This window comes from Lontra canadensis, unplaced genomic scaffold (genome assembly GCF_010015895.1).
Source record: "Lontra canadensis isolate GAN:19392208 unplaced genomic scaffold, GSC_riverotter_1.0 scaffold31, whole genome shotgun sequence".
Lineage (NCBI taxonomy): Eukaryota > Metazoa > Chordata > Mammalia > Carnivora > Mustelidae > Lontra > Lontra canadensis.
In genome coordinates this window covers 4,615,174-4,759,352 of record NW_022631025.1, presented here as the reverse complement: position 1 = coordinate 4,759,352, position 144,179 = coordinate 4,615,174, and the positions used below count along the sequence as shown (strand labels likewise).

General features: G+C 38.9%; 2 protein-coding genes across 14 annotated transcripts; one reads left to right on the top strand and one right to left on the bottom strand.

Annotated features, from left to right (window-relative positions):
* Positions 1-34,200: 34,200 nt before the first annotated feature.
* Positions 34,201-122,438, bottom strand: LOC116872960 (plasminogen receptor (KT)). 10 transcript variants are annotated; one of them, XM_032866501.1, is made up of 6 exons: positions 107,009-107,091; positions 70,992-71,088; positions 70,339-70,529; positions 63,060-63,190; positions 62,406-62,515; positions 34,217-34,681 (listed from the first exon to the last, which is right to left on the bottom strand). In XM_032866501.1, exons 4-6 carry the CDS (start codon positions 63,173-63,175, stop codon positions 34,347-34,349), a joined length of 561 nt encoding a protein of 186 aa, XP_032722392.1. In that variant the 5' UTR covers positions 63,176-63,190; positions 70,339-70,529; positions 70,992-71,088; positions 107,009-107,091; the 3' UTR covers positions 34,217-34,346. The 10 variants fall into 10 exon arrangements, with proteins under 10 accessions (XP_032722397.1, XP_032722398.1, XP_032722394.1 ...); XM_032866500.1 differs by lacking the exons at positions 70,339-70,529; positions 70,992-71,088 and adding exons at positions 109,106-109,233; positions 122,419-122,438 and having other exon boundaries at positions 34,224-34,681; positions 107,009-107,095; XM_032866499.1 differs by lacking the exons at positions 70,339-70,529; positions 70,992-71,088 and adding exons at positions 109,106-109,233; positions 110,252-110,351 and having other exon boundaries at positions 34,224-34,681; positions 107,009-107,095.
* A 1,003-nt stretch (positions 122,439-123,441) lies between these two features.
* CD274 (CD274 molecule) lies at positions 123,442-143,122 on the top strand. Of its 4 annotated transcripts, none has more exons than XM_032866496.1 (7): positions 123,442-123,486; positions 129,395-129,460; positions 129,769-130,110; positions 136,555-136,845; positions 138,736-138,843; positions 140,738-140,797; positions 141,794-143,122. In XM_032866496.1, the coding sequence occupies exons 2-7, from the start codon at positions 129,409-129,411 to the stop codon at positions 141,850-141,852; spliced, it is 912 nt and encodes a 303-aa protein (XP_032722387.1). In that variant the 5' UTR covers positions 123,442-123,486; positions 129,395-129,408; the 3' UTR covers positions 141,853-143,122. The 4 variants fall into 4 exon arrangements, 3 of the variants coding, with proteins under 3 accessions (XP_032722387.1, XP_032722389.1, XP_032722388.1); XM_032866497.1 differs by lacking the exon at positions 123,442-123,486 and adding an exon at positions 123,493-123,511; XR_004383715.1 differs by lacking the exon at positions 141,794-143,122 and having other exon boundaries at positions 138,736-139,369.
* The last annotated feature ends 1,057 nt before the right edge of the window (positions 143,123-144,179 follow it).

The following is a 144,179-nucleotide window of genomic DNA, read 5'->3' as shown; positions in this document are numbered from 1 at the left end:
CCGCAGGCAGTCTTCTGCGACCTGCATGACCGCAGGGTCTGAGCACAGCTGGTGTGGGTGTGGACTCCAGACAGCAGTCCCAGCAGAGGCAGCCACTGGAAGCAGGCTTCCTGGACCAATATTGCTTGAGGTTTTAGTGGCACAGGGATGCAGAGACAAGCTGGGGACCTCAGGTGACCACTGGGACGGTGGCTGGGGCTCTGTACTGCCTGTGGGAGGTTGTGCTGTTCACTGAAGCAGAGGGGGAGTCTGTGTGTTCTGGACCACCCAGAGGGGAACAGTCTGAGGTTTCTCTCTGAGGCGGAGGTCTAGGTGCCCACAGATTCTTTCTTTGCTCTGACCCTCTGAAAAGCCACAAAAAGCCACCAAAGAACAAAAACCTCCAGAGAACAAAAGCCTGAAAAACCGGTTTCCACAGAGCTCAGCCCCTTGATGGCCTGCAGGGCGATTCAACCCCAAGCAGGATTAATGGGAGAACAATGCAGCAGGCCCCGTCCCCAGAAGACAAGCCAAAAGACGGAGAGGACAACCACCACAGGGTCCCCATATAACTGTAAAACCCCAACATCAGGGGAAAACAATATATTAAGCTCCCGGTATTGCCCTAAAACCTGTATATTTCATAGCTACAACTTTTTAAAAAATTTGTTCTCATGATTCTTGTTCTTTTAATTTTTTTAATCTACTTACCATTACAACTAGAGGTTTAATACAACATATTCCATAATAACTTTTTAACTTGAACTTTTTTCATACATATACCTGTGTTTCTTTTTCTTTTTCTTTTTTTTAAATATTCATCTAGATACAAGCTTCAAGGTAATCCTTTTTCCCTATTCAATACTACCCCTATATATAAACCAGATTTAATTTCCCTGTATCTCTGGAAAATTGAGTCCTTTAACAAAGGTAACACGATACACCTAGGAAGAACTGAAATTACCTTCCTCACCCACATTGAGGGTTCATAACCACCCTCCCATCTTTTTCTTCTGTCAGTGTTTCTGTGTATTTGTTTTTGTTCAGATACTGTATAAATCTTATTGTGGTGGTTCATTGTAGCTGGGTTCTTTTTTTTCTTGTCATTTACTTTTGTTGGTCTTTTTGTTTGTTCGTTTTTGTTTATATACCTTATAAATCTTACTCTTGGGGCTCATTTGAGTTGGCTTTTCTCTTTCTTTTTTTCTTTTTGCCTTTTTTTTTTTTGGTGGTGACTTCCTATTGCTCTGAAACTTCCCAGGGTGCACCTTGCCTGGATCATGGTTGATATATTCAGCTATACATCCCCTCCACCACCACCTCACCAAAATGACTAGGAGGAGGAAAAACCAAAAGAGGAAAAACTCAGAGACTGTGCCCTTAATTATTTTTTTTTCAGCTCCAGAATTTTTGTTTGGCTCCTTTTCACGTCCAATGATTGGGCTTCCTCATGATGGCTTCTGTCAACTTATATTGTTCTTTTGAATGGTCTATGTTTTTATCTTTATATGCCTTGTGATTTTGTTGTTGTTATTGTTAAAGGGGAGGGCAGTTCGAAATACAGCCCATTCTACCAGTTTTAGCAGGTTCTCTGTACTGATAGAATTCTTCACCAATGAGCCGGACTTGCTCTGAGCCTAGAGAGCAGCCAGAAGTGAAAGCTTGTTCTCTGATTTTTTTCTAAGCCTGGGTCTTGTCTTGCCTTTCCTGTGAGTTTCTCAATCATTCTGTGTACACAGATGCTTTTGAATGTCTTAATTCCCTAAAGAGTTTTGCCCCACTTCTTATCAGGGCCTGGGATTGTCTATTGTTTGTCTCCACCAATGAACTCTTGCCCCCGGTGTTTTGTGGGTCTGTAGTCTTCTTGAAGATTTCATAAGCAGTGCCCTCTCTTTTTCCACTTGAAATCTGAGTTAGGTTGAACAAATGCCAGTCTTTCAGATAGCTGTCATATACAATAACTTACAAATAATGTTGACTCTTCACTCCAGTTCAGGAGAGGGAAAGGATTACTAGACTGCCCCCTCTTCCAGAGCAAGACTAACAGTTCATGTGAGGGTGGGACAAGAGCAATCAAAATACCACAAATCTTCTCTACTGTTGTGAAGGTGGCATTCATTAAGCTACTGTAACCTGATTGTTTTCATGGTTTTCCAGAATTTTTCTGCAGTTAGTTTGGCCAGTTTCTGCTTGTTTCCACAGGGGAACAAGAGCTTGTAGCTTCCCAGTCTACCATTTGGCTATTTTCTATTATTAAAGGACATTTGTAAAATATCTTTAATCTTCCTAAGCTGAAATGATATAATACATAAATAGTAAAATACTTTACAAATATTTGAAGTCTTTGCACTGAAAACAATGAGATTACTGTAAATTATGTCATGTTTTTACAATTTTCTTTTCCTATATATTTCATGTTTATACATATTTTTTACACATCTTGGCTTTATCTGAAGAAGCATCTTATTTCTTTTACAGCTAAGAAGATAATGTGCATTATTTTTTTAATACAGTGTAAATTTTTTCAATTGCTTTTATTTTTTACATTGAAATTTGGTCTTTAGCAAAAGAAATTACTTCAGTATCAGCTCATTTTCTGTAAGAAATAATTGAATAAAACAGCAAAGAATTACTGGTTTAGACAGTCATTTGTAATATACCTACTACATAATAAGCTCTGTCATCAGAGATACAAAGAATATGTTTATAAAGTTCTTAATTCAAGGGGTTCATAAACTGTTCAAACGTATTTCCTGAGGCCTGACCATCTTGATGCATGAGAATTAAATGGATCACAAAACATCTCTAAGCAGGCCATCAGGTTAGAATTGAGAAGAGAGAAAGAACACACACATATTGAGTTCTTGAGTGGTTTGTAGGCATTCCACATGAATCATCTTTTGGAGTTCTCACTATTGTCTACTGATGTGGATATTTTCATTTTTTACAAAGAGAGATATCCAGTTGAGAAAGGCAAATGAACATGTCCACTGTAACTTTGGCTTGCACATGTGCAATATGTGGGCTTATCCTACAGTTGAGGGTCACTGAAAATTTCAGGATTCATAGACTTTTGAGACACAACTAAAGTGTGTATGAGTTCTTAAAAAGAAACAAGTAAACCTATTTAAAGAAAAGATATAAATGTGCTAATGAATATAGGTGGTAAGTGCTGGATCTGTGATTCCCATTCCATGTCTATTGGATTCTAAGACCTCCTTTTTTCTATTTTTTTTTTTTTTTTTGCCACTGTATCCCTTAAATCCAACTCCAGTTGGAGTTAATGAAAATGGTGAAAGTGAATAGTTGCAGATTAACGTCTTGGAATGAATCATTCATGGTATAAGAGCAGTAAGCCTGAGCAAAATATTAGGTTGACTGGCCCAATCTCCTTCTTAGTCTCTTCTCATTTGCTTACCCCATGAGTCTGTCAGTACTAGGAATGATTTCCCAGTGTCTTTTGCCGTATTATGGTCTCAATTGTTTCCCCCCACCTCAAATTCATTTGTTGGATTCCTAACTCCCAACACTTTAGGATGTGACAATTTTGAGAGATTGGGCCTGTCAAAATGTAATTGAGGTTAAATGAGGTCCTAAAGGTTGGTCATAATCCAGTATTACTGGTGTTCTTATAAGAAAAAGAAAAAAAGGAGACAGAGATGTTTGCATACCAAGAAAAGATCATGGGAGGATATAGCAAGGAAACAACTGTCAGCAAGCCAAAGAGAGGCCTCAAGAGAAATTAACCCTGCAGCACCTTGATATCTTCCACCCTCAACACTGTGAGAAAAATTACTGTTTTTCAAGCCACTCAGGCTGTGCTGCTTTATTATGGCAGGCCTAGCGAATGAATACAGATTTTGGTACAAAGAAGTGAATTGTTGCTGTAAAGAAAACCTAAAATGTGCAACCTTTAGAACTGGATAATAGAGGTTTTAAAAGAATCCTAAAACAAGTCTGTATTGCCTTGAAGATTGCTAGTGTGAATATGAATAGTATTGGTGGTGTTTCCGTATGAGATCTTGTATAGAAATGGAGAATGTGTTATTAAAACTATAGGAAAGGTGATTCTTTTTATAAAGTGGCAATGAATTTGTCTGAATTGTCTTCTAGTGTTGTGTAGAAAAGTAGAAGTTAAAAGTGATGAATATGGATATTTAGCTGAGGAGCTTCTAAGTATTCAAGTACAGCCTGTTTTCTCCTTACTGCCTATAATACAGTGTTAGAAGAGAAAGATAAATTGAAGGAATTGTTAAGGAATATGGACCAGAACTTGAAGATTTGGAAAATTCTCAGCCTATCCATGTTGAAAAAAAAATTGAAGGTTTTCTGAAAAGGCCATCAAAAGAGCAGCTTGATGATATAGTCTTCCATAGAGAGATTACCCATGGATCTAAGTGGCCATCTCAGCAGAAGCCAGGAATAAAGATGGGGTTATACCAGCAAAAATACTTCTGACTTGGACTAAAGGGACAAACATAGGACAAAATGAAGGAAGACTGTTGGACTTCTGGGATTCTACAGAATGGAACAGCAGAACTATTCCATTGTGAATATTATTTTTCAAGAAAACAGGAGAATGATCCCATGGGTGATTCAGGGAGTGGCAGGGCTGCCTCTGAATCATAGGTTCAGGGAGCAAAGCTGCCTCCTCCATTTCAAAAGATAAGACTTCTGCTTCCCATTGCCGTAGGGGCAAGATTTCTGCCCAGAGTTGTGAGGAAGTACCATCCAAGGCAGAGCCCCACCAGGTCCACAAGGCAGAGCACCAAGCCAAAAAGCATTATACTTGAGCATTAAAATCTAATGAAATTTGCCTTGTCATGTTATAGATTTGTTTGGGACCCATCACCTTTTCTCTCTTTTTTTATTATGTTCAATTAGCTAACATATCATCATTGGTTTTTGATGTAGTGTTCAGTGATTCATTAGTCATGTATAACACCAAGTGCTCATCACCACACGTGCCCTCCTTAATACCCATCACCCAGCCACCTCATTCCTCACACCCCCTCCCCTCCAGCAACTCTCAGTTTGTTTCCTGAGATTAAGAGTCTCTTATGGTTTGTCTCCCCTGTTTTTGTCTTGTTTCATTTTTTCCCTCTCTTCCCCTATGATCCTCTGCCTTGTTTCTTAAATTCCACATATCAGTGAGATCATATGATAATTGTGTTTCTCTTATTGACTTATTTCCCTTAACATACTATCCTCTAGTTCCATCTATGTTGTTGCAAGTGTCAAAATTTCATTTTTTGGATGGCTATATAATATTTCATTGTATATATGAACCACATCTTCTTTATCCATTCATCTGTTGAAGGGCATCTTGGTTCCTTCCACAGTTTGGCTGTTGTGGAACAGCCAAATGAACACTGGAGTGTATGTGCTCCTTCTTTTCACTACATCTGTATCTTTGGGGTAAATATCTAGTAGTGTAATACCTAGGTCACAGGATAACTCTATTTTTAATGTCGAGGAACCTCCATACTGTTTTTCAGAGTGACTGTACCAGCCTGCATTCCCACTAATGATGTAAGAGAATTCCTGTTTTTCCACATCCTTGCCAACACTTTTTGTTTCCTGTTTGTTAATTTTTGCAATTCTGACTGGTGTGAGGTTTGTGGTTTTGATTTGTATTTCCCTGATGGCTGGTGATGTTGAACGTGTTTTCATGTGTCTGTTAGCCATGTGTATGTCTTCTTTGGAGAAGTGTCTCTTCATGTCTTCTGCCCATTTATTGACTGGATTATTTGGTTTTTGAGTGTTGAGTTTGAGAAGTTCTTTATAGATCTTGGATACTAGCCCTTTATCTGATATGTCATTTGCAGATATCTTCTCCCATTCTGTGGGTTGCTTCTTGGTTCTATTGACTGTTTCCTTTGCTGTGCAGAAGCCTTTTATCTTGATGAAGTTCCAAAAGTTCGTTTTTGTTTTTTCTTCCCTTGCCTTTGAGGACATGTCTTAAAGGACATGTGGCTGATGTCGAAGGGGTTATCACCTATGTTCTCCTCTAGGATTTTGATGGATTCTTGTCTCACATTGAGGTCTTTCATCCATTTCGAGTTTATCTTTATGTATGGAATAAGAGAATGGTACAGCTTCATTCTTCTGCATGTGGTTGTCCTATTTTTCCAGCACCATTTATTGAAGAGACTGTCTTTTTTCCATTGGGTATTCTTTTTTTTTTTTTTAAAGATTTTATTTATTTATTTGACAGAGAGAGATCACAAGTAGACAGAGAAGCAGGCAGAGAGAGGGAGGGAAGCAGGCTCCCTGCTGAGCAGAGAGCCCGATGCGGGACTCGATCCCAGGACCTTGGGATCATGACCTGAGCCGAAGGCAGCGGCCCAACCCACTGAGCCACCCAGGCGCCCCTCCATTGGGTATTCTTTCCTGATTTGTTGAAGATTAGTTAACCATAGAGTTGAGGTATCCATTCGGGTGTCTCTATTCTATTCCATTGATCTATGTGTCTGTTTTTGTGCCAATACCATGCTGTCTTGATGATCACAGCTTTGTAATAAAGCTTGAAGTCAGGCATTGTGATACCCCAGGTTTTGTTTTCTTTTTCAACAGTCCCCTCTGATTCAGGGTCTTTTCTGGTTCCATACAAATTTTAGGATTATTTATTCCAGCTCTATGAAAACTGTGGATGATATTTTGATCAGGATTTCATTGAAAGTGTAGATACACCTGGACAGCATTGACATTTTCCCAAAGTTTATTTTTCCAGTCCATGAGCATGGAACGTTTTCCCATCTCTTTGTCTTCCTCAATTTCTTTCATAAGTGTTCTATAGTTTCTAGAGTATAGATCTTTTTTTACCTCTTTGGTTAGGTTTATTCCTAGATATTTTATGGTTTTTGGTGCTATTGTAAATGGAATCAATTCTATAATTTCTCCTTCTTTAGTCACGTTGTTAGTGTATTGAAATGCAACTGATTTCTGTGCCTTGATTTTGTATTCTGCCATGTTTCCGAATTGCTATGTAAGTTCTAATAATTTGGGGGAGGAGTCTTTTGGGTTTTCCACATAAAGTATCACGTCATCTGTGAAGAGAGAGTTTGATTTCATCTTTGCCAATTTGAATGCCTTTTTTGTTGTTGTTGTTGTCTGATTGCTGAAGATAGGATTTCTAGTACTATGTTGAACAAAAGTGGTGAGAGTAGGCATCCCTGTCGTATTCCTGACCTTAAGGGAAAAGCTCTCAATTTTTCTCTATTGAGAATATTTGTTGTGGGCTTTTCATAGATGGCTTTTATGATATTGAGGTACGTTCCTTCGATCCCTATTTTTTGAAGAGTTTTAATCAGGAAAGAATGATGTATTTTGTCAGATGCTTTTTCTGGATCATTTGAGAGGATCATATGGCTCTTGTTTCTTCTTTTGTTAATGTGATCTATTACATTGATTGATTTGTGAATCTTGAGCCACCCTTGCATCCCAGGAATAAACCCCACCTGGTTGTGGTGAATAATCCATTTAATGTAGTGTTGGATCCTATTGGCTAGGATCTTGTTGAGTACTTCAGCATCCATGTTCATCAGGGATATTGGTCTGTAATTCTTTTTTTTTGATAGGTCTTTGTCTGGTTTTGGGATCAGGGTAATATTGGCCTCACAGAATGAGTTTGGAAGTTTTCCTTCCATTCCTGTTTTTTTGGAGTAGCTTCAGTAGAACAGGTATGATTTTTTTCTTTAAATGTTTGGTAGAATTCCCCTGGGAAGCCATCTGGCCCTGAACACTTGTTTTTTTGGGAGGTTTTTGATTACTGTTTCAATTTCCTTGCTGGCTATTGGTCTGTTCAGATTATCTATTTCTTCCTGTTTCAGTCTTGCTGGTTTATAAGTGTCCAGGAATGTGACCATTTCTTCCAGATTGCTTAATTTGTTAGCATATAGTTGCTGGTAATAAGTTCTAATAATTTCCTCTATTTCCTTGGTATCAGTTGTAATGTCTCCCCTTTCATTCATGGTTTTATTAATTTGGGTCCTTTCTCTTTTCTTTTGGATAAGTCTGTCTGGAGGTTTATCAATCTTATTCTTTCAAAGAACTAGCTTCTGGCTTCTAGAAAACAAAAGTTAATAAGTGACTTTTAAAAACATAGATTGGGAAATACGAATCTATTTGAAATGGGAGCAGGGTTAAAAAAAGAAAAGGAAGAAAAAATAAGGAAGGAAACTAAAAAAGAAATGTAAAATTTTAGCCTGAATTATAAGTGAATTGTGAGGGAACACCTGGAGCTCCCTATATTATTTTCCCCTGGTGCTGGAATTTTACAGACCTGTGAGAAATAAGCTTATCATTCACCTGTCCTTCCAGTCTGTCTTCTGGGGGAGGGCCTTGCTGGTCTGCTTCTCAGACATCTTTGCCTGGCTCGAATTACCCCACCTCTTGTCAGGGGAATGGGTTTAATGTGAGCTGATTGGCATGTGGGACCTTGTTCCCTGGCGTCTTTCTGCTTCTCTGTAGAGTGTCAGAGCAAACATGGCCATGCAAGAATCTCCAGCCCAGAGCCCCAATGTCACAGCTCCCCTCTGCAAATCCTCCAGGTCAATCGTCTCCATCTCTGGGCATACCAACTCTACAGACTCAGGCAATTCATACCCACCATACCTCTCCCATTGGAGTTATGGGGACCTGTGAGCATCTCTGCACATTGTGATTTTGCAGTTGCTCGTGCACCCTTTTCTGCAGCTCTGAGGTCACAATGAGTACTGCTCCAGTGTCCCTTGGGGGTCACACTGCTCTGACAGCTGTTGCCCGGTTGTGGGCACAGGTTCTTTATGTGCCAAATCACTGAATCCCATGGCTGCCCGAGGCTGCACTTCTCCCAGGGGAGCCATGGGAACTCACCAGCACCTTTGTGCCCCATGACTCTACAGCTGCCAATGGCCATGGGCTCATGTGCACATGTACCCTCCTCTACACCTCCTAGGTCATGCTGGGTGCTGCCCCAGCATCTCCTCTGGGCTACACCACCTCAAGAGCTATCTCTGTCATGGACACAAGCAGTTCTATATCTCCCCTAGGAGTCAGACAGCCCACACCTTCTAGTCCTTTTCAGGGCATTTAGGCAGAGGGGGCAGTCTCTCTAGTTGTTTGGCTCACGGTTTATGGTGTCCGAAGTTAAAAGTCTCCTCTGGGCTTGCTGACCACAACCAGTCTCCCCACTCCACTACTTGGGCCCTCTTTTGGTGCAGACTCCCCCATTCTTTCTGAGTCTCCTGGAATATTGAGACCACAATGATCTACCTAGAATTCTGCCCTACTTGCTTCCTGTGCCCTTTTCAAAAGGGGGTGCCTCTCACTAGAGTAGATATCCAAGGGTCCCAGTTTTTTTGCTGTGGTGTTATTTCATTTTCTGGTGGTCAGCTTATCCCTCTTTGCTTCTCCCCTATAAATATAGGTCATTTATCCCAGATAAGTAATATAGTAATATATCGTATTGTTATTATTAATAATTGTGCCATTGATAATTATAATAAAGCATAATATTAATAAATTTTAATATATGTTATATATGATTATGTTATTATAATAATGTAAATATATTTATAAATTATACAATATTACTCATGTTTGTGCTCTACCCTGTTTTTCATGATGGTAATGTCTTGTGATGTTATAGTGTAATAATACAGCTAGGATACTGACATTGATAGTCAAGATATAAAGCCATCCCAATATCACAAAGATCCTTACAGTCACACCAAATTACCTCTCAAGATTATTCCCTTGGCCTTAATCTTTGGCAGATAGATCTTTGTATAATTTTGTCATTTCAGGAATGTTTTTAAAGGAATAATATAGTATGTAAATGTTAAGTCTGGCTTTTTTCACTTAGCCTAGTTCTGTGGAGATTCACCCAAGCTTTTTCATGGGTCATTACTTGGTTACTTTTTATTTCTGATTATTATTCTATGATACAATGTACCATGGTTTATTTAACCACATAGTGCATTTATGATCTATAACTACTTATTAGAAAAACTTATTTTCTAATTTCTAATACTTATAACTACTTATTAGAAAAACCAACTTTCCTGTGAAGCCCATCTTCTATAACTTGGATTCTCTTCCTCAGTAACATGACTTATGCTTGAGTTAAGCCAATAGTCTATGGCCCTATCTCCCAACTCAGGCCCTAACCTCTGCCCAATGATTCCCCATTGTTACAGCACATTAGATTCACCTGGGGGAACTTTCAGTAAAAATCCCATGCTTGTGTTACATGTCAGAACAATCAATCAGTACATCCCAGTGTCAGAGCTGGGGACTATATAGCTACTTTTAAGGATTTCCTCTTATCTCCAGTGTGCTGTAGAGTTGGGTAATCACCACCTAGTGACTCCCTAAGGCCCTGTTGTAACATTTTAAGAGTAATCCAATTATTTTTGTTGCTTGTATATCCCTCAAGAAGTGGCAGAATTTAACGTATTTTATAAATACACCAACCATCAGCAAAAATTAGTGGGATATCAGAAGGACTAAAGGGCATTGTCCTAAAACTGTTCTTTCCATCATTTGTAAATGCCTGGTAATCCAAAAAATTTTGCAAATATTTCTCACAAGGTTTAAGAAGAGAAGAGAGATAAATAAGTGGATTTACTTATCTATATATACTTTTGGATAAGGAAAATATGGTCAATATATGTGAAGTGGAATTCTTGGTTTGGGGTTTTTTTTTTTTATTCTTGGTTTTTGTTGTACTGTTCAGTAGCTTTGGAATGGACTTAACATCTTGGTGTGTAGTTCACCTCCTTGCTTTCATTAATATTTAGTAGTTAACCATAGTGTCTTTTTTCTCAAATATTTGCATTAAATTCTGTTACATAACTCAAGTGGGCTCAGTTGGAAGCTCAGATAGTCTGGGGAACTGAGAATTCCAGAAATATGTTCTATGTTTGATGATTTGATGTTAAGATCCCATGTTTCAAGGCACAGTTTAATGGGGAAAATGTTTAAGAATGATATTCCCACCCAGTGGCAGAAGTTTAATTTATGTTCACTTGATAAAAATGAAGAAGTTGAATATTTCTTACACACCACAGAGTGTGCCTATAAATTCATACCTGTTACATGAAGAAAGAATATTTCAAGACAACTTATTTTATCACTTAAAAATATATACTTGAATCTCTTAGAAGCATTAAATGACCCGGGTTTAAAAAGCACCTGAGGAGTGATGTCACCAAGATGATGACATAGGTCATTCCTGACTTCACTCCCTGTCACAAGACTAGCAACTGATACCTACCACGGACAAGACACACTGAGAGAACATGAAGTGAGACTAGAATAGAACATGGGAGTGAGGCTGAAACACCTCCTCCACCACAGAGACCAAGACAGACTGCATAGAAGAGTAAGAGGGGCTGCTTTGCCTTTCCCTCAGGCTCACACAACACTTTGCTGAGAAGTCTCTTCTGGGCCTGCATTTCCTCCAGTGGGACAAGAGAGAGTCCACGGTGGGTATCCATCTTCACCAGCATTGTGAGTCACTTCATAGGAGCCTGTGCCCTGGTTGCACTCCAAAAGTATCCTGGGAATCTGTGGTGCTCAACTAGGGGGAATCTGAGATGGAGAAATGGGGAGGGGCTTTAAGCAACTAATACTTGGATCTTGACAGACCAAGTTCCTATCTGTGAACCCAACTAGTAAGCATATTTATTGATTTTGCTAATATGCAGAACCAAGTCAGTAGTGTAATCTGATCAAGAAACTCAGTGGTGTTTGGGTATGCTTGATTTGGATCCTCAAACAAGGAGTCTTGCCAACCCTGGATCCTACTCTGCCCACTCCCAGGCAGAAGAGCTGAATCATAGCCCCTCCCAGTGTAGAGTGTGGCTTCCAGCCCCATTTGACAGGAAGAGCTGACAAAAACACTTGGAAGCTTCTGTGTACCAGTAGTGCTTAAGCTGAGAGATGGGTGGGCAGAGCTGATTGCTGCCAGAGCAAAGTCAGTGGCTCTGTTTGGCCAAGGAACTTGAGTCAAGAACACAAAGAACCTTAGTGGCCTTAGAGCTGCTTCTCCTATGTCTAAGTAGGAAAGTTTCATAGCTCCACTTATTGTTGAATAAAGCCTTCATCCTGCCCAACCAGAGAACCTTACCAAAGTACACAGGAAGCTCATAGCACATCCATCAGCTGTGCTTACAGTGGCACTTCAACAGAGAGCACACCCTGTGTCTTTCCTTATCTGTAGAGCAAAATTTGTAGCCTCACCTGACCAGGATATTCAGTTTATACTCTTGCCTGGTTCAGATCCCAAGATAGTGAGCCATGTAGGCTCTGAGTTCTGTCTTGCAGTCCATCAGGTCAGGGAAGATAATTCATAGTCCCACCGACTACTGAGTAGGATATCCAGTTCCAAGCATCTAGTAAGCCTGACCAGAGAACTGAGGCAACTATGGAGCTCATCCTACAGCCTCACTTGGGAGGGAACCAAGCCAGCAGTTCTGTCCATTTCGGTAGCATACACCTTCCCACCCCTGTCCTAAAGAGCTCGAACAGTTGTCTCACCGAAAAATAAACCCTAATAGAAGGTCCCACTTGCCAAAGGATATTATCTTCATATATGTCCAGAAATCCAAGCTGAATTGAGTGGTGAAGAAATGTCTACCATAGCAAACCTGCAAAGTTTGGATGAGGAGAACACTTACTTAAATGAGCAGATATCAATGCAAAGAATCAAGGATTACAAAAAAATTAGGTAAATAAGACACCACTAAAGGAAACTTATATGTCTTTAGTAATTGACTCTAAAGAAATACAGATTTTTGAGCTTTCGGACAAGGAATTCAGAATAACACTCTTAAAGAAATTTAGAACACACAGACAACTAAATAAAATCAGGAAAATAATGCATGAACAAAACAGGTTCAACAAAAAAAAATAGAACCCCCCCCCCAAAGAAAAGAAAGAAAGAAAGGAAGGAAGAAAAAGAAAACAAATCCTAGCACTGAAAAATGCTATAACTGAACTGAAGAATTCAGTAAGGACCTTCCAAAGAAGATTCAATCATGTGAAAAAAAGAATAGTGTCCTGGAAAATAGGACATTCCTCCTCCAGTTGGAGGAACAAAAAGAAAAAAATTAAAAAGAATGTAGATAACAAGACAATAAACAACATGTGTTGGAGAGGATGTAGAGAAAGGGGAAGCCTCTTACACTGTTGGTGGGAATGCAAGTTGGTGCAGCCACTTTGGAAAACAGTGTGGAGATTCCTCAAAAAATTAAAAATAGAGCTACCCTATGACCCTGCAATTGCACTACTGGCTATTTATCCCAAAGATACAGATGTAGTGAAAAGAAGGGCCATCTGTACCCCAATGTTCATAGCAGCAATGGCCACAGTCGCCAAACTGTGGAAAGAACCAAGAGGCCCTTCAATGGATGAATGGATAAAGAAGATGTGGTCCATATATACAGTGGAGTATTATGCCTCCCTCAGAAAGGATGAATACCCAACTTCTGTATCAACATGGACGGGTCTGAAAGAGATTATGCTGAGTGAAATAGTCAAGCAGAGAGAGAGTTGGTTATCATATGGTTTCACTTGTGGAGCATAAGGAATAACACAGAGGACATTGGGAGAAGGAGAGGAAAAGTGATTTGGGGGAAATTGGAGGGGGAGACAAACCATGAGAGACTGCGGACCTGAGAAACAAACTGAGGGTTTTTCTCTCTTTTCTATTCCTTCTGAGATAGAACATTCATCAAGATAGATGTCATGCGGACGCCTGAGTGGCTCAGTGGGTTAAAGCCTCTGCCTTCAGCTCAGGTCATGATCTCAGGGTCCTGGGATCAAGCCCCACATCGGGCTCTCTGCTCAGCAGGGAGCCTGTTTCCTCCTCTCTCTGCCTGCCTCTCTGCCTACTTATGATCTCTGTCAAATAAATAAATAAAATCTTAAAAAAGATTTTATTTAAAACAAAAAAAGATAGATGCCATGATCAGAAAACACATTAAATCTAAATAAATAGAAATCTCATAACTCATAAAGATTAAGCAACTTCTAAATATCATATGAATCAAATAGCAGTACTTCTAAAATGACACAAAAATTAAATAAGAATTGTCAAGAGAAATTTTAAAATATCTTGAATTTAATGAAAATGAAACCACAGCTTACTGAAGATTGTAGGATATAGTAAAAGCAGTGCTTACAGAAAAATGTATAGCATTAAATGTGTATGTTAAGAAGAAGAAATATCTAAAATCAGTCATCTAACTTTCTATCTTAGGAAATTAGAAAAAGAAGAGCACATTAAATACAAAATAAGTTGAGAAATAATAAAAATTGGACCCCAAATCAGTGAAATTGAAAACAAAAGTCAATAGGGAAAATCGGTGATACCAAAAGCTAGTTTTTTTAAAGAAGGTCGGTGAGGGGTGCCTGGGTGGCTCATGGGCTAAGTGACTGCCTTTGTCTAAGGTCATGATCCTGGAGTCCCAGGATTGAGTCCCACATCAGGCTCCCTGCTCAGCAGGGAATCTGCTTCTCCCTCGGACTCTCTCCCCTTTCGTGCTCTTTCATTCTCTCTCTTTCAAATAAATAAATAAGATCTTTAAAAAAAGAGGGGCGCCTGGGTGGCTCAGTGGGTTAAGCCGCTGCCTTCGGCTCGGGTCATGATCTCAGAGTCCTGGGATCGAGTCCCACATTGGGCTCTCTGCTCAGCAGGGAGCCTGTTTCCCTCTCTCTCTCTCTCTGCCTGCCTCTCCATCTACTTGTGATCTCTCTCTGTCAAATAAATTTAAAAAAAAAGATAAAAGAAGGTCAATGAAATGATTAGCCTCTAGCTACACTAATTTTAAAAAAAGAGGGTACACATAAATTGCAAATATAAAAAATGAAAGAGGGTCCATCACTACAGATTCTATGGACATTAAAACGATACTAAAGGAATACTTTGAACAACTTTATGCCTACAAATTTGATAACCTAAATTAAATGGGCCATTTCTGGGGAACCTGGGTGGCTCAGTCAGTTAAGCATCTGCTTTTAGCTCAGGTCATCATCCCAGGGTCCTGGAGTTAAGCCCCGTGTCAGACTCCCTGCTCAGTGGGGGTCTGTCTATCCCTCTCCCTTTGCCCCTCTCCCCACTTACACTCTATTTTTCTCAAATAAATAAATACAATCTTTAAGAATAAACAAATGGGGCAATTCCTTGAAAGATATAATTTGCCAAAACTCACAGAAGAATAAGTAGATGAGGGGCACCTCAGTAGCTCAGTTGGTTAAGCCTTTGACTCTTCATTTCAGCTCAGGTTGTGGTCTTGGGGAAGGTTGTGGGATTGAGCCCCATGTTAGCTCTGCATTCAGTGTGGAGTCTTCCTCTCCCTTCCTCTGTTCCTTTCCTGCTCACTCTCATGCTCTCTCTCAAATAGATAAAATCTTAAAAAAATAAAATCAGGGATTAAAAAAAAAAAGGATAAACAGATGATCTGGGGAAGATAATGCTGTAGGAGGATCCTAAGCTCACCCATTTCATGTTTACAACTAGTTATCATCCACATCCAGGTAAATAAACTAGAGAGCAATCCAAAGACTGGTAGAACAACTCCACAACTCACTATAGAGAAGAAGCTGCATCTGAAAGATTAGGAAGGTCAGAAAGGTGGACATAGGCTACAGGCAGGAGAGAGGGAACTGTGTGTATGGGGAACACACCCAGCTATCACTTGCCTCCCAGCTAGCTCTTAAAAAGACAGCAGGCTGTGTGGAGAGGCAACATAAAAATGACAGTTTAAACAGGGGCAAAAGGAAATGATACTGATTTTGGAGTGTGTTGGAGGACTTCTGCAAAAATGAATGAGCTGGGGGTGCCTGGGTGGTTCAGTGGGTTAAGCCTCTGCCTTCATCTCAGGTCCGGGTCTCAGGGTCCTGGGATTGAGCCCTGAGTCGGGCTCTCTGCTCGGTAGAGAGCCTGCTCCCCCCTCCCTCGCCGCACCTGCCTCTCTGCCTACTTGTGATCTCTGTCAAATAAATAAATAAAATCTTAAAAAAAAAATGAAGGAGGGGCACCTGGGTGGCTCAGTGGGTTAAAGCCTCTGCCTTCGGCTCAGTTCATGGTCTCAGGGTCCTGGGATCGAGCCCCGCATCGGGTTCTCTCTGCTCAGCAGGGAGCCTGCTTCCCCCTCTCTCTTTGCCTGCCTCTCTACTTGTGATCTCTCACTGTCAAATAAATAAATAAAATCTTTAAAAAAAAAAAAAATGAAGGAGCTTCCAGTGGCCATTTTCCTCCCGCACCCCCCACGATAAACAGAGGGCCATCTACAGGAGTTGGGTCTGCAGAGATACTTGCTACCTAACCAGCCAGCAGTTCACCATACAGATGAGTTCTCCTGAGGTCTCACCCACTCCAAGCCCACTAGCCTCAGCCTTGGGCTCAGGACAAAAAAAACCCTGCCCAGCTGCTAGGGGTACTCCTGCCTCCATGTGTGGAGCCCAGCTGCTGTGCCATGTTGGAACCATCAGCATTGCACCATGTGCTCATCTGCAGCTGTGCACATCTGCAGCTGTGTAGCACCCAGTTTCATGCCCCAGCCACCACTGCATGCCACGTACAGCTGTGCCTAGTTATTGCCATGTTTCATGCCCAGTCTTGGAGCCCCCAACTGCCACAGTGCTTTAGGGATCTGGCATAGGATTGGTGGCCTGGCGCATAATTTCTAACACTGCCACCCCCTCCCAAGTTCTCCAGTGGCATAGCCCCTCAGAGCTGACCTGCCTGGGTCTTACTAACACCACAGAGAGCAACCACAGCCCACAACAGGCAGAGAGTCAGTAGGCTGGACTGAAAGGAAAAGTGACTCAGACACGACAGGAGGGCATAAGCAACACACATAAGAAAGTCTCCTTAAGTGCCAGGTTCTGGTGAACAGGGGACAGTGCACTGCAGGGCACTCAAGGAACTCTTCATAAAAGTATTCCTTCCTGCCTTCCTTCTTTCTTTCCTCCCATGCCTCCTTTCCTGCCTCCTTCCCTCTTGCCTTCCTTCCTTGAACTCACAATCCTGAGGTCAAGATCTGAGCTGAAATCATGAGTTGGACACTTAACTGACTGAGCCACCCAGATGACTACTTCCAAGAGTAGAAGACATAGCTGACTTTCTTAACATTCAGAAACAGGCACAGAGAGGAAGACAAAATGAAGAGACAGATAAATTTGTCCTGAATGAAAGAACAGGACAAGGCCATGCCACAGCTCTAAGTGAAACAAATATAAGTAACATGCCCAAAGGAGAATTTAAAGCAGTGATCATAAGGATACTCACTGGACTTGAGAAAAGAGTGGAAGAGGTGAGTGAGAGCCTTAACAAAGAGATAAGGAATAACATAGCAGAGATAAAGGGCTCAATAAATGAAATGAGAAACATATCTGATGGAATGAACAGCAGGATGGAAGAGGCAGAAGAATGAGTTAATGACCTAGAAGACAGAGTAATGGAAATTAATCAAACTGAACAAAAGAAAGAGAAAAGAATTATGCAGAATGAGAATAGGCTTAGGGAACTCAGTGACTCCATCAAACATAATAACAGTTGTATTATAGGAGACCCAGAAGAAGAAAGAGAAAGAGGGGACAGAAAATTTATCTGAAGAAATAATAGCTGGAAACTTCCCTAAATGGGGGAAGGAAACAGATACCCAGATCTAGAAGGCACAGAGAACTCCCATCAAAGTCAACAAAAGCAAATTCACACCAAGACATATTGTAATTAAATTGGGAAAATATAGTGATAAAGAAAATATTTTTAAAGCAACAAGACAAAAGAAGACTAATTTACAAGGAAAACCTATAAGCAGAGTAGGAGATTTTTCAACAGAAACTTGGCAAGCCAGAAAAGAGTGCAATGATATATTCAAAGTGCTGAATGGGAAGAATCTGTAGCCAAGAACACTCTATCCAGCAAGGCTATCATTCAGTATAGAAAGAGTGATAGTTTCCCAGACAAACAACAACTAAAAGAATTCATGACCACTATACCACCCCTTTAAGGGGACTCTTTGAGTGGAAAGGAGAGACCAAAAGTGGTAGTACAAAGTTAGGAAACACAAAAGCAGTAAAAATATTTCTATAAAAAATCAATCAAGAAATTCACAAAAAGGATATAAAATATAATAGCATGTACCTATGACATGGGGAAAATGGGAGTAAAGAATGGGTTCAAACTTAAACAACCATCAACTTGATATAGACTGCTATATGCAGAAGAGATTACATACAATACTAATGATAACTATATATCAAAAAGCACTAATAAGGACACAAAGAATAAAAGGAAAGAAATGCAAATATATCACCGAAGAAAATGAGCAAACCATGAAAAAGAGATAAGAAAGGATCAGAGAAAATCTTCAGAAACAACCACAAAACAAGTAGTAAAACAGTAAGTACATATTTGTCAATAATTAGAATGTTAATGGACTAAATGCTGCAAGTAAAAGACATGGGGTGTCAGAATAGATTAAAAAAAAAACAAAAACAAGACCCATCTATATACTGCCTACAAAAGACTGATTTTAGACCTAAAATCACCTGCAGATTGAAAATGAGGGGATGGAGAAACATCTGTCTTGCATACTGATGTCAAAAGAAAGCTGGAGTAGTAATACTTACATCTGACAATATGACATTTAAAAAAAACCTGCAGCTTTAACTTTTTGTAATAAAAACTAATAACACTGGCTTAAGTGCTGACTTGCTATTTTATAAAGTTTGAATGTAAGTAATCAAGGTCAGCAGTTTGTGTATGTGGGAGACACAACCTCCTTGCACATCCCCCCCTTTTTATTTTTTATTTTTTATTTTTTAAGATTTGACACAGAGAGAGATCACAAGTAGGCAGAGACGCAGGTAGAGAGAGAGAGAGAGGAGGAAGCAGGTTCCCTGCCAAGCAGAGAGCCCGATGTGGGACTTGATCCCAGGACCCTGAGATCATGACCCGAGCCGAGGCAGAGGCCCAACCCACTGAGCCACCCAGGCCACCCCTTTTTAAAAAAGATTTTATTTATTTGAGAGAGAGAGACAGTGAGAGAGAGCATGAGAGGGGAGAAGGTCAGAGGGAGAAGCAGACTCCCTGTGGAGCTGAGAGCCTGATGTGGGACTCGATTCAGGGACTCCGGGATCATGACCTGAGCTGAAGGCAGTTGCTTAACCAACTGAGCCACCCAGATGCCCTCTTCCACCACTTTTTAATGTGAAGTGCTTCCTGTGTGCTTTTATGTTAGAATTGTTGTTCCTACTTCCTACACATTGTCACCATTGTTTTAAATATTCTGTCCTTTGAAACATAAGGATAAAAAAAAAAACAAGCAAACACTGTAACAAGAGACAAAGAATGATACCATATAATAAAAAAGGGGAGAATACAATAAGATCTAATAATTGTAAATATAAGTATTAATGCACTCAACATGGTAGCACCCAAATACATAAAATAGTTAATAACAAACATAAAGTAACTGATAAATGGTAAGGGGCTGTAATACTCCTCTTACATTAATGTATAGTTCATCATCCAAATAGAAAATAAACAATGACTTTGAATGATACACTGGAACAATTGGATTCACTAGATGTATTCAGAACATTCCACCCTAAAACAGCAGAATACACATTCTTTTCAAGTGCACATGGAACTTTTTCTAGAACAAATCACATATTAGGCCATATAACAAGCCTCAACAAACTTAGGAAGAACTGTGTTCTTCCTAAGATACCATGCCATCTTTTCTGACCACAATGTTATGAAATTGGAAGTGAACCACAAGAAAAAATCTGGAAAAGCACAGATACATGGAGGTTAAATAACATGCTACTAAACAATGAATGGGCCAACCAGGAAATATTAGAAGACATAAAAGAGTACATGAAAGCAAATGAAAATGAAAATGCAGTGGTCTAAAACTGTTGAGATGCAGCAAATGCAGTTCTAAGAGGGAAGTTTATAGCAATACAGACCTACCTCAAGTAGGAAGAAAAATCTCATGCAACCTAATATTTTAGCTAAAATAGCTAGAACAACAACAAAAGAAAGCCTAAACCAGCCAAAGGAAGGCAATCTTTTTTTTTTAAGATTTTATTTATTTGATAGAGTAGGCAGAAAGACAGACAGAGAGGAGGAAGCAGGCTCCCTGCTGAGCAGAGAGCCTGATGTGGGGCTCGATCCCAGGATCCTGAAATCATGACCTGAGCTGAAGGCAGCTTAACCCACTGAGCCACACAGGTGCCCCTAGAGGAAGACAATCTTAAAGATTAGAGCAGAAGTAAATGATACAGAAACTAAAAGGACAGTAGAATAGATCAATGAAACCAGGAGCAGGTTCTTGAAAAAAAATTAAAATAAAATTGATAAACCACTAGCCAGACTTGTGAAAAAGAAAAGAGAAGGGACCCTAATCAATAAAATCACAAGAGAAACAACAAACACCACAGAAATACAAACAATTATAAGAGAATATTGGGGAAAATTATGTGCCAACAAATTGGACAACCTGGAAGAAATGGATAAATTCCTAGGAACATGTAAACTGCCAAAATTGAAATGGGAAAAAATGGAAAATATGAACAGACTGGTAACCAACAAAAAAATTGAATCAGTAATCCAAAAACTCCCAAAAAACAAAAGTCCAGGATCAGATGACTTCACAGGTGAATACTGTCAGACATTTGAAGAATTAATACTGGGGCACCTGGGTGGCTCAGTGGGTTAAAGCCTCTGCCTTCAGCTCAGGTCATGATCTCAGTGTCCTGGGATCGAGCCCCACATCAGGCTCTCTGCTCACAGGGAGCCTGCTTCCCTTCCTCTCTCTCTGCCTGCCTCTCTGCCTACTTGTGATCTCTGTCAAATAACTAAATAAAATCTTAAAAAAAAAAAAGAAAGAATTAATACTTATCCTTCTCAAACCATTCCAAAAAAATTAGACATGGACGGAAAACTTCCAGATTCATTCTATGAGGCCAGCATTGCCCTGATACCAGAACCAGATAAAGATTCCACAAAAAAAGAGAACTACAGCCAATATATCTGATGAACATAGATGCAGAAATCCTCAACAAGGGGCGCCTGGGTGGCTCAGTGGGTTAAAGCCTCTGCCTTCGGCTCAGGTCATGATCTCAGGGTCCTGAGATCGAGCCCCACATTGGGCTCTCTGCTCTGTGGAGAACCTCTTCCCCCTCTCTCTCTGCCTGCCTCTCTGCCTGCTTATGATATCTCTCTCTCTGTCAAGTAAATAAATAAAATCTTAAAAAAAAAAAAAAAGGAAATCCTCAACAAAATAGTAGCTAACCAAATTCAACAACATATTAAAAAAAATTTGCCATGATCAAGTGGGATTTATTTCTGGGTTGCAAGGATGGTTCAATATTCATAAAAGAATCAGTGTGCTACATCATATCAATGAGAGAAAGGGTAAGAATCATATGATCATTTCAACAGATGCAGAAAAAGGATCCAACAAAGTATGACATTCATTCATGATTAAACCCCCCCCCCCAAAAAAAACCCCAACGAAGTAGGTTTAGAGAGAACATACCTCAACATAATGAAGGCCACATATGAAAGACACACAGCTAACACTATTCTTAATGGGGAAAAACTGAGAGCTTTCCCCCTGAGGTCAGGAACAAGGAAAAGGATGTCCACACTCACCACTTTTATTCCATATAGGGCTAGAAGTCCTGGCCATAGCAATCAGACAACAGAAAGAAATAAAAGGCATCCAAATTGGTAAGAATAAAGTAAAACTTCCAGTATTTGAAGATGACATGATACCATATATAAAAAACCCAAAAGACTCCAGCAAAAAACTGCTATAACTGATAAATGAATTCAGTAAAGTCTCAAGGTACAAAATCAACATACAGAAATCTGTTTCATTTATATACACCAAGAATGAAGCAAAAGAGAAATTAAGAAAACAATCTCAGTTATAACTGCCAAAAATAATAAGATACATAAGAATAACTCTAATCAAAGAGGTAAAAGACCTGTACTCTGAAAACCATAAAACACTGATGAAAGAAGCTGAAGATGACACAAAGAAATGAAAAGACATTCCATGCACATGGATTGGAAGAACAAATATTGTTAAAATGCCTATACTATCCAAAGCTGATTACACATTTAATGTGATCTCTATCAAAATACTACTGGCATTTTTGACAGAGATAGAACAAACTATCCTAAAATTTGTATGGAACCACAGAAGACGCTGAATAACCTAAGCAACCTTGAAAGAGAAAGGCAAAGTTGGAAGCATCAAAATTCTGTAAGGGGGCGCCTGGCTGGCTCAGTGGGTTAAAGCCTCTGCCTTCGGCTCAGGTCATGATCCCAGGGTCCTGGGATCGAGCCCCACATTGGGCTCTCTGCTCCACGGGGAGCCTGCTTCCTCCTCTCTCTCTCTCTCTGCCTGCCTCTCTGCCTACTTGTGATCTCTGTCTGTCAAATAAATAAATAAAATCTTTTAAAAAAAATTCTGTAAGAAAAAAAAAGGGGGGTTAGCAATCAGAACAGCAAGATACTGCCACAAAAATGGACACTGATAAAAAGAACAGAATAGAAAACCCAGAAATGTATCCACGACTATCTGTTTAATTCATCTTTGACAAAACAAGAAAGAATATCCAGTGGGACAAGGACAGTCTCTTCAAGTGGTGTTGGGAAAACTGGACAGCAACATGCAAAAGAAAGAAATTGTATCACTTTCTTACATCATACACAAACATGAATTCAAATGGATTAAAGACCTAAATGTGAGACAGGAAATCATAAAAATCCTAGAAGAAAACAGAGACAGTAACCTCTTGGACATTGACCATAGCAACTTTTTTCTAGATATGTCTCCTGAGGCAAGGGAAATAAAAACAAAAATAAACCGTTGGGACTACATCAAAATAAAAGGCTTCTTCCCAGTGAAGGGAAGAATCAACAAAACGAAAAGATAATGAGAAAAGATTTTTGCAAAAAACATATCCAAAATGGTTAGAATCCAAAAATACAAAGAATTTGCAAAACTCAACACCCAGGGGCGCCTAAGTGGCTCAGTGGGTTGAAGCCTCTGCCTTCGGCTCAGGTCATGATCCCAGGGTCCTGGGATAGAGCCCCTCATCTGGCTCTCTGCTCAGCAGGGAGCCTGCTTCCCCCTGTCTCTGCCTGCCTCTCTGCCTACTTGTGATCTACCTGTTAAATAAATAAATTAAAAAAAAAACAACTCAACACCCAAATATCAAATAATTCAATTAAAAATGGGCAGAAGACACAAATAGATATTTCTCCAAAGTAGACATCCAAAAGGCCAACAGACACCTGAAAAGATGCTTATCATTCATCATCAGGGAAATGCAAAACAAAACTGCAATGAGATATCATTTCATACCTGACAGAAAGGTTAGAATCAACAATACAAAAAGCAACAGATGTTGCTGGGGATGTGGAGAAAAAGGATTACTCATGCACTTTTGGTGGGAATGTAAGATTGTGCAGCCACTGTAGAATGCAGTATGGAGGTTCCTCAGGAAGTTAAAAATTGAATACCTTGTGATCTAGGAGTTGCATCACTGAGTATTTACCCAAGGAATACAAAACCACTAATTCAATAGGATAGATAGACTCCCATGTTTATAGCTGCAATATTTATAATACCCAAGATACAGAAGCAGCCCAAGTATCCACTGACTGATGAATGGATAAAGAAGATGTCACATAGGTATTCAATAGTGAAATATTATTTAACCATAAGAAACAATGAAATTTTGCCATTAGCAAAAACTTGGATGGAGCTAGAGGGTATATTGCTAAGTGAAATAAGTCAGAGAAGGAGAAATGCTGTATTTCACTCATATGTGGAATTTTAACAAAACAAGCAAAGGGAAAAAAGAGAGATGTAAATCAAGAAACCTATTCTCAATTATAGAGAACAAACTGATGGTTACCAGAGGGAAGAAGGGTTGAAGGAATGGGTTAAATAGGTTATGAGAATTAAAGAGTGTACTTGTCTTGATGAGCAGCAGGTGGTGTATGAAATTGTTGAATCACCATACTGTATACCTGAAACTAATATAACAGCGTACATTAACTAATGAATTAAAATTTAAAAAAGATGAAACAGATGATCTGAATACACCAATACCCATTAAAGAAGTTGGATCAATAATTAATAAATAACCTTCCAACAGAAAACACGAGGCCCAGATAGGTTCACTGGGGAATTCTGCTACATTTAAGAAAGACATTTTAGAAATTCTTTGTAATCTCTTTTGAAAGAGAAAGAAAGAAAGAAAGAAAGAAAGAAAGAAAGAAAGAAAGAAAGAAGAAAGAAAGAAAGAAAGAATACTTCCTAAATAATTCTGTAAGGCCTCCATTGCCCTAATACCAAAACCAGACAAAGACATTATGTGACAAAGAAAACAACAGACCAGTATTTTTCATGATCATATTTGTAAAATTCCTCATCAAAATATTAGCAAATCAAATGTAACAATGTTTAAAAATAAGAATACACCATGAGGGGCACCTGGGCAGCTCAGTGGGTTGAGCCTCTGCCTTCCGCTCAGGTCATGGTCCCAAGTTCCTGGGGTAGAGCCCTGCATCAGGCTTTCTGCTCGGCGGGGGGCCTGCTTCCCTCTCTCTCTGCCTGCTGCTCTGCCTACTTGTGGGGTCTCTCTCTCTCTCTCTCTCTGTCAAATAAATGAACAAAAATCTTAAAAAAAAAAAAAAAGAATACACCATGACTAAGTAGTATTTATCACAAGAATGGAGGATTGGTTCAAGATTTGAAAATCATTTAATGTAAATCACATCAACTGGCTAATCTTGAATTTATTACTTGTTTTGTGGCCTTACATGTGATCTATCCTGGAGAATGCTCTATGTGCACTTGAGAATAATGTATGTATATATATATATTTTTTTTTTTGATGGAATATTCTGTATATATTTGTTAGGTCTATTTGGTCTAATGTGTCATTTAAAGCCATTATTTCCTTGTTGATTTTCTGTCCAGATATCTATCCATTGGTTTGGGGGGGTGATTAAAATCCCCTATTATTGCATTACTGTTAATGTCTCCCTTTATGTCTGTTAATATTTGATTTATGTATTTAGGTGCTCCTATTTTGGGTGCATGGATATTTACAATTGTTATATCTTCTTATTAGATTTTTCTCTTTATCATTATATAGTGCTCTACTTTATCTCCTACTTTAGTCTTTCTTTTAAAGTCTGTTTTGTCTGGTATAAGTATTGCTACCTTGGCTTTTCTTTTGGCAGGGGTAAGGGGCTTGCATTTGCATGATACATGCTTTTCCAGCCCTTCACTTTTAATCGACATGTGTCTTTAAGTCTGAAGTGAGTGTCTGTGTACAGCTTGTCGAAAAGTATTTTTTTTTTATCTTTGTCACTACCCTATATCTTTTTATTGGAGCATTTAGACCTTTTACATACATATACACATTGATTGATTGACTGATAGATTTAAAAAATGTTTTCAAGGATTTTATTTGTTTATTAGAGAGCACACAAGTAGGGGGAGCAGGAAGCAGAGGAAGAGAGAAAAGTGGAGCTTGATCCTAGGACCCTGGGATCATGACCTTAGCTGAAGGTAGATGCTTAACTGGCTGAGCCACCCAGGTGCCCCAGACCTTTTACATTTAAAGTAATTATAAGCAGAGCCTTCCTGCTGCTCTGCTTACTTGTGCTCTCTGTCAAATAAATAAATAAAATCTTTTAAAAAAATAATTAATAGGTGTGTATTTGTTACCAGTATATTACTTGTTGTATTGTGGGATTTTTCAAAGATTTTATTTATTTATTTGACAAAGAGAAGGATAGTGAGAGAGAGAGAGCATAAGCAGAAGTAGCAACAGGAAGAGGGAGAGGGAGAATCAGACACCCCCGTTGTGGTTTTTATGGTTCTTCCTTGTTCCTTTCTTCTTTTCTTGCCTTTTTCCCTCGTGATTTGATGGTTTTCTTTAGTATTATGCTTGGATTCCTTTCTCTTTATTTCTTGTGTACTTATTATAGGTTTTTGATATGTGGTTACCATTAGATTCACATAGAGCAACTTATGTATATAGCATTCTATTGTGAGTTGATGGTTGCTCAAGTTTGAGCACATTCTAAAAACACAAAATTTTTATTCACCCCTCCACATTTTACATATGTGATGCCATATTTTATATTCTTTTATTTTTGTATTCTCTTGACTGATTTTTATAGATATAATTGATTTTACTGTTTTTGTGTTTTTAATGTACATACTGGTTTTATAAATGATTAGTCTATCACCTTTATTATATATTTGCAATTACCTGAGAAACATCTTCCTTTCATAATTGTCTTACTTCTAATTATGGCCTGCCCCCCACCCCTGATAGAATTCCCTTTATTGATTCTTGAAAGGCTGGTTTTGTGGTTGTGAACTCCTTTAGCTTTTGTTTGTCTGGGAACTCTTTATCTTTCCTTTTATTCTTATTGATAATCTTGCTGGGTAGAAAAGTTTCTGCTGAGAAATCATCTGATAGTCTTGTTGAGTTTCCCATTTGTGTAACTGTTTTCTCTAACTGCTTTTAAAATTCTCTATCATTACTTTTTTGCTATTTTAACTATTACAGGTCTTGGTATGGACCTTGATAGATTAATCTTGTTAGGATCTCTCCATGCTTCCTGGGTTTGGATGTCTGTTTCTTTCTCTGGATTAGGAAAGTTTTCAGCTAATAGATCTTCAAATACATTTTCTACCCTTTTTCTGTTTTCTTTCTGGGAATCTCTAGAATGTGAATGTTATTACATTTCATGACATTGCTGAGGTCCTTTAACATATTGTCATTTTTTAAAATTCTTGTTTTCCTTTTAGCTTGATTGCTTTCCATTAACCCATGTTCTAAATCATTGATTTTCTCTACATTCTGTAATCTGCTGTTTATTCCCACTAGTGTATTTTTTATTTCAGTTACTGAATTCTTCATCTCTGACTGGTTCTTTGTTATATTTTCTACCTCTGTTGACGTTTTCACTGGGACCATTTATACTTTTCTCAAGTCCAGTATCTTTACTTTGAATTCTTTATCAGGCATATTGCTTATCTTCATTTCATTTAGCTCTTTTCTTCGATTTTGTCTTATTCTTTCATTTGGGACATATTCCTTTGTCTCCTCAGACTCTGTCTGTTTCTGTGTATTTGGGAGGTTAGCTACTTCTCCTGGTCTTGAAAGTAGTGGCCTTGTGAAGAAGGAATGGTGCACAATGCTCCCTTGTCATCAGAACCAGGTGCTCCAGGGGTATCTTCTATGTGGGCTGCATAAACCCTCCTGTTGTGCCTGAGCTGCATTTGTCTTCAGTTCAGTTGACTGCAATGACCTACTTTGCCTGCTGTGGATGCGCTGGGCAGGATTTGTCCCTGCGCTGTTGAGGATCTTGTATGAGGCCTCTGCAAGCTCATAGATGGGCAGGGTCAGCAATCAAAATAGCTTTTAATAAAACAGTTCCATTTAAAATAGCATGAAAAAGAATGTAATATTTCGGAATAAGCTTAACCAAAGATGCAAAAGATTTGTACAGTGGAAACTACAAAGCATTACTGAAAGAAATTTAAAAAGACAAAACTAAGTGGAAAGACATCCCATCTTCATTAGGTTGAAAGACTTAATGTTGTTAAATGTCATTACTACCCAAAGCAATCTGCAGAGTCTGTGCAATCCCTATCAAAATCCCACTATATATATATATATATATATATATATATATATATATATGTATATGTATATGTATATGTATATGTATATGTATATATATAATTTTTTTTTCTTTTGCAAAGAAGAGAAACACATCTGGAGATTTATATGAGATCTCAAGGGAGCCTGAATAGCCAAAACATCTTGAAAAAAGAACAGAATTGGAGATCTTGTATTTATTGATTTCAAAACTTAGTGTAAAGCTACAGTAATCAAATAGTGTGGTTGTGGCATTAGGAAAGACCTATAGACCAAAGGAATAAAATACTGAGCACAGAAATAAACTCTTACATATATGTTCAAATTATTTTTGACAAGGAGTCCACAACCATTCAATAGGGAAATGACTTTTTTTTTTCAACAATTGGTGGATAAAAAACTGGATTTCCTCACGTAAAAAGAGGAAGTTTGACACTTACCTTATACTGTCCACAAAAATTAACTCAAATGGATCAAAGACCTAAACGTTAAGAGCTACAACTATAAATCTCTTAGAGGAAAACAGAGGATAAAAACTTTATGACATTGGGTTGATTTCCAATGGAATGATTTCTTCGCTGTAACACTAAAAGCACCAAAATCACTGGATTGATTTCCAACGGAATGATTTCTTGGATGTAACACCAAAAGCACAGAATCAAAATAAAAATGGGTAAATTTAATTACATCAAACATTAAATCCTTTTTGCATCAAAAGACTGTCAATAGAGTGCAAAGGCTACTCACTGGAATGGAAGAAAACATTTTTAAATTATATATCATAAAAGGTATAAGATCAAGAATATATAAAGAAGTCTCCTTCAAGTCAACAACACAAAAATAAATAACCCAATTAAAGTAAGTGAATGACTTGAATAGACATTTCTCAAAAGAATATGGCCAATAGACACATGAAAAGATGCTCAGTGTCACTGGTAATTAGGTAAATACAAATCAGAAGCACAATGGGATCCTATTTCACATTCATTAGATTAGCCCTTATTCCAAAAGGAAAATAACAAGGGTTGGCAAGGATTTGGAGAAATTGAAAAACTTGTGCATTGCTATTGGGAATGTAAAATGGTACAGCCTCTGTGGAGTCAGTATGATGGTTCCCCAAAAAGTTAAAAATAGAATGAGCATATAATCCAGTAATTGCCCTCCTAGGTATGTACTCAAAAGAATTGAAAGCAGGGACTCAAAGAGATATTTGTACACACATGTTCATAAGCAACTTTATTCACAAAAGCCAAAAAGTAGAAATAACCCAAATGACAATTAATGGATGAGTGGATAAAGAAAATATGGTATATACAAGAAACATTATTATAACATAAAAAAAAGAATGAAATTCTGATACATGCTACAACATGAGTGAACCTTGAAATCATGGTAAATGAAATAAGCCAGACACAGAAGGCCAAATATTATATAATTCCACTTATATGAGGTATCTGGAATAGCCAAATTCATAGAGACAGAGGGTAGAGTAGTAGTTGGCAGGGGCTCGCAGTGGTGGAATGGGGAGTTCTTGTTTAATGGGTACAGAGGTCCAGTGTGAGATAATGAAAAAGTTCTAGACATAAGATAGTAGTGTTGATTGTACAACAGTGTGAATGCACTTAATACCAATAAAGTAGTCACTTAAAAATGGCTAAAATGAGGGCGCCTGGGTGTCTCAGTGGGTTAAGCCTCTGCCTTCAGCTCAGGTCATGATCTCAGGGTCATGGAATCGAGCCCCACATCGGGTTCTCTGTTCAGTGGGGAGCTTCCCCCATCTCTCTGCCTGCCTGTCTGCCTACTGGTGATCTCTCTCTGTCAAATAAATAAATAAAATCTTTTAAAAAAAATCTTTAAAAAATGGCTAAAATAGTAAATTTTTTGGTTTTGTATTTTACCATTAAAAAGGCAAAACTATAAAACTCGTAGAATATAACATAGCAGAAAATCTAAGTGATGTAGGTTTGCATGATCTTTTATTTTTATTTTTTATTAGAATTTTTTATTTATTTAATTCCAGTATAATTAATGTACAGTGTTATGCTAGTTTCAGGTGTACACTATAATGATTCAACAATTCTGTACATTACTCACTGCTCATCACATTAAATGTACTCTTTAATTTTAATCCCCATCACCTATTTCCCCCACTCTTCCAACCACTTCCCCTCTGGTAACCATCAGTTTGTTCTTTATAGTTAGAAGACTGTTTTTTTGTTTGTCTCTTTTTCCTTCATTTGTTTTGTTATTTAAATTCTGCATATGAGTTAATCATCAGTGACCTTTTAGATATAATGCTAAATCATGATTCATGAAAATAAAAATTGGTACATTGGACTTTATTAAAACGTGAGCCTTCTTTTCTGTGAAAGACACTCATTGGAAAATGAAACAACAAGCTACAGACGTATAAACATGTTTCTGATAAATGACTGATATCCAAAGTATACAAGAACCGTTAAAATTCAACAATGAGAAAACAAAGAGACTGATTAAGAAATTAACAAAAGATATGAACATACATTTCCCACCAAATAAGATATACTGATGGCTAATAAGATGGATACGAAAAGATGCTCAGCATCATGTATCAGTAGGGAATTGCAAGTTAAAACAATGAGATACTGTTGCACACCTATTAGAATGGCCAAAATCCAGAACACTGACAATATCAAATGCTGGTGAGGATATGTAGTTAGTAGCAGGACTCCTCATTCATTGCTGGTGAGAATGAAAAATGGGATAGTCACTTTGAGGAACAGTTTATCAGTTTTTTTCAAAGGTACGTATTCTTAGCATATGATCTGGTAATTGTGTTCCTTGGTATTTGCCCAAGGGAGTCGAAAACATGTCCACACAAAAACCTACACACAAATATTTATAGCATCTTTATTCATAATTGCCAAATCTTGGATGCAACCAAGATGTCCTTAAATGGGTGAATGGATAAACTGTGCTACATCTATACAACAGAATATTATTAAGTGGTCTCAAGAAGTGGGCTGTTGAGCCTTGAAAAGACATGGAGGAATCTTAAAAGTGTATTACTTAGTAAAAGAAGATGATCTGAAAAAGCTGTGTGATAACTGTATGAGTTTCTAGAAAGGCAGAACTGTGGAGAAAGTAGAAAGTATTAAGGAGAAAGTAGAAAGATTAGTGGTTGGTTGCCAGGGACATGAGGGGAATAGATGTAGCACAAGGGATTTTTAGGGCAAGGAAACTGTTGTGTACGACGCTGTTAGGATGGGCACATGTTATATAGATTTGTCAAAACCCTAGAATATACAACCCTAGAACCACAAAGTAGACTGTGGGCTTTGCTTGACAATGATATGCCAGTGATGGCTCATCAATCATAATAAATGTCCCATGTATAACAAATGTACAAATGGTGAGTGAGGTTCATAGGGGAAAGGGAATCTGTGAGAACTTTCTGTACTTTCCACTCAAATTTGCTGTGAACCTAACACTGATGTAAAAAGTTAATTTTAAAAAACATAGAATATACAACACAAAGAATGAAACCTAACAAACTGTAGACTTTCATAATAATAAATAATTATAATAATATGTATTTATTGGTTCATCAGGGGATGCAGCTGAACCACACTAGTGCAAGATGTTAATGATAGGAGAAACTTTTTGTGAGCAAGAGGGTTAATGAGAACTCTGTACTTTTTGTTGTATTTTTCTGTAAACTGAAAACTGCTTTGTATTCTCTCTGGTATACCACATATACTAAAATTAGAATGAAAACTGCTTTAAAAATTAATGTTGATGGGGCGCCTGGGTGGCTCAGTGGGTTAAGCCGCTGCCTTCGGCTCAGGTCATGATCTCAGGGTCCTGGGATCGAGTCCCACATTGGGCTCTCTGCTCAGCAGGGAGCCTACTTCCCTCTCTCTCTCTCTGCCTGCCTCTCCATCTACTTGTGATCTCTCTCTGTCAAATAAATAAATAAAAATCTTAAAAAAATTAATGTTGATTAATTAAAAATATAAATAAATGTTTTCAGTCAAAACAAAAGAAACAGACACTTTTTTGAAGACAAAAAATAAATGTGCCCATGCAGATAGCTGCTAAGTGCTGGAATGTAGTTCTTACCTGTGTCTACTGGATTCCAAAGACTTCTTTTTCCTGTGATATCCCTTGGATTCAACTTCAGTTGGAGTTAATCTTTTTTTTAGAATTTAATTAGCCAATGTATAGTACATCATTATGGAGTTAATCTGATAGTGAAGGCTAATAAAGATTAATGTCTTTGAAACAGTCATTGTAGGTATAAGAGCAGCAAGCATGAGTGAAGGTATAGTTTATTTCAGTCTTCTTTCTAGACCCTTCTCCCTTGCTTACCTCAACTCTCTAGGCTAGAAGTGAATCTAGAAATGATTTCCCAAGTCTCTTGCTGGTAGCAGGGTCCATGTGTCACAGTTCTGGCCAGGACAACATAGGCACACCTGGGGAAGTTTCAAGCAAAGCTTTTGCTTTTCTGATCCAGACATTAAGCCTTCTTCTGTTCCTTTCTTTTCCTTCCTAAAGTACACACTGAGATCCAGAGGTGCAGCAGCTGTCTTGGGACCATGAGGTGGGAAGCTTAAGGAAGCTATATACTAAGCATAGCTGACTGGAAATGTGTGAGGAGCCTGCTGGTATCATTCAGGGTTGGATATTTAGTCCATAGGTTTCTTTAAAGCCACCATTGTAGGATTTGTTATTTACAGAGAACACGATCCTAATTGATACACATATACAAAGAGTAAATTTTTTTATATGAGAAATAAATTAAGCATACAAACATTAGTTTCTCATGAGAATTTTAGGATGACTTTGGTAACACAGAATTAGATATCTTAAAGATGTTAACTGATTATTTGAGTGTGTATAATAGATGGTTAGCCATAGATTGTCTTTGTACCACTTAAAACGTGGTCATATCATCAGAGGTAGTGAATGTAGATTCTGGGACCATGAACCCTGCCTCATGGGCTTTTTTGAAGGTGTATATGAGGGATATGAGTCAGGGTAGGATCTGGGGAAATGCCTTATGTGTCTGGAAATGCCTCTTCTTTCTGCTAGGGCTATAAATTTCCTAGGTACTGCTCTTACTCTCCTTTGCTGGACTTTGCATTTCAGATAGCATTCTTCTTGGCTTTGTCCAAGGTGGCTTATGGCCTGTGAGGTTCTGCAGCAATGTGTGAAGTTTTTTACAAGGTGGCCTTGGTTAGGACTTAATAAACCTTAGATAATAATAAACCATTATCATATATAATTATAGAATATATATTATATTATTAATAATTATATAATTACATAATTATTAAGTATTAATGCTATATATAATTCTATATATAATATATAACCATTATTATATATTATTTATAATAAACCATTATGGAGATGTGAAATTGGAAAATTTTGAAAATCCTTTTATAGATTGATAGAGATTAACTTGCTATTTACGTTTTCTGTAAGCGCTGCCTAGAAATGTATGTGTATGTAAGTTAAAGGAACTGGCTAAATATAAGATACTTGTTAATTTACTGTTCTCACAAGTTTTCGTATCATCTCAATTATTTTATTATAGAAATGGTTTGTAATTTCTCAAATAGTAAACAAAGTTTGTTTCCTTGCTACATCAGTTCTTCTGTAATATATGACAATTGTTTATTCTCTTCTAAATTATCTATTCATTTTTCTCCTTAAAAAAACATAATTTGCTGTTAGTGTCTTAGTTGGTAGGATTAGGAGAAGAGCCCTAGTTTGAAAAATACTTGAGTTTATATGGCCCCAACTCAATTAAATGGATTTAGTGTCCAATCTGGTTATTTGCAATTAATACTCCAATAAAGCACAAAATCTTTTTTTTTTTTAAGATTTTTATTTATTTATTTGACAGAGATCACAAGTAGGCAGAGAGACAGGCAGAGAGAGAGGAAGGGAAGCAGACTCCCTGCTGAGCAGAGAGCCCGACGCGGGACTCGATCCCAGGACCCTGAGATCATGACGTGAGCCGAAGGCAGCGGCTTAACCCACTGAGCCACCCAGGCGCCCCAGGCACAAAATCTTTTAAAATCTATTAGAGAAGTCCAAGTTTTGTGACTTTTGATATATCCAGTATGAATTAATTTCAATAAAAACATTTTGATCCATTTTGTGTACCTGGTGTTAGGCATTATGTAAGTTATTTTTTATTTTTATCTCTTGCTATTAATGTGTTTAATATTAAGTAGTGAAATAACATTTGGGCATTCGGTCTAGAGGAAAAGGGCGGGTTACAGGTTATAATTTATCAAATACAAATTTTAAAGATGGACTTATCCTTTCTCACTAGTGCAAAGCAAAATGTTTTACTAAGCTATCAAATTTTTTGAGTTATTGTGTGTAGTCACAATGATAAAGACTGTCACTTTAACATTAAAAATGGAATAGCAATTATACCATTATTAAGGCAAAACTATTTTTTGGAATAAAAAGTATTATTAGCAGAAACTATAATAAGGTGAGGAATATTTTGTTACACACCAAATGAAAAGCCCAAACATTAAGTGATGATTTCTCATATTTTAATAATCAGTGGGATGACAGAGGAATCACTGAATGTGTCATCAAGAATCATGTAAATGCTAAATGAAATACACAATACTTTCATCTCAGCATAGTGCAGCAAGCTCTTTTCTGGTACAACCTACATTACAACACTTATCACTTAAGTGTACATAGGGCTGTCTCTTTTTTCGGGAATGTTTATCTAAGCCTGAGTTTTCTAATTCTGAAATACGTTTGTCTTCAGCTTCATTTTGTCCACTAAGAACAGCTTTCTTCAATTCTTCCAAATTAAGATTTGAACTTTCCATTTCAAGTCGTAGCTCTCTTATTGATGGCTGCCTGTCAGACAGTGCTGCCTTCAGCTCCTGTGACAAGTTAGGAATGTGTTCCACCATTGTATTTAAGGTTTTCGTATGGATGATGGAGGATGGCAGGACTTCTAAAAGGGGAATGGGAAGAGAGAAAAATACTCTAATGAAGGACATTGGGAAAACAATAAAATTTTGCATAGACATAAAAAAAAGCATTGTCTTAATAGAATTAAACATCAAGACAGAATCAACAAATATCCTGATTAAACCACTTAGAGTATTATAGTTGGGTGGCTTTAATTACTGTAGCATCATCAAGAGTCTGCTTTATTCCAAAGACCTTCTGTCATCTTTCTTTATGTCCCCTTAATGCTTTCATTATGGCAGTTTTGACTCTTCCTGATTTCTGAAGACATCTTGGTCACTGAAAACACTCAGTTTGACCACAGATGAATTTTTCTTACTGGATAATTTTCTTCTGTTACTAATTTCTGAGTTCTTATAGTAATCCTATCTAATATTCCATGGTGGCAAATTACTGCTTCAGGATAAAGTTTAAAAGGCAGAATCTTCAACTGCTCTGATCTAAATGTCAGGAGATAACCAGTCTTTGACATCCCTCACACATCTATTTAACGGTTCATTTTTCCCAGAGTATTTACTTCAAATAAAACAATAAGCTAATACTTTATCTTTCCTCCTAATGCTCTTTCTCATTCAAGTTCTAAACTGACACATGAGAATTTATACCATTTTTAGTTGTCAGAAGTTTTTGCATTTTCTTTCAGTAAGATATCCTAAGTTTAATTCAGCCTCTTCAAAAAATTCCCTCTGCTCTAATTTAAATCTCCTATAGTTGGGGCCTTATTGAATGCACAGAAACGCTAATAGTAACTTTCCATGTACTTAAAGCCAGTTAATTAATTAGGCAAAACATTTGTAGCTTCTTTTGTGTTTATTCAGAGGCTGTGTTTTTTTGGCATTCTTTTTCATCTGTAGATGGACATATAAGGTGTTTTGACATCTTGGCTATTGTCAGTAGTGTTGCAATGAATGTGGGAGTGGCAATATCTCTTCAAGATCGTGATTTCATTTATTTCAGATGCAAAAGTGGGATTGCTTGATCATATGGTAATTCTGTTTTGTTTTGTTTTTTTTTTGAGCAATCTCCATAGTGTTTCCTACAGTGCTGCACCATTTTGCTTTGCCTCCCCACCAACAGTATACAAGGGTTCTAATTTTTCCACATCCTGAACAACACTTGGCTTTTTTTAAGGCGTGGAGAAGCAGGGAGAGAGAGAATCTCAAGCAGACTCCATGCCGAGCATGGAGGCTGATCTCACAACCCTGAGATCATGACCTGAGCCAAAGTCAAAAGTGGGTTACTTAACTGACTTGAGCCACCTGGGCACCCGTCTCTTTTTTTTTTTTTTTTTTTTAATAATAACTATCCTGACAGCTATGAAGTGATACCACTGTGTTTTTTTTTTTTCCCCAAAGATTTTATTTATTTATTCGACAGAGAGAGAGAGATCACAAGTAGGCAGAGAGGCAGGCAGAGAGAAAGGCGGGGGAGCAGGCTCTCCGCTGAGCAGAGATCCTCATGCAAGGTGATCTTAGGACCCTGAGATCATGACCCCAGCCGAAGACAGAGGCTTAACCACTGAGCCACCCAGGCGCCCCTACCATTGTGGTTTTGATTTCCATTTCCCTGATGATTAATGGCATAGAGCTTCTTTTCTTATACCTGTTGGCCATTGCATGTCTTCTATGCAAAAATGTCTATTCGTCTTCAGCCCATTTTTTAACTGGGTTACTACCTTTTTTGCTATTGAGTTGTAGGAGTTCCTTATATATGTTGGAAATTAAACCCTTAGCAGATATAGGATACGCAAATGTTTTCTCCTATCCCAGAGCCTGCCTTTTCACTCTGATTATTTCCTCTGCTCTGCAGAAGTTTTTAGTTTGATGTAGTTCCACTTTTCTACTTTTGCTTTTGTTGCTTGTGTTGCACTTTTATTAAAAGTATTTTTTTAACTTAGCTTGAAACATTTTGCAATCAACAGCAGCTTTACCTTCTCAAGTCTAAATAAAAGATAATATCCCAATCGACTTGAAATCACACAAACATCTCTTAACCACTGTATTTTGGACTAAAATTTCACTACCAGAGACCTCCTTTAGTTAAAAATATCTCTTATTTTTTAAAAGTGGTCCAATAAGTGTTATTTATGCACACATTGTAGGAGAAAATGGCTAGTTAACAATTTAATAATATGAAAACAAAACTAACAATAGAGGTTTTAAACTCATGAATCCCAAATTATTGACGTATACTTCCAAAAAATTCTTAACTAGTAGTTTAAACATTTTTCTTGATCTTCACTTGCAGGTAAGATCATGTTAGGTTATTTCCAATTAAATTATGTAGTGGGTAGCAATTAAGAGAGTTCTTTGAAAATACTTTGAAATCACAACATTCCTACACAAATAGAAATTTGGCTAAATAGCTATATATAAATGTGCTCAGAAAATCATTTTTAAGCAACAATTTGGAAACAACCTAAATGTCCACTAAGAATGGTTAAAACCTGTTATGTCCACTAAAAATGGTTAAATATATATATGGTAGATTTATGATATAGAATACTATGAAGAAGTTTTAAATTCTATTTTTGGAAACTAACAATGTGAGAAACTGCTCACAATATGTTAAGTGAAAGTCATGAGATATACATACATATCTCCAAAACAATTTTTTAAGGTTTTATTTTTAAGTAATCTCTGCAACCAAGTGGGGCTCAAACATACAACCCTGAGATCAAGAGTCACATGCTCTACCCACTGAGCAATCCAGGTGCCCCTACATATCTCATTAACATTGCTTTCCAATTCCTCATTAAAACAGACTTTTTAAATTTTCTCATTAAACTCACATATTTTTTCAAAGCCTATAATATCCATTTTTCTTATATTTATATATCTGTTTTAGTCTTTAATATGAGCATATTTTATTTATTCAGAAAAAGTGAATTAACAAAGGCAACACAATGCAATCTGGTTGTCCCAACTTTGAATCAGAAAATCCCTGAACTTTGTAGTACTCTTCTAATAATATATAAGAATTCTGTAAGAACTTGCATTAAATAAATCAGTCTCTGACCAACAGTATAGAAAAGTAAAGTGAATAGTTTTATAATCATGTTTTAAATCCCATAAAAAAGAAGCAAATTATGGTTAGTGTGCACAATAATTTTATCTGAGAGTCACTTGTATACAGGATAGGCAGGCTATAAAATATAGTTGTGATTTATCATAAACTGAATATATGTTGTGAAATATAGAATACTAAGTTATTCATAATTGAGCTTGCATTTTCTGAATTTAATATGACCCATTACACTGCTTAGAATAGTTTGTGAAAGTTTGCATTGCTACTTAAACTTAACTTCCAGTTTATCTTTATAAATAGTTGATTACTAATGAAGTTGTTTTTGTTTTGTTTTTTAAACCATTTCAGATTTTAGCTGTCCTCAATTCTGGAGGCTTGCTTTTAAAGAAAATCTACTGCAGCTTCCAAATGCTTGAAGAAGCATCAATTAGGTTTTCAACTGAAAACTTCCCTTGGGCAAACTTTCCTTGACTCTAGATCCTCTTCAGTTTCTCCTGTAGATTAGGCCCTTTTCTTTCTCCAATCCCTTACTGCACAAATGAACTTAAAGGTCCAGGGCAAAGAGGGTGGGAGACTAGGCTCTCCCCTTTGGTGACCTTTACAAATAAAAATAAAATTAAAAGAGGAAATTTTCGATGGTGTGGGCCACAGCGCAGCCTTTTTGCAAAGGAGTAGAGTCATTAGTGAGCCCCTTCCTGTTTACCACTGCAGGAGCCTCTCAGTGGTCTCGGAGTTCTGCCCCATGCCCTCTGGCACTCAAACCAGTGCACACTTGACTGCCTCCAGTCCTCTCAAGTTGAGTTGTTCTGTCCAGTTGCTCCAGCCCCCCAGCATGCCCTCTCCCAGGCCCATGGACTTGACTCGGGTCCAACCTGAATGGATCCCACCTCGAACCGGTCTTTGGGCAACCAATATCCTCTGTGGCCCGCCTCTCCCCAGCCAGATCATCAGATTGCCAGGAGGTGAAGGGCTCCAAGTGCCCCTCAGGAGAGGCCTTGGTTGTTCCCGCTGCTTATTCTCCCTCTGGTGAGCTCCTCGGTGAGAACTTACTAGAAAAGCAATTACAAGGGTAAACTCCACAAACTTTTAGGCATCACAGCCTGAGTCAGGGACAAGCGCGCGAAGCCCAAGCGCTCTGAAGCCAGGGAGTGCCGGTGCCTTTCTAAATGGTTGGTGGCCCAGCCTCAACCAGTAATTGGAAGTACATAGGCGGTGGGGGTGGGGGGACGGAGGCGCTCACCTGCAAGTGGTTCTGATGCCTGCCGAGGTTCCCGCACTTGCTGGTGAGCCCTTTCCCCCCAGGAGACCGAGCCGCAGATCTGGATACGTAGGCGGACTAACTCGCGGCTGCAAGCCTTAATTATCTTGTCATCTTTCTGGGCTGGGATCCCTCTGGGAAGCTGGCTCAGTAGTAAAAGCCAGACTTTTAGCAGGTGGGACAAGTGCAGGTGCGGCATGTTGGCCCAGATCGCTTCTGTTCTGGGCGTTGTTTCCTGTAGGACTGAAGCCCCTGTCGTCCACCAGTCTCTGCCTGTGTTCCAATCCTGGACTTCAGGCTGCAGTCCTAACCAGCTTTCACCAAGCTTTTATAGCCCTTGGGCGACCACTTAGACCCGAGTCAATTGCCCAAGCTCCGCCCCTTTCTCCACCCACCTCCTTGGAATTCTCCCCCCAACTCCTGTTCCCCACCTTATCTCCCCGCCTTTCACCCTTAACAACTTTCCTCCCTTTACCCATCTTTCTGTTCTTGGACTCTTTACAGTTGTATATATATATTTTTTCTTTTTTTCCCTTAAACTATTTTGTATACTTACGTAAAGTTAGTCAATATTTGAAGTTTTCCTTTTTTATAAAGTTAGGCATTGCCCTTACACTAAATTATATCAAGAAAAATAAAATTGAAATCACCCATATTATCTCAAATTCAGTTTTCCATCATGAACATTTGTTGCATAATCTAATCTAATCTAAATAAGTTAATTAGTATAGTGTCTGGTATATCAACCCATAAAGATATAATGAATGAACGGATAAATTAACGAGAGAGAGAACTGATGACTTTTATCTAAATCCTGGTAAAAATGTTAAAATTCTCAATGCATCACTTTAAGCTTGTACAATATCTTAAGTTACAGTGTACTTTCTCTACTGATTTTCTCTAGTATCTCCCAAACTATCTGGGAGATAGTTTGATTGTAACCAGTTTTTTGAAAATCTTAATTTTAGGTTGTATTTTTTCTATATCCCTCGAGTTTGGAGAGACAGAAACAACACCCCCCCCCCACAAAAGACCCCACAATTTTAGATAGGATATTTTGGTAATACAGGCTACACCACAGACAGACATCATGTTTATTTATTTATTTATTTATTTATTTTTTACTGTATTCTGTGTTTACTGTATTTAGTGAGCTAATTTTTAACAGCTCCTGATTTAACAGTTTGAGATAATATGGTCATTGAATAATCTTTCTAGATGGGCATTAACTTTTAAGTGTAAATAAGTCCATTTTTTCAATATTTTTTTGCTTGTGTTCATAATATATGCAGATTACCTCAGTTCTACCAGGTAAATTAGAGACATGTTGGAAGTTAGGGGAGCTTTGGTTAAAGTAATAACTGAACAATCACAAGTACAACATGGGCTAGAATAATTCTGATTTCTAGAGTGCTTCTAATTGCAACAGTACCCAAATACTAAGCATTGCGTAATTAAAACAACAATAACAAAAGAAAAGAAAAACAAAACAAAAAAAACCCTGACCAAAGCTATGAGAGGGTCAGAGGTAGTGCTTTTACACAGGTTTTTGCTAAGATAAGCAGTTTGGGAGAGGCTTCTTAAAACTGAGGTTTGAAGGGGGTTTTTTGTGGGTTTATAGTCATTGCAAAAAATAATCAATTTGCAAGGCTGCTCTCCAAAGTAATCGCTTGTGTAAAATATAAGTTTCTGAGGGGCAGTAGGTGGTGTGTACTAAGATTACAGTAGGAGACTGATAATCAGCCTCCTGTGACCATCTCAAATGACCTCCAGGAGAAATCAAATACAGGAAGAACCAGAAAACCAGTGAAGCAGGGACATGCAAACAAAATTTTTAAACAATCAGATATGATAGGAACATATATTGAGATGACCTAAGGGTCTTTCACATGTCTGTGTGGAAATCAGAAAACCTTAATTATTACAACCATAGCAAATTAAACCTTGTGACTTGTCTTTGTGCTTGTGACTTGGAGAACTGCTTCCAGGCACGCATACCCCTTTCTTTTGCATACATAATCCCCTGTATCTAATAAGCTTCAGGGCAATTCTGCAGAGCTGTCGGAAAGACTGTATCCTTGGCTATAGTCCTCAGTAGAACAACAGACAAAAGCATTTAGCAGCCTGCTTTAATGTTGGTTTTCTTTCAGTCGACAAGGGGATTTTTACTCTACCTCTGTAGTCTTTTTTTTTTTTTTTAAGATTGATTTATTTGACAGATTGAAAGTAGGCAGAGAAGTAGGCAGAGAGTGGGGGAAGCGGACTCCCTGCTGAACAGTGAGCCAGATGCGGGGCTAGATCCCAGGACCCTGAGATCACCACCGGAGCCAGAGGCAGAGGCCCAACCCACTGAGCCACCCAGGCAGCCCTACCTGTGTAGTCTTAGAGACTTCTCCTAGCCGTCCTATGAAATGGCCATTTTCCCATTTTATAGAAAGAAAAAGCAAGTTGTGAGTACTCAAATACTTGTTCAGCTGTTTAGCACATGTGCCATATGTCGGCTTACCCTACTGTTAAGAGTAACAGACAAGTGCAGGGTTCATAGGCTTTGTAGGCACAACTAAAAGGCATTTCATGTTCTTAAACAACAACAGAACCCAAAAAAGCCCTTTAAAAGATTTTATTTATTTGACAGAGATCACAAGCAGGCAAAGAGGCAGGCAGAGAGGCGGTGGGAAGCAGGCTCCCGACTGAACAGAGACCCTGATGTGGGGCTCGATCCCAGGACCCTGAGATCCTGACCTGAGCCAAAGGCAGAGGCTTAACCCACTGACTCAGGCACCCCACAAAGTAACCTTTTAAAAGAGAAAAACCAAATATATGCCATATACATGTCTGGTAAATGCTGGAGCAATGATTCCTACCCATGTTTACTGGGTTCCAAAGCTCCCTTTCTTTGCTTCTACTGTATCCAGCCCCAGTTGGAATTAATCTGCATGGTGAAGGTTAATAGATATGCCTTTAAACATGCCTTTAAAACAGTCATTTTAGGTACAAAGGGATAAGTGAATCTATAGATTGATTCTCTTAGGCCGTGCGTTGTAGAAATGATTTCCCAAGTTTCTTGCTGGTAGCAGAGTCCATGTGTCACAGTTCTGGCCAGGACAACATAAGCACACATGTGGAAGTTTCTGGCAAAGCCTCTGCTTTTCTGATCCAGGCACTAAACCTTATTCTGTACCTTTCTTTTCCTGCCTAAAGTACACACTGAGATTCAGAGGTGCAGTAGCTGTCTTGGGACCATGAGGTGAAAAGCGTAAGGAGGAAGACCTGTATATCAAGCACAACTGACTAGAGAGGTATGAGTGTCTGCTGGTTTCATTCAGATGCTAAGCAGTATTGATGGCTTACTCCCTAAGTTTGTTTAAAGCCCCCCCCCCCTTACAGGGTTTTATTTTGTTCTGTTTTGTTTTGTTATTTACGGAGAACACAATCCTAATTGATAAATATATGCATAAGTGGATTCTTTTTTTATATGAGAAACAAGCTTACATTCATTCATTTCTCATGAGGACTTTAGTCCTAATTCAGTAGCACTTGAGTTAGATATTTTAGATTGAAGTAATCATTTGATTGCTTTTACAGGATGGTTTACCACAAATTATCTTTGAACCTCTTAAAAACTAGTTATGTAAGAAGCAGTGAATGTACTTTCTGGGACCTGGAGACCTACTTCCAGGGATTTTGTGGAAGATGTGGTCAGGGAAGACGTGGCAAGGGCAGTTTCTGTGGAATTGCTTTTTGTGTCTGGTACTTTATCTTTGTCCTATCTAGGCTGTAAATTTCCTGGGAACTGTCCTTGTTCTTCTGGGTTAGATCTCCATTTCACAGAACTTGGTCGCAGTGGCGGACAACCTCTGAGGCTCTACAGTGCCTTACTGAATTCCCTTGCTCCTGGTCTCCTAGCCACCACCCTCCCGCCTCTACTCCATCCACTTGGGGTCAGCCTGTGGTTCTAAGAGAAACTCACTTTTTTAAAGACAGGAGACTCTGCTCTTTTTATTTCACCACTAATGTCTTTCTAGCAGCTTCACATTTTGTAGCAAATTCTCACTGTTTTCACTGATGTGTCAATAGCAACAGTCCCACTCAGTTCCCAGGATAATTAGTGTTGCTTCAGATCTATTTTTCTTTGTATATTTCTTCCATCATTTCACTGGGATCTGGAGGAGGAGAGGTAAACCCTTGTATTTTTTTTTAAGCATAATGATCAGAAATGGGTACTGACTGTATATCTCATCAACATCCTTGGGACCACTCTAGATGTTTGTGCTTTCACTTCAGGTTATCATGCTGTTTTATCAAGAAGACTGAAACAAAAAATGAAGGAAAATTAGGATCTTAAGAAAGTTCTCTTATTAGCAAACCTTTGGGAAATCTCTTGGCTAAGAGATTAGAAAAGATAAATAGCTTCAATATTTTCTTATTTATCCTCAAATAACAATAGATGTGCTAATGGAATGTTCAAAAAGAATTATGCCACTGGATGGTACTTTTTGTGAGCAGGGATCTTAGTTTTTTTTCACTTATGATACATGCTTGTCATGTAATAGGCAGTCAAATAATAGGCCTCAATTACGTTATTGCTCACCATGAATGTTGATATATTGGGTCAAAAATTAAGGCTTAACATTATATGCTGCATTGACATCTGGTGTAACAGGGACGGACTTAAACGGCCCAACCATAAGTTCCCCACCCTATCTGCTTGCACTCTGGAGTCCAGCTCTCCTAGCCAATCAGCTCTACTCAAGAGGACCAGGCCCAGTTCTGGCTCATCCCTCAGTAGTGGGTTTCATTTTCCTGCCACCTCATGGAATCAAAGAAGCCAGTCACATTCTCCCACAGGAACCACATTCTCTCACAGGAACCTCACCCTCTTGCTTCTGCAAGGCCTTGCTTACAGAGCCCCTGGTGGTTCAGTCTGTTCTGAGAGCAGCTCCCGTCTAGCCAGGCCGTGTCCTACCCTGAGCTGCGAGTGTGCATGATTAATAAACTGCTGCCAGTCTCATGTGTCCCGTGTTGGAGTCAGATGTCGTATGTGGCCATCCCTATCATCTTAGGCAGAATTTCCTCCCTCACCAATGGAGTGAATAGAAGGCAATTAAAATATTTGGGTCATAGACAAGGTGGCCTATTCATGACCAAGGACACCTGGTCAGCTTTATTTAACTCCTCTTGGCTAACTAACTGGGTCGATGACATGGCAAAGGCCTCCTGAGACAGAGCTACCAATCGCTGCAGGCTCGTGTTTTGGGTTTACTTCTTGTCTTTGTCAATATTGCCATCTCTTCCCACCCTAAAATGTTCTCATCCCCAAGACAAGAATTGTTGTTAATTGATTGCACCACAGCTTGACATGTTGTTGGGTTTGGCCTGTGTTTGGCAGGTGGTCTCTGAGTCTCCTACTTGTAAAGGCAGACACAACTAACTTTAACTGTTTGGCTCTTGAGTCCCACTTGCCAAGGGTCCAGCTAGAACAATGTGGTCACTGCATCTAGCCTGGTGACCATCCCTTGCAGCTTGGGGGTAGCCATGTGGATATTGTTTGTGATTGTGCACCCCTGAGATAGGCTCGGAGTTGGCCCTCTGTGAGTTTTGTGGAAAAGGAGACTACTATCCTGGGAAGAATTAAGAATAACACCTCAGTTGCAGGTCTACGGCCAGGTACTAATGAGAAAAGAAAAAGGGAAGGAGCATTTGGTACAAGCTCCCGCCCATGTACCTGGATTTTGCTTAGTGTTGCTGATTACCAGCATACCAAAGGGCTAATCTGGCAATCATGGAGTTTGATGACTCCCACATGGGCCATAGACAAAATGACCTTATCATATGTGGACCCAGAGCCTAGGGAGATTGACTGGTATTCCCTGGAGGAAAAGGTGGTTGCCTATAAGGCTAGCTCCTATGCTTCTGAACTTTTCCCATAACCACCTATACAATGGGTAATTGGATCAAAAGAGAAACTAAAAGCCATGACTTTCTGTAGTTAGAAATGTGAAATATTTTGAGAGAAATTGTATCCAGAGAGCGAGAGATACAGAAAAGAAAGCCAAGAGCTGGGATGCTGTGATTCATATACTTAACAGCAGACAGCACAGCAGCACCTGTAAGTACTCTTCTGCCGCTGCTGCCTATGCTTCTTTCACAACAAAGATACTGATCCTCAGGGTTACAGGGAAAAACACCTGTGGCATACCTGTGGCACAGCAAAGGAGTTAATTCAAACTTCCTTAAACCCTGTAAGCAACCATTGCCATGGGGGTGGCCCCTAAACCTCATGATACTGATTTGAAACTCTGGAGGAAGAAATTAATAAATAAGCATAGGGAAGAGAGGGCCCCTCCCACCCTCAAATTATATTTAGTGGCCAATCAAAAAAGGGAGAAAGAGAAAGAAAGAAAATGAAGGAAAAAACAAACAAACCTGGCCATGGGGAAAGGAAAAAAAAAACAAACCCTGAAACAAAGACCCACAGTTAGACCCAACTGAAAGTCCAAAATTTACTAAAATAATGTAAATGGCAAGAGATAAAGACCTATTTATTGGCTCTTGAATCTCTACAGCATAGATTCTGAATTAATTTTAACATCTGCTGAAATCTACCTATTGCTACCAATTGGACATAATACTAGACTCAAATTATAGGTATATCTGGGGGTCCTACTACATATTAACTTGGTACCTGCTATAATCCTTGGAGGTTACTACATATGAAATCAGAGAACAAATAGATATGTCTTACTTTAACCAATAAGACTGTTGTTTTGGCTAAATTACCCATTGCACCCCTTGCTCTAAAATAGATTTTAGTAAGCACAGATACTCTGACCCAGTAAGTGATAACTTAAAATAAAGAAAAAGTCTTTGGTACTTAGCATTTGGCTTGACAGAATGTGACCCCATTAACTCATCTGCACGTTTTTTTTTTACAAACTCTTGGGCTATTGTTTAAGACTTGCCCCAGGGTACTACTTATCCACATTACCCGTAATCTAGGATGTTGTCCTCATTAAGATAAATGGTCATTCAGATTTGCCAAAGGCCCACAGGCTCCCACTCCCAACCTGGGCCTTTACTCCAGCCCAAAGTTTCCCTAACATTGCAGCACAGGAGAATTGCCTGGGAGATTTAAGAAATCAAGGGGAGTTAGAGAGGAGAAGGGAGTTGGGGGAAATTGGAAGGGGAGGTGAACCATGAGAGACTATGGACTCTGAAAAATAATTTGAGGGTTTTGAAGGGGCGGGGGGTGGGAGGTTGGGGGAACCAGGTGGTGGGTATTGGAGAGGGCACGGATTGCATGGAGCACTGGGTGTGGTGCAAAAACAATGAATAGTTACACTGAAAATAAATTTTAAAAATTAAAAAAAAAAAGAAATCCTAATGTGTTGTATGCAAAACAATCAAATCAGTATATCCTGGTGTGAGAACCAGGCATCAGTATTTTTAAATATCTCTGTTGTGCCCAAGTTTTTGCGTCTGAGAGACCACCAAGGAGCCCAGCACCAATGTAATCACACGAGAGTTTATTTGACAAGCTGAAGCTTGGGCCCAAGTATACTGACGCAGCGGAGTAGGGACTTGAACCCCGAGCTTAGTTAAGGCAGGTGTATTTATGGGTTCCTGTTACTAAAGCAGGTTGGGGATTCCTGGAACCAAAGCAGGGTAGGGGTCTCTGGAACCAAAGCAGAGTGGGGCTTCCTGAGACCAAAACAGGGTGGGGGTGGGGGTTACTAAAGCAGGGTGGGGGAAAGTTCAGCCCTTGGGCACAGGGGTCTGACATGGCTGCCGGAGCTAGGATGGCTGTACTTATGCTAAGGCTAAACCTGAGGTGGGATGGCCTTGATTTTTCTCAGCCTCCACATTTCCCCCTGAACAGTTTTGACCCTTAAATCTTTAAGGTTGTCGAAGGTGGAAGGTCTCATCTTCTGTAACTTCTTCCTGCTGAGTAGGGGTGTAGAGTTGTCCCTACCTACTTGGGTCGACATTGATCAGTTGGGGAATGTATAGGAGAGTTACGAAAGACAGAGGCAGCTGAGTCCAGGGGTTTCAATCAATCATTAAAGGAGAGAGGGACTGTTTAAAGTGCTAACCTGAGTAGGTCAGAACCCAAGAAATATTTTGTGATAATCTGGAACATCAAGATGGCTGCACTTATGTCAGGGCTAGACTCAAGATGGGTACAGCCTTGTTTTTCTTGGCCTCCACATCTCTAGTTGTCTATAGTGTGCCAAACAGTTGACAAACCACTATGTAACCACTGCCTAAAGACTTTGGTGAAAGATTTTAGGAATAACGCCATTTAATTTGTTATTTACACAACCCTGAAGATATCAATAAAGTTAGAATTTCTAAATATATCAGTCCTTAGAATAAATGGGTTATGCAGTACTTTAAATGTCTTGTAAAGAGCTAATGTCAGTATCATAAGTGTTGGGTCCCCAATGTTGGGTACCCCAATAATGGGTCCATGGTCAAAGGAGCGAGACTGATAGAAAGCCAAGGTCAAGCAAAGCTTTATTTCACGCCAAGCATCAAGAACCAGACCTACCGTCAAACAGACTGGTTGCGGCTGCCCCTTACAGAAAGGACGACCCCTTCCTGCTTTCCAGACTAACTTTTATAGAACAAAGGCCATGTGGTTGGGCCTGGCCACACACAGGTGGCTAACTGAATTACAGTTCACCCCATAGCAGCTATGGAAACTAGCCTATCACCTTGGTAGCTAGGAGACAGTAGCCCCCACTGATTGAATGTCTCAACCTGACCTGACCCACCCTTGTATTTGGGCTGTTACCTGGGACTGGTTTCCTGGACTTGCTTTTAAATAAGCTCCTCTGGGGCGGTCAGGGCCAATTTAAATTTTACTGCATAAACAACAAAATGGCTGTTCAACCTAGGTGGGGCCCATCTGGCTAAATAGGCCCTTACAATAAGGATATGCTAATATGGTGGAAAACAGATGTGTATGTATAGAAAGGGGAATGTATTCTGGAACTTGTCTAAGGTTCTAGCCAGTGTTTTATAGAAACATGTTAATTACTTCAATTTATATTCGTGGAACACATGTGAAAAATTAATACAAAGATGTTCAGTCATGACTATTGAACCCAAATAATCATACTTTATTCCTTCCTACTTGATTTTCAACATTAATCTTTTATTCTGCAGGGACATCAAATATCACTTATAATTTGCATATTTGAAGTGATTAGTAACTTATGTTTTATATTTACTTGTATCTGGCTCAATAAACCAATCTTGAAACAACTCAGAATAATCCTTATAGACTTCTCAGTTTTCAAGCATGTATATGTCAGAGAGGACATATTAAAGCTTTAGAAGTACATATGATTCTATTGATATTTAAGAAGTATTGTTTTCCTAGAAGTAAGTTTGAACAGAATTTTTTCTTTTTAAGATTTTATTTATTTGAGAGAGAGAGAGAGTGGAGGGCAGGGGGGAAGGACAGAGGGAGTAGAAGAATCCCAAGCAGACTCCCTGCTGAGCAAGGAGTCCAATCCAGGACTTGAACCGAGGACCCTGGGATCATGACCTGAGCTGAAGGCAGATGCTTAATCGACTGAACAACCCATGCCTCCAAGTTAGAACAGAATTGTAAGTTGCCTTTTTTATGAAGTGAGGATTGTTTAATTCTACTTTTTGGGTAGAAAGATGCAAGTGGCTATATTCTTTTTTTTTTGGGGAAAAGTGATACCCAAAAGCGTTTGACGAAAGGAATCATCCTGAACTAAGCTGGCTACAGTGGAGAAGAAAACAGATTAAAAGTGTAGGGCAAGTTGTATGCTCTAGGATTATGAACTCTCTTCATCTGTGATTCAGTGGTTTCTAACAAGTGACTTACTGATTTTTGATGAGGGTGCTTTTCCTGCTGTTAGGTGTTTGTAGAGTATTTGCTTATTTCATTACAGTGAATGAAGAGACCTTCTTACTTGCCTCCAGAGTGATTATCAAACCCTATAACCAGCTGGTTTGAATGCCTAGGACCACTTCCCTAAAAGGCACAATTTTTGAAAACCCTATTTTCTTTTAGGTTTCCTTGTCCACAGGTCTAGATAACTCAGATAATTTTGGATTTTCCAGGACAGCCCTGATTTCAGTTTTATTTGTTTTAGTAAATATCAATTGTTTAAAGCATCACTAAATGTTATTTGAATTTTTATACCTTTTCTTTCCTGAAGTATCATCTAAATGCACCTAGCAAATATGGCCCCTGATCACATCACTTTCCCTAGTTTTATTTCTCAAATGTGTTCATTGTGTCCATAGAAAATTAATAGTCATTTTCTGACAAATAGGGTATACAATCAACTGATAAACAGAGAAAGGTTTGCAGTCAGCTCTTTCTCCTTTGTAAAATAGAACTCATTAAGTTTTAGAGTAGAATGAAAATAGCAATAAATATGGGATACACTTGGGAGAACGTCGATAAACACAGAACAATATTATTAGGAATTTACTGAGTGGTTGTATCTGCTAAATACTTTGCCTGAATTATCTCATTTCCCCCCCCCCCTCGGCAACCCTCTGAGCTAGCTAATATTAGTACCACCAAACTGCCAGAGAGGTGATAGAGGAACAGACTCGGCAACATGCTCAGGTTTGATGAGCCTTTGGAATGAAGGTTCATACTGAGTCTCAATCTGCAGAGCTTGGGCTCTTAACCTCTGGATACTGACCACAGTTTCCTGAGAAATTTTGTAAACATGATTTTATTTTTCCCACCCAACAATCATGTTACATGTAATAGTGAAAATGTAATATAGGCTAAGTATCCTTTAAATTTAAATTTAAATAGTGAGGCTGCTAGCCTCACTAGCAATCTTTCAAAAACTGTCTGTTAATTTTGTATATCTGGAAAGCTAAAAAGTAATGGTTATTCATCACTCTTGAGGAAAAAAATATACATTCCAAACAAAGTCAGAAGAGAGTCTAAATTATTGGACTATAAATTCAGAGTGGTGTTTCTCAACTAGGGGTGATTTGGAGACATATTTGATTGTCCAACCAAGATGGGGTGGGGGTTGCTATAAGCATCAAACTGGTAGAGCCCAGGAATGCTAGTAAACATCATGCAATAACAATGCATGCAACAGCCCCCTACCGCAAAGAATCATCTGGCTCCAAGTGTGCTGAGGTTAAGAAATCCTGAATTAAGGCAACAAAATAGTTTCATTTACACTACTAAAATTATATACTAGTGAACACTATTAGAATTATCCAAGTAATAACAAATGCTGAAATGTGATGCTTTTAATAAATTCATGAAGCTAATGGTCTGGCATATTGAGTCTAATAGTATATTTTGGTGAGTTCTAAAATATATTGGTTTTATGCTGGTGTTTAGACTCAAGTTCTTGATTAACTGGCAGAGTACTAGGTATTTAAATATTTCAGGAGCCAGCATACATCTTGAGAGTGTCTGCATCTCGTAAAGGAACACATTGATAAGGACGTGTAGGTGGCTCAGTCAGTTGAGCTTCTGTTTCTTGGATTCCAGTCGGGTCATGATCGGGTTGTGGGATTGAGCCCCACATCAGGCTCTGCACTCAGTGGGGAGTCTGCTTGGATTCTTTTTCTTCCTCTCCTTCCTCTGGTCCCCTCATGTGCTCTCTCTCTCTCTCAAACAGATAAATAAATCTTAACAACAACAACAAAGAAACTGATTGATGGCTCAGGACTCAGTCTTATTCTGTTGAGAAGGAGGTTCCTTGGTTACTAGGGGTTTTGTTCCTTGATTGCTTTGTGCTTAAAACCCTGATCTCTGCTCACTGGCACTGCAGTGAACATCCCAGTGAGACTGGGATACTTTTTTCCCAACAACTTGAATAATCTTTAGTGAAAACCTTTATATCCAAATCCTAAATAAAAGGATCTGGTCTATAAAATTAACATCGTTAGCATAAAATCTAAAAGTAGTTTTGTTTCAAAAATTCCGAGTATGTACATTAGATGACAAATGTTAAAATTCAGTTCTTTCTTTCATTCTGCTTCTCTCCTCTTTTTGAATAATTCTATGCTAAAGCCATTAGGAAGGGCAGAACAAGAGGTGTCTGGTGATGGCTCAGAGAGATTTGTTGAAAGCCAGGAAAAGTAAGTAGGGCATACACACTGGGGGTGGCAAGGAAGGGAAGGTAGCCTAGTGAGAGATGTGTGGGCCTAACTGATTAAAGTTGGCTTCTGCACAGTGAGGCAGGCTAGTGGAATGAGTAGGTTGAGGAACACATCTCAGCATGTGTAGTCAGAGCTCAAGAAGCGTTAAGAGGGGATCTGTGTAGAAAGGGCTTTCCAGCACAGGGTATTGGTACTCAAATAGACTGAGAAATGCAAAAAGAAAATGAGATAATGCTTTAGAAATCTTGATGAAAAATTATTAACAACCGGGAATTCTGTACCCAGCCAATCTATCAATCAAGCATCAAAAGAAAATTAAGTTATTTTTAGATAGGTAAGTAAGGTCTCAACAGGCTTCCTCCATTTACTCTTTTTCAGAAAGCTATAAGAGGTTGAGTTCCAGCAAATGAGATAGTGCAGCATAGGGAATAGGAAACAAAAGACCCAACACAGAAATAGGGAGAAGGGAACCCCTGCCATACATGAAGGGAGAACTCAGGATAGGAGCTGAGTAGAGGGAAAACAGTCCAGGTGGGAGCAGGTCAGACGTCTCCAAATTGCTTCATGAAGGAGATACTGATAGACTAATTGATGTAAATGGATGTCTTGGGAGGAGATTTAGAAACTGACAAAGAGTTCATGGTGAAGGAAATGATAAATATATAGAACATTAAAGACATGAAACAACAAAACTTACTAATTCCAGAAAAGCAGGAATCCAAGCAAGAAAGGAAAAATAATCATATTTTACTACATGGCATGGTTGTAAAAAGTGTTCATAATCATTATATAATGCAAACACTGAATATTGATCTAACTGAAATGATCACCTAATAAGATTGGAAGAATGGGGCAATGGGAAGGATGCAAGCATGTGTAGTTGTGGTGGAGATGGTGGGGTGGGAGAGTTGAAAGCAAATTCCTCATGATTTGCATATTACATCAGGAAATAGTATTTTAAAAAATTGGAAATATTAAGAATTGGCTACACTGGAATGTTATTTAGAGATGTAGTTAAAGTAACACTGTCTGTACTAAAATAGGAGTTGCTTTCAACTACTTTCCCTTGGCCATCTCATCATTTCAGTTTGAGCTGATCTGACTCCCAGCTTGTAGCACCTGCATCTCTTGCCTACAGGTTTTCTCTGACCTCCAGAACCCACTTTGCCTAAACACCCTAAGTGCTAGAGAAATAACGGTCCAGGAACTGCCTTCCACCAGTGAATTACAAAGTAGGTTATAAATACCCCAGCTTTTTAATTCCTTGGGTCAGATACCTCTGGAGTGAAGGGGATTCTAAATCGTTTCTCAGAGTTCTCCAGCAGGATTAAGTTGCTCACAGAGGTAATTTCCTGGGTAAGATTTCATTTTCTAGTTTTCTTCCCTGTCCTATCTTACTTCACCAATTCCCCACCAGCGTTTCTGGGATTACCTGCCACGTAAATGACTTGCTCAAGTCACTATTGCAAAATTTGCTTCAGGGAGATCTTATACTGAGACAGCTAAAAAAGATAAAAGGGAATATCTCTGAGGAAAAAGAAATGGGAGGGAGAAATGACTATTTAAGCCATGACCCATTAATCTATTTGAATTATTTTCCCTAAAACACTCCTAGTAGGAAATTGACGTTTCTGCTTGAATTGCTAAAAAGAACTTATCAAAGTTGAACAGAACTTCCTTTGCCTGCCTACTTAGACTTTCAGGCTGTTTCAGAAATGTCAGGCTTGTCCTAAGCTTCCAGTTCAGAAAAGAAAATTGTCTGGAAGGTCAGTGCTGTACTCTGTCCATAGTCTGTGGTTATTGAATTTAAAAAAGTAGCCATCCATAGACACAAACTGTATTCAAACCCCGGGGGTCTTTTTATTGTTTCTGATTCTTGAAAGAGCATTAGTTGGAATCCTTTCAAAATGTTTAATTCCTTGAAGATGAAAAGAAAGCATTCTTGAGGCCAACTTTCCTCTGAAGTAATTTAAGAAGATGTAAAATGGTCAAGTAGTTCAATCCATCTTGGGTTCCTAGCATTCTCCTCTCTCTCTTTTTCTCAAATCACCTGGGTGCATAGAAACGGTGCTACCTTCTACTCAAGTCAGATCTCCATCAGCAGTAAATTAATGGTGAGGAGATGGTAGGAAGAGAAGGAAAAATAGTCACCTGTATTCTTCAAAGTCCAGTCATGTTACCCTGACATCCTGACAGCTTTTCACAGACTTCCTGTATTATATTTCAATGTCTACTAGTATCTCTGATCCATTGACTTGCACATGTATTCAGCAGCTGTTTCCTTATAGCTTTTTGAAACCTTCACCAACCCAGAATCCCAGATTTCCAGTTCTCCCTAGGACATGACTTCATGTGGACATATCCTGAACTCTATTCCTCTAACACCAAATGAAATTCCAAAGCCAACTCAGGGTCAGTGTCTGCCTGTCCCTCATGTCCACGCAGAGCACCACAGAGTGCTGCTGGCCACAGATGAAGTCCTCTAAGAAAAAATAAATAAACTGAGATTAGCAATCCATCATTCAACCCCATGACACTTGTTGACTGAGAAATTGTGAACTAGAAATGTCATCTAAACCGGAGACTTAGCAATATCATTGAGTCTTTATCACTGGGATATAGGTTTCCGGTTGCCTTTATTGGTGGTTATGATGAATTTGTTCTACCCAGACACACTTCTTATGGTCATCCAAGTAACCAAAAGAATAAGCACAGCAAAATAACTGGCCTTCTAGAGAATCCCACAGGTGACTTTCATCCCTGGGGGGCTCAGCTCCCCAAACCAGTGGCTCCGTTGGCAACTATATTTGGACTATTTACTGTAAGGGACATTCCGGTTATCTCCATCCCTTCATTAAGACTACTCTTTTTTGGCCCTCTTCTTATTTTCCTTATCTTCTAGGCCTTTCTTTCTCCGCCTCCCCTGCCCCTAGCCAGCCTGGACTTCCTGGTACACCTGCAACCCAAGCACTGCTCCAGTCTTCATAAGCTCTAAGAGTGACCCATAGTTACTAGTAGAAAAATCAGAAGAGATGCTAGGCAGTCATCCTGGAGTACTAGAAACTACTTTCTGCAAATTAGATAGTTGGTAAATGCAGGGTTTTCCTGAAATCTCCTGTAGGCACCCACAAGGCCAAACTAAGGAGCATTTCTAGTGTTCTTGCAGAACAGACACACTTCAAGGCCCAGAGATAGTGCAACCCCTGAGTTGTTTAATAATATTTCCTAGGAAGAGTTTGTTCCTTTCTCAGAATAGTGGAGCAGAAAACCTATCTAGGTTCTGGCTGGTGTCTCTAGACTATCACATTTGAACCTGCATATATTAATATTGTTGAAGTCTATAAAATACATTATGAATTTCAGATTGCTCATATTCAGATTACATTGGTTGTAGATAACTTTTTGGAATTTGAGTCTGTTCCCTCCCCATCCTTTTCTAACCCCTGTCCTTCTAATCCCCTCTTTTAAGACTCTGAGCCTGAGTATATGATAGTTTAAACATATTTTTTATTTTAACTTTCATTGTCACTGTCCTTTCAGAGTCATGCAGCATGCTGCATTGTAAAGATTCCTGCCAGGGATTCAAAACACCAATGTTTTAGTACAAACTACCATCACCAGATGTGGGACTTTAGGTAAATCAGTAAAGACCTCCATTTTCTTAAGAAAATGTAAAATGGGTGCTTATACTAGACGATTTTAAGGGTTTTCTCATTTTAACATCTTGACAATAATTCCAGTATTTGTCATTAAAACTGTTATGGGTAGATTTGGGGCACTTATATAATCTTTACAAAGTGTAGCTAGACCATAAAAAACCCTTTAGTGTTACCCCCAAGCACAAACTGAACTGCGTGGAATACCATATAAGCTTTATTTGTAATTTTAGTGCCTGTAATTTTAGTCCCCAGTTCTCTCATTTAAATATGAATTTAAAACTTTCAAAATGGTTAAGTACTATGATCTTATAAACAGTATTTGTACTATTATATTTTATTATTACAAAGTGATTTCCAAGAGGGGTCATTCTGCTGCAGAGAACTTCTGGGCGCACATTTATTTCCTTTACACCACGACTTAAACTCCATGTGAAGCAGAGGGAGTCCCTGATTTACTTTGGTTGGGTCAGCAATGTCTTGGGGGAAGATGGACAGTCCACATGCAGTGGGGGTGAGATCGCCCCCCCATCAACTTTATTCCTAATCACTGAAAAAACATCAGGTGAGGCTGCCATTATTCTAATCTCTAAGTTTTTGCATATAATCAGACCTTAGTTTCTTATTTTTCTCCTAACTTACTTATAATAATTTCCTCATTCTTCTTGTAGTATCACAAAAATCTGTAATTATAAGCTAGTTGAACAAAGACTACATCATGTTCAGTGTTTAGAAATGTCAGATGCCTGGTTGGTAATCAGAACTTAATAATAGTAATAATAGTAATTAATGGAAGTATTAACATAAATGGCTAAGAAACAGCTCATAGTGTCAGAACAAAAATGTCCTTTCAATTATAAATATTATTATATTTAGTAATATAGTCATATGTAATTATGTATGATAATAATATAATTATTATATTTAATAATAAATAAAGGGGAAGCTTTGGATAATAATCAATAATGCCAAGGACAATTGGGATATATTTTAATATAGTTGAATTGCAAAGCCATTATTTAACAGCATTGCTTTGGTTTTTGCCTCACAATTGGGAGCAAACAAAAATATGAATGTGTGTATTTAGTAGAGGCTCTGTTGAGTAACAATTATAAATGGGCTCAGGGTCAATGCCAGAGTGAGAAGCCAATGCAAATGTGAATGGCCTGGTGGTCCAGAGGGAGCTCAGAGCCTGCTATGTTGCATACCAACACTAATCTTGTGTAAGGTCTTTAGCCAGTTGACCCTTGCAGGGCACTCAAACCCATTCTTGGTGATCTCTGGCTAGACCAAATTAGGAATGTTGGGGTAGCATGACTAAATTTAAAAGGAAAGAAATACAATTCCAGCTTCTGTCATGGTCTACAAACCAGTGCTGGATCTTAAGCATCCCTTAGACCACCAGTGTGCCGCCCAATCACTTCTTTCTCATATCCTCCAGAAAATCCATGGTAATGATTCAGTGAAGGGAAATCACCTTCTTCTCCCTCCAGAACCTCAAAAGACTTTCCTAGTTTTGTTATTCTTTCAGGCTCTGGGATCTTCCTTCCTCCTGTAATAGACTAATTCCGGGAAAAACCCCACTGCAGAGTCTTTCATACACATCCTTCCCCCACCTCAGGATAGAGTGCAAATTCCTTAAACCCAGAGCTAGTCAGGAGATAAGCTGTGCCTCCGGGCTCATTTCTTAACTCCCTTACCCAAGGAACCCTTTGCCCCAGGCAAATCAAACCAGCAGCAAATCCCTGGACTTGACAGCCTGTATTGCTTTTAATCACTTTAATCAAGCTTTTTCTGCACAGCCTGCCTCCTTATCTCCTTGGAGTACTTCAGTGCATCCTTCAAGACCTCTACAGCTATGATGGTATCAAAACCATCTGTTGATATGTCGTCAGCTGCTTGAGGGTAATTGCTATTATATTTATGCCTGTTTATGCCCTTCAGGTTTTGTCTCTTATTGTTCCTCTTGGCCTTTCTATTGTTTTGCTATGCCAAGTCTGAGGCTCTGGCTCTTCCTGTTGTGGAGAGATCCCTTCCCTGTCCTCAAACCTGCTCTTCACAGGACTGGCTAATTCATCATTCAGCTCTCAGCTTAAATGTTACCTCTTCAGAAAGGCAGTCTCTATCGTCCCAGATCTATGCCCCCCCCCATCCTCCCAATCATTCTCTTGTTGGGTCCCCCCAAAATTGGGTACCCCAATAAGAGGTCCGTGATTAAAGGAGTGATACTGATACAAAGCGAAAGTCAAGCAAAGCTTTATTTCGCTCCAAGCATCAAGAATCAGACGGATCATCAAACAGACCAGTCGGCGCTGCCCCTACAGAGAGGACGACCCCTCCCTGCTTTCCAGACTAACTTTTTATAGAGCAAAGGCCATGTGGTTGGGCCTGGCCACACACAGGTGGCCAATGAGATTGTAACACACACAGAAAACTCCACAGTGATGCTAGGCAACCAACTGAATTATAATTTACCCTAGTAGACATTTGAACCAGCCTATCACCTCGTTCAGAATTGGCGCCCAAAAGGTGCCCAAAGGGCGGGGCCCATATTCCTTCGTAGCTAGGAGACAGCATGTGCCCCCACTGATTGAATACTTCCACCTGGTCTGACCCACCCTTATATTTGGACTTTGTTACCTGGGACTGGTTTCCTGGACTTGCTTTTAAGTAAGTTCCCCTGGGGGTGGGGGTGGGGGTGTCAATTTAAGTTTTACAACAAAATGGCAGTTCAACCAGGGTGGGGCCGCTCTGGCTGGATAGTTCTTTACACTCTTATCTTCCTGTTTCATTTCTACTGAAGCATTCATAACCATCAGAAATGGTCTTGTTTATCTCCACGTTTATTTGTTCCCGTCTTCAGTTCTCCCACCCCATTACTAGAACGTATGCCTGGGATGCAGTAACCTTGTCTTCTCATTCACTCATTTAGCCTAGTGTCTATAATGGTGCTTGACACAGGGTAGGTATCAGGAAATATCTTTGGAATTATTGTGTTATATGTAGGGTTTGCATCTGGAAGAAGGGGTATAAATACAGTTATGAGCAAAGGTTTCCTGGTGAGTGAAAATAAAAAGGTAGGCATCCCAAGCAACCTCCCCCCATTCCCACCTCTTCAGCAGCTCTGTCCTAAGTCATCATTTCAATGTTTTACCTTTTGTTTTTCACAGCTGTCGTTGTGTGTCCAGAATGTGATAAACACCTAACCTTTTCAAGGCCTTTTAGAGCATATTCACTGGAGCCAAACCATTTAGGTTCATGTCTCAGTTCTGTCCCTATATGACCTTGGGCAAGTAATTTAAGCTCTGTGTGCCTTAGTTTTCACATCCATGAAATGATGCCTGCCTCATGGGACTGTTAGGATGATTACAATAATATATGCAAGACACTCAGAACAGTGGCCATAATAAATACAAATACATGTTAGTCATTAATATTAGTTATTTTCTATCATGTGGAGGGAGGACTCAATTGAAATATCCAAATAAAAGAAGTATCTGTGGGAGACACATGTGACGGGAAAAGTGTGTGTGAGAGAGAAATGAGAACAGCAGGACATTTGCTTCCAGAAATTCAAAACAATATAATTTATTAATTATACATTTAGATATTTGTAATAAACACATACATAGGAAATAAGAAAGTTATTTAGAGTACCTCCATGATTTTGTGTTGATGTTATAAATTTTATTTTTAAATAGTTTAACAAAACCCATCTTGCATTTTTATATTTTAAAATAAAATAATCATATCAAAATCTCAAGCATCTAAAAAGTTGTAAAAACCATGATTCAAGTCAACAATTATGTGTTTTGAGATTTGGTGGGTAAACATGATTTCATTTTTCTGTGAAGAATTTACTCTGTTCCTTTCTGGCTTTTTCAAGGTTTTCAAAAGTGATTGTGCCTCTTGGCAGCTGCAACTTACTCTTTTCTGTTTCCAATATGTTCTCAGCTTCACCTTAAATAAAGTACAGAAATATGTAAGGTGACAAAAAGATCATTAGTATTTCGTGAAAAAGCCAAATTGCCATATTCCAGTGGCAAGTGGTAACACTATGTGGAGGCATGCCTCTAAATCTCACACTTAAATATTTCACCTGTTGGCCACAGAGGAAGCCACCTCCCAGAGAAAGGTCATTTTTCCTTTGGGAGAAAAAAGGAATTCTGAAGACAGAGATAGAGATCAGTCAGAGGCACCTGGATGGCTCAGTTGGTTAAGCCTCTGCCTTTGGCTCAGGTCATCCTGGGATCAAGCCCCACAAAGGGCTCCCTGTTAAGCAGGGGGTCGCTTCTCCCTCTCCCTCTTCCCCTCCTCCCTGCTTATGTTCTTTTTCCTCTCTCTTAGGTAAATAAATAAATAAGTCTTTGAGAGATCAATCAGATGCCATAGGTTTTACTTGACAGAAGACAGCATTTTAAAATATAGAAAAGAATACCAAGTAATATTTTTTTCCCTGAAGGAAAGTCAGGATGATACGCATTAGTTGTGTTTGGAGGGGTGTAGGATGGAGAAAACAAATACAGTGTTTGCTATACTGCCCCTTAATATGTAAGTGACATGAGAGAAAATAAAGCTTAATAAAGCTTTTTATTCTTTTTCAGAATACTAATCTTTTACCTGAAACCACTTGTAAATACCCAAAATAATATTAAATGTTCTTTAGTCCATATACCTATATATACACAGCATAAGAATTTTTATAAACAATTCCTCTTTAAAGTGACAGCTAGTAATTTCTTAGACCCAGTTGAATACTAATTAGCAAAACTTAAAAAATTATTGTATACATTGTTGACATTCTATAAACTTTCCTTGGGAATGAAGGCAAATGTTTCTTTTTAAGTACTTCTCTTTAAGCACACCATTAATTTATACTCCAGACTGAATACGGCTGGCTGCAATTTTCAAATTATAACATTTCAACCATCTGCAATCATCTTTTTTTTTTTGCCTCAGTTTTGAATAGAAAGCAAAAATAATTATAAATTATATGTAATTAGACACGGGGCACCTGGGTGTCTCAGTTGGTTAAACATCTGCCTTTGGCTCAGGTCATGATCCCAGGGGTTCCTGGGATCAAGCCCCACATTGGGCTTGCTGCTCAGTGGAGCCTGCTTCTCCTTCTTCCTCTGCCCGTTCATGCTGTCTCTTGCTCACTCTCTCTCTCAAATAAATAAATAAGATCCTTAAAAAAATGTAATTAGACAGGACTTTAATGACAAGACTAAATAAATGTTCCCATGTGATAGTGCCTTACTTATGACAAATTTTCATGTGTTTGCAGAAAGGCTGACAATAAAGTCCATCAAATAGGGACTGTATATCTTGGGTTTATCACTAGTTAACAGGGCTAAATGTTATAACCTAAACTTTAAATACTCCAAGTTTCCTGGTAGACTATAAAATTGTATTTTTTTAAAATAGGAAATTCCTACCGGTCTTTAAAGTTTAAAATTGTATGTTCTGTGGACTCTGGTGGACCTGTAATAAAATTACTTCCCAAATATACAGTCATGATATTCCTAGAAAATAAACTTGTTCTCTATTAGTAGTATGTTCAAGTGAATGCTGTGTAATAGACTTGATATTTAATACTGCATATTAATTTTTATGAGGCACTGAGAATTCTAATGTTCATATAAGCAATGAGCAGAGTTGAAATCAGACTAATGAATTCTTAAGCAGATGAGTAATATGAAACTGAGCAGGTTATTGAAATGGGTTTTAACATTGGTAAATCAGTTGTATAGTAAGTTTCCATCTTAAAAGGGACTGTACTCCAAAATTTAATCTGTAGATAAGTGTTTTAGAACTCAGAATACATTTTACCATAGTGATAATGCAATATAGGTGAACTGTGATAACAGTAGTGCTTGACCCCAAGGGACCTTTTAGCAGAGTTTCTGTGTGGAAAATGTATTTCCAACTTCAGTGGGAATTTTCAAGAACATATAATCCTTGTATCTCCCTAGGCCTAGGAAAAAGATGTTCTACTCCCTACTGCAATACCTGCAGAGGAGTCTTCACTTCCTCCTTTCCTGTACCAAATCAGTCCCCACAGAGCTTTAGCGACAGTGGTGTACACAGATAGCCCAGGAGAGGAAAGGATGCCAAAAATGAAGACTTGGGAAAGCACAGTTTCCAATATGCTTTGGGTTGAAGGCTCAAGAAGAAGAGACACAGGGGCCCTCATGAGAGCGTCTTCCTGGTCCAGGGCTGGCTTCTGGGGCAGAGGTGCTATTTTCTAGGGCAATAAAAGGGGGGGTTCTGTGAGAGCAGCATGGTGCAGTGATCATTTAACAACCAGCTCTCCAGGGAAAAAAATGTAATTGCTTCTCGGCCTTTGGCTAAGATCAAATGCAGGAAAAAAATGTATATAAGTTTATTGTGAACATAAGTTTATTATAAATTTTACTTTATAAAACAAATGTAGCACATAATTTATAAAAAATAATAAAATGTTCAATATATTTATTATAAATTTCACATAGCAAATGGATGGATTCTCATAGGATGTTTTTATTGACTTTTGTTGAACTCTTATATTCATAACCAATCTATAGTTGCAAATGATGAGAGTATAATTCCAACACGAATGATGGTTGTTATTTTCATTTACCCTAACAAATAGGAGAGAAATGGAAACAATGACATATGTTGGAACTTTTTTTCTTTGGGAATGATGTAAACAACTTGGCTGAATCAGATAATAGCTTTTAAATGTCAGGAGAATATTTCCTCAGTTGTTTATGCTATTCACAATGTAATGGCTACTGATACAAGAAACATTTAAGCATAATCTGCATTATTAACATTTGTTTCATCACTTCCTTAAATCTAGACTATTGGTTGGCAAGCTTTCTTAAAATGGGCCAGATAGTAAATATTTTAGGTCTGTGGGGCCTTATGTCTCTGTTGCAGTCACTCAGCTCTGTCATGGTAATGGAAACATATTCATAGAGAATTCACAAATGAATGGGCGTGTCTGTGTTTTAATAAAACTTTACTTTCAAAAACATGTGGCCACCCTGCAGGCTATAGTTTGACGAACCCTGGCTTAGACAGTCAACAAAATAATGTCAGGCCTTGATTTGGTGTTTGCAGATTCCATGGTATAAATACTCCCACCATGACCAACTTCAGGCTACCAATGGGATGCCACTGAAGTTGGAGTTATATGTGTTATCTTACTGTGTGTGTATATTGTATCTTTATTTCTACCATAGAGATACAATAGATATACATAAGTCAGGTATACATAACCAGAGTGCAGATAATAGTAAAATAATGAAAAACTGATTAAGTTCTGAGTATTTATTGCCATTGTTAAAATCATAATTTAATATTTTTTTGTAATTTATTTAATTAGAAGTTTATCTAATATAATGTTTAATAATGACTATATTTAATAACCAGCTTACAAATTCCTGAAAATTTGATAAGTCAGTTCTTGTGAGCTAGTATGAACTGACTCCAGCATACTGTGTGAGAGGGAACAGAAATGTTGGTCACTGGTAGCTTTGGGAGTGGGGTCTTGTCAGGATGTTCATAAATCAAGGGGTCATAAGAAGATGATCCTTGAACCAGAAAATAAATCAGGAATATACTCTAGTTTATCAAAGACTGACCTTTCATTCTTTGTAGAAGGGTTCCATATCCTAAGTCATACTGGTAGGTGAAGACGAAGCCTAATGGAATAATAGGGAAGAGGAAGGCTGGCTTCTTCCTTCTTATTGCTCTGGTTCAAAAACAAAACAAAAAATATCAAGAATGACCTATAAATACATATCTGTAAACACAGTGAAAAAAAATTACCTGCTTTTTGGAATAATGTCCACCATTTTAGAAGTTACTTAGTTCATTTGAATCTTCTATGGAAATAGGATTTTCTTACTCATAATGCCTCACCAGATTCTGCAGTTCTCAAGGGCAGAATCTATGACTTTTCCCACCTTTATTTGATGTTGATACTCAGATTACTCATTTAAAAAATGGTTAAGTATTGATATCTGTCCTTTAGGAGATAAATTTGCAGAGGCCTTCTTCTGTCTTGGTGTCAACTTATATAATGGAGACAAAGATGGGAGAAATCTGAGAAACTAGAGGTAGAATGAACTATTTCTACCCTGGTTCTACCGTCACTTCCAAGTACTAACCCATAAGGGGTTACATATACACCATTTGGACCAAAGTCCTATCTTGGCCAACTTGATAGTAATATGCTAATGTCAAAAACAAAAAGAAGCAAATTAAGAAAAATTTAAAGTAAATAGCAAACATACCCAGCTGTTAAAGAGATGGCTGCAATGCCAAAAAAAGTTCCAAAATATTTAAGGAATTCCCGAGACCAAGCAATCTGCAAGGCCATTTGTCTTTCTCTCATTTCATTCTGCATCATTAGCTGCCTTTCCAGCTGAGGATGAAACAAATGACAAAGTCTGGTTACTCATCTTTTCATTCTGAGCACAGAGTTAATAATCTGCTTTTCCAGGGGATTTCCCTTCTTCAATTGCTTTGATTTGTCTTTTTTTTTTTTTTTTTAATCTCAGTAGACTTTAACTAAAGTTCCTCTGGATAGCTATCTCCATCATCTTGGCAGTGAAATCTTCTTGGAATGTATGTAGAATGGATGTGATATTCTTCTTCTGTGTCCTGAGGTCTCGAATGCCTGGAGCTTTTATTCAACTCTAAAATATATATGTTCCGCCTATTCTGTCACATGTGAGAAAAGATCTGTGTGCCTTTAAATGAGGGTACATCTTCCTGATCTTAATTACAACTTGTACTGAAATCATTTTATCCAACTGCAAATTGACATTCATTTGGAGTAGCAGGTCCTTATCATATTGTGATATGATGGGAGAGGGTATTATTCTGAGACATCAGTGGAGATTTTTCCTTGCCACTATTCTCTTGATGCCTCAAGTCCTTTGTTACTTTATTGAGTGTCTTTCCCTGCATTGGAGCAGAAAGCAGGTATAGCCCAGAACACAGGAGACTGGATTTCTGGATGGATTTTTAGAAAAAACACAAGAGAAGCAGCAGTCTAAAAGCCCATTATTTTGAGAAAGATTCTTGAGAAAGAAAATTGTTTTTTAAATTCTAAAATCTTGGCACTGTGTATCATTAGCAGAACCTAGAGGAGAGCGAGCATAGAATTCGTGACGTAAACCATAGGGTGGGGAGGAATGAGTAGTAACATGACTCAGTTTTCTCTTTTTCCTATCTTTCTACTGTGAGAAGAAACTGGAAGAGGAAAAAGGAGACTTTAGAAAGATGGGGCTTGGTTCCTTAGCTTCTCTTAGGAGTTGAAATTCTGGAGAGTTGTGATGAATTTGGGATTTGGGGATCCCTGGACAGAAAGCACTTGTGGACCTATCTTCTATCAAGAATTTGGGGAAGGGGCAACTGAAGTAGAGCTCAAATGGTTGCAGTGCAGATCTAAGCTTAGATCAGACCCAAGAGAGGCCACTCAGGCTCCCTCAGCTGCCAAGGGGTGTGGAGAATATCTGCAAGGTTCCCATATTAGCCTGAAGAGGGGCACAGAAGGTGGCTGAGAATTGGAAAGCAGGTGGCTTAGCAGGTAGTCACCAAAACCTAGAGCCTGGGGACCCCATAAAAGACACTTCAGTAGAGGCCATAAACCAAGTGCTGGGCCGGAAAAGTGTCTGGATGTCAGAGGATTAGCAGCACCTTAGAGTGCAGAGATGATGGCCAAACCAACCTGAAACATGGTGGAACACCCAGAACAGACCACCTGGCACTGCACAGGTTAATCAAACAGAAAATAACTATAGAAGCCCCCTCCAACCAGATGTGCCTTCCCTATGACCATGCCACTTGAGATCACTTGGACTCAAACCTAGGTTGGTCCAGGAAAAAATGGACAGAGAAGGGGAGGGGGCCAAGTTGAATTCACAAAGAAGTGTTTTAAGATGAAGTAATTGAGTCACTTTAACTGGTCTTAAATTTGCCCTCAGTAGTAGAAATTGAAGTTTATTTTGGGTTCAGTTAGTGAGTAAATAGTGTTTTCGCATACATGATTATTTAGAATGTGAAATTCATCCTTGCTATATTACTTATTTAAAAAACTTACATGATAGTTCATAGTATCCCTCCAAAGTGATGTAGAATGCATGAATTAATCATTTGTGCTGTTATCAAAAGATAGCTGAATCTAGTCATGACACAGATGAATGCAGGATCAGTGGTTCTGAATCTTACCTGCACACTTGTGAGCATCTAGGGAGCTTTTAAAAATCTCAGTGCCCAGGCCCACATGTCAGACCAATGAAACCAGAAGGGACCAATGAAACCGGGATCTGGAGTTAGGACCAGTCATTAGTATTTTTTAAAGATTGCCAGGTAATTCCAGTGTACAGCTAAGATTGAGAACCACTGCCTGAAAAAACTCAAAACCTAGGTTTTTCCCACCAAAAATCACACTGAATTATCAGTCTGAAAACTGATCCTCTTGGAACTCTCAAAAGATTGGGGACAGAAGGCTTTTTAAGGCAGTGGGACTCATCTATATAGTACTGTTGTCGTGGATTCGTGATACCTTGCATTTGTCAGAGCCCTTTAAACTTTACAGCACAGAGTGAACCTCATTGTTAACCTTAATGGGGCATCCAGGATGGGATTTTGGGACAGAAAAAGGACATCAAGGAAAAAACTCATGAAATTTAATATGAAGTTTATTTAAAAGTGGTATATCAATGTTAATTTCTTAGTTGTGACAACTGTGCCATAGTAATGTAAGATATTATCTGTAGAGGATACAAAAGGTAGGGTATTCAAGAACTTTGTCCTCTTTTTCTATAAATCTAAAACTGTTCTAAAATTTAGTTTCAAAAATGGTTATGAACAAATGTTATATTCTGGGTCTCTTCTACTGATAAGAATAGAGCCATGTATCTCCATAGTATCACATAGAAATTGTGAAAATCAGCAAGATTATGTGTCTGTAACAGACTCTGAGCCTAGAGTTAAAAAAAAAAATTTACGCATACCCTTTCCATTGGCAAAAATTTCCTGACAAAAGGTACCATTGAGGTATAATTTTAATTATCAATTAGAGCTTTATTAACTACTTCATACTTCATAAAGTTATGCTTAAAATCATAGGTCTCGATCTAAATACATTTAGTAGTTAAATGACTACCTTCAGCTCAGGTCATGATCTGGGGTCAAGTCCCGCATGGGGCTTCCCACTCAACAGGGAGTCTCCTTCTCCATCTGACCCTCCCCCTTCTTGTACTCTCTCTCTCTCTTTCTCACTCTCTCTCTCAAACAAATAAAATCTTTTTTGTTAAAGATTTTATTTATTTATTTTATATACAGAGAGATCACAAGTAGGCAGAGAGGCAGGCAGAGAGAGGGGGGGAGGCAGGCAGAGAGAGGCGGGGGGAAGCAGGCTCCCCACTGAGCAGAGAGCCCGATGCGGGCCTCGATCCCAGGACCCTGAGATCATGACCTGAGCCGAAGGCAGAGGTTTAACCCACTGAGCCACCCAGGTGCCCCAAATAAAATCTTTTAAAAGAAAAAGAAATTGCAGTATGTTTATTTCTACTTCACTGTGGCAGCTGATACACTACTAATAACAATGTGGCCCACTAGCAAGGTGTTTGGTGCTGTAGTAGTTAGTTACATCGACTTTCCCATCAAACTCTGTGAGGTCTGTCCATGAGTTGAAGAAAACAGAATCCATTCCAACTAGTAGTTTAAACAAAATGACAATTATTGCAGGGTATGTAGCAGCTTAAGAATTTCTAGGGGAGGGGCGCCTGGGTGGCTCAGTGGGTTAAGCCGCTGCCTTCGGCTCGGGTCATGATCTCGGGGTCCTGGGATCGAGTCCCACATCGGGCTCTATGCTCAGCAGGGAGTCTGCTTCCTCCTCTCTATCTCTCTCTCTCTCTCTCTGCCTGCCTCTCTGCCTACTTGTGATCTATCTCTGTCAAATAAATAAATAAAATCTAAAAAAAAAAAAATAAGAAGAAGAATTTCTGGGGGAGCCATGAAAGTCAATTTGCCTCCTGTACTATTAGGAACAACAGGAGAAATGCTCTGCCTGAACATGGGGCTTACCTGGGGGAATCCCACAGCTGCCATCTCCTGTCATAGATACTGTGGACCAAATGCTGAAACTCCACCTCCACATTCGCAGAGTACTAGTCACTTCTGCTACAGGGGTTGCAAGAAGATCCAGTGTCTTCTCAGAAATTTACACCACCCACATCCACCTCCGCAGTGTCCTTTGGGCATGCCTACTTGGCAGCTTCAGGTCAGATGTGAAGCTCAGCTGCAAAGGAGTCTGAGAAATTCATCTTTGGCTTGTTAGCCTCTGTTGTATTGGCAGGCATTCTCCAAAGGAGTCGGAATGGAACAGAAGTTAAATGATCTGGTCAGCATTAACTGCCACGGAAGGTATTATCTCAGTTTACAGTTGAGGAAACTGATAAAGTCTGAGTGATTTTCCCTGTGGCCTCACTTATTAAATAGCAGATCGCGGATTCTGACCCATACCTGCCTATCCCAAAGTCCAAATTTGCAGTCTACTCTACGTATACTTGGAATAATCAAGTCAGTATAGAAAATGGGGATGAATGGACAGGGTATGTGATTACCATCTGAAAAGCTGTTAGCTTTACATATTAATTAATGCCAGAATTTTAGAAAGACTGCACGAAGAGCTCTAAATTGACCTGGGGTGCAGACTGGTCTGAATTATTCTGTTTAAATCTCTTTGAAAGAACCTTAACAACACACTGCCTCCAGTTTCTCACAGTGGATTTCATGTCTCCCTTCCCTTAGTGATTTCAGTGACCACCACTTTCTGAATGTGAGCCTCCCAAGGTTCTTATAAGACCTCCTTCTCAATGCCATATCTAATTACCCAGAGAACTGGGAGGCACCACCACTTCCCAAATAATGACCCTGGTCTGCAGACTTGACTGTCTAAACACTTCTTGAGATGTGGCTTCCCCTATCCTGTGGCACAGACATGGGTTTGCGGCTCCAGGCCAAGAGCCCTTGGAGAGAATAAGTCTAGCCCTTGACTTTTTTTTTTTTAAGATTTTATTTATTAGAGAAGATGCATGCACACACTTGAGCACAAGTGGTGGTGAGGGCAGAGGGAGCGGGAGAAGTAGACTTCCCACTGAGCAGGGACCAGACAGGACTACACAAGGCTCCATCTCAGGACCATGAGATCATGACCTGAGCCAAAGGCAGCTGCTTAACTAGCTGAGCCACCCAGGCACCCCCCAGCCCATGGCTTTATAAGGAAAATAGTGTCTGTGCTCTAGACAAAGGCAGAATAAGAAGCTGAGAAAGTTCTGAAAGGCCGAGACCTGCTTCCCTTCTGTAAATGGGATACAAACGAAAAGGGCAACTCCTAGGAATGAATGAGCATTGGAGACTCTTCCAGAAAAGGTCTTTCAAATCCTCTGTTTACTTTCCCCCAGAGTTTCCTGCTTGGCCGTCTCCTCTTGGTCTTCCAGTTCCTGGTGATATCATCACCTTGTAGTCTCCAACTACCACTTCTTGCTGATGACTTCTGAATTCTAAATCTCCATCCTAGAACTCTTTTAGTGGTAGATACTATTTCCAACTGCCTTCTGGGTGTCTCCCCTGGAACACTGATAGGGAGGTCTTAACAAAATGTCCAGGCTCGCTCTTCTCTGCTGTCTTTGCTCCAGCCCAGACCATCATTATTCATCAACAAAAATATAGTATTATCACAATCTGTATTCTCTGTTCCTGGTTTCTTCCTTAACCCATCCATTTTTTAATATTTCTCTCTTTATCTTTGTTTATATTTATATTCCTATCTTAAAATGATTCTTCTATCACTTTCCTGAAAACCTTTCACTGGTTCTTTAATTCCTAGACATGACATAGCTTTTAAAAATCCTATTCTGGTTTGCCTCTTGGGCTTCATGTCTTGCCAGTCTTTTCCTAGACTCCAGCCACCAGGCCTCACCTGCCCCAACCATGTTTCCCTTTCCACACATTTTTGCTTATGGAAGGAGACGGGCTTTGGTATTGCATGGACTAGGTTCAAATTCTAGTTATGTCACTTACTTGCTATGTGATTGTGTTAAGACCCCTAAATATCTTGACTCCAATTTCTCTGTCTTTAGGAGCAATATAGCTACTTACAGATTGTTTTCCTAAATAATGTGGCATATTGCAAGGGACTGGAGCACCCCAGCCATTCCTGTGTGTTAGCCCCTTTGTCTTCCTTTTACCCTTTATTTCCTGTCCCTGTTGGAGTATTCTTTCACTTTCTTCACTCTCTCTTTCTGGGAGAGTATATCTGTTTTCCTGAGTTTGAAGTTCCTCTTTGCTGAAGAACCCCTCATCTCTTTCTGGAGCCCCATCTACTCACTGAGCAATGCTGCCAGCTGTAGCCATCCAACCTAGCATTCCTGGCACTATGCTGAATTCAACCTTCCCTACACTTCAGGTACACTTTTCCTCCTGACCAGCCTCTCTGCCCAGTCCTTGGATTCCTCAGAGGCTCTGGGATTCTCCCAGGGGAATGAAAATGTTGGTCTCATTTTCAGCTTACCCCTCTTCTTAATCCCGCAAGTATCTAATTCAGAAATTCCACCAGCTTTTCTATTGAAATCTCTCATTTTCTCCACTCTTGTCACCTCCCCTGGCATCCAAGTCCTTATCACCTCAGACCTTGGCTACTGCAGTGGCCCTGTGATAGCCTTATATGTCTAGCCTGTGGTATAAGTCTATTAACAAAAGCACTGTGGCCCAGCGGTTACTACTGTGCACTCTGGGGCATACTGACTGCATGTGAAGCCTAGTTCCATCACTTGCAAGCTGTCTAGATTTTGGTGAGTTCTTGCACCTTTCTGTGCTTCCGTTTTCTCATCTGTAATGGACAAATGACAGTGCCTACCTTTTTTTTTTTTTCTTCAAGATTTTATCCATTTATTTGACAGAGATCACAAGTAGTCAGGGAGGTAGGCAGAGAGAGAGAGGGAAGCAGGCTCCCCGCCGAGCAAAGAGCCCGATGTGGGGCTTGATCCCAGGAACCCTGGGATCACTACCTGAGCCGAAGGCAGAGGCTTTAACCCACTGAGCCACCCAGGCGCCCTGACAGTGCCTACCTTTTAAAGAGTTGTGTAAGGATTAAATGAGCAAATACATGTAGAGGTCTAGAGCACAGCTTTAATAAGGGTTCAATAAAAGTTAGTTGCTATTATTTGCCTAGAAAACAGATATAAAATTTTGAGATTGATTTTAAAAATATCAATTCTGCTCCTGTTGCTGCCCTGCTCAAAAACTTCTAAGGCTTCTCTTTTTGCGACATCACACGTAAATGCTCTGCTCGGCTTTCCAGGTCCTCCAGACCAGGTGTGCCCTTGGACAACCTCATTTTCTGCTGCAGCACTTCCCAGCTTTGGTCAGCCTGGCCTCCTGCAGTTTTCTAGATGGGACTCCAGCCCTCTCTTCCCAGCCCTGTGACCTCAGGCAAGTCAGGATGTATCTAAGCTTCAGTTTTGTCATCTGTAAAATGGGCACAGTAACGGTACCTACCTCATGAGTTTATTTTCTTAGGAGACTAAAAAGAAATTATGTCTACAGAGCCCCTTTTCTTTTCTTTTTCTTTCTTTCTTTCTTTTTTTTAACATGCTTAGGGTGGTTGGAGGAAAGGAGGTTTGTATGGGAAGAGCAGTAGCAGCTTTACATTGTATCAGTCAGAAATACATTTCTGTAAATCTTGAAGCCTATAGGGAAGTAAAAATGTGTTTCAGGGGAAAAAGACAAAATCTCCACAGAAATGAACATATTATTCCCAAAAGCTAATGGCTATTGAGTAATTTACTTCCTGTAACAGTCTGTTGGGCAGATGCTACTAACATCCCCATTTTTCCAGAAGAGGAAACTGGTAAGAATGATGAAGTAACTTGCCAGTATGTATAGTTCTGTATGTTCTGAGTTTTCTTTTACCTTTTAGATAAAGAAACCATAGCTCTAAAATTTAAAGGCACATACAAATGTGTAGAATGAGTGTTTGACAAGGCTAGAGCTCCTTCTCTGGACTGTTAATCCAATGTTCTCAATAAAGCCCATCTTCCCTAATATTTACTTTCACATAATAAGTTATACTGTTCATTTAGGAATAGAAAAATGTTTTATATAACGTATTTAATTCATAAGATGTTTATTTTATTGTAAATGTAACTTACCCAGCAATAATCAATAACTTCTATATAGAGAGAACTTTAAATGTTGTAATAGCTCGTTACAAATGGAGTTAGAATCTTCCAGACATTAGCCTAGCATCTTAATTTTTGTCAGTTGATGAGAACAGACCAATAAATAAATAAATAAATAAATAAATGTTACATTTTCAGCAATATTAGGGAATCAGGTGTTCACATTTAAAAGCATTATCCAGAGGACTAAAAATATACTCCTTTAAGCAAGAAAATTTGCAAAAAGGATTTCTAACCATTTTAATAGACATTTGTGTAAAAGTTATATACTGCTTTTACTCTGGTATACAGTATAATATGCTGTTGCCTTCATAATAGAATATAGCAAACCAAAGTTGTTTGGTGGCTTATTTATTTATAAATTTAGTTAGTTAGTGGTTATGCACCCTTTTCCAAGAAGGTTTGCATTAGGCGACTTCTTTTTGTAAAGACACAGAATTGTCATTGGGGGGGTGCCTGGGTGGCTCAGTGGATTAAGCTTCTGCTCTTGGCTCAAGTCATGATCCCAAGGTTCTGGGACTGAGCCCCACATTGGGCTCTCTGCTCAATGGGGAGCCTGTTCCCCCATCTCTGCCTGTCTCTCTGCCTACTTGTGATCTGTGTCTGTCAAATAAATAAATAATATCTTAATATCTTAAAAAAAAAAGAATCATCATTAGGTTTCCTGTGCTGCTGAATGAGGGGTGCTGCTGGAGCTCACAGAATGGCTCTAGGCCTCTGCATTTGTCTTTTGTCTCCTCCTGTATCAAGTAGTTATTTCTCATTCATGGTAGGAAATCCTCTTCTAAGCACCAGTCTCTCTGGGATTCCCTCTCTGTTCTTTGTCTTCCTCTCTTTCTTTCTCCACGATCTTTGGTTGTAATTGTCTTAAGGGCAGTAAGGGAGCAAAGCTTGTTAGAACTGTGTATGAAATAAAAATACATGTATTCCTAATACATTCTTATGACTGAAAGTCAGGGGCCTCCTGTGGGTATGTTGCATGTATTTTAGAATATAGCCTTGTTATAGTTATTTGGTTCTTTTGTCTTTAAGTATTTCTTCTTGCTTCCTCATCATGTTCCAGATAAGAGGCTGTCAAATAGATAACTTTGGTCTAATGAGATGCCATTATAGTTAAAATAAAATGGGGAGTAATGTTGTTTATACCTCTTATAATAATAGCCAGAAAATTTGTGAAGTATTTATTTTCAGGAATTGAAACAAAGCAAAAGAGAAGTAAAACAAAAAGATAAAACTAAACCTCCCTGAACACAACTATGACTATGTAGAATGTCCTTTGATTAGTTTCCCTTCTATCTTCTCAATGAGTTGTGTTTCTAATCCTACATTTTTATAACTTCAGGGAATCCTGAAACTGAAGGGTTTTATCCAATAAAAAGTACTTCCGTACTTTCATGTGGTTTTATTACATTCAGAAATGTTCTAAATCTAAAATAAGTCTTCCAAAATGCTTCAGAGGATGGAGGAATCCAGAGCAAGAAACAAATACAGGTGATTAAAGGCTAAGTTGAGCAAAGGCCTTCACACCTGGTTGGCAGAAAATTTTAAAACTTTTTTTTGACAAGCTGATTCTGAAATTTCCTTGGAGGAGGAAATACAAAGCAAAATGGGTGAACCTCAAAAATATTATGCTTACTGAAAGAAGCTGAACACGAAAGACAATGTATTCTATGACTCTGTTTATGTGAGAGGTCCAGAAAAGGCAGAGCTATAGAGACAGAAAGTAGATTAGCAATGTTCTGGGTCTGATGTTGGGATCAAAGACTTACTATAAATGAGCACAAAGATATTTTTGGAGCTGATGGAAATGTTCTCAAACTGGATTATGATGATGGTTGCAGAACACTATAAAATGTACTAAAAATCATTGAATTGCAACCTTACAATGGATGGATTTTTAAACTATGTAAATTATACCTCAATACAGTTGTTTAAAAAAGTAGAAATGGAACACAGTACCTTTTCAGCATCAGTTGTGATAGGTAAGTAACAGCATGTGTTTATTTTCAGTCATCATTAAAAACAAGGAAGATGTGTGGCTATATAGTTGCCTGACTAATATTATTCCTGCATCTTTAAAAAGTCTTTTGTGTTACACTCAATAATTGTTCAAAAATATCTGAACCCCTTGGTATGGAATAGTTCTATTTAGATGCAAAGATGTTATAATTTTATAATAAAACATTCTATCTTTACATTTATTAAAGAGGAAAGGAAAGACTGTTCAGCATTATATATGTTCTTCTTAATAAATCATTATTTTTAAACTTCATACTCTATACATTTTCTGTTCTCAACTAAAACACAACAAATTTTCCTTGCAGTTGCAAGAGGTGGGGAGACTTGTTTTTTTCCTCTAATAATGATTCTATATTCTCTTTAAGTTTTCTTATCACTAATACTATCACCTTCCCTGGATATTAGATGCTTACTTACCCTAAAAAGGTACAGTCTACACCACAGCAAATTTTTGGTCAAGCGGGTGAGTTTAAAACATTGCTGGAATATCAGTCTATCATTTTTACAATGAATTTGGGGAGCTTATTTTATATGGTTGTTACATCTGGAAATTCTTTTATTTAGAAGAAAATATGTTTGTACAGTGGCTAAAATCAGAATCCAATTAATATCAGAAAATTAATCTAGTGATATAATAACAATTACTAATAGGAAGAATTCATGGGGCAGGTCATCTCCAATTCTAATGAATTTTAAGCAGATCTTTAAATTAGAAGTTTCTAATTTAAAACTGATTTCAACATAAAGACAAAAGTAGGCTATGGAAAGAAATCATTACTTAGTTTTCCATTTCTGGGAAATAATACTTCCAATATTCATGTTCACATGTGATTTTAAAAATAAAATGCCATCTCTTATTATAAGAAAATAAGCATTAATTCCTGAAAGGGAAAAAAATTCTTATTTTTGCATTCTGTACTTTACTGATGTGTATGGGTCTAAGAGTTCTACAGAAAGGTGAGCCTGACCCAGTCATCAGCAATAAATCTTAGATCTGTTGCTGTTTAATCCCTACAGTGACACTCATTCCTCCGCTAAATAAAAACCCAAACTGAATAGCCTCACATAGGGAGTGGTCACATTGGGAAATATAAACATAAGTGTAGAGTTTTATGCCATAAAATTTTCTTCTATAATCCTCCTGAATGTTTTTGCTTAATGAGAAAGAGCTACATTTTTTGTTATGGCTGTTTACTCCCCCTGACTTCTTTTTTTGAAAACTAAAGCCTAATTTGATAGTACTGATAAGCTAAGATAGGAAGTATTAAAATAATAGTGGCTTAGTATCAGCCCACAGTGGGTAGGGGGGAAAAAAGCCACAGCAAAAACAGTGTGGTGGAAAGGGAAAGGCATGAGCTTTCATGAAAGATACTGGCATCGTTAATTCTGAATCTGGAAGAAGAGAGCACTCCCTGTGTCAGATCAAATAGAAAATGAATTCCAGGTGAATCAAAGCTCTAAATGTACCAAATGAAATGATAACTGTATTATAAGTAAAATTTGGAGATTGCTTGTATAACTTTAGAGAAGCAAAGACTTTTTTAAGGAAAGCAGGAAACATGAAGGAAGACAGTAACAGATTTTATACATTAAAAATGAAAAATTCACTACTTCATACACATTAGGATGGCTGTCATTTTAAAAAACATACAGAAAATAACAAGTGTTGGCAAGAGGTAAGGATGTCAAGAAACTAGAATTGCTGTTGGGAATATAAAATGGTGCAGCTGCTATGGAAAATGGTATAAGGATTTCTCAAAAAAAAAAAAATTTAAACATAACATTACCATATGACCCAGTGATTCCATTTCTGGTTATATTCCCAAAAGCAATGAAAGTAGGGACTGGGATAGATATTTGTACACCCCTACTTACAACAGCATTATTTACAATAGCCAAAAGGTGGGAGCAACCCAAATGTCCATTGAAAACTGAATGAATACACAAAATGTGGCACATATATACTATGGAATATTATTCAGCTTTAAAAAGGAAGGAAATTCTAACACATGCTACAACATAGATGAAACTTGAGGACATTATGCTACATGAAATTACCCAAGCACAAAACTGCAAATATTATAAGATTTCACTTTTACGAGGTACCTATAATAGTCAAATTCATAGCGATAGAAAGTAGAATGGTCGTTCCTAGGGGGCTAGGAGAAGAGCAGAGTGGAGTTAGATGGTAGAGAGTTTTAATTGAGGAAGATGAAAATGTTCTGGTGAGAGGTGGTGGTGATGATTGCACAAGGGAGAGGCACGATGGAGAGTCAAGAGCATGGGCCCTGCAATCAGACTGCTTGTATGTGAGACATTCTTCCCTTGGGCAAGTCACTTAATCTCTCTGTGTACTTCAGTTTCTTCACTGAGAAAATATAGTAACTACCTCATGAGGTTGTTTTGAGGATTTCATTATGAGTGAGAATAGCATATAGAAATAATTCAACCCTACGGTTGAATTTGGAAATGTCGATTAAAATTTAAAATGCATCTACCCTTTGGGGTGCCTGGGTGTCTCAGTCAGTTCAGTGTCCAACTCTTGATTTTGGCTCAGATCACGATCTCAGGGTTGTGAAATTGAGCCCTGCATCAGGCTTCCCACTCAGCTGGGAGTCTACTTGTCTCCCTCTTCCACTGCCCCTCGCCCCACTTGTTCATTATCTCTTTCTCTCCCCCCCCTCTAAAATAAATAAATCTTTTTTAAAAAATGCACCTACCCTTTGATCTAGGAATTCCACTTTTGAGAAGTAGCATTACTTGATAAAAACTAGTTATTTTTTCTGTTCTTGTCATCATCAGTATCAGCATCATCATTACTTTCCCTATGAAGATACATCTTCTGGTGTGAAAAAACCTTTAAGATATATTGTTAAATGGAAAGAAACAAGGCATAGAAGAATGTATAAGATGCTACCACTGCATGCACGCATGCACACACACACACACACACACACACACACACACATATGTGTTCATAGTCATATACATCTGACTCTGTGGACTGCCTTTGGAAACTTTTTGAGAAACTAGTAACAGTGATTACATCTGAGGAGATAAACTAGATGGCTGGGGACAGGGATGGAAGGAAGTTTTCACTATATACTCTCTCCTTATTTCATAATTTTGTATCATGTGCACATGTTAACTTATTCAAACCTAATTTTTATAAAGAAAAAAATATAGCCCCCAAGCCCCATTTCAGACCGAACCTGAACTTGAGCTGTCTGGAAAGCTAGATACTTGTTTTCATGCCCAACAAGAGGGCAGTGGATAAGTGGGTAATAGAATATTCATATAATGAAATATTCTGCAGCCTTAACAATGACTGTCCACATTGTAAAGGCTATCCACAACACTGGAAAATGCAGGCACGGTGTCAAATTTAAAAAGCATGATACAGAATTTTATATAGAGTATGATAGCAATTAGATTAACTTAAAATGTAGCACAGAGGGTCGCCTGGGTGGCTCAGTGGGTTGGGCCTCTGCCTTCAGTTCAGGTCATGGTCTCAGGGTCCTGGGATCAAGCCCTGCATTCAGGCTCTCTGCTCGGCAGGAAGCCTGCTTCCCCCTCTCTCTCTGCCTGCCTCTCTGCCTACTTGTGATCTCTGTCTATCAAATAAATGGATAAAATCTTTTTTTTAAGATTTTATTTATTTATTTGACAGAGATCTCAAGTAGGCAGAGAGGCAGGCAGAGAGAGAGAAAGGAGGAAGCAGGCTCCCCGCCGAGCAGAGAGCCCGATGTGGGGCTCGATTCCAGGACCCTGGGATCATGACCTGAGCCAAAGGCAGAGGCTTTAACCCATGAGCCACCCAGGTGCCCCTACATGGATAAAATATTTTTTTAAAAATGTAGCACAGGGGCATCTGGGTGGCTCAGTGGGTTAGGCCTCTGCCTTCGGCTCAGGTCATGATCTCAGGGTCCTGGGATTGAGCCCCACATCGGGCTCTCTGCTCGGCGGGGAGCCTGCTTCCCCTCTCTCTCTCTGCCTGGCTCTCTGCTTACTTGTGATCTCTGTCTGTCAAATAAATAAATAAAATCTTAAAAAAAAATGTAGCACAGAAAAAATGGGGAAAATGTTAAGCATGATTGTGTCAGAGTCCTAACACTATGGTAATATTTTCTTCCTTTTACACATATGTATTTTACAATTTTTGTTTATGAGCCCTTTCTTCATTTTTGTTCTTCATTCTTTTGTTTATTTATAATTGACATACAATATTGTATTATTTCAGGTATACAATATAGTGATTCTATGCTCTTATATATTACAAAATGATCACCTCAATAGCTCTAGTTATCATCTTTTACTACACAAAGTTGTTACAGTTTTATTGACTATATATCCTATGCTGTATACTGTATCCCTATGACTTATCTATTTAATAACTGGAAGTTTGTATCTCTTAATCCCTTTTACCTTTTTCACTAATGCCCCCACCTCTTTCCTCTTCAGCACCCATGATTTGTTCTTTGTATCTATGAGTCTGTTGTTTGTTTCTATCTTTGCTTATTTTGTTTTTTTTTAGATTATACATACAAGTGAAATCACATGGTATTTGTCTTCCTCTGACTTATTTCACTTAGCAGAATACTCTCTAGGTCCATCCATATTGCTGCAAATGGAAAGATCTCATTCTTTTTTATGGCTGAGTAATATTCCATCATTCATATTTATATATATATTTTTTTTTTCCATACACACACACACACACACACACACACACACACACACACACACACACCACCTCTTCTTTATCCATTCATCTATCAATGGACACTTAAGTTGCTTTCATATATTGGCTGTTGTAAGTAATGCCACAGTGAACATAGGGATGCATGTATTTTTTTTTTTAATTACAGTTTTCATTTTCTTTGGATAAAAAGTAAAAATTGTTGAGTCATATGGTATTTCTATTTTTAATTTTTTGAGGAACCACCATACTGTTTTCCATAGTGGCCTACCAATTTATGTTCCCACCAATAGTGTACAAGGGCTTTCTTTTCTCCACATCCTTACCAACACTTATTATTTCTTGTCTTTTTGATACTAGCCATTCTAACAGGTGTGAGGTGATATGTCATTGTGGATTTGATACATATTTCCCTCATGATTAGTGATGCTGAATATCTTTTAATGTGCCTATTTGCCAACTGTATGTCTTCTTTGGAAAAATGTCTGTTAAAGTCTTCCACCCATTTTTAATTGAGTCGTTTGTTCTGTTATTGAGTTGTAAATGTTTTTTATATATTTTTTATATCAACCCTTTTTTGGATATATCATTTGCAAATATCTTCTCCCGTTCAGTAGGCTTCATTTTCATTTAGTTGATAGTTTCCTTCACTGTGCAAAACTTTTTTGGTTTGATATAGTCCCATTTGTTTAGTTTTGCCATTGTTTCCCATTGCCTGAGGAGACATCCAAAAAAATATTGTGAAGACTGATGTAATAGACCTTACTGCCTATATTTTCTTCTAGGTTTCAGGTTTTATGTTTAAGTCTTTAATCCACTTTAAGTTGTATCTTTGTGTATGATGTAAGAAAGTGGTCCAGATTCATTCTTTTGCATGTATCTGTCCAATTTTCCCAATACCATTTATCAAAGAGACTGTTTTTTTCTCTGTTGTATGTTCTTGCCTCTTTTGTCATAGACTAACTGACCCTATAGGTATGGATTTTTTTCTGGACTCTATTCTGTTTCATTGATTTTTGTGCCAGTATCATACTGTTTCAATATTATAACTTTGTAGTATAATTTGAAATCAAGGAACATGGTACCTCTAGCTTTGTTCTCTCAAGATTATTTTGGCTATGATGAGTCTTAGGTTCCATACAAATTTTATTATTTTTTCTGGTTCTGTGAAAAATGTCATTGGTATTTTGATAGGGATTGTACTGAATCTGTAGACAGGTTTGAGTGATTTGGACATTTTTAACAATATTAATTCTTCCAATCCATTAGCATAGTATATCTTTCCATTTATTTTATGTTATCTTCAATTTCTTTCATCCAGGTCTTTAGCACATAGATCTTACCTCCTTGGTTGTTTAAATTAAATTTAAATTAAATTAAATTAATTTATTCCTAGGTATTTTATTCTTTCTGATATAATTATAAATGGGATTGTTTTCATAATTTCTCCTTCTGATAGTTTATTATTAGTGTATAGAAATGCAACAAATTCTGTATATTAGTTTTGTATCCTACAACTTTACTGAATTTATTTATTCTAATAGTTTAAGGGTGGAGTCTTAGGGTTATTTTTTTAGTTTTTTTTTTAATATATAGTGTCATGTCATCTGCAAATAGTGACAGTTTTACTTTTTCCTTTACAATTTGGATGTGTTTTATTGTTTTTCCTTGCCTAATTGTTGTGGCTAGGACTTCTAATACTATGTTGAATAAAAGTGGCAAGAGTGCTTGTCATCCTTGTCTTCTTCCTGATTTTAAAGGAAAAGCTCATAGCTTTTCATAGTTGAGTATGATATTAGCTGTGTGTTGGTCATATATGGCCTTTATTATGTTGAAGTAAATTTCATCTGAACCCATTTTGTAGAGAGTTTTTATCATAAATGTATATTGAGTTTTATTAGTTTATTAATTTATTTTGTTTATTTTATAATGAAAGAATTATACTAAATGGAAAAATAGAAGTATGGATTACTGGGTAGTAAGATTATGGACTTTTTTTTTCTTTATGGTTATCTATATAAAAATAAACTAGTAACATTTCAAAAAAATACATCCATAATGGTGTCTGGAAAACAAGGAAGGGTGCCATCAGCAAACAAGAAATTTTGAGGAATTTCTGAAAGAGAAGAGTGCAGATGGGATCAGAATGATGGTAGAACCGGAACAGAAGAAACTACAACCTAAAACAAACTCAGGGGAGGACATTTCTACCTATAAGAATGCTGGAAAATCTTCAAGCTTGGGGAATTAATTAATAACTACCTATAAATGTAACTATGAAGGTTATCTGTACCCTCCAATATAGAGAGAGAAGGGGCAGAGTTTGCCCCTAGTCAAATTTTCTCCAAAGTGGAAAATTTCTTGGAGGAAGCTCCTTTTCTTGGGGATGGGATCAGAGATAGAAGAGGTGTTATTGAGGCAATTATGGACTTCAGTAACAGACAGACAAAGAAGACATTTTTTAAAAAGTCAGTTCATTCAGTCTGGAGTATGACACCATGCTCCATCCCAAAGCAGTTGTGGGGTTCTTAAGCCTGTTCCTTGCTCAACCACCCTAAAGAGCAGCTCTTGTGTTGGCACGTGTCATCCATTCTATGAAGCCCACAGACTCAGAGGAAATTCATGCCAGCTGATCAACTTACTTTTTCATCGCATATATGAACAAGCAACTAAGGGCTACCCCGGACAGGTGAAAGCAACTGAGAACATTAACAGAGAAAGACCAAGGTACAGAAAGAAAATACCTGGAATCTGAAATTGAGATAATATGAGACACAGAAAAACTGTAGTCTGTGTGATTAGAAACTTCTTTCTCTGTTCCTGGATGTGTCTATAAGGGAAACTGCCTGCCTGGTTTCTCTAGCTGGCTTTTAGGTCCCACTCAGGTAAACTACAGAGAGAGTGAGAGCATTGCACGTGATATCAGTCAGTCCTACAGTTACAACGTTGAACAAAAGGAGCCAGACACAAAACAGTACAAACCATAGGATTCCAGTGACATGAAGATCAAAATCAGATTCAAAACTAATCTCTGCTGTAGGAAGTCAGGAACATGACTATCCTCAAAGGGGTAGGGGCAAGTGGCTGCAAGGGGTCGTAATGAGGCTTAGGAGGTATGTTCAGGCTGTGAAAATTTATTGAACTGCACACTTCAACAGTGATGAAAGCTGTATACAACTAAGCAAGGAGCTGTAGCAGTTCAGAACCTTTTATACGCTAGACAATATAGCATTAGAATATATAAAGCAAAACTGTTGGGAAAAACAAAGAAGATTTTACAAATTATAAATAATAATGGTAGGGTTTAACCAACTCTTTCAGAAATTGATAGCTCTGATAGAAAAATGTAGAAATATTGATGATTTGAGCAATTAAATTAACAAGTTAATTATATGTGTATGTGTATAACCCAATAAACATAGAAAAATATTCTTTGTAAATATTCAGGGAACATTGTGTTTACCACAGTAAAATATCTTAATAAATTCCCAAGGCAGAAATCTCATAGACCATTTTTTTAAATCATAGTGCCATATGATTTAAATGATTATCTGTAAGAATTTAAGAAAATAAATTGGAATATAACTAATTTTTTTAAAAAATTGGAAAATAACTAAAATCAACAAGATAATTTAAGCAGGATGGCTGAATATAAGATCATATAAGGTCAACATACAAAATTTTAAAAATTTCTATATGGCCAGAAACCATTAAAAAAACTATTCATAATATTATAAATACTATATAATACCCAGGAATAAGTGAATTTCATTTGTTGTAAAAATTACTTAGAGGGAAAATATAACACAAAAGTCAGTTTTGAAAATTATCTTACCTGCCAGACATCCAGAGTTACTTAGAGGTGTGGCTATCCATTATGGTAGCAACCAGCAATATGTTCGTATTTAACTTGAAATTAGTTAAAATTAAATAAAATTAAAGATTCAGTTTCTCAGATGCACTGGTCGTACTTCAAGTGCTCAGTAACAACATGTAGAGTTATGTATGTGTCTGATACACACACACGCACACATATACCGTGTATCATGTAAATACATATAACATACTTTCCCTCAGCCTGTCACACATATATAGATGCATGGAGATAGCTGTATCTCTGTCTCTGTCTCCACATGTGTATCTGTATCATTCATCATGTCTGAAGAACCTGCTGACCAGGTCCTTCCCATACAACCGTTCAGTTATGAGCATGTCTGGGGTGTCAGCAAAGTGACTGGTGTGACCAGAGCAGAGTGAGCAAGGGAAAGAGTAGTGGAAGACAAGGTCAGAGAAGTGCTGGTGAAGGCACAGATCACTAAGGGCAGTGCTTCTCAAGTCTCAATATGCATGTCATTGAACTGAGGGATTTGTTAAGAGCAGGTTCTGATTTAGTAGCACTAGAAGGACATATAATTCTTTCTCTCTCTATTCTTCCTTCCTTCTCCCTTTCTCTCTTTCTTTCTTTGTTTAGAGAGAGAGAGAGCAAGAGCAGGGGGAGGGACAAAGGGAGAAGAAGAGAGAATCTCAGCCATCTCAGCGCTGAGCACAGAGCCCAATGCAGGGCACAGTCCACAACCTGGAGACCATGACCTGAGCCAAAAATCAAGCGTCAGATGCTTCACTGACTAAGCCATCCAGGCGCCCCTATAATTCTGTATTTCTAATGCACTCCATTGTCAGTGCTTTTAAAGAATAGATCACAATTGAGTACAAAGTCTTATAGGCCCTTGCTGGAACTGTAGCATTTACTCTGAGGAAGATGGGAAGCTGCTGGAGGATTATGAACCGGAATTTGTGTGATTTGGCATTTTAGCAGAATCAGTCTGGCTTTTAATGATATCATGTACTTAATAAGAGATTAGCATGTATATTTACCACTCATAGCAGCAATTATCATAATAGACCCAAACTGGAACCAATCCAAATATCCATCAACAGTCGAATAGATGAATAAATCATGGTTTTATGTAATGGAAAAATGCTTGGAAAAAATGAATTATTGCTACAAGCAACAATGTGAAAAAACAATGTGGACATAATACTGAATGAATAACAAGACACAAAAGACTACCTACTGCATGATCCCATACATAGGAAGCATTAACATGGGCAAAACTAATTTATGAGGAAAAGGTCTGGATAACTTTTGCCTTTAGCAGTGAGGGAGAGAGAGGCAGGAGGAAGCCTCCTGGGGCTAGAAACGTTCTATATATTGATCTGGGTGGTAATTATGCAGGCATAAACATATGTAGAAATTTTTTTATCTGTACACATATGATTTGTGCACTTTACTATGTCTGTAATATATTTCAACATAAGAAAAAAAGAAGACGTTGTAGGGGAGCAATTAGGAGGCTGCAGCACAAATCCAGGCAAAAGATGGGGGTTTGGAGCAAAGTGATAGCAATGGAAGTGGTGAGAAGTGGTTGGGTTCAGGAAATGGTTGGAATTTAGAGCTGAAAGTGATTTTCTGATGGACTGGATAAAAGGGTGTGAGAGAAAGGGAAGAGTAAGAGGTAATCCTTGCTTTGTAGCTTGAGCATGGCATGGTGGTGCCACTTACAGGGATGGGAAAGCCTCCAGGACAAGCAGATTTGGTGGATAAGAATGGGAGCCAGTGGGGTGAGAACAAGGAATTGTGGTTTTCACATATTAGCTTGGGGTGTTTATGGATATCTAGGTAGATATGTCAAGTAGACAGTATGATAAGTCTGGGGTAGAAATATAAATTTGAAGTCATCAGTTGCATAGGTGGTATTTGAAATTATGAGATTGGACAATATTCCCTATGAAATGAGTGCAGATGGAGAAGAGAAGATAATTGTGATATGAGCCAGGGCTTTTCTCAGGAATGTGAAATAGCCAGGGAGCAGAGGAGGCAAAGGAGACTGAGCTGGATTGATTAGTGAAGGAGGAGGAGAAACAGGAGGTGTGGTTTCCCAGAAAGCGACTGAGGAGTGTTTCAAGGAGGGAGTGATCAGTGATCAACTGAGTCAAAAGTTGTTCAGAGGGACGCCTGAAGCGCCCCCTGGTCCAGTTGGTTAAACATCTCTCTTGAGTTCAGGACATGATCCCAGAGTCCTGGGTTTGAGTCCCCACATTGGGCTCCTTGCTCAGCAGGGAGCCTGCCCCCACCACCCACCTTGTGCTCTTTCTCCCCCTCACACTCTGTCGAACAAATTTAAAAAGGGGGGGGGTGGGCAGAGAGTTGTTGGGAAATTGAGACAAGGGCTGAGAGATTAATTCTGTTAACTAGTAAACATCAGAAACCATGCCTATCATAGTAGTCACTCAAATATCACCGGCTATATGGAGAAATATAATGGGGAATAAACATTAAAGCCAATATAAACTCACTGTTCTTGGCAAGAGATATTTTTGCAGTGAAGAAAATAAAAATTCTTCAGAAATGAGCTCAGTCTTCCATTCTTTTCCCCTAACCCTTGAGGTTTTGGCTTAAAATAAGCAAGAACCCAGACCTAGGGAGCTAGCCTAGCCTTCAGTCATCATGGTCCTACAGATCAGAGAGAAACAAAGTGTTTTCTTGGTCTGTTTTGCAGTTTAAAGACTGCCCAAACTTGCAAGGGAATGTTGCTCTTCTGGGAAACAGAACAGCCACTTATTCAACCTTCCTGTCCTTCAGTTTCCTCATCTACAGAAGGGAAGTAATTGTAGTAGCAATGTCATAGTGTGTAACAAGGATTATAAGGGTTAATGTGTACAAAGAGTAGAACAGGGGCGCCTGGGTGGCTCAGTGGGTTAAAGCCTCTGCCTTCGGCTCAGGTCATGATCCCAGGGTCCTGGGATCGAGCCCCATATCGGGCTCTCTGCTCTGCAGGGAGCCTGCTTCCTCCTCTCTCTCTCTCTCTGCCTGCCTCTCTGCCTCCTTGTGATCTCTGTCTGTCAAATAAATAAATAAAAAAAATCTTAAAAAAAAAAAAAACAAAGAGTAGAACAGTACTTGGCACATAGAAAATGCTAACTAAGCATTAGATATTTGTTATCTTATCATTCTAATATCAGTGTCCTCCAGTTGAAGCCCACAGGAACATACCTATAGTCAAAAAAGTAGTCTTCATCAACTTGTGCACCAAAGGAGACACACACCATGGGAGCCATGGGGTGTCTCAGGAAGAGGATATTAGAGGAGATTTATAGGATATGGACATGTGTTAGATAATTTGGGAGAAGGTTCAAAGATCATCTGGATTGGGTGCTGTCAGAAAGTGGCAATAATTCCATGATTGGATATTTTAAGTCTTATGTAGGGGTTGGGAGGAACTAATAAGCAGCTGTAAAGGGTAAATAGTAAAGAAGCAGCAGCACTCATATTAGTCAGCATGGGGGTGGGGGCGCTTAGTCATTTCTGTAGCTTGGACAATGTTCACATCTTCATCTGTGTTTTGACCTGATTATAGAGCAGTCTATGGTGGTGATCTGTAAAATAGTTTATGTTCCACAGGAGCACACTATGGCCTGACAGTGCCAGGTCTGGGCTGCCAGGGGTACCACTTTTCTTTCTCAGTCTGTACAAACTGACATGTGCTTTGAGGGGTGTGATTAAAAGACTCTGGGAAGTTTCCTCTGACAGCATCTGAGTAATGAGTCATCAAGGAGAACCTGGGGAGGTGGCCAGAGAAGTAAATTCCGAATATTTAGATCTAGGTGTATGCATCACTTCTGCTTTACAGATGGTACACTCCCTGAAAGCTCTCAGAAAGGGACAGGAACTTAGGGGGGTCACCCAAAGAGATAAAATCGGAAGTAACAGGAGTTTGCTTCTGGCTCATGGAGGAAAGAGAGTCTGGCATGCATTCCAGAATAAGATGGCATTGTCCTTGGTGACCTAAAGCCATTACAAACATGAAGTGGAGGAACTAGCTTCACAGTAGATGAAACTGACCTTCTCTGAAGGACAGGGCCCCTGGGAACTCCCAGCTAGAATGCACATCAGGAAAATTAAACTGTCAAAGGGAACTATCAAGGAGGAGTGAGGAGCAAGGGTGAGGTTTCCAGGGGGCTGAAGTGTAAAATACTCAGGAGGGTTGGTGTCATGGGGCCAGAAGCACTAAGAAGATATCTTTTGAATCAGATATTCATTGAAAAAATCTAGTAGCATCAGGAGAAACCAATACAGGGTGTCTAGAAGGTTCTAGAACCTTGCTACTAGCCCTCATCTGCCTCAGGGTAGGAGGTTTTTGATTTACAATCTCAGCAGCTGCCCATACTGTACTTAGTTAAGGCCTTGTTTATATTTTGCTTGCCTTTCTCCATATAAAATTAATCTGTAAAACCACAGGACTGCTAAGGGAGCTAAGGGAAGATCAGGGCATGTTGACAGAATGATCAAGGCGGCCTGATGCTGGACCAGTTTCAGAATCTGGAAAGGCCAAACAGAGTGGCTTCAGGCAGTAATTCAAAGAGGCAGGCTGTGAGCCCTGGAGACCCTTCCTACTTGTATTTTCTCCCACAGGGCCAAGGGCAGAATGTGAATACTGGCACACCATCCTTACCTTTCTTCTACAGGGTATATTCTTGGTGGCATTCCATAATTCACCATGTGAAGTTGGGGTTTGTGAGTTTGGACTCAGGGAGATCCAGACTCGGAACTCACGCTCCTTTGGGTATTAGCTCTCTGACATAGACATGGGACTCTACACTGCAGTTTCCCCAATCCATAAAATGCAGCCATTTTATGGCTCTTGTGAGATAAAACTTGTTAAAAAGGCAAGCCCAGGTGCTGGAAACAAAGGACAGTGATGGCCAGTCAAACCTACATCTATGCTGCCTTCCATATAGCATGTCAAGTGGGAACATTCTAGGAGAGAACTGTTTAAATAACTTTGAAATTAAAGAAAGACTAAATATATTTTTTAAATGTACTGACTATCATAATGCTTAACTGTCAGAAAATTGTTACAAAGGAGATATTTGTTCTTTTGCCCTATTAGGTCTCCTCATCCTAAACACCAAAGTAGCACAATTTTCTAAGAACAGCAATTGAAGGATATACAACACATACCAATAGCCAGAAAAATACTTTGCTGAATTTATGTTGCCCCGAAAAGACCTTGAAATTTGGCTTCCAATGATTAAATGTTTGTGTGTGCTTAAAGTTTATCTACAGTCATTGATTTAGGGCAACTTTTTATGATGCAATACAGTAGTGATTTGTGCAAAATCAAAATAAGATTACTTATCCTTGAAGCAATTGCAATTTAGGACATTTGGTTACTCAGGGTAAAAGAGAAAACAACCAAGATGTCCAGAAACACTGCCTGAGGGAAGAGGGCTAAGATAACAGAAGGAAGTCATAACCAACTACAGTATTAATTTTATCTAGATTATCACCGTATTTTTCATGAGGGTAGCACACTTTGGGTTCATGTCAGAAAATTCCACAAAAGTAGTTTGTCACATGTAATGAGCTGTGCTGTTGTGTACAAAGATGATGTCACACAGGGGAGGGTGCAGAACAAGAAAATAGGGGAGACAAAATACATTTATCGTTTTTTAACATAGTCACAGAGGGAAGAACCCAAAACGAATGGCTCAGATGTAAAGAAATGAAGAAAGAAGGAGAAATAATTGGAAGTAATAGAACTGAATGAAACTTCCAATATGAGGACTCTTAGAAGAAGCTTTTTTGAAGTAACCTTTCCTTTAGAAAAAGGAACCGCATACTGGATGCTGCAGACAAAATTCACTCTGAGCTCCCTCTAGCATTGACTTAAACCTGTTTTTGATCAATTCTCTTTGTGCCTGAGATAGAGGTTGGGGTTGAACTCTTTCCAAACAGCAGTTGGAAGTGCGGCTGGCTGCAGCAGGCACACTGTGAAGGTGCTGGTGGCTCAGAGATCAGGGTCAGAGGACAGATTTTATTAAGGTCTGGGCTAAATTACTCATGTAAGCTACAAAACCAGGTAAGTGAAAGATGACTCTTAACTGCCTGTGTGATCATTACTCTGAGGACTGATACTAGTTTGTTTATAGTAATTGGCATGAGAGCTCTGCCATCAGTCACTTGATCCAGAAGTCATTGACAGCTTGGTCAGTAGTTCTGACTATGTGTCTATGGACACGTGGAGCAATATCATCAGAAAATAAGAGCATCAATCATTAGGGAGTAAGAAAGTAGGGACTCAGGGAGCAGAAAATAATGTAGGCAAAAGAAGAAAACATTGCATTTAAGAATGTCTTTACAACAGTGCCCATTTCTTTGTGTAATAATCTCTATTCACTACTTCACACTGCATTTTCCTTTGTTCTTCTGTGTGAAAGCATTTATAATTTGAAACCCCATTCCTTGGAACAGGCAGTAAGGACCAAATGGAGATGTAGTGTCTTATTCCTAATTTGCATGGTTCTCATTTTCTCCAAAAATCCTCATGTACACATTGACCCTCCCCAAAAGTGGTTTTACTTGGTGAGATACTACTAAGAAATGTATTAGGGCTGTGTTCTTTAACATAACACCTCAAATCATACTTTATGATTCTAAATGAATCTACCTGGTGGTTTGTGAATACTAACAGGAAGATCAAAAATCTGTATTGAAATAAAGCATTTTCATATATGAAAGACTATTTTTAATTTTACACTAAAAGCTCTTTATATCCAGAGGGTATTTAAAAATGTTAAATGAAGAACTTTTTAGTTAGGACAGAAACCTAGCAGAAAAATGCTTTTGTGGTCTGGGTAATCTGTGCTGGAAGGCTGTGTAGAAATAAGTATTATTTTCTTGCATTTATATCATTATTGGCCTTAAAATAATTGAGGCGAGTTTAGATAAATGTAAAGCTACAACAAATACTGAAACAACTTACTTCACCCAAATTAGGCATTGTGTTTTATAGAAAGTTGAGGGATCACAGAATGATTCTCATTCTTAAAGTGTGAACTTTCGAAGCAATTCACACTTCATTGTAAGAATAAAGGCAAAAATAAGAATACTTCTCTATTAAATCAGAATTTTAAAATCATAGTTTTAACCAAAAGTTTAAAATTTAATTCCATTCCTGTTTTCTCTGCTAAGTAAAATTTCTATCTGGAAGCAAATATTTTAGTGCTAAGTATGTATAGGAGGGCTACAAAATGAAATTGTGGGCTTCCTATGAGTGGTGACAGATGAACCAACCTATCAGGAAATGAGTTCATATCCTTCCAGGTAAGATGATTGAAGAGACCACTCTTGCCATTTTCTCCATCTTGTTCATGGTTTTTTCCTCATTTCACTCAGGTCTCTGCCTAAAATGTCCTCTTCAGAGACAGCTCTTCCCTGACCCCACATCGAACTTTAGTGTTCATCATATTGCCTATCTCAGTCTAATTTATATGTCCCTGTGTGTTGTCTGTCCTCTCCATTAAAATGTAGACTTTTTATGAGCAGTAATTTGGTTCAGTTTCACATCCCCATTGAGGTAGGTGTTTAATAAATATTTGTTGAATGACTAATAAATGAATGAATAAACAAAGGAAAGCATGAAGTAATCATCAGCAATGTAGGGGGCTCTCAGGAAAATGCCTGTGGCTGGGGCAGGAGGAAGTGGAGCAGCTGCAGACAGTTGTTCAAGGGGCTGCCCTGAAGTTTATTGAATGAATGGGGTAGGAAGAGGAATATTGGCTGGCATTCATTTCAGTTGTACCCAGCACACCCCCTCAGGTTTGTGAACTTCTATCCCTAGTTCTGAGGAAGTGCTAGGGAGCCTTGGTTACTGTTTTTCTCCATCTGATTTCCCGTAGAATTCAATTGAAAGGTGGCCTAGTTGACATCTGTGGAAATAAGAACTTTTAAGCAGAGGTGCCAAAATTTGAGCAGTGGGCTAAAGCTGAGCCTGGAACACATCTTCCAAAGGCATGCAGCCAGCCAGGGAGATAAGGATACCCAGTGGATGCATGGCAGAATGGGAGCAGACAAGAATAAGGTCCCATCCAAATGTGACGTTCTCTTTGTAACTATGTGGGCTGATAGGGCACTAGTTGTATTTGCATTCCCTCCCCCAAAGGGGGAGCATCAGGGGAAGGCTCATCTTCCAGAAATGATTTGCTGCTCCAATTTAGGGACAGTGAGAAACCTATGTCCTAGTCATGGAACTTTAGCTTGCCAGGGACACTGCCCCTTCCAACCCCCCACCACCAGAAGTTATAGGCTCTTAATCATAAGTGATGTAGGAACTGAATTCTCTATAAAGACCATATCAAGTGATTCAACTGGGAAAAGTTAATTCTACTAAGTCAAGAAAGTGGCACTAGGCTTCCACTAAAGGAAGGAAAACTGAGAGAAGTGAGTAGTGATCTTCCCTCTTTATAGAAATATGGTTTGATTCTCTTTGGTGAAATCCCCTTGGTGAACTTCCCTTTGATGAAGTTTCATTTTGAAGTGATTACTACTTAGATGCTCTAACTTTTCAATTTGATAAAGCTATGAACATGCTTTATAATATATATTATATAAAATAATATACATTATTTTCCACTGTACCCACACCATGGTAGAATGTGAGTGTCATAAAGCAAATAGATAGGCCTTTGGGATCTTCTTACTAGAGAAGTCCACATCTGAAATGCATTTGTTTACATTATAAATTTTAGGCAAAATTATATCATATTTAGATATATATGTGTATTTATTTAAAGATATATATTTGTTTAAGTATATATCTAAGTGCATTCCCCCATATATGTGTATATGTATATATATAGAGAGAGAGTGAGACACATACAGAGATACAGAGACAGAGCCACACATGCGAGCACACTAAATCATTTTAAGATGTTCAGGGCAGTAGTTTTTTGTCTAACAGAAGACATAAAGTGGACAAAACCAGTGCCATCCTCATTTTAACCTTACATTTCTTGCATGAACATTGGTCATGAAAATTGCATGTACAGCTTGATGAACATTGGTCATCCTTCCCTTTTGTCTATCATAGCAGGCAGATTCCCCTCCCCCCCGCCTTTTCCTCATAGTTGTGCAGTTTGGATTTCCAGTTCTTGAAAATGACAGTTCTTGCAAATAAAAGTTCTAATTGATGTATTTATTAAAGGGGCATGCTAGCAAAGTGATACTTAGAAATGAATTAATTTTAAGTTTTTTTTAAAAATATCTAACTTAATAGAATTACCTTTGCCTTCAAGTTCATAAAGCCTTTAAACATACAAATATTTAAATGTTAAAATATGAAGAAAATATTTAATAATATATATTCCCAATCAGCTCTTATGGTGGAACTGACTTTTTATTATAATATGTGTCTAAAAATACCCTTACAAGCCCTTGTGTAGATCAGCAGTTGCTAATGTTGAGGCCTACAGTGACAGTTGTCAGTGTGCTTTTTGTTTTTTTTGTGTACATTATATATACGTATATATTTGCAGAAAGATTTGTCACGAGAGGAAAATCACCTGTAATCACCCACTCTAGTTTATAATTTAAGCTTTGAAGTCTTCATGATAAAATCTTCTTTAAAGTAAATATGGTTTCAAATTAGTATTTTTCTTTTTTGGCACATAACTGAAAATAAATATCTTATACTATATAATTTGTCACCCAAACCATGTATAATGATTTAAAAATCAGGTGAACATGTTCATACACAACAAAAATTCATATCCTGGGTGCTTGTGTGGCTCAGTCGATCGAGTGTCTGTCTTTGGCTCAGGTTATGATCTCGGGGTCCTGGGATTGAGCCCCATCTTGGCTCCCTGCTCAGCGAAGAGTCTGTCTCTCCCTCTCTCTCTGTCTCTCCCACTGCTTGTGCTCTGTTTCTCTCTCAAATAAATAAAATTCTTTAAAAATTCAAATCCTAAGTTTTAAAATACTATTTATATAATAAAATAATCTAATGGCCCACATATTTCTAATTTATCATCAGGAAATACTTGAACTAAACCTAACCATAAATCAGAAATTAACATCGTTAATTTGCCAAAGAGATTCAAAAAGAACACAAAATTTTTCATTACTGAAAATGATCCAACCATTTCTTTTTCCAAGAAAAGTACTATGTGAAATAATGAACCATTTCAGAACATATAAATATTATAAAATTACTCAATTTTGTCTCTTCATCTCTGTCTTCATTGACCAACACAGTGCCTGGCATACTGTCAGTGCTCAATAAACCCTAAAAAAATGAATGAGTATCAGAGTATTCTCTTTGGGGTTCTGTACTTTATGTAAACATTAGTAAGAAGCAAGTAGAAATGCCACCATGTCGATTATAGTGCTACGCAGCAGTATAATATAATTATAACATATTTTTCCAAAAACATTTTGAAGCATTGCTTTGCAAATTTATACCTAAGTTTGAGGACAAGTGTGGGAGAAGTGAGGTCTGGGAGATTTCACTTTCAAAAACTCTAGAAATTAAATAATATAGATCATAAAATAATTAGATTAGAATTTTAAAAATAATGTTTTGACTTTAAAACTTTATTTTTGGAAGGAAAGAAAATTTGCTGTTGCTGGCTTTGGTTATACCTCTGTTTTTTGTATTTGTGGTTGATATGAGTATCTATCATTTTCAAATACAAAAATTTAGTGTTCTGTTATCCAACCTAATTAATAGACATCACTATAGGCTCAAACATGGAAATAAACAGGAGCTCAGCAAAAACCTAAAGAAATAATAATTTAACCAATAAGAGTGTGCCTGGCTGGTTCAGTAGGTTTAGTGTCTGCTGTCAGCTCAGGTCATGATACCCAGGTCCTGGAACTGAGTCCCCATATCCCGCTCCTTGCTCGGTGAGAAACCTGCTTCTCCTTCTGCTTGTGCTCTTTCTTTTTTTCTCTCTCTCTCCCTCTGATAAATAAATAAAATCTTTCAAAGGAAGGGAGGGAAGGAGTGTTTTTTAATAATCACTTAAATTTCAGTGCTTTAGGCAGGACATGGATCTCCAGTTCCCCATGGTCTTCATTTCTCCCTACTATCTTACATAACCAGACTTTTTATATACATTAATGACAGCGAAGTCATTCAAGTTTTCTTGTATCTCAGATAGTTTGGAGGGCATTGCACTCAATCTACAATTGTCAGAAGAATTGTTAGAGTTTAATGCATATTAATTTAAAAGTGTATATTTTTAGTGTTCATAATAAATACAGGAATCTTTTAAATGTTGGATCGTTTTTCATACAAAACCAGGAACATACCCATTAGTTTGTGTGGTGTCGACAGGCAGTAGAGAGTATGCTTCTTCAAAAGAGTTTAAGTGACAAGAATTTAATGAAGGGACTGTCCTGACTGCAGGCAGAGTTTAAGGTAACCACAAGGGGCAGTGAACCCCCCTCCTCCCCCACCCCCACCCCCCACCCCCAGGCTACAAACAGCAGGCACCCATTAACACTGAGGCTGGAAGGGGAAAAGGAAGGACAGTGTTAACCAGAGCCCAGTGAGGCCTGGAGCTATGAAAGAGACAAAGCCTGAAATGAGCTGTGACTCTAGGAAACCACTGCCACCTCCAGACCCATATACCTAAATTCACTGTCTGCCCACCCTCCAGGCTCCTGCTGGTGCCTCCCACTGGCTGAGCCCAACCCTGAAGCCAGAGGTCACAGGAGCCTGGGAGACACAGGGCTGAGGTTCAGACCCACAGGACATGCTCAGGGAAAGGCAGAGCTTGGATCTAGGTAGGGGCAGGAAGAGGGGGTCAGACACAATAACAAAGCGGTGACCTGATTTATATGAAATAATGATTTGATTGTGCAGGAGAGAATGTTTTCAGAGTTCTGGTTTAGATTAGATCCAAAGTCTTAGCAAGTACTAAAAATGGGCAGCAAATTTCAAGTTGCTTTTTTAAAAAATTTTAAAAGAAAGTATGGTTATGTACAAATCAATATTAGTTGTAAAGTAAATGGTAAGTATTAAAATAGATGTCTAAATCTCTTGATAAGAAAAATTGGAAACAGGAAATACTTTCATTCAGTAATTATAATAAAAGCATACTTTATTTTTAATTTTATTGAATTTTTAATTTTAATTCCAGTTTAGGTACCATATAGTGTTATATTAGTTTCAAGTGTACAGTACAGTGATTCAACAGTTCTATAATAAAAGCATACTTTAAACTGTTTTTAGAGTCAATCAGATTTAAATACTCAAGAGAGGAACTATTGATGGCTGAGCAGTATTCCATTGTATATATATACCACATCTTGTTAATCCATTCATCTGTACTACTCAGCCATCAAAAAAGAAAAAAAAAAAGAAATCTTGCCATTTGCAATGACGTGGATGGAACTAGAGAATATTATGATAAGCAAAATAAGTCAGAGAAAGACAATTATTATATGATCTCACTGATATGTGGAATTTAAGAAACAAGGCAAGAGGAGAAGAGAGGAAAAAATAAAACAAGATGAAATCAGAGAGGGAGACCATAAGATACTCAATCTTAGGAAACAAGCAGGGTTGCTGGAGGGGAGGGGGTAACTGGATGATGGGCATTAAGAAGGGCACCTGATGTAATGAGTACTGTGTATTATATGACTGATGAATCACTGATCTCTACCTCTGAAACTAATAATACATTATATGTTAATTAATTCAATTTAAATATTAAAAAAGAAAAAGAGGAACTATTTTCCTCTCAATTACTCTGTTTCTTCAGGACAATGCTTACTCATTACCTTCTTAAATTTATGCTGACTCCTGAACCATGTTCCATGTACATTACAAGTAAATTAGTATTTAGTGAACTAATATTAAACTAGGATTTTTTTTTCTTTGTTCAGAAATTTCCTGGGGGAGGGGGAATGCAAGAACCCTAAAATATCATATGAGCAAAAGGAATGAAAAAGAACCATTTGTTTTTGTACTAAGGTGAGCACAGGAATACATTTGATGTTCTCTGGATTAGGTTGCAGGAACTTCTCAGGAATGACTTACCTTCTGCCAGGGCTCTAGAAGAGACACCTGTAAATATCTGTGTCTTACGGATGAGCTTGCTCCGTGGGATGAGGAGTGCTTGTGAAGGCTGTGGGGCTGACAGGCTAAATAGTTCCCTATCAGGATTGATTATTTAAAATGCTGAACACCTGGTAAGACAGAGGGGAAAGGGAACTAGAAAAGCATATGCCTGACTGCAGAACTGAAGTTATAGAGAAGGGGAAAGATAAAAAATGATGAAAGAGGGGCACCTGGGTGGCTCAGTGGGTTAAGCCTCTGCCTTCAGCTCAGGTCATGATCTTAGGGTCCTGGGATCAAGCCCCACATCGGGCTCTCTGCTCAGCGGGGAGCCTGCTTCCCCCTCTCTCTGCGCCTGCCTCTGCCTACCTGTGATCTCTCTCTGTCAAATAAATCTTTTAAAAAAAATGATGAAGAATGAAAAATGGAGAATGAAATTAGAGATGGAATAAAGAATGAAGTAGTGACTGTGAGCGCATAAGAGAGAGGAAAGAAGATAAATGAGAAAGAAGGGAGCGTTTCTGAGCATCTCTTCTAGCATACAGGATAGTAGTTGGGTATCCTTCTCCCCATCATAGTGATGAAGCTGAGGTTCAGAGAACCTACACTCTTTTTTTTTTTTTAAAGATTTTATTTATTTATTTGACAGATGGAGATCACAAGTAGGCAGAGAAGCAGGCAGAGAGAGAGGAGGACCCCGGGATCACGACCCGAGCCGAAGGCAGAGGCTTTAACCCACTGAGCCACCTGGGCGCCCCAAACCTACACTCTTTATCCAAGGTCATAAAACCAGTAAGTGATGGAGCCACTGTTGGCCCTCCATGTGTCTTCCCCGGGTGCCTTTGATTTTCCCAGTGCATACAAGGAGAGTAAATCCACAGTCCTTAGCAGACGTATCCTGGCCAGTAGGCAGCAGTCTGGGCTTAGTTTTCCTTTCTAGATTTCCAATTGTGCCACCAGAAGTTCTGCCATTCTCTGTCTTCCTACTCTTCAGTCTTGCACATTTCAGACTAAGAATGTCCTGCCAGCATATGCACTGCTAACATAGTCCCTTGCCAAACAGGCAAGGAATTCAACTGAAAGATTATTTTTATAATAATTTACAGGAAATTTTGGAATTTAACTTTAATGTCTCCTCTTTTTTTTTTTTTAAACAAAAACCCACTTTACTTTAGACTGTAATTCTTTTATAAACTGAAAGACATAAAAATAGACTCCAATAAGGGGGAAAACATACTCAGTTCTTGGGTAGAATGACTCAACAGTTCTTCCTAAGTAAATTTATAAATGCATGCAATCCTAATTTTAAAAAATCAACAAACTATTTTATAGAGTTGGACAAGTTGATACCAACTTTTTAATGAAAATGTGAATATGTAATAAACATTGAAAAAATAAACTACAAGGATATATTAGCTTAAGCAGGCATTAAAACATACTATAAAGAATCTAAAGTTACACTAGTAAGATACTAATACTTGAATAGACAAATTGACCACTGGAATCGCATGTCCAGAGACAGCATTGAGTATATGCAGAAGCTCAGTGAACTCAAATCACTAGAAGAGGGGCGGGTAAAGATGGACTTTCCTGTTCTTTCAAATTTTAGGATTGCTTATTCTAGCTCTGTGAAAGATGTTTTTGGTATTTTGATAGGGATTGCATTAAATGTGTGAAATGCTTTGGGGAATACAGACATTTTAACAATATTGGTTCTTCCAATCCATGAGCATGGAATGTCTTTCCATTTTTTTGTATCATCTTTAATTTCTTTGATCAGTGTTTTATAGTTTTCAGAGTACAGGTCTTTCTTTGGTTTGGTTTATACCTGGGTATCTTATTATTTTGGGTACAATTGTAAATGGGATTGATTCCTGGATTTCTCTTTCTGCTGCTTCATTATTGGTATATAGAAATGCAACAGATTTCTCTATGTTCATCTTGTATCTTCCAACTTTACTGAATTTGTTCATCAGTTCTAGCAGTTTTTTGGTAGAGTCTTTGGGTTTTCTATGTAGAGTACCATGTCCTCTGCAAATATTGAAAATTTTATTTCTTCCTTGCAGATTTGGATAGCTTTTATTTCTTTATGTTTTCTAACTGCTATCTCGATTGTTTCCTGTACTATGTTAAATAAAAGTGGTAAGAGTAAACATCTCTGTCTTATTGAGGGAGGAAAAGAAAAACAAAAGCTTTCTGATGGTCTGTAATGGCATTCATTGGTCTCATTGAAGTTTGCAAACAAACCTAAAACCAGCGTGTCCCCTTTAGAGAACTGATTGTAGGAAGGGTCCTAGAAGAACTAGGCAGCAACTTGGTGGCTGGACCTTTCTTTGTCATTTGTTTACCTTTGTAGAAGTTAAGTGCCTGAGGGACCAAAGACCTTATTATTTCACTTCCATTTCCTGCCACTCCTGCCATTCCTGAATATGGACAGTATATAGGAAATCATAACTATTTTCACTAACTCCTCTAAGTTATTCTAGATGTATTAATATTTTACCCCACATTTAAAAAGACTTGCTGGACATTTTTAGCAGCCTCTTTAAAAGTCAGTTAACATATTGTATTCTTTGTATTTACCCAATTCTTCATAACGTTGTTAAATTATTTCTATCCATTTCAACTTTAATAGAAAAAGCCACTAATAGTTTCCCACCACCTTCAGGTACTTGAAGACCACTAAAAGGTCAAGATGCTCTTTTCAGAGGACCTGAACCCTGAGTCAGTTACATATTTAGCATGTGACCCATAATCTTTACTGTGCAGTGTCTAACTTCTTTATGTTCATAAAGAATGAGCTTGGGCTGAGATAACTGGATCTCCACATGCAAAAGAGTAAAGTTGAACCTTTACTTCATACCGTATATAAAAATGTACTCAAAATGGATCAAAAACCTAAATATAAAAGATAAAACTGTAAAACTCCTAGAAGAAAACATAGGGGGAAATCTTTATGATCTTGGATTTGACAATGGTTTCTCAATATGACACCTAAAGTATAACCAACAAAAGAAAAAAATGAATTGGACTTCATAAATATTAAAAACTTGTATGTGTGAAAGAACACTGGGAGAGTGTAGGAAGACAACCCACATAATGGGAGAAAATATTGGCAAATCTTATGTTTGATAAAGATCTAGTGTCTATCATACCTGAGCAACTCCTGCAACTCAAAAAAAAAAATAAAAACAACCCAATTTAAAAATGAGCAGGACTAGAATAGACTATTCTCCAAAGAAGATAACATGAATGGCCAACAACTACATGAAAAAATATTATTAGTTAGGGAAATTAAGGTCAAAACCACAGTGAGGGGATGCCTGGGTGCTCAGTCTGTTAAGCATCTGCCTTTGGCTCAGGTCATGATCCCTGGGTCCTGGGGTCAAGTCCTGTGTCAGGCTTCTTGCTCAGTGGGGAGCCTGCTTCTCCCTCTGCCTGCTGCTCCCCCCGCTTGTGTGATCTCTCGCTCTCTTTCTCTCTATGACAATTAAATAAATAAAATATTAAACACACACACACACACACACACACACACACACACACACACACAATGAGAAAGAACTTCAAATCCACTACAATGGGTAGAATTTTTTTAAAAAGGAAGATAATGTGTATTGGCAAAGATGTGGGAAAATAGTAACACCCATACATTGTGGTAAGAATGTAAGATGGTACATGGGAGACATTTTTGTGGTTCCTCAATAAGTTAAACATAAAATTAAGTGATCTAGCAATTCTACTCCTGTGATCTAGCAATTCTACTCCTAGGTATATACTCAAAAGAACTGAAAATCAAGTGTTCAAACAAAAACTTACAAGAATCATCATAGCAGCACTATTCACAATTGCCAAAAAGTGGAAATCTTAATGTTCATTAACATATGAATGGACAAACAAAATGTGATAGAGCTATACAATGGAATGTTGTTTAGTTATAAATAAGAATGAATACTGATTCATGCCAGATACAAAAATACACTGTATGATTCCATTTATATGAAATGTTCAGAACAGGCAAATCCATACAGACAGAAAGCAGATTAATGGTTTCCAGGGATTGGGGGTGATGGGGAGTAGCTGCTTAATGGCCATGGGGTTTCCTTTTGATGAAAATGTTATGGAATTAAATAGTGTTGATGGTTGCACAACATTGTAAATGTCACTGAATTGTACACTTCAAGATGATGAATTTTCTAGTATGTGTTTTTTACCACAATAAAAATAAACCTCAGAAGAATGATTATGAGTAAGGGACATAGGGAGTCTAAGAGCAGGTAGCAGGGATGGGGACTGGACAGAAGTGATTTTCAAAGGGTTAAGGTGAAGACTTGTAAATCCAAGTTCCCCCACTGTTGGTGAGCTTGTGTTGACATGCTGCCTCTTTTATTCAAGGCACTTTCTGGTCACTTCTGGTTCTAGAGACAACTCCCACTTGCTCATCCTTCTACAAACAGATAGGGGTGGCTGCTTTCCTCCCCTCTTCACTACCTGTTTTTTATTTTGGGTTCCTTGTTGCTGCAAGACTCACTACAGGGCAGACACTGTACTCTCCTGCTTGCCTCAGAACATTAAGCCCTTCCTATTTCAAGATGCTGGTACAGCATTCACCTCAAAGAAACAGATGAGAGGACATAGGAATGACAGATTGTTGGGAGTTATAGAGGTTTAAACAATTTCAAAAAGTTCTCACAATAATTATTTGCTGTTTTAATTTTTATATATTTGAAAAAGCATGTATTGAGTACCTATTATTTTTTGTTGTAGAAATATATATAAATATAGAAATATATAAACCAGCCCATGCTGGTTTATAGATAAATTACTACAAATTTAGTGGCTTACAACAATACAGATTACTAGTGGACATCAGAAGTCTGACACAGTCTAAAAACTAGGTGTCTGGCAAGGCTGCATTCCTTTCTGAGAGTCTGGGGGAGAATCTGTTTCCTAGCATTTTCCAGTTTCTAGAGGTCATCTGCATTCCTTGGCTGGTTCTCTTTCTCCATCTTAAAAGCCAGCAACGGGGGCGCCTGGGTGGCTCAGTGGGTTAAGCCGCTGCCTTCGGCTCAGGTCATGATCTCAGGGTCCTGGGATCGAGTCCCGCATCGGGCTCTCTGCTCAGCAGGGAGCCTGCTTCCCTCTCTCTCTCTCTGCCTGCCTCTCTGTCTACTTGTGATCTCTGTCTGTCAAATCAATAAATAAAAATCTTAAAAAAAAAAAAAAGCCAGCAACCTTCCCCTCCTTCTCTTTTTTTTTTTTTTTTTTAAGATTTTACTTATTTATTTGACAGAAATCACCAGTAGGTGGAGAGGCAAGCAGAGAGAGAGGAGGAAGCAGGCTCCCTGCTGAGCAGAGAGATTTATTTCATTTATTTTTGAGAGAGAGAGAAGGAAGTGGAGGTAGGGGCAGAAGAAGGGGGAGAGTGAAGAGAAAATGCTCAAGCAGACTCCCTACTGAGCACGGAGCCTGATACAGGGCTTGATCCCAGGACCCTGAGATTATGACCTGAGCAGAAACCAAGAGTCAGCCCCTTAACCAACTGAGACACTCAGTTAAAAAAAAAAAAAAAAAAAAATTAACTCCAGGGGCACCTGGGTGGTTCAGCCAGGTGGCCAACTCTTTATCTCATCTCAGGTCTACATCTCAGTGTCCTGAGTTCAAACCCTGCATTGGGCTTCATGCTAGGCGTACAGCCTACTTAAAAAAATTTTTTTTAACTCTAGTATACTTAACATACAGTGTTATTTTAGTTTTAGGTATACAATATAGTGATTCAACAATGTTAGTTTTATGTATAAAACCATGTTAGTTTTAGGTGTACAATATAGTGATTCAACAATTCTATACATTACTCAATGCTCATCATAAGGGTATCTTAATCCCTTTCACCTCATTCACCCATCCCCACCAGCACCCCTCTGGTAACCCTCAATTTTTTCTCTATAGTTAAGACCCTTTTTTGTTGTGGTTTCTCTTTGTCTTTGCTTATTTGTTTTGTTTCTTAAATTACACATATGAGTGAAGTCATATGGTATTTATATCTCTTTTTTCTCTTAACACTTTCAAGAATTTGTGTGTTTAGATTGGGTTCACATGGATTATCAAGGATAATTTTCCCATCTCCAGGTCTGTTCCCTTAATCACATCTGCAAGGTCCATTTTGCCACATTAGGTTACATATTCACAAGTTCCAGGATTAGGCTGTGGACATCTTTAGGGGGCCAGTGTTCTGCCTACCATATATATCCATATCCATACAAACAGTTGGTTATTGCAGCATAATGTAACCTCTTCCCACTAAACTAGATGAAAAGCTCCTTGAATACAGAGCCTGTACCTTATACATTTCTGAGTCCTGCTTAGCATATAGCACATTATTTTGTGTGTATTACATAACTATATTTTTCTGGTTTGTAACTGTCATTTCCTTAATACCAAACTCTAACAACAGATATACAGGTCAAAGGATGGCTTTCATGTATTTTTTTAATCTTTAGTTTGTTGCCTATACATAGTAAATAGTGAAAAAGGTACCTGACTCATCTTTACATGGACTATATCTGCTTTGCCTACACAGCAGTAGAGCCAGCATGGACCTATGGGATCTTCCTTCATTCTTTCTGCTTTCCACTTCCAATTGCCATCCTATTGTTTAACAACAAAATGCTTTACTGGCCACTCAGGTGATATAAAATTAGTTTAGGTATGCCATCTAATGGCATTTTAAGGAAGTATTCATTTTTTACTGAGTGATACTTAGTTTACTGAGTATAGCCATCCGTCTACAATCCTCAGTAACAGGTGAAACAAAGCAATGGGAAACTGAAGTTTGCTAATGATTTGAAAACATCATTATAACTAGTAGTGTGAATCCTTTCCAGCTCAACTTGAACCAAAGTTGTTCATAAAAAAAACTTTCTGATTTGAAGCTTTTTATGAATTTTTATTAATCAGACTCCTGTGACTGATTTAATTTCATGACTAACTTACTTAAGTTTAAAAAGTTATTTGGTTCCATCTTCAATATGCATTATATTAAATCCCTGCCAATTATTAATTATAATTATGTAGCATCATAGAAAAAGAAAAGGCAGAGGTCTTAAGCTAGGTTGTGCATCACTGTCCCCTGGAGAGCTTAGAACAATAGCAACGTGCCTGGCCATGAAGAGATCTAACTGGTCTGGATGGGACTAAAATCCCAAGGCTCGCAGGTGAATAGAATGTATAGCCAGCTAGGAACCTGGACACTGGTATGAGACGTAGCTGAATATCTAATTCGGGTCCTTTTCCCTGAATGAAAAAAAGAACCCAATAATATGGGATTATTGAGTTATGATTTCTTTTTTTACCAAAAAAATAAAAATAAAAAGTAGAACTAAGAAAAAGCCATTGGCAAAGGATTCTAGTCATTAGGCTTTTCTTTACTATAAATTTTGCTTTATTTCTTCTATTTACCCCTTTTATTGAGATGCCCTATTTTGGAAAGGAGCCAAAAGACATACTATCATGAGCTAAAGGCATTAGTATATATGGTGTTTCAACTGGGATTTAAAAAAATCTTTTAAAGAAGTCGCAAAGGCATGTAATCTTCTATTCCAGTGGCTCATTCTTTACATTTGCTGAGTCCTTCTCAGTCCCCGGGGCTCTGGGATATGAGATTCCAGGTCAGCTTTAGCTGTCTGGGTTCACTCAACATGTAGGATGGAACATACCTATCAGTAGCTTCAGGGGTATTGTGATCATTGGTGCTCATTTTATTATGCCTCAAAACTTATAAATACATTCTCCAGTATGTATCAAATGTTTTGTGATACTTTTTTTTTTTTTCAATAAAAGAATAGCTCTAAGCTCTAGGAATGATGTTGGAAGTTTAATTCTTTTAAATGGGGAACATTTGAGAACCACCTGATTTTCCAAAATTTCCACAGATTTTTTTCTCTCTAGGCTGTTCTAGTTAGGATCAGAACTTAAGTAGCTTTAGGGTTGGAAAGCTGCTTCAGCCATGTTGATCTATATCCTCTTTGTCATCTTTCGTTAAAATTAGAAGATAAATAATAAGGTTTATCCTGATCAACAAGGAAAAACTAATCTTCTTAGCCAAACACATGTTGGGAGAATCAATCTGTGTGGGCCAGGAGCAACCGGTACTTTTTACTGGGTGAGCCAAGGATACAGGCTCTGACTGCTGTTTACATGGGCCATTTTTCAGAATTATGTTTGCAGTAAGGAACCTGAGAGATGAAGTAACATGTCTCACCTAAGAGCAACCTAGATGACCACTCATAGCTAAAGTAGTAGATAATGAACATACACTCAGGCTGCTTGCAGCGTTGTATCAAGTCTTCCGCCAGTATCTGTGAAGCAGCAAAAGATTAAATTGTTAACCTGCCAGATGGGTAAAATCACAGAGCCTGCCAGTTTGAGTGACAAGGAAGAGATACTGACAGAGACATGGCATTCTGAAAGCCAAAGGACATTCTGAAAGGGACCTCATTGGTTGGGTTATTAGATATGAAAAGGCTTTCTGGGATCTGGTAGGAAATAGTCTCACCCAGGTGGTGGTAAGAATTGGAAGGAATAGGAAGGGTCTCTCACTGTCCAGTGGGTTAAATGGCGCTGAACAACAAAAGGTAGAATTCAAATAAGCTGCCCCGGGGGTGCTGTGATTGTGGCCTGTTGTCCTGCGGAGTGGGAGAGGGAAAGAATGTTACCAAGAAGATGGTGTAGCAAGTCCCACAGCCCTGCCAAAAGGCCTGGCAATGTGGCTGTAGCTGAAGGGAGGCCCTTTGAAATGGAGAAGAAATGCAAAGCCTTGCTTACTGGCACTCAGCTACTCTCCCATGCCAACTTCAGTTGCCTTAGGGAGGAAAGTTAGATATGCTGAAGAACTTCATTCAGAGAGGAGAGAGGAGGAATTCAACTGTTTATAGCTCTGTTGGATACAGGTGCCCAAGTACACTTGGTCCCATGTGGGGAGGGTGAACTCAGCACCAGGGTGGCTTTAAGAGCTGAGGGTGCAAGGCCGAGCAAGCAAAGACCCAGTAGAGGCTAAAAGAATGAGTGCCCTCCAGCAACCAGGGGTGTGCCGGGGAGGAAGCAGCATCAATTCTGGAATGAGGAGCCAAAGGGCAAAAGGCTGTCCTTGTCCCTTTGCACTCCCCATCGTCTGCAGCTGTGAGACAGTATAGTCTCCTTAACTTCGGAGATAACCTCAGCTACTACAACTGTTTAACCCCTGTGTTAAATTCTTTGGTCTGTGTTCCCATGGGGGAAAAAAGCATTGGAATTCAACTGATAAGAGTTTGAGCAACATTTGCAGTAAGAAAGGGAAATGAAAGTGACCCTTGAGCCAATTCAGGATACTGCAGTTATGTCCCCTGCATATAAATGTATAATGAAATTGATGTGTTACTTGCTTATATTGTAAATATTCATAGTAATAAAGAGACATTCTCTCATTCAGGGATTCCCTGACCCCTTCCAGGTGGTCTATTAGAAACAATATAGAGTCCCAAGGAGAAAAAGAGAAAAATCACAGCCAATCACCACTTGCAAACACAGGCACCAAAAACCTCCTAGTTTCTGGGGCTGCTATAACAAAGCACACAAATTAGGTGGCTTAACAACAGAAATTTATTGTCTCCATTCCAGAGGCTAGAAGTCCAAAATTAAGGTGTCAGCAGGGTTGGTTCCTTTCCAGGGCTGTGTGAGGATCTGTTCCACACCTCTCTCCTTGCCTCATAAATAGCTGCTTCATAGCCCCACAGCATCCCTGTAGGCACGCCTCTGTCCAAATTTCCCCATTTTATGAGGACAGCAGTCATATATTGGATTAGGGCTCATCCTAATGACTTCATTTTAACTTGATTGACTCTGTAAAGACTCTCTCTCCAAATATATCATTCTGAGATAGCAGGGGTTAGGACTTTAACTTAATTAAGAATAGTGGGAAGGACACACAGTTCAACCCACAACATACTCCTTTCAAAAAGGGGAGGCAGCTACTGGCTACAACTGAGCTCTTGTTAAAAATGAATATCTGACCCATGGAGGCTTTTGGCTCTCCAGCCTCAACCCCATCTTGGGGTGGGTCAACTAGGACAAGACAATTATAAGGAAAGGGCCTGTTTGCTGGTCAAATAAAGACATAGTTGAGGGTATGACTGGCCTGGCCCTACTGTCACCTCAGTTTTGCATAAAGGAGTAGTAGCTGCCCCTTTGGGAAAATCTTCATCTCCTACTCTGCCACATGAAGTAGAGCTACTGGCTTAACAAGGCCCTTGGATCCACAGAGATTCTCCCAAATGCATGGGCCTGGTTTACCTTTGGTTCAGCTAAGCTGAAAACTGACGGTGCCAATAGTGCTCCTGCTCATTTGAACTCAGCACTAGCTATACTGGTCACTGCGATCAGTGGGCCGAAATCAAGGCTGTTATCAAAGCTCTGGTCAGCTGGGCTGAGGGGCAGGTTGTTGGGAGGGGTAACTGTACATGGGCCCTGAATATCCCCACACATTCTTGCTGAGTAGGCCAAGAATGCAAGGCCCAGACTGTTCTTTACAGGCCATTTGTCTGGGTTGTGTTTACAGTGAATGACCTTCAGGGATAAGGTCAAGTCCTCCCCCAACTCTTCCGGCTCACTAACCACTATAAAAGCAGTAGATTCCCCAAGCCCAGTGTTCCTCAAATGTGCCATACACCCATTGAGTGCACAGCACCCATTTAAGTCCATCTTAATCACCTCTGTGAGACTTGAGGGACATAGGGATACTCATACCAACCTCATGATCATGTTGCTCACTGTGCTATGAGTAATGAAGTCCTTTGTCTCTGAAGGAAGTATCTCCTGTATTCGGCCAGCGTCCATGAAACAGTAACAGGCTAATTAATGAGCTTGCAGGTGGGATACAATCCCAGACCTTCACATATTCTGACTTCACTGATGTAAAAGTCTGTAGTTTCCAAAGGTCTTGGATAAGGATTCTCTGGGTGTATGACATTCTTGGCTGGTGTGTATGCCTAATGCTTGGTCCTCCCCTATGTCATTCTGCTCTGTTAACAACAATTCAGTTCCCAATCTTTAAATTGTTCCATTCTCCCAAAAGAAATCATTATCCTGCAAAAGACACTCTTCATAGCAATAATAACAGTAGCAACAACTAGTACTTTTAAAGTGAGAGACACTGTCCTGAAGACTTGAGGCACTGTTCTGTGCTCTATACATTGTATACATTGTTCTGTATACCCTCTGTATACTACCGTTATTACTCTTCAAAACAACCCTCTGAAGGGGATACTGTCATCTCCAGTTGACAGACTAGTAAACTGAGGCCCACATCATACTGTCAGCGAGGGGTAGAGATGGGATTCAAACCTAGTTAGTCTGGCTTTAGTCCTTACTTTTAATCATTTGCCATATTGCCTCACAGTAGGCTCTTTTACTCCCAGGGCCATAATGAACCCCAAAGGTCAAGAGATCTTCATTTGAAATCTTAGTTAAATAATTTTAGTCAAACTTTTAACACTTGACTATGACATCCAACAATTTAAAATCCTTTTTGACAACTGATATTAGGCAATCAGACAATCTTCTACTTTGCTTTGATCTTTTCTATCTAGCCTATATATAAACCCAGTGTCAAGTTTTTACCCTGTATATTAATTTCCTATTGTCACTATAACAAATTATCAATGTTAGTGGCTTAAAACAACATAAATTTATTATCTTATAGTTCTGCAGTCAGAAACCAAAGTGGGTGGCTGGTGAGACTGTATTCCCTCTCTTAGCTCTAGGAGAGAATCCATATCCTTTCTTTTTCCAGCTCCTAGAGGCTACCTGAATTCCTTTGCCGTTCATTAGATCTTCAAGCCAACAGTGTATACGTCTTCAAACCTTTCTTTCACTCTGACTTTGACCCTCCTGCCTCCCTGTATTCTTTATAAGGACCTTTGTGATTACCTTGAGCCCATCCAGATAATCTAGGATAACCCAGGATCTTCCCTATCACAAACTCCTTAACTTAATCACATTGCAAAGTCCCTTTTGCTATGTAAGGCAAGGTATTCACAGAGGATTAGGTTGCAGATATGTGGTGAGGGGAGCGCCTCATTCTACCTACCCTACACTCTAAGCGGGTATGTCTTACTTCAGGATGGAAATTTTTTAAAAAGTATCTGGATTGGAGATCTAAACACACCCATTCACCAGATAATTAATAGTGCATTTCATCTTGATCCTGAGGATAGAGCCCCAAGGATATTTTACCTTTTGAGGTCAAAGAGAACAGTACTTCTGGAGTACCTGTCACAGAAACTTTAACCACTGTAACAACATAAAAACTTAATTATTTGAAAATGTACCTGGAGTCGAGCATTCATAAGCATAAACTCCTGTTGGTTTTTCATGTTTTCACTCATGGATTTTGAAAATATAAATCCCATCTTGACCTAAAATGTGAAAAAGCAAAGAGGCTTAAAACAATACAGTTTACATATATCCTCATATGCTCTGCTTTGGGCTACCGTAAGCTTATAACAATGTAAAAAGAAAAAAATAAGACAGATTTCCTAGGAACACGGTGTAGATTATAGTTCTTGCTTCTAACTAACTGTCTGATCTTGGGCAAACATGACCAGCCTGCTCAACATTTGCTCACCTAAGACCAGGGGACTAAACTTAGACAACTTCCAAAATATTCTCCTGCCCTATAGCCATACAGCTCCATGTTTCTAATTTTTCTTCCCACTGTAAATCTTAGAGAACTGAACGCTTACAAACGAACAAAAAGACCACTCTTTTCTGTGAGCGACAGGGTGGACATTCTCTGACATCCTATACAGCTGGTGACAGAAACTTTGCTTTTGAGAAGGGGTGATTCAGAAGATGCATTGTACTCCTTGAGGAGAGATTTCTCTGTGCTCCTTGCATTTGTATTTTAGGGAGTTTTAGGTGTCTCAAGGTCACTATGTCAGTACTCTTGCTGTAATCCCTGTCTCTTTCCTACAGTACCCCTTATTCTATGATGCACTGCTAGTATCCCTTAGTCTTCCTCTTCTGGCTTCACCTTTGTTCTCTTCAGGCTATTGCCGAAGTTCTCAAGAGGGGAAGAACAAAATGATACTTAAATGTCCTGAGAAAAGCAATTTTTAAATGAATACATGGCATTGCCTGTCTTATTTATCTTACTCAAGAAGTTCTTGGGGCGCCTGGGCAGCTCAGTGGGTTAAGCCTCTGCCTTTGGCTCAGGTCATGAGCTCAGGGTCCTGGGATCGAGCCCCGCATCGGGCTCTCTGCTCAGCGGTGAGCCTGCTTCCTCTTCTCTCTCTGCCTGCCTCTCTGCCTACTTGTGATCTCTGTTTGTTAAATAAATAATAAAATCCTAAAAGAAAAAAAAAGTTCTTAAGTGGGCCATCACTTCTAGGGGGCCCAAATTTCAATTTTTTGTTCTTAATCCAATTGTATAGTTACAGAAGGCCTTCAGTTAGGTGTTAATTTTACTTTCAGAAGACTGCAAAACTCAGGGATGTTACAACTGCTCTATTTCCAGTAATATTGCTGGTTTTCTTTGGTAAGCTACTCAGAAGGGTTGTGAACCTTAGGTCAGAGTGGTCAGTCTCAATGCTTTCTACCCCAAATTCACAGTCTTCTGTGAGAAACCAGCAGAGCTTCTCTTTTTCCCTATCCTCATCAGGAAGTAGTAGGTTCTGGTTAACTGAGGAGAAGATACTGGGGGAGGGAGGGCATTTCATGCCAGATAGGTAGAATGTGTTATCCTTGCGGATTTGGCTCCACGTGAGTGGGAACTGCAAGCCATCCGTCAGTGTCTTCCCTGTATTAGGGCCAAGGCTGAATCTTTGAATGATAGGAACCTCTGAGCCAGAGTCAGCCTCAATGATGGACACAGGAAACTGAACTGTACAGAACAGGCAGGTCGTGAGGTGTCCCTGTGCCTCTGCCACTGCCCCACTCCATCCTCTCTGTCCAGAGAGTTAGAGGCCACCGCATGAGGATAGGGAGACCTTACAGAAGTTCTTTCCTTTCTGCAGACTTTGACACCCCCCCCCCCAAGTCAGCTGTCTCCAACAGCAGATCAGAACTTGCTTGAAGGAAGGAGCAATGTTTTCCATCTGGGCAGTCCCCATAACGTCTTTTTCCCATAAATGTTTGCATAGAGCATGACTGGTACAAGAGAAACCTAGCTCAGGTCACTTTCCATTCCTTTTTTTTCTGTACATAGGAGTAGATGATTGAATTTTTCCATATGTTGTAAACATTATAAAGGAAACAACTGTCCTCTAATCCTACTCCTACACATACACACCATTTATCACAGAACTATGTCTCTTATAGGGCTCCTGTTTATAAGGGGGTGGGACCTCTCCTGAAGTGGAGAGATAGTCCTCATGTCAGCCCTCTAGGGAAGAGAAACTATCTGGAAGGTTAGGGTGTAGACTTACCTGGTTTTGGACCTTGGTTTCTTGAGTCTGGATGGTATTTTGGATGTGTTAGAGAACACTCCCAAGGGTTAAAGGTAGAATCCAAGCAGGGTGAAGAACTTCCCTCTTTTCCTCAACAGAAACCACACCTGAAAGTGAGTGTACAACACCTTGTGAACTATGCCCTGGGGTTCAGTATTGTCAACTTCCCTCTCCTTCCCCATCCTAACAAAGCCATTTTCCAAAGTCTAGGAGGTTCCTTAGGACACCCAGAATACTCTCAGCTTTCTCTCTATAAAATCAAGCAAGAGTGATCTTGTAATAGGGACAATTTTGAACTCACTCAATTGAATAAGGTTAAGTCCTTCAAAAATTCCAGCACTTTATCACTGGTGACAAATGTTTCACTATTTACAACTAAGATACCAATGTGTCTCAGAGGGCTTAGAGTGCTGATTTGGTCTCTTCTGCCTTCATTTTTCCTTAGATTATTCCTGAGACCTTAGAAAGGGCTCTTTAATGCCCCAGCCCCTTTCATCTGTGCCATAGTTTACAATGGGAAGGGGTATTTCTGAGGAGTGCAGGGGCAGCAAGCTCCAGGCAGCCTTCCTCCAGTCACCCTGGGAACAAGGATTTGATTTTACTTATTGAAAAAGAGAGAGAGAGAGAGAGAGAAGTTCATGACCCATGACCTCTTTGTCATCCACATGTCTGTGCTGATTCATTTCCTGATCAAATAACACATAACACACATTTATGACTGGTGGCGTAATTTCATTCGGTTTCTGGTCTTTTTTACGTTCCATTCAAACTGGGCCACTTCCCCTAAGTATTCCAGCTCTGAACCAACCCACAGCTTCTGGGAGGTTTTCCCTAGTGTAGACCCATTGTTGTAACTCGGGTATTTCCTGCAGTCCTAAGATTATTTCCGTTGAAAATGCCCTGCATACTTTTCGCCAACTGCGTTACATCGATACGGGAGGGGCCAGGAGTCCTTCCGAGCGGTCTTCGGAAGCGAGGCTGGAGATACAGGTCAGCCCTGGGGGCGGGAGGGGAGCCAACTGGAGGTGCTCTCAAGGAGTGGGCCAGCACGGCCCGGCGGCCCGGCGGCCCGGCCCCCCCACCCCAGCTCTCGGAACGCGGGCTGTCCGACCGGCGCTCACTCACTGGGCAGCAGGCGGCGGAGGTGCGGAGAGACCGTACTCACTGCAAAGGCCTGCAGACCCCGGGGGTCCCGTGGATCGCGACTGGGCAGGGACTCGCCAGGCGAAGCCTCGGGCGGGACTGGACGGCCTAGACAGGGACGCCGAAGCTCGGCCAATCAGGGCAGCGCTTGCTTCCTTAAAGGGGCCGCTCGCCCGACTGAGGCCTGGTGTGTGCTTTCGGGCCAGGCGCGGGGACTGCATAGGCAAATTCAAACCAACAGCGGCTTAGCTGTCAGATTTCGAGGGGACGAAGAGGAAGCAGAATGAAAATCTCACATAACGGCCTCAGTGAGGTCCCTGAGTTACCGAGTATGTGAGAAATCCGTGCTCCCGTGCCGAGCTGAGCCATCTCACTGTTCTTCTCCAGAAATGGTGTCAGCCACCACTGTTGTGTCAGTTTCCCAGAAGAGAATGTGTCTCATGAGAGGTTGTCCCTTAAACATAAAATCCACAGTTGCAAACATTTTTTTAAAAATTGAAGTTGAGTTCACAATGTTACTTTAGTGTCGAGTGTACAACATGGTGATTTGACAAGTCTATACCTTATTCTGTGTTTACCACCATACAACCTGACCACAGTACCAATGACCATGTTCCCTCCCTGTACCTTTCACACTTGTGACTTACTCACTCCAGCACTGGAAGCCTGTACCTCTCACTCCCCTTCACGCATTTTGCCCATCTCCCTTATCCACTCCGGTCTGGCAACCATCTGTTTCTTCTCTGTATTCATAGGTCCGATTTTGCTTTTGTTTTTTTATTCATTTGTTTTTTAGATTCCACATATAAGTGAAATCATATGGTATTTGTCTTTCTCTGTCTGACTTATTTCACTTAGCATAATAACATCTATGTCTATCCATGGTTACAAATGGGAAGATCTCAATTCTTTTTTATGGATGAGTAGTATTCCTGTGTGTGTGTGTGTGTGTGTGTGTGTGTGTGTGTACGTATACACCACCTCTTCGTTATCCATTCATCTACTGATGGATGCTTGGGTTGCTTTCATATGTTGATTAGTATAAACAGTGCTGCCATGAACAGGGATAGGTATATCTTTTTGAATTAGTGTTCTCATTTTCTCTGGGTAAACACCCAGTAGTGTAATTACTGGATCATATGGTAATTCTAATTTTAATTTTTTGAGGAAACTCCATATTGTTTCCCACAGTGGCTGCACCAGTTTGCGTTCCCACCAACAGTGCACGAGATTTCCTTTTCCTCCACATTCTTGCAAATACTTATTATTTCTTGTCTTTTTGATTCTGACCATTCTTACATGTGTAACGTGTTATCTCATTGTGGTTTTGATTTACATTCCCTTGATGATTAGTGATGTTGAGTGTCTTTTCACATGTCTCTTGACCATCTGTATGTCTGCTTTGGAAAAATGTCTATTCAGGTCATTTGCCCATTTTTAATTGGATTGTTTATTTTTTGGTGTTAATTGCATAAGTTCTTTATAAATTTTGGATATTAAGCCCTTATTAGATGTATCATTTGCAAATATCTTCTCCCAGTTGGTAGGTTGCCTTTTTATTTTGCTGTGCAAAAGCTTTTTATTTTGGTGTAGTCCCAATAGTTTATGTTTGCTTTTGTTTCCCTTGCCTGAGGAGATATATGTAGGAAAATGTTATTAAGGCCAATGTCAAAGAAATCACTGCCTATGCTTTGTGCTAGGAGTTCTGTGGTTTCATGTCTCATATTTAGATCTATAATCCATTTTGAGTTTATTTTTGTGTGTGGTGTAAGAAAGTGGTTCAGCTTCATTGTTTTGCACGTTGCTGTCCAGTTTTGCAGTACCATTTATTGAAGAGACTTTCATTTCCCCACTCTATATTCTTGCCTCCTTTGTTGTAGATTAATTGCCAATAAAAATGAGGGTTTATTTATGGGCTCTATATTCTGTTCCATTGATCTGTGTTTCTATTCTTGTGCAGTTTCATACTGTTACTACTTATGCTACAGTTTTGAAGTATATCTTAAAATCTAGGATTGTAATATGTCCAGCTTTGTTCTTCTTTCACCAGATTGCTTTGGCTTTTCAGGGTCTTTTCTTTGTAGTTCCATACAAATCTTAGTATTAATTTGTTTTAGTTATGTGTAAAACACTGTAGACATAGATGTTATTATGCTAAGTTAAATAAGTCAGTGGGTATTTTGATAGAGATTGTATTGAAATTATAGACTGCTTTGGGTAGTATGGACATTTTAACAATATTAATTCTTCCAATTCATGAGCATGGAACATCTTTCCATTTGCTTGTGTTATTTGAAGTGTCTTTCATGAGTGATTTATAGCTTTCAGAGTGCAGGTCTTTCACCTCCTTGGTTAAGTTTATTACTAGTCGTCTTATTCTTTTTGGTACAATTATAAATGGAATTGTTTTCTTAATTTCTCTTTCTGCTACTTATTGATGTTAAAAAATGCACTGATTACTGTATGTTAACTTTGTATCCTGCAACTTTACTGAATTTATTAGTTCTCATGGTTTTTTCTTTGTGGAGACTTTAGGGTTTTCTATGTACAGTACCATGTCATCTGCAAGTAGTGATAGTTTATCTTCTTTCTTACCAATTTGGAAGCTTTTTGTTTCTTTTTCTTGTCTGATTGCTGTGGCTAGAACTTCGAGTATTGTGTGAATAAAAGTGGCAAGAGTGTACATCCTAGTCTTATTCCTGATCTTAGAGAAAAATTCTGTTTTTCACTACTGAGTATAATGTTAGCTATGAGTTTTTAATATATGGCCTTTATTATGTTAACATATTTCCCTCTAAACCCACTTTGTTGAGAGTTTTCACAGTTATCAACATTTTAAATGGATTTTCTGTTTGCAGAATAAGTTTAATGTTGAAGTTGGAATTTGTTTGTTTGTTTGTTTGAATCTAAACACAGTTTAAAGATTTATTTATTTATTTATTTTTATCTTTGGAATTAATAAAATCCTTGTGGAGAAATACTAAAATAATGCAATAGCCTGTTTCTTATAGTTTAATCCACTAATTTGCTGTCCATTGTTGATTTTTTTCAAAATATTTTTATTATTAACATAGAATGTATTATTTGTTTCAAGGGTACAGGTGTGTGATTCATCAGTCTTACACAGCGCTCACCACAAAACACAACTTCTCCAGTGTCCATCACCAAGCCACACCATCCCTACCACTCCCATCCACTCCAGCAACCCTCAGTTTGTTCCCTGAGATTAAGAGTCGCTTATGGTTTGTCTCCCTCTCTAGTTTCATCTTGTTTCATTTTTTCCTCTCTTCCCCTATGATCCTCTGCCTTGTTTCTTAAATTCCACATATCAGTGAGATCATATAATAATTGTCTTTCTCTGATTGACTTATGTCGCTTAGCATAATACCCTCTAGTTCCATCCACATTGTTGCAAATGACAAGATTTCATTTTTTTTAATGGTTAATGGCTGCAGGATAAATAGAAATTAAAAGTTGGTTTGCATTAGTACTTATTCTTCTGAAAGTGTTTCAAAAAATAGAAATGGAAGGAAGACTTCCAAACTCTTTTTAAGAGGCCAACATTACCCTGATCCCAAAACCAGACAATGAGCCCACCAAAAAGGAAAATTACAGACCAGTTTCCCTGATGAACATGGATGCAAAAAGTCTAACCAAAATATTAGCCAGGAGGATCCAACAGTACATTAAAAGGATTCTCCATCAGGACAAAGTGGGATTTATTCCTGGGCTGCAAGGTTGGTTCAACATCTGCAAATCAATCGATGTGATACATTACATTAATAAAAGATAGGATAAGAACCATATGATTCTCTCAGTAGATGCAGATAAAGCATTATGACAAAGTACAGCATCCTTTCTTGATCAAAACTCTTTACAGTATAGGGATAGGGGGTGCATACCTCAATATCATCAAAGCCATCTATGAAAAACCCACAGCAAATATCATTCTTAATGGGGAAAAACTGAGATATTTTTCCCGTAAGGTCAGGAACACAGCAGGGATGTCCACTATCACCACAGCCACCATTCAACATAGTACTAGAAGTCCTAGCCTCAGCAATCAGACAACAAAAAGAAATAAAAGGCATCTGAATTGGCAAAGAAGAAGTCAAACTCTCACTCTCTCCAGATGATATGATGCTTTATGTGGAAAACCCAAAAGACTCTACCCCCAAACTGCTAGAACTCATACAGGAATTCAGTAAAGTGTCAAGATACAAAATCAATGCACAGAAATCATTTGCATTTTTAAACACCAACAGCAAGACAGAGAAAGAGAAATTAAGGATTCAGTCCCATTTATGATTGCACCCAAAACCATAAGATGCATAGGAATAAACCTAACCAGTGGCAAAGGATCTGTACTCAGAAAACTATAGAAAACTCATGAAAGAAATTGAGGAAGACACAAAGAAATGAAACAACGTTCCATGCTCATGGATTGGAAGAACAAATATTGTAAAAAATGTCTGTGCTGCCTAGAGCAGTCCACATATGCAACACAATCTCTGTCAAAATACCATCAACTTTTTTCACAAGTCTGTAACAAATAATCCTAAAATTTGTATGGAATCAGAAAAGACCCTGAATAGCCAAAGGAATGTTGAAAAAGAAAACCAAAGCTGGTGGTATCACAATCCTGGACTTTAAGCTCTATTACAAAGCTGTAATCATCAAAACAGTATGGTACTGGCACCAAAACAGACACCTAGATCAATGGAACAGAATAGAGAACTCAAAAATGGACCCTCAACTCTATGGTCAACTAATATTCGACAAAGCAGGACAGAATATCCAATGGAAAAAGTTCTCTTTAGCTAACTGTGTTGGGAAAATTGGACAGCCACATGGAGAAGAATGAAACTGGACCATTTCCTTACACCACACACAAAAATAGGCTCAAAATGGATGAAAGCCCTAAATGTGAGATGGGAGTCCATCAAAACGCTTGAGAATAATACAGGCAGCAGCCTCTTCGACCTTGGCCACAGCAACTTCTTCCTAGATATATCGCCAAAGGTAAGGGAAACAAAGGCAAAAATGAACTACTGAGGGGAAGAGAGTCTTAAGCAGACTATACTGAGCACAGAGGCCGACCAGGGGCTCCATCTCCAGACCCTGAGATCACAACCTGAGCCAAAACCAAGAGTCGTATGTGTAAATGACTGTGCCACCCAGGCACTCCTAAACACAGGCATGGTTTATTCAATCTGTTGGAGCCTCAGTCTGCTACTCTTTAAGTGCCAAAAAAGGTTAAGGCAGGAAATGAAAAAGAGCAGATTTGACCAGAGTTACTAATTTTATTTTTGGACAAAGCCATCTTTCTCCTCCACTGCTCTGAGAAATACCTATTTCTTCTTACTCTCACCAGCAGTTTCCATCTTGAGTATGTCAAGCTGCTCTCCTAGCTAGCCTCATAGAAAAAAAAATACTTGAACTGTTGGTACTATGTTCTTTGCTACTAAATGACTTGTGAGAATAGCATGTACTTGAATAGGCTCTAGCTTTGAGGAAGGGCCATCCCTGCCCTTAGCCCTGGTTGACCATCACATCAGTGGAGAAGGTGTCTAATCACCCTCAGGCTGAGCGCATGAACAAACACCAAACCAGCCTTCTAGGCTCCCCTTGATGCTCTCAGTACTGACCTTTTAAACTGTATACCTACATTATATTCTTGTATGTATTATATAATTCTCAATTTTAAAATATAAGTGAAAAAGGGGACCATGAGAATATATACCTTGGGAACGGAGAAAAATCTAGGTATAAATTTTGAACATACTTAATAGAATGTGGGCTAAGAGGATTAAAGGAAATTTATTTCAGTATCAAATGATGTATAACTTTCATGGATATGTGCATTATTTCTAACTGGATGAATTTGTGAATGTATTGTCTATGTTTTTACATACACAAATAGGTGCTTTTAATCATTTTGCATTATAGCATAATAATTTTCATATTGTTACATAGCATTCATATGTCCCATTTTTAAAAGGTGTATGATTTTCTGCAAGTACGTATGTAATTCTCATTGTTGGATTTTTTTTTTTTGCTATGTCAGTAACACCGTGATGACCAGCTTCATATATATAACTTTTTAATATGTTGATTATAAATATTGAGTTAAGTAGTATAAATGTTAGAGAGAACTGATGTAAAATCATGAACTCAGTGGAAGTCCTCTCCCTCAGGACCATAAAAATATTCAATATTTCCTAGTATACCATAAAGTAGCTTTTTAAAAAATTAAGTTTTTGAAAATTCAAAATATGCATAGTAGTATTTCCTATTAATAGAAACGATTTCACAATGAGTGTGAATTTCTCCATTAATCTGGCAACTAGGTTTAGCCAAGAACCTCAGTCTGAAGGAGGGCAAGTAGTTGCACGGTGTGCACTCAGGCTAGAAGCACTTCAATATTAAGCTATTCTGGAATGGTGTTCCATGCTGCGGGGAACACAGTCTAAATTTTAACCTAACACTTTAATCATGGTGTGTGCTTGTAGCTCGGGCACAATTTGAACCGGCAGAACATCAGTGAGCCTTGTACATTCTCCCACTTCCCCAGCCCTGGGCAATCCCTGATCTGCTTTCTTTCTCAACAGATTTGCCTATTCTAGACATTCATGTAAATGGAGTCATATGGTATGCTGGTCTTTTGCATCTGGCTTCTTCCACGTAGCGTAAGGTTTTCAGGGTACATCCAGGTTGTGGCATATATTAGTACTTCATTCATTTCTGTGGCTGAATAATGTTCAAATGTATGGATAAAAAATACAAATAAAAAATAATAAATACCACATTTTGTTTATCCATTCAAAACTGATGGGCATTTATATTATCCCCACTTTCTGTTATTATGAGTAATGCTGTTGTGAACATCTGTGTATAGGTTTTTGCACATATGCTTTCAGTTCTTAGGTATAACTGACTCTGTGTTTCAATTTTTGAGGTTGAACAAATACACCATGCCACCAGCAGTGCATAAGGATACTGATTTCACTGCACGCCTTGTAGTAGTTAAGAGCATATACACTGGAGCCAGGGTGCCTGGGTTTGAATTTGGCTGTGCCACTTCCTAACTGTGAAAACCTAAACAAGTTACTTAAGCATTATGCCTCAGTATCCACAGCTCTAAAATAGGGGCAATAATAGTATCCTCCTCCAAATGGATAAGGAAGATGTGGTCCATATACACTATGGAGTATTATGCCTCCATCAGAAAGGATGAATACCCAACTTTTGTAGCAACATGGACTGGACTGGAAGAGATTATGCTGAGTGAAATAAGTCAAGCAGAGAGAGTCAATTATCATATGGTTTCACTTACTTGTGGAGCATAAGGAATAACACGGAGGACATGGGGAGATGGAGAGAAGGGAGTTGGGGGACATTGGAGGGGGAGAGGAACCATGAGAGACTATGGACTCTGAAAAACAATCTGAGGGTTTTGGAGGGGCAGGAGGTGGGAGGTTGGGTGAGCCTGGTGTTAGGTATTAAGGAGGGCACGGATTGCATGAAGCACTGGGTATGGTGCATAAACAATGAATTCTGGAACACTGAAAAGAAATTTTAAAAATAAATAAAAATTTAAAAAAATAGTATCCTCCTCACAGGATAAAATTTAAATGTGCCAATACATGTCAATTACCAAGACAGTGTCTAACATGTAAAAAATGCTATATGTTTTATTACTGCTCATTAGTCTTTATTGTAATTATTGCATTTTGTTTTGTTAATTTGAGAGTTGAAAGTGTTGATAGAGTTTGCTGAGGTTTGCCACCGAAATGGAGTAGTCAGAGATGATAGCAATTTTTTTTAACATTTTAATTTAACTGTATTTTTCTCGTGTTCCAAAATTCATTGTTTATGCACCACACCCAGTGCTCCATGGAATAGTGCCCTCCTTAATGCCCACCACAGGCTCACCAGACTCCCCACTCCCCTCCCCTCCATAACCCTCAGTTTGTTTCTCAGAATCCACAGTCCCGAGATGACAGTAATTTAAGGGGGCAGCAAAGTCAAGGGAAGTTTTTTGAGCCGGGGGCAATTATATTTCAGAGTGCAACATGAATAAAGCTGAAGCTTCACATGGTTCAGGCCAAGCATGTAGTAGCTTTCTAAGGAAATGTAAACTGACAGCTGAAATATTGAAAAATAATACTTAAGCTTTCTTAAGGACTCCCTGCAATGCTCTGCATAGCATATGTAAGACTCCAAAATCTTCTCTAGATCTTTCTCTCTTATCGAATTTTTTCCACTACATTAGCTATTTATATTTCTCCTCATTCTCAACTATGAGGTCTCCATAACACTAGACTACAGCTCTCTTAACTCCCTCCTCATGTAGCTCACGTGATCCTGTTCTCCATGACTCTCAGCCGCTTGCACCCCTCAGAAATTCAGCACGAATTCCTTTTTTTGAAAAACTGAGAACAGTCTCTGAACTCTGATGAATAAAATGATCCACTTTGGCACAACATATGCTTGTGCTACCCAAGGACAGAAAAACCATACCCAGACCTCAGTGTTAATTCTTTTTCTCTCTTCCTATGGCAAGCAGCCCTGGGAAGTGCTACACCACTGGTACAGGCCTGTTGATTACTTCTAAGTAAGCCTGGGAAGAAGCATTTCAACATTAGAATTTATTCTTCTCCATGCCAACTCCCCATCTTCCCCTTGTCCTCCATAAACACCTGAAAAATGATATGCTAAATTGTTTGTGGTTACAGCAGGCATTAATTATCTCCTTCACCAAAATCAATCCAATGAGGGTTATCTCCAGAATTACTGGCGTCTGTGAAATACAGAGTGACAGATACCAACCAACCCTACTATACCAGAAGCAAAACTAGGACTACCTTTTCCAAACCAAACCTACGCCAACCCTCACTGGGTTTTGGCAAAACTGCTTATCTTCCGGACACATTCTCTCTTGAAACAGAAAGGCCTAAATGTTCTTTCAGTAAGGTGGGGAAAGCAAATCTACTTCTCATTTTTTTATGATGAGTCTGCAGTCATGAGTGGTAGATTAAGTAGGTTCTCAATCCAGTAATTCAGATGTGACTAATAACCTTTAAATAACTTAGTGTTTGATTGATCACTTACTCAGACCAGAAAACAAAAATCAGTTATTCTTTCAAAGGAAAAGCTTCAAAGACTTTTAGACATTTAAGACTCATATTGTTCTCAGTTTAAATCTAAGTGTGAATATAAAATAATACTTCTGGAAGCAATTCCACAAGAAACATTTGGACTAAGTCATGCCCTTAAATCAAGTGAAATGACTCGAAGGGGGCTATTTCATGTGTACAGCATTCACTTAGGTTAGTTAGTTCTAGGATATTAAGTCAATAAAATATTTCCTAGTATCCTCCAAAAGGGTATCTCTCAGTTGTAAACTTTATTTTCAGTGGCCTTCACTTCTTTTGTTAAGATTCCTTAGAATTAAATTATTCACCATAGAGCCCCAAAGCTCCACAACAGTTTTTCAAGTCACAATTATTTATGTCTGGGTTTATGAATTCCTGAGGACAGGGAACTTGTTGGAGGTCTCAACTTTGTGTTAAAGTACCCATGATATGGGAGCTGCCCTTTGAAGGCTAGAGCTCTTCACTTAGCCAGTTCTTCCCCAGAGCTCAGGACAGGAAGGAGGGAGACATACACAGTGCAAGGGAGGGAAACATCTGAGTGTGGGCACCAAGTGGTGACAGCTGCTACTCTCTGGCCATTCATGCATGTAAACTACTCCTATATTTTAAACAGTTGTATAACATGGGCAAAGTGTGCTCCATGAAATCTGTTTGGCACAAATCTACAGACTGGGAATAGATGGCAAAGGTAGAACCAACAGAAGACAGGAGTTGATGGATGGGGACACAGAGAGAGAAACAGGCATAACATAGGGCAGCGGTTTATAGTCCTACATAATCAAAAATAGAACATGGAGACAAATCTGGATATTGTCTTTATACATACTAATAAAATGCATTTTTAAGCATTCGATGCAAAGAAAGCATGTTGTTGATATTTTAAAGTATCTTCACTTTTACCCTGTTTTTGATGATCAAGAAAGTTAACTGGAAATTGCTCCTTTGCCAGGAAATTGCTAACATCATTTCAAGCCCAGTTATAAGAACCTGGAATCTATCCTCCTTTTAAGATCAGGACAAGCAAAGATCATCTCTCTTATTTTAGGAGCAAAAGTGGAAGTGGGATAAGCAGAGGTAGAGTGAAGGGTGGTATTGATACCAATTAACAAAATTAGATAGAGAAAGGGGAGTTAAGACTAAATAGCAAACAACTCTTGCTCATTTTCCCCTTAAACATTATACCATCAGTTTTAAAGCTTTAGTGTGCACATGAGCCACCCAGGGATGGCCCCAAGAAAACTGGATTCGACAAGTTTTTGGCAGAAACCTGGATTCTGTATTTAAACACCTACCCCAAGTCAACCATGATTCAACCGAACCCAGAAATAGCAGCTCTGAGAAAGAGCACATCAGCAATGATGAGTTTTTTCCTCTAAAAATGAACAGAGTAAGAGGGGCATGAATAGGAAATAACAATGGTGAAGATGATCTGGGCATCTCATTCTCTACCTCTGGCTTCCCACTGGTCCTTCCCCATCTTAGCACTTCTCCATCTACTTTGCCCAAATTGCAAAATGGGGATTGTTTTGATTTTTGTATTTTTTAAGGTTTTAAATTTTCATTTCAGTGTAGTTACATACAGATTTTCATACATTTTTTTGAAGTGATAAAATTTATTTTTTTCTAAACACACCCTATTTTTCTATCTCCAGAGACTATCAAGAACTTCATTAAGAAGCTTGATATGGGGTGCCTGGGTGGATCAGTGGGTTAAGTCTCTGCCTTCAGCACAGGTCATGATATCAGGGTTCTGGGATAGAGTCCCCACACTGGGCTCCCTGTAAGCTCAGAGGAGAGCCTGCTTCTCCCTCTCCTTCTAGTGCTCCCCTTGCTGTGCTCTCTCGCTCTCTCTGTCAAATAAATAAATAAAATCTTAAAAAAAAAAAACTCGATAAACTGTATGGGAAAATGAATGGCTGCAGGATGCAAACAGGTGGGCAAGATGAACAAAATCAGCAGTCATCAGATTACTAATATGTAAATCAAATATGTAAAACAGCAAGCTAAGTAAGTACCTTCCATTACCATCATCAGCTTCAGAGAAAGGCAAATTCCATTCACTCTCTGCCTTCTCTGTTGATCATTATGTAGACCCTGAACGTTGCTTTGGTAAAACAAACAAAAAAACCTAAGCACCGCTCAGTTTTAAAAATTTTTCATAGATCATAGAGACCGTCTAAGAGGACATTACTTAGTCCTGATACTACTCAGTAAATTGGTTGTTCAGGATAACTCAGCTGGGCAGTGGTAGGTTCTAGAGCCAGTTTTTTTCTGACTATCTTGATAGTCATGACCACACCCACAGGTCATGACATGTATGTCCTGGGTCTTTATCATTTTTAGAAAAATGAAAGATTAGAGAGAAAATAGCAGAGGTAACACTGTTATAGTCCACTATGTGGCCTTAAAAAAAGAGATTTGAGGGGACCCTGGGTGGTCAGTCAAATAAGCACCTGTCTTTGGTTCAGGTCACGATCCCAGAGGTCCTGGATCAAGCCCCACCCACAGGCTCCCTCTCCCTCTGTTTCTCCCCCTGGCTCATGCTCTCTCTCTCTCTCTCTCTCTCAAATAAATAATAAAATCTTAGAGATTTGAAAGAGGGAGCATCTCAGCTGAATCCAAGTCTATTAAACTTTATTGAGGCTAAAGAGAATTTCATATTCTCTACCAGATTTTTAAGGCAGTATCATCCCCAGTATTTTTCCAAGTTTTTTTTTTAATTAAAATATGTGATATTCTGAGAATGTGAAAATTCTTACTTGGGAAGAAAATGTCATAACCAAGTCAGTGGACATCTCAATATTCATTCGTGTTATGCAGTATTTTGGATTGCAGCTGAAATGAGTAAGTAGGAAAGTCAAACAAGAGTTTAGTGTATCAATTTAAAATTAGAAAGAAAGCGAGAAGGAGGAGGAGAAGAAAGAAGGAGAAAGAGAGGGAAGCACCTAGAAGTCCAACAGTGGGGAATGCATAAGTAAATTATGCCGTCACCTTCTGGGTGAGTCACGTGATTTCTGCGTGGCTCATCCACTGATCTGGAGTTACCAGTGGAAGAGTTTTCTTAGTCTTCACCTGGAATTTGCCAACTCAATCTGGTTCCCAAAGATGACAGGATCACAGGGATCCAGAGCATTCTTAAAAGGTGTAACTGGTGATAGGAAGTTCTTCTAATGACAAAGCAACTGAAGTTTCATTATGTCGAGGAACTTTGAGGAAGTCCTCAAAATCCACGTATTAAAAATATATTTCCTATTATAGATGCACCTACTTTCTAGAATAAAAATCAAAGCTTTGTGACCTGTCATTCTATTTTGTATATATTGTAGAATTATATCAAGTTATGTCAAGAGGGTCCCTCATCTTGGAAAAAGCTTTTTATCAGAGGGAGGAACCTGATGGCAGAATTTAAGGTGTCTGGATCCTGAAGATAAAACTGTCTGAAATCCTTATGGTAATTTACTTTACAACGTCTGAAGTTGGGTTGTTTTAAACCTTTGTTTTTAAAAATATGAGATGATGGGAACTCCTGGGTGGCTCAGTCAGTTAAGCATGTGCCTTTGACTCAGTTCATGATCTCGGGGTCCTGGGATCAGCCCCACATAAGGCTCTCTGCTCAGCGGGGAGCCTGCTTCTCCCTCTGTCTGCTGCTCCCGCGGCTTGTGCTGTCTCTCTGCCAAATAAATATATAAATCTTAAAAATAGGGGATGATGTTTGCTTTAATCTTTGAAGCTTTTCTTTTTAAAAGCTGATTTACAAGAAACCGAACGGTAAGTTTCAGTTTCGGTTTCACGTTTTTTTCCAAGAGTGCAGAATCCGCTAATTTCCCCACTGGAAAGCGGGGCAGCCCAGAGGGAAGTAACTAACCCTAACGCGGATTGACCGGGCTGGGCGGTGGACGGGCGAGGGTGGGCGGGAGGGGCGGGGAGACCTCGGCCCCTCCTCTAGCCTGCTCATTAGTGTGCCTCGCTCTCTGGCAGCAGCACCACCGCTAGGCAGCCCCGCCGCGGGGACAGAGCGTGCTGAGCCCACGAGCCCGCTGCCAGTCCCTCCGCCAGCAGGTAGGGAGCATCCTTCCCTCCAGCGGTGCCTCTGGCCATCTCGGGTGGCACTTTACTTAATTTTTTAAAAAGATTTTACTTATTTATTTGATGGAGATCGCATGTGGGCAGAGGCAGGCAGACACAGAGGAGGAAGCAGGCTCGCGGGTGAGCAGGGAGCCTGATGCGGGGCTCGATCCCAGGACCCTGGGATCATGACCTGAGCCGAAGGCAGAGGCTTTAACCCACTGAGCCACCAGGCGCCCCTCGGGTGGCAAATTTAAAAAGCAGCTGGTCTGAAGTCCTTTTCTTTGGGTGGAAGAGAAGAGAAGGACCAGGCAAAGCGCGATGGTTTGACGAGGCTGTAGAGCTGATACCTGTATAGACTAATAGGAACAGCTAAGAGGTTTGACCTTTCGTCAAACCTCTTAGCTGTCAAAAAAGGGCAGGGGGGAGGTAGGGATTCAGTTTTGCTTAATACCAGTTTTGTAAGTATATGTTTCTCTGCGTTCAAGAATATGGTCCTGGGCTAGGTAGCTGGTTCTAGCGGGAAATTCCTAGGCTGGAGGTCGGACACCTGGGTCCTCATCCACCCTCAGCTGCTCCCTAGCAGTATGCTCTGAGTAAGTCATCATACCGGCAGCATCTCCTAAGGCTCCCTCCTACTGTAAGAGCGAGCCAGGATACCCCAACCGGAGCTCTTTGCTCTGTTTGCTCTGAGGACCTTGAGTCCTGATGGAGAAATACCATGGTCTTTTTGTCTTATAATACAGGGAGTGTTTCAAGTATCATTGTTTGACCTTGTTTGCACCTAAAAAAAATGGCTTGTGTGATTTTTCTATGGATTTTTTTTTTAAGATTTTATTTTAGAGAGAGGGAGACCACAGAGAAAGAGTGAGAGGGAGAAGCAGACTCCCCACTGAGCAGAGAGCCCAGTGAGGGACTTGATCCCAGGTCCCTGAGATCATGACCTGAGCTGAAAGCAGACACTTAACCAACTGAGCCACCCAGGTACCTCTCTATGGATTAAATAGTCTTCTAAAATGTGATAAATATTTTTTAAATGGCTGCATTCCATGGTACAAAGTTAATACCCCATGCTAGGCATAAAGATTATTTATAGTGGTTAAGTGTCTTAGCCATTCAGTGAACATCATTGCTTGTAAATCTCTGGGACATTCCTGATTATTTCCTTCAGATAAACTCTTTTAAGTTTAACTACTGAGGTAAAGAGTCTGAATATTTTAAAGGTCTTTGGATTCATATTGGAAATCACCTTTAAGAAAGAGCCCCGTTTACATTGCCCACAGTTTTTAAGAACTGTGATAGTCTAAAGAAAAAAAATCAGCCTTTTTCAGTGGAATAGAGTAGGCAGAGGTTACAGGACAGTAGCGTGTAGTCTTAAAAGAAGCCCCTGACGTAAGTATGGAGATTTGAAGCCACCTGGGAAACATACAAGAATGTTTCAGGGTGACTGAGGGGAAGGAGTCTGGGCACAGGGTTTAGTTGGGTTTAATAGATCACTCTCTTGATCTATTAATGTGGTGGGTTTTCATCTTGGAGATACGTTGTTGAACTCTAGGAATTTTTTTTTTAAATTAAATTATAGTTTTTATAAAACTATAAGTATAAATAAAAGGAAAAGGAAACCCTAAACCAACAGCTATCAAGACACTTCTTGCTCCTATTTTTGAGAATGGAAGCTTGAATTCTTTTCCTGTCATTTCCTCCTACCTTGCTACCCTTGAGAGATACAGAAGTACTACAGGTCCCATAGTGTTATACTGAGTTCCCCAGGGGCAGACCTGCTTCCCCATTCTTCATTTCTTCCCTAGTCCACATTTCCTTGCTCTTCGAATGCTCTTGTTTGGGAATCCAGATATACCATCATATAGTTTCTTACTTGAAGATGTCAGTGTTCTCTTAGACCAACTGCCCTGATGTGGGGATGATGTAGGGAGCACGGTTACTCACATGGTCTCTGTCCTTCTTTTTTCCTCCCACTAATGACAGCTGTACTCCAAGGGAAGGAAGCCTTGGAAAAAGGTGGTATCATGAGGAATTAGGTAAATATCAACTCTAACCCATCAGAGTCCAGTAAACTTTTCAACCAAATTCATTTTAAGGATAGGAAGTCTACCAGAGTATTCCATAAACATTGGGAAAACGAATTTTAACCCATGAGTGGGTTTCATTTCCCTTTGTGTTCAGCAGTTCTTTGCTTGGGTATCTTAAAGGTTATCTTAAGTTTTCTTTTGCCCAACAAGTGTATTTCTGTTTATAATATTACAGTTGGTTTTCTTTGTTTGGTTGTGGTGAAATCAACTCTTGCCCAAGCAAAGGTCATGGAGATAGCTTCTGCAGACTCATTTCAACAATCTTCATGTTCTTACAGGCCTGCATGAGAACAGAAAGGAGAGAAATAGGAATTATGCACCTAATGCTAACAAGAGAATGATGATTATTTTACTTTATTGTTTTTTATTTTTACCTGCATATGTGTATATGAACATGAATGGTTCATACAGATTGATAAGAAACTAATAAGATAAACAGGGTGAAAAATGATGAAATAATTCACAAAAGAACCAAAATAATCAACAAACCCATGAAAAATTCAAATTATAACTTTTCAATAATCAAATTAGAAAAAATATTTTTCTAAAACCATACCCAGTAAAGATACAGTATAACTTGTACCAGTTATCTACATGTGTCAAAACCAGGAAGATGGTCTTTCTCCTTGATTAAAAATTCTACTTGGGGAATCAGTTCTTAGGGCCTGGCCTGCAACGTGGCACACCATAGGCACTTAAATATTTGCTGAATACACAAATATCTATGATATTTTTAAAATTGGGAATAATCTTAAACCTAACAGTAGGGGAACTAAACATTATAGGAACTCCAAAATATTTATGAATATCATTTGGTAAAATGGAAAACATATTGATATAGTCAATGAGAAAAATGAGTGTTAAATGTATGATAAGGTTATGATTGTTTTTACAAAGATTCATAGGGAGAAAGACTAGAAGAACAATGTGGTTGCAAGGTTGCTCAACCTTGGCACTGTTGACAGTGAGGCCTAGATAAGTCTGCTGTGGTGGCTGTCCTGCGCATTGTAGATGGTTAGCAACAGCATTCCTGGCCTTCACCACTAGGAAGTAGCAGTCCTTGCCACCACCCCACTGCATTTTGACAACCAAAAATATTTCTAGGCATTAGGAAATGTTTCCTGGACTAAAGTAATGGAATAGTCAGTGATTTTTCCCTTCTTTTTTCATTTTCTATATTGTGTTTATATTAAATAATGAAGAAAAACATAAAAATAAACTAATAGTATTACTCTGCCTCATCTCTGATGTGTGAGTTTCTAGGGTTCTTTCCATTCTACTCTTCTGTCTCCTAAACGTTCCGCAGCTTAGCAAGGTGAAATGGTTCACTAAATTTGTTTTTTTTTTTTCTAAGAAGAGGAAAACATACCCATTTATTTGAAAATATGGACATGGAAAAACACCAAAGGAATCATTAACAATCTCATCTCCCTTTTTTTTTTTCTTTTTCTCCCATCCTTTCTTCCTTTGAAAATTTATTTTAAAAATGGGGTGCCTGGGTGGCTCAGTCAGATGGGTGCCAGACTCAGTTTAGGCTCAGGTCATAATCTGAGGGTCATGGGATTGAGCTTCATGTGGGGATCCTCGCTCAGCATGGAGGTTGCTTGGGATTCTCTCTCTCCATCTCCCTCTGCCTTTCTCTTGCTATCTCTCTCATAAATAAAGAAATCTTTAAAAAGATATAAAAAAGTGAAAGCCTGCTTATTGTCCCTCTGATTTCACTCCTAGAGACAATCACTATCAGTATGTTGGTATGGATTTTTCTGGACATGCCCTGTGTCTAAACACACACAGATTTTTCTTTTTTTTTTTTAACTGAAGTAGATTTCTGCTACATGTACAGCTCTACAACTTACTTTCTACATCTTTGCAAAATTAATACAATTCTGTCCTTAATGGTATTACATTGTAGGACTGTCACAACATTTAACTAGTTAGGCTATCTGTAGTATTCCCAGTTTGTGGCTAAGATTAGCAATGTCATCACATCACATGTATTGTTTACGTATGTTTTTGTTTTTGTAGGATACATTTCTAGGAGAGGAAGTGAAAGCTTGTATGTCATATACATTTAAAATTTTAATGGAGATTACCAAATTGCTTTCCAAAAAAATGTTATATAACTTCACATTCCTACCACCAGGGAGTGAGAAAACCCATTTGTTCATATCCTTACGAGCACTAAATATTAGGAATCTTTATAATTTTGGTTAAGCTAATAAGTGAAAAATAGTACCTAATGTTTTAAACTTAAGCTTTTTAAAAATTGTTGATATTGAGCATCTTTCTTTTTGTTTTCATTTTTTAAATTTTATTTTTTTCAGTGTTCCAAAATTCATTGTTTATGCACCATACCCATTGCTCCATGCAATACATGCCCTCCACAATACCCACCACTGGACTCACCCCCCCCACCCGCAAAACCCTCAATTTGTCTCTCAGAGTCCACAGTCTCTCATGGTTTGTCTCCCCCTCCAATTTCCCTCAACTCCCTTCTCCTCTCCATCTCCCCATGTCCTCCGTGTTATTCCTTATGCTCCACAAGTGAGTGAAACCATATGATAATTGACTCTGTCTGCTTGACTCATTTCACTCAGCATAATCTCTTCCAGTCCCGTCTGTGAGCATCCTTACTGATGTGTAGATGTCATTTATATTTCTTACTCTCTGAACTGTGTGCTAGAATATTTTGCTCGTTTTCTGTTGAGTTGTGTGTGGTTTTCTTATTGATTTTTGGAACTATGTATATATTAGGAGCATAAATCTTCTGTCTTATATATGTATAGCATAGATTAACTGATCATTGGTCAGTTTTTGTACATATACAAGAGGTCAAAGAGACCTTAAGAGGGAAAACTGACTTCTCAAAGTGTGTAAACATATGTATAACACAAGAGGGAAAGTGTATTAAGAAATAAATTTGCTGAAATGCAGTACAAATCTTTATTTACTCCCCTACTTGAATATAAGGTCCAAAATGAGAGTGATTTTTCTTTCTTGTTCGCTGCTGTATTCCTAGTACCTAAAATAGTGCCTGGAACAGAACAGTTGTTCAATCAATGTTTGCCAAATTAAATAATTGGTAGAATTTCATGCAGAGTGACAAAATGAAGAATAGAATCTAGGCGGATTCTAGCCCTAAAAGAGTGGGTGTAAGTCATTCACATCTTAGTATGAATTGGTCAAATTCAACTGTTTCTCCCTCTCATTCCTGCTACTAGTAGAATCAGTTTATTGAGAGAATAGGATTTATAACTTGGAATAAGCGAAAGACAGAAGAGATTTCTGAAGGATGGCACCTGCAAGAAAAGTGGCATAGTTGGGATGGTGATACGGAAGGCTTGAGTAGGTAAGGACAGGATGAAAGTGTTCAGGGTCTAGGGTGGAAGAAAAAGCTTTGAAAGGTGAGAGATGTCGAGGTCAGGTTGTCCTTGCATTGAAATTTTGCACAGGGCAGGTTTGGATTTCTAGATATGTTATACTGCAGAAAAAAACATGAAATAGTTGAGAGGATTTTAGTATAATATTTTATTCTTAGCCTGTTTCGAGTGTTCATTACAAGTTTTTTCAGGCCTTGTAATTACATTTAAAGATTCTCATCACTGTAACTTTTTTCCATTTGGCTCTATAGGACTGTGGGATATTAAGTAAAGGTATTAAACTTCTAAATTCCATGCTGCATTTTCACACTTACAAATCAGTCATTTTTTTGGTTATCTGAAGGCTATTTATTTAGAACTGCCAGGACCCATAATGTCTGGGTGCTCAATTATTGAATAAAGCATTTTTGTTTTTATATTTTCCATTATTAGGTCACTCCAGAAAAATGAGGATATTTAGTGTCTTTGCATTCATGGCCCACTGCCATTTGCTGAAAGGTAAGACACCAAATCCTTTCATTAGGTTCTATATTTTAACCACAAGTTAAAAACTGTAATAATTATTTAAGATGAATGTAATTTTTTTTTTTAGTAGGAAGAATGTTCTGTTTTTCTTTCTGTATCTCATAAACCCATTGTATTGGACAAAGATATAGGCAGTATGGTCAAACTGAAAGTAGGAAAATTAACCCATTATCTATTTATCTATTACCTGTTATCCATTTCCCAGGGATAATTACTGAAACTAACTGTAAATTTTTTGAGGAGTTTCCCAACTTCTGAAAATTGGTCGTCTTTCTCTACAGCATTTACCATCACAGTTTCCAAGGAACTGTATGTGGTGGAGTACGGCAGCAATGTGACCATGGAGTGCAAATTCCCAATAGAAAAACAGTTAAACCTGCTTGCACTAATCGTCTACTGGGAAATGGAGGATAAGAAAATTATTCAGTTTGTGAATGGGAAAGAAGACCTGCAAGTTCAGCACAGCAGCTACAGCCAGAGGGCCCAGCTGCTGAAGGACCAGCTCTTCTTGGGGAAGGCCGCACTTCAGATCACAGACGTGAAGTTGCAGGATGCGGGGGTTTACTGCTGTTTGATTGGCTATGGCGGTGCTGACTACAAGCGGATTACTTTGAAAGTTCATGGTAAGGATGCATACAGGTGAAGAGGCCCAATCTTTATGAGCACTTTTCCCTCTTGGAGATCCACCTTGCTCTCCACAGTGGCAGTCTGCTCATTCATTCATTCACACGCTCCTCCAATGAGCATTTCTCAAACACCTCCTCTTTGGCGGCCCCCAGAGATCCAGAGCCAGACGTGGTAGAGGCATGTTCCACAGTATGTTCTGTTCTCCTAAAAATAAATTCCTCGTCCTTACATTTTTGTTATTATGATACATGTACTTGCAAACCATTCAGACACTGTGGAAGGGAATAACATGAATTACAAGAGTGTCCTTCTCCCTTCAGTGCCATCTTCCATGGCATGTCAAGATAGTAGCCACTGTTTCTGTGTCCTGCCAGGAAATTTTTTAATCATCTATAATTTTTTTTAAATTTATTAAGTCTGCCATCATTTTCCTTCCTTTATACCTCTCTTTGTCAACTCCAAATTAATAAACCCCACTGTGAGTTTCACATTTAAAAAGACTTGAAGTCAATCTATAAAGGCAAAAAAATATTATCAAACATAAAGGAAACTATTCTTTAGAGACAGTATAAACTATGCTCACTGGGCATATATTCATCTTGAAAGTCTATGCTGCTGTTATCTTGGAGTGTTGTAGAGGAACTGTGAGTGTCAAATTCCCGAGTACTGACCCACAAATATGTCATCAGGTCACCTGCATTCAAAATTTTACGTTGCCACTAGATAAGAAAAGGAAAACACCTTAGCTGATCTCCTCTACTTTCACTGTTAAGATTCATAGAATTGAGAGATGAAAGGATCCCAAGTAAGAGCAGCTAATCCAAACTCCCAAAGAACAGAAATCCCCCCAAGGGACCTTCTGCTCACATACTTTCCACAATGACACCCGTCACTTGGACCTCCCTTCCATAGCCTTTTGAAATTATTTTCTGATACTGAGCTAGTATCTGCCCTCTCTACTCACAGTTCTGAGATTATCTGCCAGCTTCTTTCGTTTACATGATGACCTTTTAGTGTGTGACAAGAATCCAGTCATTACTCCTTGTTCTTTCATTCCTGGTCTAACTGCCTTCAGTCTGAAGGTCAGTATTACAAGTAGACGTTTACGTTCATCGTAAAGGGATAAATGATCTTTGTAAACTCAATCCAAATAATATAGCAACTGGGAGAAATGCATCTATTTTTATGGCACATTACTGGGTTTCTGATTCTGGATCAGTTAATGCTTCTGTGGTCAAGATGTCCCTTGTCTTGGGAAGTAGATTTAATTTTCATTTTATTTTGCCATACACTTCTCCAGAACAGTGATATTTACGAAAGCAAGCTGGTGGGATCCCAGGTTGGGATTTTCAACTTTTCTTCAGCTCATCAGCACACTGACTGTATTTCATAACATTAAAGAAATTATCAGTGCTTAGTCTCATAACAGCCAGCATTGCTGGATCTGGGCTGGGGAGGAAGACCGTACGCTTGGCAGTCAGGTGAAAGGAAGAATAGAGCGTAAGTTTCCGCTTCCAGAAGAGAGGGTCTCTCATCAACCTTTGGCAAGTATAGAGTGGTACAGCTGTCCTATAACAAGGAAGAGTGTTCTTTCAGGTACTCTGGTCTCTCTAATATCCTTTGTTGATCTGTAATGTCCTTTGTTACGGCTCAACACAGTAGGAAACCTTTGGCACTGGAGGATTTTCCAAGAAGGGATTCCTGATAGAGCAAAGCAGATGACCAGCCAGATTTGACGATCTGATTTGTTCTGTCCATTCCGTTTTATATTATAAATTACTTAATTGGCATCCTAGTCCCAGTCCATCCTGTGGTCATTTGCAAACAGGGGTCTTGGGTGTTGAGTTGAGCTACACTGAGAATAAGCCAGCCACCAAGCTTCACTTGCATTGGGGCAGTGTCACCAATGGAAACAGCCTTCTTGTATGAACTTCACAACTCAAGGAAGTATAATTCCTGAGTCACCTCTATATGCAAATGATTTCACAGTAACACTTCTCTTCCCATCACTGCAAATATGTGGTAACACAGCTTCCCCACAGGGAGTTTACTCACCATGGGATTTTATAGGTGAAGCATTTCAAAACTGAAATGTGTTAAGATTTTAGTTTTGGATTAACTCAATTATTGTTATCACTCTGGGTATTATTGCCCCCTTTTTTTTTTTTTAAAAGATTTTATTTATTTATTTGACAGAGAGAGATCACAAGTAGATGGAGAGGCAGGCAGAGAGAGAGAGAGGGAAGCAGGCTCCCTGCTGAGCAGAGAGCCCGATGCGGGACTCGATCCCAGGGACCTGAGATCATGACCTGAGCCGAAGGCAGCGGCTTAACCCACTGAGCCACCCAGGCACCCTATTATTGCCCCTTTCATGCTTATCAGTTTAAATATCATACTCTCAGGCATTTCACTTTCAATTAAGAATGCTGTTTTTCCTTAAACATTGAACCTAATAACGAGGAAAATGAAACACCTACTCATACTTTAAGGAACTTAAATGGGATCAGACAACTGAAAGAACAAAATTTTGCAGTTATCCTGATGAAGCTAATTTGTTCATATGAACCAAGGATTAACTGCTATCATTCCCTACCAACCCCATCAATCCCCAGTTCACCAGCCAGCCTTTATATTTTTTCTATAGTGTTTTTCCCCATCTAATGTATCACGTAACCTGTTCATCCTCATCTAACACATACAGATGCACCTGTATTATTATTGCTCTCCTCTTTCTTATATATGTACTCCACAAAGCCAGAGATTTGGGTCTGTTTTATTTACTGCTCAATCCCTAGGAATTGGCATGCAAGAGGAGTTTGACAAGAGCACACAAAAAATATTTGTTGAATGAATGAATGAAATATTTCCTCAAATAGGATAGAGCTAAAAATTTTGAAACATGAAGAGGTTTGAAGATGTGAAAACTTATTTCCAAGTGTGTCCATGAGGCACTGCCGGTTCTTTCTGAAGACTATTACATGAGTACATTTCAATGGTAGTAGTAAGGGGAGGGGGAGCAGCTCTAGTACTTACTTACCATAATGGAGATTAACACTCATGTAGTACTTGTTACGTGCCAGGCCCTGTCCTAAACATTTTGTCTATACTAACTCATTTAATCCGCAAACGACTCTATGGGGTAGGGGCTCCATTATGTCTAAGATGTATGTTTTCACATTTTACTATCTCATATCTAAGTGTGTCTTTCTGTAGATGGCATCTTAGATTCAATGATGTGTGTGGTGTTATTCTCATTTTATGGAGGAGTAAATTAAAGCCCAAAGAAGTTAAGTAATGTACCCAAGTTCACTCAGCCAGTAAGTGGTAAAGGCAGGTTTTGAACTCACATAGTCTAGTTCTGAAGTATGTGTCCCAAACAACCAGATTTTACTCCCTGTATTTATACCTCCAGAGTGTATATAAAGTGGTATATTGACTTCAAAACTACAGTGAGCTTTTCTTGGTCTTGATGTAGCCATCGGATTAGCACATGTATCTACTAAACCAGGAGTCTGCATATGTTTTTGATAACGTACTCCGTCGGTAAAGCATGTTAGCTAATATGTGTGTTTGTGTGTGTATACAGTTAGAAAGGATATACTTATGCTAACGTAAAGGATATAGCATAAGAAATTGACATTTTTAAAAGGTAAAAGAAGTTGAACATCACTAACTTCATATGGTTCAACCTAATGTATTGTACCTTCTCTAAATGTATAAAGAGAAATTTTTAAAGAATGAAATAAAAATGTAATCCTGTTTTAATGCCTTGCTAATTATGATGATTCACTATCATTAGCTAATAGTTTAAGGTGAAATTCATTGTTAACAAAGGTGGATGGTCTTGAAAATCTTGAGTATTGGTTTTTGTTTTTAGTTTCAAGTGTACAGTTTAGGGATTCAGCACTTCATAAAACAACGAGTGCTCATCACAAGTGCCCTTCTTAATCCACATCACCTTTTTCACCCATCCCTCCACCCACCTCCCCTCTGGTAACCATCAGTTTGTTCTCTACAGTTAAGCGTCTGTTTCTTGGTTTGCCTTCTCTCTCTCTTTTTTCCCTTACGCGTATTTGTTTTGTTTCTTAAATTCCAGTATGTATGAAATCATATAATATTTGACTTTTTTTTTTACCATTTCACTTAGTATTTTACTCTGTAGCTCCATCCACATCATTGCAAATAAAAAAAAGAGCTCATTCTTTTTTATGGCTGAGTAATATTCCTGTGTGTGTGTGTGTGTGTGTGTGTGTATATGTGAGCGCATGCACGCACGCGTGAGTGTGTTTTTGTGTTTATATACACATACATACCATGTTTTCTTTATCCATTCATCAGTCAATGTACAGATGGGTTGTTTCCATAATTTGGATATTGTAGGAAAACAATATGAAGGTTCCTCAGAAAGGTGAAAATAGAACTACCCTATGTTCCAGCAATTACACTGCTAGGCATTTACCCAAAGGATACAAAAATACTAACCCAAAGGGATACATGCACCCCAGTGTTCATAACAGCATTGTCTACAAAACTTCCCTCTTCCCGTAAGACCCTCATGTGGCATACAAATTGAGGCCCAGTGTCAATTAGTAAAGTAGATAGAGCTTAGATTATTTCTTAATTATTATGATAAAAATTTATATGTAAGTGGAAGCTCTGATATTTTCTTCCTGTATCGCAACACATGCGTCCTACTTTAGAGACTAGAATAGTGGATATCTGACCAATGAGTAGAACAACTCCACTCATTTATTGGATCCTGAGAAGCATACCACATTTATACATATGCTTAGGCATAAAACAACACTCTCCTTTATTATTCTGTTAAAAATGATAAGAGTAAAAAAGCTAACATTTTACCTTTAGTACTTCACCATTATCTGTGATTTTAGTCTTGTAAACTAAATTGCCCAGAAATAAAGCCCTGTGCTATGTGAACTAGACCCTGTGATGGTAATACTATTTCAGGAAGTATGATCCATGGATTTATTTTTTTGAAGGATTGTTGACCATAACAGATACAAGGTTGAGGACTCAAGTACTCATGAGAACCATTATTTATGTGTTTTGAAATTATAATTCTGTTGCTTTCCAGTGTTTCTGTTGGTGATTTCATTGAATCAAGACCACAAAAACATCACATCATTTCATTCTTCTTTGATTCTGGCTGCCTTGTATTAAATCCCCGTGAATAGATCTTATCACAAAGCCATTGTTATACCTTTGGTAAAGGAATGGAGAGTCAAGGCTCTGTGTGGACCACTGGTGGTTACATTAAAGTATTAGGAGTAAAATAAAGATTATACCAACAGAATAATGATACTTTACCATGCTTGTAATGAATAAACATGAATGAAGATCTTAGGTGATGTAAATGCATTAAATAATCTACTAAAATAGTACACTTGATATCTTAATCCTAAAAGGGTCTCAAAGCAATGAGCTAAATTTTCATCAATGACCTAAAATTTAAACTTTCTTTCTTGAGTATAATAATTATTTAGATGATTTATTCAAATAGCCAGCATTAAAAAGTTCAAAAAATAAGTATCATAAATGTGGTATTCTGCATGAGATCCTAGAATAGAAAAAGGACATTAAGGGAAAACTAGTGAAATGGAACAAAGTGTGAAGTTCAGCTAATAGTAATGTTAACATTGGTTCCTTAGTTATGACAAATTCACCACGGTAGTATAAGGTGTTAACAATGGGGGGGGGTTGGGTGATAGGTAGGTGGGGGCTCTGTGCTATCTTTGCCACTATTCTGTAAATCTAAAACTATTTTGAAGTAGAAAATAAGTTTAAACTTTAAAAAGTGTGATTCAGGAACACGTAGTAGTTACTGTAATGATATCATACTCTTTTCATGCCTAATTTCTGATCCTTGACCCATAGTTGGAAGAGTGAATGGCACATGAAAATCAGATTTTCTGTTTATTAAATAAAGGCTAAGAAAACCATGCTGGTCAGCTGGAGAGGTTCATGTTACGAAGACAGAAATATATCAACAAAAAGAAAATATCCAGGAAGTAAAGTTAAGAAGAAAAGGGCTGGCCCTATGTAAAAACTATAAAGCTTTATGAGAAAGATACAAAGACTTGAGTAAATGGAAAGACATATTTTATATTTGGATGAAAAGACTATTGGTTTAAAGATGACAATTCTCTTTAATCTGTGCATTTGCTTGCAACTAATAAAAATAGCAATATGATTTTTGTAGCAAGGTAGCTGTTCCTTTGAGCTAAAACATAGCCCAGCTATGAGTGGGCGAGCTGAAGCAGGACTAATAGGGGTTTCTCACTGCTGAAACATCTGAACATCAAGTTTGTTTCTCTGAGAACCCACCTGAATTGATACTTTTCCTAATGTAGATGACACCAAGTCACATATCTAGTTTTGTCCTAAGTAAAAGCCCTGACTTCTTTTTGCTCATGACCTAGCCCCATACCGCAGAATCAACCAAAGAATTTCTGTGGATCCTGTCACCTCTGAACACGAACTAATGTGTCAGGCTGAGGGTTACCCTGAGGCTGAAGTCATCTGGACAAGCAGCGACCATCAAGTCCTGAGTGGCAAAACCACCATCACTAATTCCAACGGGGAAGAGAAGCTTTTCAATGTGACCAGCACGCTGAGAATCAACACGACAGCTAATGAGATTTTCTATTGCACTTTTCGAAGATCAGGTCCTGAGGAAGACAGAAACAATACTGCTAAGTTGGTCATCCCAGGTAATATTCTGAATGTCTCAATTCAAATGTACCTCCTACTGTCCTTTGGCCTCTAGCATGTTGCCTTTTCATTGTAAGCATCCATCGTTCATTAAATAAGTGAATGCATGCATAACACTATACTTACAAAAAGCTTCCTCATCTGCACTCATCCAAGTCATATTGCTGTTTAATAAACATTCAGCAAATATTTACTGAATATGCCCTATGTGCCAGGCATCAGGGACTCATAGAAGAGTAAGACACTGTTCACACTTTCCAGGAAACAGATAAGAAACAGGTAAGGCAATCCCATCCCATGTAGAAAATGCTTTTGTGGCTAAGGGACCTGGGGGCAGCTCAGGCAGTGTTGCAGGAATCCAGATCCCAGCACATCAGAGCTGCTCTTTTCTTTCCAGGGTTTCTGTGGTAGCTAGCAAATGGAACGTACCCCATCCATCCACCCCAACCCCAGGATAGTCTATGGCATTTCAACACAAAGCAGTCTGTCTGCTTAGTGCATGAGACATAAGGTTGTGGTCCCTGCCTAAGCTGCTCAACTTCTGCATGTTTCACTTTCCCTAATTACAACAGTTATGAAAGTTAAAAACTATTGGGCAAGGTTACTGTAGGAGTGAGTGAGCTACAGTGTATGAATATGATTTGAGGCTCTTCCCAGCACAGACTCAATTATTTCTTTTTCTTACTACCCTACAGGAGTGGGTACGGTGGGATGCAGAGTCTGATGAGAGGCTGAGACCTTTGGAGAATGTGGAGCAAGAGAGCATGATGTTAACATGAACCCAGGGGTGTTCTGAGGAGCACTTCTCATGCCCCCCACTTCTAGTAGAGATTGCCAGTTTAGCTTCAGCTACTTCAGAAAAAAACATTAAAGACCTCGGGTGGAAAATTCAACCAACAGGAAACGGCAATACAAGATTGTCCCATGAATGAAAGGAGAGGAAAAAAAAAGTTGAGAAACTTAAAGAGATGCTCTTACTGGGTTATAAGTCACTTTGGTAGGGGCTGCGTTTGTGGGTTCCTGCCATTTAAAAGTTGCTTTATGACAACTTATCTGAGGGAAGACTTAGGGTAATTCACCGAAATGCTTGGAGTCTGTTTCCTCATCTATCACCAAGGATTTTTTTTTTTTATTGCATAACTAACAACTTATTTTGAGATCGAAATAGATATAAACAGGCTTTGTAAAATGTAAGCTACTAGAGAAAGGTTGACCACTGTTGTGGCTTTAAAGCTTTCTGAATGAGGTCGTCAGGGATCATGACTAATGGAAGGACAGTTAGCAAGCAGTCTCTGAATATCATGTGCCAGGGGACCCTTTTCTTCCTTCATGGACCCACAGACAGACTGGTGGGAAGTACCCAGGATCAGATGTCCCAAGATGTTCAAACTGAAAAAGAAAAGACAGTGAGCAATGGCCTTCAACCGTGGCCAAACACACCAGGAGGTAGAAGCTCTTGGGCAGTGCCAGTTAGCCTTCCTGTTCCATCTTTACCATGTACAACAGGCACTAGCTTCTAGGTAAAAGAATACAAGGGAGGTCACCGAGTCTCATAGTTAGTACTGAGCTCTTCACATTGGCCTCATAATAAATTTATTATCATTTCCATTTTGTAGGCAGGTGAAAGGATTTGCCTGAGATCTCAAAGCTAGTGAGTGGCAGCAGAATGTAGCCCCAGGCCCATCTGTCCAAAGCCTGGGCTGCTTCCACTTTTCTGTGCAGCTCCCATTTTCCTATAAGCAGTATCTCACCATTCCAGCCACTCACTGGTCAGGAACTGTTTGTAATCCAAAGCTAACCGAAATTCAACTTCAAGGATGATTCTTCTCTTAACCTCTTCCCATCAAAATTTCATCTTCACTTTCTTTTTGGATTCTTTTGTTTTTCAGAACCACTTCCAGTTCCATCAAATGAGAGGACTCACGTCATGGTTCTGGGAGCTGTCCTGGTGTTTCTTGGTGTAACCCTGGCAGTCATTTTCTGTCTAAAGAGAAATGGTATCTCTTTTATTGCAATGGTCTCTACTGTGCATATGAGGAAATGTATGGGGTAGCTACTTTTGTCAAGGTGGCACTTATAGGCAGAGCCAGAGATGCTCAACCTTCTGTAACATGCACCTCAGTCCCATGTAACTGGGAACTCTCCTACCCAGAATGCTAGTGATGGCCCAATCAGAAAACATGGATTTATAAAATGCTGTCTTCTTACTAGCATTCTCTTCTAGGAGCTGCTTTCAATTATGCAAAGTGGGTTTCAGCTATGCTACCATGTGAAACTATGTCACCTCTTACTACAGTCCTGTTCATTTCACTATCCTGCAGCATTGCTTACATTGGCAGGTGGCAGTGAACACTTGTAGTAGCATTTCCAAGGGGGTGACAGTTGGACCATAGCTGCAGGGAAACCTGGTTTGCCTTCGCAAAGTGGCACAAACACATTCCGTTGTTCGATAGCAATGACAGTAAAGCCGTGCAGGATTGCTGAGTGAAGATCATGTGTATGGGAGTGAGAGGTGGGAGAATGGTATGTACAGAGGGGAAGGAGACCAAGCATCATACAGTTTCTTTCCATCATGCAAATAACCCCAGACTTAGAGTAAGGGAGGAAAAGCTAAAATGCTTGTCAGCTTGGGTTGAACTTGAGTCTTGTATTAGTTGCACTATTTTTTTAAAGATTTTATTTATTTATTTGACAGAGAGAGAGATCACAAGTAGGCAGAGAGGCAGGCAGAGAAAGAAGGAAGCAGGCTCCCCGCTGAGCAGAGAGCCCGATGCAAGACTCAATCCCAGGACCCTGATCATGACCTGAGCCAAAGGCAGAGGCTTAACTCACTGAGCCACCCAGGTGCCCCATTAGTTGCACTATTATATTGAGCTCGTTTCTGGGCACACTAAGAAATAAAATAGTTTTGTTTTGTTTTGTTTTGTTTTCTGTAGAATGGTGATGCTTTTACCATAGAGTATTTTACAAGATTTCTGGCTGAGGGTATTATATGGTTTTCAAAATAATTTGCATGTGTTTATTTCTCAATTTGCCCACGGGAACAATTAAAACACAGGAAAATGAGTCTATTCAAATAATTTCCTCCCATTTTAAGATGATTTAAAGTAGACATTTCCACAGTACTTTGAGAAGTATGCCAGGGGATCCAATGATGATCTGTGTGTAGAGTTATTTGAGGTCAAATAGGGAAGTAGAAGATGGGAGGGAATTCCAATGGTGGTTGAAAAATTCCCCACAGCCGCTTAAGAGGATGGGTGGATCTGGGAAAGTGGTGTAATTTAGTGGAGGTCAGCTATTTCTAAAGAATAGGTATTTAACAGAACTGAGACAATTATCCAGAATAGAAGGCTCAAGGTCCAATGACATGATGATCTTGAGATGGAGTAGATTAGTCCAAGGAAATGACTCTTGCCAGCTTGCATTTTGAATATTTCCCCATGGAAAGTAAATAGTCATCATTAGGAATGGCTAGAAAACTAATGTATAATAAAGTGTCTCAGTGTGTTGTCTATCTTTGAGGGAAGGATGGAGAATTAAAGTATATCCTCCTAAAGAAAATCTAGGAGCATGCACCTGCCTGGCTCGGTCAGAAGGCCATGCAACTCTTGGTCTTGGGGCTGTGACTTTGAGCCCTACATCAGCTGTAGAGATTACTAAAAAAATAAGTAAACTTTAAAAATAAATGTAGGACCAAAAGCATATGCCCTAAACTGTTGAATTGACCTCAGGGGTTGAAACCCATGGAATAAATTCAGAAGTCTACCAGATTTCCTAGGGGATTAAAAATGTTTCATAGGAACTTGGAATTGAAACTTGAGTCACTGTGTGGGATGTAGGGCTGTGTTACAAGGGAATAGAAATGACTTTTTTTTTTTTTTTTTCCTCAAGGGAAAATGATGGATGTGGAAAAATGTGTCACCGGAGACAGGAACTCAAAGAAACAAAATGGTAAGAATATTAGCAGGGGTTAGAAAGTTGAAAGAAATAGAAACAAAAAGTTAAAGTAATAACAAGGAGAAAGCTATCAGCCATAATCTCTCCTCACTTTAAAGAATGCTGGCTGTTGGAACTGCTGGCTCCTCTTTACCTCACAACTTACACAAGAAATCTTCCCACAGTCCGAGGAAATTTAGGGGTAGCCCTGGCATGTAGACAGGTGAGCAGCTTTGGGGATGGGGGAGGAGGCAGCTTCTCTCTGCTAGAGTTATAGCTCTGCGTCTTAACACCTCCCTGCAAAAGGGGACCAAGTTGACTTAAGTGGGTGAGTAAGATAGATAGATAGATAGATAGATAGTTAGATGAATGAAACTTGAGCAGCAGACACTGTGCTAACTACTTCATATACATTGCCTTGTTTAATCTCCCCCCACAAAATCAAAGAGATAAATACAAGGATATTTCCTATTTTATAGTAGAGAAAACAGAGGGTCAAGAAAAATATCAAATTGCCCAAGAACATACCTGGAACCCACTAGCCTGACCGTAGAACTTTACTCTTAACCTATCCATTTAAATTCATTTTACCATAAATATTTCCATTTATAAAACATCAGAAGGACCTCACCCAGCTGACTGAACTAAGAAGAAAGTTATGTTAAGATTTCTAATTCTTTTTAATGCAATTAGAGACCAAACTTCACAACAAGCCCTAATTTAAAGTAATCTAAGTAAGTTGGTTGAGCCCAGGCAGGTTTCATTATGTGGTCAATTCCACTCAACTCTTTTATAAAACTAAATAGTGAATGTTGTTTGGCGAATCCTAGGGTGACCAGCCATGTCTCTTGCTTTGCCCAGAATTAAGGAGTTTTTCAGGACACAGGACTCCCGGTTTTAAAACCAGAACAAACCTGGGCAAACCAGACAGTTGGTCACCCTTTATCATATAAAGATAATGAGACATAAATATCTGCCTCTCTCTCATTGCGAATCTGTTCTATCGTCTAGCAAGTATGAGTTATGCCTGTCGTCATCAGTCTCCAGAGATACAATTTGAAGAGACATAATCCAGCATTGAAACTCCTGATCTTAAAAGCAGGGATTCTCTGGCCGTGGTTTGAGTGTGGCAGAGCAACGCATGACCAGAGCAGCGCCATGGGCCAGGCGAGCTGCAGATGATGCAGGACTTCCAGGCCCAAGCACTCAACTGTGGAAGCTGGGAGAGAAGAGGAAGAGAACAAAGCAAGAAGGAGCAGAGGGGGTAGGCTGCAAGGTCCTTCAAAACAACTGGGAGACTCACGGGCACCTAAGGGAGAGAGAAGGGACGCTTCTGAAAGATGAGCCCCTGTGCAAATCGCCCATCCCTCATCCGAGGAAAACAAGTTGCGATTCCCTGATTTAATGGTCAGTTCCTGCAGAAGTGCCCTTTGCCTTCAGTCAGTGTCTCTGCTTGTCGTCTGTGTGACTGAGAGTCCCAGTGTTGCAACAGTATTTAAGTATGGGATTTTTATTTATTTTGAGCCTTTGGAGTCTTGTCATGTGAGTGTGGTCATGAATGATTTCTTTTGAAGATATACTGTAGCAGAAGTTAGAATTTTGTCACGAAACTAAATTTACTGCTTGGTGAGTTGTACATGCTCAGTAAAATGTGTAGTATTGATGAAGTACTTAGTATCCTCCACAGCTACCAGGACATAGGAAGCGTAGAGAGCAGACCCATGGTTTATATAGGATATTACCTTGTTTAACCCACCAGTACTTTGGTTGACTCGAATAATCTTATTCTCAGACCCTAAGGTAAGATATGTTACTGCAGCATCTGTTCCATTTTAAATGTCAGCGTTAACAACTATGTGGCATCCTACACACAGAATCTCATTTAATGCCTGGGATAGCTATGTTGTGGTAACACTGTTATCATACCCATTTCACAGCTGAGGGAGCAGAGAGCTAAAGTAACTCGCCTGAGTCAGTAAATAGCAGATCTCAGATTTCTACAACTGTCACTCACTGTCCTTTTAGGATATAGTCTAGAGCTGTGTTTTGCTTTAAGAAATTCATTCAGCAAACATTTAGGAAGCACCCATGTCACTAGGCCAGGCAGTGACTGAGCAAGACAAAGAACCTCTCTTTTAGGAGCTCATAGTATCATGGGGGAGACTGAAAAGGAAATTCATTATTACAGCTTAGTGCAGTAACATGACATAAGGTGTTGGAGGAGAAAGATGGCGTGAAGAGGAGAGACTAGAAAGGCTCCCTAAGGGAGGGCATGCCCTGGGCAGTATGTCAGGGTGTTCCTTGGAAGTTCAGAATACATTTTTTTAAATATTTTATTTATTTATTTGAGAGAGGGAAACAGAGAAAGAGAGAGCATGAGCAGGGGAGAGAGGCAGAGGCAGAGAGGAAAGTAGACTCCCTATTGAGCAGGGATCCTGACATGGGGCTCAATCCCAGGACTGTTCGATCACAACCCCAGCTGAAGACAGACACTTAGCCATCTGAGCCACCCAGGCGGCCCCAAAATACATTTTAATCAAACTGATTTTAGTTTATGAGGACAAGTCAGTATTTTTTTAAATTGTGGAAAATAACTCTTGAGCTCCTTTTCTATCATTATATTTATGTTTGATTTATTTGCCTTTGCCATGCAATCTGATGTTTATGTATATGGTGTTGTTATTGTTCAGCAGTTCTCTCTTTTTTTATTTAAGTGCTGCTAAAATTTGAATTCATACCTTTCTATGATTCAAAATGCAGAAGGTCCAAGAGGAGACATTAAAAAGTCCTCATTCCATCTTCCTAGCCATCAGTTTTCCTTTCCAGAAGCAGCTACTCTTGCCTTTTGTTCTTGTAATCTTCTAAAGATATTTGATAGTATATGTAGAAACATATATAAAAGGTATATTTTTATTCACATAAATGGTAACACACTATTTGCCTGCTGTGCACTTTGCTATTTTTATTTACTGTATTATTTCTCATGGGGCTGTTGGAACAAATGTGAAGTTCCCAGAGGCCAGACACTATCTCTTATTTATGTCTAGATCACTTTTCCATAGCCTGTTAGTATCTTTTATAAGACTTAGTACATGCTAACTATGTACTTCATTGACGTTTGGATGACAAGTAATTGTTGACTGATTGCTGTATGACTGAGTTTGGATTTGGTTTATTTTGCATTCCTCATAGTGAGACCATTGGGTTCTCCAGGGTACCCTGGGTCAACCTGGTCCTAAAAAGGCTCACTTTATTACTAATTCTATATGACAGAATCATGTCTGGAACTTGTGTTTTTTTCCTATCTGTTTTCTCTTGAGTAGAAACTAGACTTTGATATTGTATTCGCAAAATGACAGGAGTGGGGGCTGTGTTGTGTTTTGTTTTGTTTTGTTTT

Coding starts and splice junctions, on each gene's coding strand:
- LOC116872960 (XM_032866500.1), bottom strand. CDS start 107,089: ATGGGATTTATATTTTCAAAATCCATGAGTGAAAACATGAAAAACCAA. Junction 63,191..107,008: donor TTATGAATGCTCGACTCCAG/GTACATTTTCAA, acceptor TTTCATCCTCAG/CTGGAAAGGCAGCTAATGAT. Junction 34,682..62,405: donor CCTTCTACAAAGAATGAAAG/GTCAGTCTTTGA, acceptor TTCCCCTTTTAG/AAGTCCTGCCATCCTCCATC.
- CD274 (XM_032866496.1), top strand. CDS start 129,409: ATGAGGATATTTAGTGTCTTTGCATTCATGGCCCACTGCCATTTGCTG. Junction 129,461..129,768: donor CCACTGCCATTTGCTGAAAG/GTAAGACACCAA, acceptor CTTTCTCTACAG/CATTTACCATCACAGTTTCC. Junction 136,846..138,735: donor TGCTAAGTTGGTCATCCCAG/GTAATATTCTGA, acceptor TTTGTTTTTCAG/AACCACTTCCAGTTCCATCA.